Source organism: Strix uralensis, chromosome 3 (genome assembly GCF_047716275.1).
Source record: "Strix uralensis isolate ZFMK-TIS-50842 chromosome 3, bStrUra1, whole genome shotgun sequence".
Lineage (NCBI taxonomy): Eukaryota > Metazoa > Chordata > Aves > Strigiformes > Strigidae > Strix > Strix uralensis.
The window spans coordinates 124,199,247-124,318,517 of NC_133974.1; the positions used below are offsets into that span (position 1 = coordinate 124,199,247).

The 119,271-nt window shown below is 41.8% G+C and overlaps 1 protein-coding gene and 1 long non-coding RNA gene across 2 annotated transcripts; both read left to right on the forward strand.

The window, feature by feature from the left end:
- The first annotated feature begins 30,362 nt into the window (after positions 1–30,362).
- On the forward strand, positions 30,363–41,607 carry LOC141941467 (uncharacterized). Its single transcript, XR_012628336.1, has 4 exons — positions 30,363–30,398; positions 33,564–33,638; positions 40,348–40,566; positions 41,470–41,607. It is a non-coding gene; the product is annotated as an uncharacterized LOC141941467 (long non-coding RNA).
- A 9,558-nt stretch (positions 41,608–51,165) lies between these two features.
- MRPS5 (mitochondrial ribosomal protein S5) lies at positions 51,166–117,059 on the forward strand. The gene is made up of 11 exons (XM_074864262.1): positions 51,166–51,434; positions 61,264–61,401; positions 77,293–77,418; positions 77,711–77,944; positions 82,850–82,884; positions 95,763–95,853; positions 99,741–99,787; positions 100,876–100,933; positions 102,814–102,876; positions 114,888–115,024; positions 116,481–117,059. Exons 1-11 carry the CDS (start codon positions 51,377–51,379, stop codon positions 116,703–116,705), a joined length of 1,212 nt encoding a protein of 403 aa, XP_074720363.1. The 5' UTR covers positions 51,166–51,376; the 3' UTR covers positions 116,706–117,059.
- Positions 117,060–119,271: the final 2,212 nt, after the last annotated feature.

Genomic DNA, 119,271 nt, shown 5'->3' on the forward strand with positions numbered 1-119,271 from the left:
CAAGCAGATAACCTCCAGCACTGAGACAGTTTGAAGCCCTTTGCAAAGCCATTGCACAAAGAAACTGGGTAAGAGAATAGAGGAGTGAAAAGTTTGCCGTGTGTTTAAAACCTGCTTGTGAAAGGGACTAGAAATACAGCATGAACAACTCTTTACAGTGGTTTAATTAGCAAAGGGTTTCTAACACTATAGTAAGTTTTAAACTTATGTCACATCAAAGAAAGGAAAGAAATTATAAAAGGCGCCTCTGAGCCAGCCTGCTCTCTGCTACTGAAACCAGACTATAGCTAAGAGTTATAGACCCCTGTTTTTTCATTTAAAGTATCACCATTTACACTGTTTTTCCATTTGTTATGTACTGTGACTGCTCATGGTGCTCTGTGTGATAACATGTTATGACTATTAATAGCCACCAAACACAATAAATCCCTATTACCTGCTGTTACAGGGAGGCAGAGTAACTTTTTAATGTAATGAAAAATACTGAGAAAAATACATAGTACACATTTCTGAGAGTATTTCAGAAAGGTTTAAGACAGCAGAAAGATTTTGTTTAAGGATTTAGCTTTATCTGACAACCAGGCTGTAATATTAAATCCTCCTGAAATCTCCCATCAAAAATTCAAAGCTGGGTATTATTAGAAGCACTAGTCTTGGCAATTGTTGAGAAAGGCATGGGAGTTTGACATCTTGCCATGGTTAGGGGAAAGATACTCATACACAGCTGAGCTGAAGAACAAGGGAAGCTGTTCTAGTTAACACCATGTGGTACGCATCATGACCTAAAGAGAAAGAAAGCCTGTTTCCATGCTATATTTAAAATGCCTGCAGGCAGCCAAAACCTGCTTCTGTGCAGTTAAATTCAAAGAATTAAGGGCAAAAATCCAATGATAGGTGGAGGGGTTTTCTCTCTTAGTGCCTAGATTAATTCTAAGTCAAACTGTTTCTTTGTGAAGGGCTGCGTTCATCTGAAAGAAGATCTGTAAAGTCTTTGCCAATCTACAGAATACTGAGGCCTAGGTTACTGTTTGAGCCATTTGTTTCTTGCTTCTTCCTACAACAGTTTGCACCCACGCTGTCCCCAGGGAGCCAAAGGAGAACCTGTCCAGCAATCATTGCTTGAATTAATGTGCAGCAGAGTTTCAGAGAAAGGCTTGGAAGGGAAGGAACAAAAGGGAGGCAGCAATGTTCCTTTTCACCTGTAAGCTGGACCAAGCAGCGTTCTTCCTCTCTGGATAGTCAGTGTACAGGAAAATTTTCTATTTGCTGAGGAGGTAGGTATATGGTGGGGTGACTATGTCTTAATGGGGCAGATCTTGATGCAGTGCCCCGACTGCCCAAAGAAATAGAATATGCCTTTAGGCCTTGGATGCTGTCCTTGCTCTGCTTGTCTCCTGAAGCACACAGCTTTGAGCTCATCTATTCCTCCCAAAGCCATAATACGTCCCAAAGCACATCCAAAGGTCTACAAGACCCTGATTTTCCTGTGTGTTCATGGGCTGCTTTCCATCATTAGCTGCTGTGGCAAGGTGAAAGCCATGAGAAGCCCAGCAAGCCTGTTGGGCCATTGCCCCATCCCTCCCTGTTATTTGTCTCTCTCTCCCCTTGCCTCTCTGGAAACCAGCCTTCCATGAGGATGCAGGCCCTGGTCTGCTCTTCCACCTGATGCTTCCTTCCCCCATGCCTTTCCAGAGCCCTTTTTCCAGTTGAGCACTGTGATTTCTCCTGTCTTAAAAATGTGGCCCAGAGAGCTGTCTCTGTGGGGGTTGACAGCTAACTGGCACAGCTGCTGGTGGGAGTTGGGCTTGCTTATTCACACTGCTGCACTTGCCTGTGAGCCTGAGTAAGACTGATGGAAGATGCAAAACCCAGCAATCCCATGGCAGATGAGATTAAAAATGTCTCTACCTCCTTTCCACGGCAAGGGCCTTCTCTGTGTCACTTTAATGCAACAGCTCTTGAATGTTCTGTATGATTGTAAGGCATTAGTCCATTATCAGCTATTTAAAAAAAATGCAGACTACATTGCTGGTTTTTATTTGCTTAAACAGTTTTTCACAATCAGATCTGGGCATGGTGCAACTCTTGTTCTGCTTGTGTAAAGGCCTTCCCACTCTACAATAATTTCTTACCTCAATTATTTAATGTACCCTTTTTACTTGTAATAGATTACATTATCCCAATCCCAGCATAAGAAAAAAATGCTCTTCCTCACAGGGCTAATTAGCAGCCATGGTTGGCTGTTCCTAGCAGAGTGGACCTTCCTTAGTCTGCAAGTCTTTAAACAGTAGAGAAAGGGAAATACCTTGTGTTAAAAATCTGAAAATTTGCCATGTTGGATTCTCCTCTTCTCTGTGTCTGGCAAGAAGAGCTTATCATGCACGTTTCTGATTGCAGCTGAAAAAGGATTCCGGGTGGCCATTCCTTGCTGTTGCTTTGTTCCATGGGTTTGCAATGGAGGGGCTGCTGGATGGCAACACATGTGGGAAATGTGAAGGGATTATCCATCTGTGGCTCTGGTGAGATGGGAACACCAGTGAGAGGGGGCTGGCTTCTTTCCCCTGGGAAAGGTCTCCCATACAGCTGATTTGCACTACTTTTGCCGTCTTCTTTAACGCACCTCCACAGAGAAGCAGCACTCATGGTAGTTTCTGTTAAAATGAACAAAGTGCTGTCCTACCAGAACAAGCCCGAAAAGAGGTTAAACACAGTTTCCCATAGAAACTCACTGGGGTGCTGAAATCCGAGCCGTTATAAGGGTGTGATGGCTCCAGTGACAACCAAGCCTGTCAGTTCCCTCCATGGGCCGATACAGGCAGGCTTATATGTCACAACAGCAACTTGAACCAGGGTCCTATCTGAAAGCAACTGCGTTTGTACCTTGTCTGTTATTATCCTCAATCTCTAAAATGAAGCTTGATTGTTTTTGTGGGGTTTTTTTTTAATATGTTGTTGACAAGTCAGCTAGCACAATCCACATGAGAGGGAGTACTTTAATACAATAAGGCCATTCTGATTGCTGGCACATCTCATTAATAACTATCTGCCCTGCTATCCAATTTCACATCTCCCATTTGCACTCTCTCTGGCTAATCACCACCATTTTTAGCTTGCTGATATTAATTGGTAATTTATTGTGGTTCTATCCATTTGATGGACCCTGATTTCATCTCACCACCAATGCTTCTACCCTACTGCCTCTCTGCGATTGACTGGTAAAACTAAAATCAATGAGAATTAAGTTTGAAGTTGGTTTGAAATCAGAGTCATTGCTGTTAATTGGTTCACTTTAATTGTGCTATCTCAGCCTCCTGAAGTCAGTGCTCCCACTCACTGTTACCACCTTGAAGGATGCACAAGGGTATCCTGCCCCAGGCCTATGGCAGCAACATCTAAGAGACCAAAGTGCAGAGCTGCAGTCCCCATGACCTACAGCTCAGGAACAGGAGAGCAACTGCCTCACAGCATACCCACCTGCGTCTGTCACCAGCAGCGGCTGCGAGAGGATGCCTAGAGAGAATAAGAAGAGAGCAGCAAGCCGTGCTGCTCTCTCTGACTCTCCATAGGGAAACACAGCCTGTCCACAACAGAGTTCAGGAATTTCAGTGACTATAACAAATGCACTTAGTCCCAGAAAACACACGTCCATGGTCAGCATCCAAGGGAGGCTCTACTACACCTGGAAGCACAAATAAAAGTGTCATGGCTGTGTGGTTATAGCTGCGATGGCTTGACCATGCAAGCAGAATGAGGCTTTGTAGGGACAATTAATAACTTCTGTTAGCTTCAGTGACATTGTTGGGGAAAAGACCCTGCATTAGCCACTGATGAGCACCTTTTATGTACCTGCAGGTGTCCCTGGAGGCCAACACACTTGCTTGTCCCCAGCAGTTACAGCAGAAAACAGCAGGCAGTGGCCCTGTTGCACTCCAGGCATTAGCAGAGGTTGGTGCTGTCCCTGTGTGCAGTGACACTGGGACCTGGAAGTGCAAGGCTGGGCTGGTCATGTGTCCATACGCGACCAAGAATGTACGTGGGCTGCACTGGCTACAGATGGCTGTGATGTGGCTAGTGCAAGTGTGGATTTGCTGCAAGCCCCAACAGCTGTTCTGAGTTAAGAGGAGTGATGGCACATGGGTTTGGGGGCTGTGAATCTCATATAGGGCACTAGGAAATGAGGGTAGAGAATGAAAGAAATAGAGAAAGGAGAAAGCAAGATTCTGCACTGGAAGAACATTATGTAAACAAACCTTTGAGCCCCAGACCAAGCTTTTTGTGGCCCTGCAGTTACGTATGTGTCTGTCACAGGGTGACAGCTGTGAACACATTTTATGTACCTTGGAGGTCTGAGCAGGGACCTGAGGGCTTCTGGGGAGATGCAATACTTATTCTCTGTTCCACCATTCCACTTCCTTCTGCCACCCAAGGCCCCTTGCCTGTGTGCTGAGTCCCAGATGATTCCTGCATCCTCAGTGTGTGCAAGTCTGAGAGCATCACTCTTCCCTATGCATTTTCTGTAGGTAGAAAATTACTTTTTGTTTAGCAAATCCAGGTGGCTTCTTGGATCATACCACTGCATATGAGTTTTGCATTCTGTCAGATATGCAACTGGGAAATTAATACAAAATTTGGGTGTGGTTTGCAAGACAAATTTGCATGGGCTCAATCAGCTCCAAGGAAAGCAAGACCAAAACCAGTGGTTTAGAGCAAGAGATGAGTTACAATCCTTGCCTACAAAAGGAGTATACCAGACTCTTCTAGCTCTGATGGGTTGGCAAGCCTCTTCTGCATTGACACTATGATTTCAAAACAGCGTGCCCAATTTGCTGCAGCTGTGTACATTACAGAGTCAGTGTTTGTAGTTCTGCAAAGATGCACTGAGCAGATTTCTGTCTAATTCCCAGGTGCACAGCCAAGTACTTAGCAGGAGTAAAACTGCAGGTTGGATGCTGACAGTAAATCAGAGTTCAGTTGCACCTCTGCAGTCTCAGAACAACTGGTTGTTTTATGCTGTAGGATTTTACTTGGCCTTCAATGCTGCAAGAGCCCAAATTAATAATTATCATAATTATGTATATATAAACAACAACAAGATCAAGGTGATAACATTAACTTATTACTGGTACAATACTTCCTTGACCAAAAGGAAAGGGACCTGTATTTACCATTGTAAGATGCAGGCTTAAAACATAAAGGAGAATGGATGTAGCAATAAAGGCTGTCTTGAGTTTCCAACTCAGAGTTGCAATTCAGTTAAATTACAGTTTCAGCCCCTTGCCCTTCCTGGATATAGTCCACTGGGAGAACTAAAAAAATAAGTATCTTCGTTCCCATGCACAGAAGAATAGCTCCCACAGATAGTGAGCCTGCAGACAGAAAGTGAAAATGTCGGGGAGCTGGAGGAGGGAGGGGAGCAAACAAGACCCCAGATGAGATGAGCTGGGAGGGCAGTCTGCTGCTGCACTGGCTAGTTACAGGACAAGCCTAGTTATTGCAGCAGATTTATCCCCTGCTAGTGAAGGCATGCAGCTTCCTGCTGCTCAGGAACTGGGGCTTTCTTGCAGGTGAGCTGAGCTGGGGGCCTGCAGGATCTCCCCCTGTCCTACACTCCTGCACAGCCGCAAGCTAGTGGCCTCCACAGTGGGAGTGTCACACAGGAGATGGTCAGGTCCTGCTGCAGGGATCTGCAGCAGTCTGGGCCCATTACGTTATTTTCCCACTATTATCCACAGCAAAGAGAGAAAAAGAGCAAATCCCACATGGTTTTGTCTCAGCTGGTAATGTTTCTCACTCAATAGCATTGCCAAGAGAGAGAGACTGAACAAAGATCTCTGTCAGTGAATCAGAAAATTAATATCTTCCCTTCTGTATATCTTAAATTTTCATCTTAGCATTTTGCTGTTAGCATTTTTCCATGTTGTCAGCTATATTGCTGGAACACTTCTAGCAGATACCTGAGCACTTTGGAAAAACCCTTCTGGCCACATAGCTCTTAAAATATATCCACTTTTCTAACTAGTGGAGTGGTTTGTTAAAGTGGATGGAGAATTTCTTTAAAGAGCGGAGAGGAAATAATAATAATAGGGGAAAAAATCTTGGAATGTGCCAAGGTCAGGCCATAACGACCTGATCAAATCTGAGCCTGGATAAGACTTGGAAATGTCAGGTATTATAAAAATAACAGAGTTCAAATACCTGGGGCAAATCACTCTTGTTACAACTTTCCTGTAGTTCCCCCTAAGAATGGAAAAAATGTGTGAACTTGAGTTACCTGACACTTAATTTCAAAGCATGTTAAAATCCAGGGGAATCTCTAGCTACCTTCTTAAATGGCCTGATATATTACTCTTGGCAAAGGGGTAATTACAATGCACAGGTGGCTACTCATCCATGCATAGGGTAGGCTATGCCCAGAGCTCAGCGGCTTTCAGAGCAGATATTGTTCAAATACTCCTGGAGTGGTTGGGAATGCATTCTCTATGGAAAGTCAGTTAAATTTGTTTCCTACAATTTTTGATCCTCTAGGAGCAGCCCTAAGCTTTTAGTAATGTGGAACTTTATAGTCTATGTCATATCCTCCAAGAAAGGTATCTTCAGTGTGTCAGCCTCGTGGTCACATGCATGGAGCAGAGTCCTTGCATCTCCAGCACAAGGTGGGCTTATGTGTGCTCACCTGCCTCAATATGACCTACTCCTATCATGTATAAAATTCACCCTGGGAGCAGAAAGTCTACTGAGATAGATTTTGGATGTGTTGCCCATGGAACAAATACTTGCCCATCACTACAACATGTAGTCGCATGTGATACATCGTGATCCAGCTGTGGCTGTGGATCAGGCCACCACTAGCAATGTGCAACTCTGAATGTGTCTGTGGCTGTCCAGAGCCTCACTGGAGCTGAGAAGCTGAGAAGCTGAGCTTCTCCCTTTGATTACGAGAAGTAGTGCTGGACCCTTGGCAGCAGCTGGAGGAGCCAAATGACCTATGGTTGCCTAGTAAACATTTCTGCACATCACAGCCTATTTGCACACATTGGGCATGACTGTTTCCAAAGAGATGCCATCTGGAATAAGAACAGGCAACCTCAAGCATGTATTTGAGCATTCAGACCATTTTAGAAAGCAGACAGGAATGCGAAAGTTAACAATCAGATATTTCCCAAGCTTGTATACCTAGAAGCCAAATGCTCCAGCTAAACAGATTGTGCCCTATTAAATTAAAACACTGCATCGACAAAAGCTTAGCCTACATGATGTCATCTGGATCGTAGTTACACAGTGGTGTGTCCATTGGCTATGGATATTCTCCCTGCCTTCTTAATAAAAACTTTAATGCCTTGCTACCTTCCTTGCACACCCCAGCCACATTTCAAGGGAAGAAGGATTAATAGTTTCACAGGAGGACAAACAGTGCATGGAGATGCTGGGTTCTTTGCATTTGGAGCGGTCTTTTGCCCTGGGGTGCTTCTGTGCTCACACAGCACCAAACACAGTCGGGTCCTCATCCACCTCTGGATAACCCAGACAAATAACTATGATAATCTACCAGCTCTTTGAAAACTGGAATGTGAGCTAAAGACAAAATCTATTAACCTGATTCTCAGGTAGACTAAAGACATTTTAAGCCACTATGGCAATAGAAAGGGCTTCATAATTACAGCAAATCATATTTATAGTCGCTTCAGGGAAATGTTCTTTGACCTCTCTTCCTCCAGTTAATTGATGGACATTTAACTCAAGATATTGAACACCATTGCAAAGACTACAATAGATTCTCCTTCTTTGTATATTCATAGCTGCAAACTAAGCTGACATCTAGTTTTCTCAATTTGTGAACCCTTAGACATTTTCCAGTGCAAGTACATTTAAGTTTCCTGGGAATGGACTTGCTCTTTTTTTGCAGATCTTTCAGAGCTGCCTGGTGCTTACAGGCAGCAAAACACTGTTCTGGTGCAAAAGGGGAAGAGGTGGCAGTCTTGTTCAGAGAGAAAGGCTAAAGAACATAAGCTTTTCAAGGACACCTTGCCTAGCAGAGGAACGTGGTTTGGTGTATTTATCCAAATTTATAATGCGCTTGTCGTCATGGTATCTATGCATTACATAATGGGTTTAAAACAAGAGAAGTGGCCAGGGACTGTCATTTAAACCTACTTAGGTTTTGAAGGTGGGATGGGGGAGACAGAGCAGTGCACAGAGATTTAGAAATGGCATTAAAAAATCAAGGAGCCACTTTTAAGTCATTCGCAGCCAGATGCTGCCCCTTTCCTGCCAAAGCCAGGTTTGCTTGTTACATGCAGTACCAAGTGGTCGCCCCTCAAATCTCTAACATGGTAGAGTAGTTCTGGCCCTCACTGAGCAGTGCCAGGAAGAGAAATATGAATTGGTATGTGTTCTCATGGGAACACAGGTGGGAATTTCCTTATCCCCCATTCTCACTCCAGTACCCTGTGGCAGTTCAGGGTTTGTCAACACAAGCAAACCAAGGTAGGTCTCTTTCTGCTAAGTTAAAAGAGTGGGAAAAGAAAAATGAATGCCTGTTCATCATGGTCTATGGTGCTGCTGTTCCAGGTGAAGAGATGTTTGCGTGTATCTATGGAAAGAGGCTGGCTCCCAGCCAGGGACCTCCAGCACCTGAACCAGAGGAGGTACAAGAGCACAAGTGCATTAGCCATGCCTGAAGAAGGGATTTTTGTTAGTGAATCTAGGAGCATGAGTTGGCAGGCCCAGATGTCAATGCTCTGTTTTTCTGGGGCTCACATTGCAGCTACCTCTTGGAGGCCTGCAAAATGGCTTGTGCTTCTGACATAGTACTTCACATTTGCTAGTAGCCATGGTTAATGATTATGCTAGTAGCTATAGTTACCATCTGGGAACAATTGCAAGCTTGGTCAAGCAAGAAGAACAAGCTTCGATCTCCAAACCCTAGAAAATAGGTAGAACGTCCTGGACCATAATGACAATGTCTGGGATTGTGTTGAGGATGAGTTATTTGACAAGCTGGCAAAGTGACTATTCATTTAATTAACTTGGCAATGAAACTAGCTTTTGAGTGTCCTGAAGTGGACTACCTTCATTATAATACTAAAACCCACACTCACAGATCAAAAAGACCCTGTCCATGTTAAGACCCTTCCCCTGAGCATGCATGGTAGTAGAAGCATTATGTAAGCCATATTATAATTGTATGTTAGTCACTAACCAATCAGTATCTAATAGGTGTGTTTGGAAAAGTACTAACCTCTGATTTTTGTGTATAAAAGAAGCATGAAAACCTGCTGTTGGTGTGCTTGATTTGTGGAAAAGTCCACTGAGCACCCAGGCCTGAATAAATACAGTATCTCTCCCGAGAGTGTTAAGATTGGTTTAGTGCACGCCAGGCATGAATCCACTTTTTGATAACACTTCTGTGCAAAGAGTCATGGTGTGGGTCTCTTGGTCTTGGCATTGCTCACCACTGCCTCTGGGTGTCCTGTGTTTGGAGGGAGAGGGACAGACACTACCATGTGAGGCATAGAATCACAGAATCACAGAGTCATCTCGGTTGGAAAAGACCTTGAAGATCATCTAGTCCAACCACTAACCTAACACTGACCATTCTCTGCTGCACCATATCCCTAAGCACATAGTGCCATTAGATCCTTTCACCTCTCTTCCTCCCAGCCCCCAGATTGCCCCTCCCTGGTTCTCTCCCCACTTCCTAGCTCTTCAGTTCTGCTCGTCCTCCATGGCTGGGGCAGGGGGAGGGCATGGGGCACCACATGGTGGTACCTGCTTTCTCCACAGCACCTGGCCAGCCAAATGCATCTGCATTACTCATTTCCTTTGCACTTGTGAGAAACGCTCAGTTGCCAATTATCCATAGCTCAGACAGGATGCGGTGTGAAGCACTCTTTATTACGTTCTTGCAAGACCGGGCGCCCCACCAGGTGGACGCGCCTACCAGCCATCATGCAATGGTTTATATCCCTTTCTCCCAACCGCCAGTTCCCTCCCCTGATTCCTCATTGGCTGAGTACTACAGGGTGTACAGACTTCTCGAACCGCCTACCGATACGCCCCTTCATGTATGTGTTCATACATCGCATGTTCATGGAAATGAACCTTGGCTTTCTCCAGGGCGGAGAAGTTAATATGCATGAGCTCATCACGCAAGCCTACTAAGATGGAAAAGTTCGCCCCAAGTCTTTCGGTATCTGCATCCACCTAAAGCCAGTTCCAAGTACTGGGTCATCACAGTTGACAAAAAGACCACTTGCCTTCTAGCCCTAGGCCAGGGATTTCAATGGTTGTGAATTGCTCTTGTTGATTGCTTTGGTGAATCGCTCCTGCCCTTCCCATCAGGCTTATTATGCAAAAACAACATTCTTTCCCTTACACACTCATCTCAAGAATCTGCTATTGGGTAAAGCAAACCCCCAGGCCCAATCCCAAAATGCCACCAGAAACATTAGCCTTTTTTTCCCCTATTCATTAAAAAAAAACCTTTCAACATTTGTATCCCCTGAAGGCTGCATGCACTAAACCCAGTCACCTCACACTCCTCAATAATTGGAGCAGAACAAGCTCTCTTTCCTCGTGAAGTATCATCTCCAGCTGCTGGCCAAGTTTTATTGTCTTTTTCTGGATTTTCTCCAGTTTTTTGCAGCCTTCAAAGAAGCACAGATCTGAGTCTGGCTCACAAGCTGCTCAGGACCAGGCTCCTCAGCACAGCTGGTGCTCTACTAGTGCTCCTGGCACAGCCAAAGTTGGCATGATCCCTCTTGACCACAGCATCCTAGCACTGTCCCCTCACCCTTCCTGGTCCTGTGTCCCTCACTAGCAGAGGGACCTGGAAATTAGGCCAAACTCTTTTTTTTTTTTTCTTTCTGAAAATGCTTGTGCATCAAAGCCACACAGAATAAGACAGGAACCAGAGAAAACAGAACACTTCTATGAGATGGAGATTTTAAGCAAGAAGCAGCTCCACCTCACCCCCAATTCCTCCGCTTTTCTCCTTTCATGTAAATAAAGTTGTATGTGATCCTTTGATTAATCTGAGTTTGATATGACTATAGCAATACACTATATTCTTCACTGAGACTAATGTATTCCACAATCCACACTCCATTACATTGTTCAGGCAGTAAAACCACAACGTGACTTCAACCACAACATGTCTTCAAGGCAGTTGAAAGGATTTGGGTGGGAGGGGGAATTCATTTTCCAGAAGCAACGTTGAAATGTTGTCTTTGCTTTCCACTTCATAATTAAATTAAGTATTGAAGCATTAGCATTTCCTGCATTGTGGAAATTGTCTTTGAGCCATAACTAAAACGCACTTCTTTGAATGGGATATACTTACTGTGTAAGTTAACTAAATGGTCCATCATTTTTATTATACACTCTATTACACATTTATTATACATTCATGTATCTAATTATATGTAGTTCCTGGTAGTCTCCTGTTCATCTGAAATTGTTATCAGCATTGATAACACCACTAAGTAGCAGTGAGTTATACTTGTCATGTAGCCAGGTTGTAATCCCTTTAGTATGGTCTTTGTGCTTTGTCCTAAATCCACTCCTGCACCAAAACCTCACAGGCTACAACACTGCACACAGCTCAGCCAGAAAGCACCCAGCCCTTTTCAGTTTTGGGCTGCAGGTTATTTTTGCCTACTGGGTGGTGGCTGGGGATAGCAGGGACATTGTCACACCCTCTTCCTGCTGAGCAGTGGCCAAGTGGCTTCCAGAATCTTGAGGAGGAATATATTATAGAGCTGAAAAACCTGCCTGAATAACAAAAAAAGTCATGTGCTTTGGCTGCCAAGTACGGGTACCTCTCCTAGCTGGCACAGCTGAGTGCAAAGCCTCTGAGTGCTGGCTGCAGCTTTTGCAATAGTAATAAAATAATTCTGTGGTATTAAGAAAAACTTGTGATGAGAGCAGAGGTTTCTCAAGTGTTAATGAACTTTTCTGGAGGAATCTCTTCTGTTCAAAGGTGGAGATGGAGCTTGCTCTGCTTCCTGCCTCCTGTTCAGCCTCCTTGGCTTTCCCAGCAGAATGGGATTCATGACCCTCAGTGTCATAGAATCATAGAATAGTTTGGGTTGGAAGGGATCTTTAAAGGTCATCTAGTCCAACTCCCCTGCACTGAGCAGGGACATCTTCAACTAGATGTTGCAGTGAGGGCTCTGGCATGAGTATCCCAACAAGCTTACTGCAGGGAGGTCTCCAGATTGGCCCTGCAACATCATTGTGTTTGATGTCACATAGAGAAATGTTTTTCTTTCACTTCATTTTTTTTCAGAATATGTTGAGCCCCAAGGGAAATAGTTGCATTTAATGTGCTTTTGCCAAGAAAGATTGGACCAGATGATCCTTGAGGTCTCTTCCAATCTGGTATTCTATGATTCTATGAATATGGTGAGCCTCAGGAAGTGGAGTGGTCTTGGGAAACAGACTCATACTGGGCTTAAATTTCAGCTCTTTCTTGAGAGCCTCTTAAAAAGTCAGCACTGCATTTCAGCCCTATTCCATCTCTCCTGCTCACCATCCTGTGGTCCAGCATTGCTGATGGCAGGGCCCTTCTGCAGTGCAGTGTCATGTCTAGGCATGTGCTATGGGGTCTGAGCAAGCCCAAGGCATCCTCAGGATGGAGCTTGCCCCATGCTTGCCACCCCTCTCCCGCCCATAGCATGGTCCCCCAGGGGCCTTATGCTGCTGGGGTAGGCAGTTCCATGGTCCTTCCCTCCAGAGGAGAGAAAGTTTGTCCATTCAAGTGAGATCTCACCTCAGCCTGGCTTTTTGGCCTCCCTTGGGAAGGAGGAAGGGATGCAGAGCATCCCCAAAACACCAAAGCCAAAGCTTGCAGAAGAAAATGCCACTGCCCCTCCATAACCCTGCAGCAGGAGGCATGCCATACCTTCTTCATCCCTCAGTCCCTCCTGCCCCTGTCCCCCTCCCAGTTTACCCCCCAGACCCATAGCATCCTGGCTGGCACCTCAGTGAAGGGAGGACTGTGCTCACTGCTTTCAGCAGTGCTGCCTGGCAGAATGATTTAACTCAAAGATTGTTTATTTGTGCTCCTCCTAGGTGGTGTTTGGGATCACAGTCAAAAGTGTAGAACTAACACTAGGTGGGGAACGAAGAATCAACAAGCAGCATTTCAAAATTATGGGGTTTTTTTCTATTTTATGTTCATGTCAGAGTTTTGCTCTGAACCTCCACATCTGTTCTGCTGTGAATACTGATCAGTTTTAATATGAAGCATCAGTCATAGCAAAGCTCTGCTACAGAAAATATCTGCATACAGCAACAGTTCTTCAATCTTAATGAAGTCTTGCACAGGAAAGCTGTTCCCCTTCTGCCCAGTCAAGAGCAGGGAGGTGGAGATGAACTTTAGATTGCAAGCCCCAGTAAACTGAAATGTTCATTCCTGGATCAGTCAGGTACATGGATGTAGCTAATGGGCTTTCAGCAATCCCTGCTGATTTAGATAACCTGGAGAAAAGTCCCTGGAGCCCAACCCAGATGTTACTTCTACCCCTGAATATACCTTCCTTTAATATTATTACAATTGTGCTGAAGATGCATAATTGGGGGGTAGAATCCACTTTGTGCTTGGTGCTATCTAGACACAGCAGAGAGATGGGCCTTGCCTCAAAGGGACTGGGGTCATTTCAGGCACTTCTGTAGTAGGATGTTGCCTGAATATAACATGTTCAGAAGGGCTGTAATTCTTACGACAAAATAAAATGTTCAGGGTTTTTTGGAGGGCACTCGTTATATTCTGGAGGCTGAAGGACCCAGTCAAGGAATCCATAAATAGAAAGACACTGTTTTCTTCTTCCTCCTCCTCCTCCATTGCTCCTGACATATATGGCTAAACCAGGGCTGCTTCCAGGATCAGTGCTGAAGAGGGGGCCCTGCAATTTGTGCAGTGGAAAGCTCTTTTCCACCAAGATGAAAGACACTGATGGGTCTTTACCTCAGTGAAATGGTGTTTGTAGCCTTCTTTACCACGGATAGTAATTGCACAGGAAAGCTCCGCAATGGGAAAGAACATTTCTTTTGAGCAGCCAGCTAAACTTCTTGGAAATGGCACATGGACAGAGGAACTTCTCCACAGACAGGGCATCTCAGAACTGCACTGCTTTTATGGGGAAGAATTTTTTCTCATTTCCAGTTGTAACTTCCCTTGTCCTTCTGCTGTGCATCCCTGAGACATCCCCCTTCATAGAATTGATGACAGCAATAAGACTTCTCTTCCTAGACAAAAGAAACTCATGATGTGCTCCAGCCCCTTGATCGCCTTAGTGGTCCCTTGCTAGATGATTCTTATCCTGGAGAACCCAAAACTGTGCACAATACTCCAGGTGCAGCCTCAAGAGTATAAAATAAAGAGGAATAATCAGTTTCCTTGACTTTTTGGCTAATGTAGCCCAGATGTACTTGGCCTTTATCACCACAAAGGGCATACTGCTGGCTTGCAGTGTTGCCTGGTGTTATCTCACACACACACACACAGAGTACAGGGCTTTGTAACAGCAAAGCTAACCCAAGATATGATGTTAAGTGCAGGTTTCCCTCTCCTCAGCCAGAACAATCCCAGTACCTGTTCTGCACAATAATGAAACAACACCAGGAAAAGGTTGTGGGACAGCAGTGAAATGGGATGGCTCATTGGAACTAATTTTTCTGCTTTGATTGGAAAGACTTGTTTTCAGTCTTCTAGACAGAGTAGACAGGGAGTCCAGCAGGGCAAACTTCCAGTTTCCTAATGCAGTGTTGCATTCTCATCTGGGCTGGAAGGCATGTCCTGTGAGAAGCAGCTGAGGACTCTGGGTTTGTCTAGCTTGGAGAAGAGGAAGCTGAGTGGTGACTTCATTGCTCTCTGCAGCTTTCTGAGGAGGGGACATGAAGAGGGAGGTGCTGATCTCTTCTGCTTGGTATCCAGCTCCAGGACGCATGGAAACAGTTCAAAGTGGCATCCAGGGGAGGTTTAGACTGGACTTTAGGAAGCATTTCTTTACCAAGAGGTTGGTCAGACATTGGAAGAGGCTTTCTAGAGAGGTGGTTGATGCCCCATGTCTGTCAGTGTTTAAGAGGCATTTGGACAATGCACTTAGTAACATGCTTTAACTTTTGTTCAGCCCTGAAATAGCCAGGCACTTGGACTAGATTATCATTGTAAATCCCTTCCAGCTGAAATGTCTATTCTATTCTATTCTATTCTATTCTATTCTATTCTATTCTATTCTATTCTATTCTATTCTATTCTATTCTATTCTATTCTATTCTATTCTATTCTATTCTATGCTATGCTATGCTATGCTATGCTATGCTATGCTATGCTATGCTATGCTATGCTGTGCTATGCTGTGCTATTCTCTCTACAGTGATAAGGCTTTGCAGACAGGAGAAGCATGTCTGCTGCAAAGACCCAGCCATGGCTGCTAATTAGCACCTCATAGATCTGCAAGAAAGATCAGTTTTCTTTTGTGAAGAAACTGGGTTAAAGTGATCTTTTATGAGAAAAAAGGGAGCATTAAATAATGGTCAGGTCTGAAGTGAGCAGAGCATAGCAGTGTGGGAGCCATGTGGAATGAGTTTCTTCATGCAGTTTGAAACACAGAAGGGAAAGAGTATTGGCAGCCCTGGTTTCTCTCTGAGCTAGAGAAGTTACTGGTTCATATAGTACCATGGCCTAAACTAAAGAGATGACTCACCCCTCTTAGTAGTTTTAATGTATCATTGGGGATTTTTTTTTAGAAGCCAGATTACCAGCTGTGCGTAGTAGGGAGTTGGATGAGCTGTAAGATGAATGTTGCTAAGAAATTCATGCACTAGGTGGAATGAACTCACTGCAGAGATAAGAAGTAAAATAGCCATCCATGAATACTGCACAGCAAACAGCATCACATGCTTTCAGGCGCTCTCACACCTTCAATGGGCACATTTTGTAAAGCTCAGTCAGATGGAAAGACTTAAATGTTTTTTTTAGTTCTTCTCCCCAAGTCACAGTGACAAACTGAATTATCACTCCTGGGGGCAGCAGATGAAAAGTCATCTTGATTCTTTTTCTATCTTTGTTTCTGAAACCACCTGTGGTAGGTGGAAATCCCATTTTCCACTGGCCTTTGAGGAGCCTTAATGTGCCATTTGCCCTGAAAGAATGTGGTCTCTCTTCCCATCACAAGCATCTGAGCATAATTTCCTAACCTTCACTCTTAACCACATGGCCATGGGGTAAAACAGAAATAGGAAGCCTCTAGAAAAAGAAAAAAAAAATTGCTGTTTGGATGGTAACAGAGGTGGATCACTAAGGTAAATTATAATGCCTCTATGCAATGGTTTGGAAGGCATCAGAACATGACAGGCTATGGTACTGAGACGTTTCGATAGCAGTGCTGACTTAGTGCAACACCATGTAATTGTTCAAACAAGACATGGTAGCAGGCTGTTCTACAAGAAACTATCTTTATTAAGCAATTGCTGTCATTAGCAGCATTTTCTCTAACAAAAGATCAACTCTATTAAAGAGCTGATTTCTCCTGGCCCTCTTTGTCAGGTTTGATGGGGGTCAGTCAATTTCTGTCAATCTTCTCGCACCAAATGTTTCACAAAGTCACATCTGTTCTCCAGTGTTGTTTTATTTGGAGGGTGGTCAGTTAAAAAAAAAAAAAACCAAAACCAAAAACCAAACCAAAACAAAAACCAAAGACTTCCAAAATGTTAATCAAAAATTATGCAAGGGAACACTTTTGAGACAGTTTTCAAAAATAAGTAATTTATTACTGCAGCAAGGAAAACTGCAGGAGCAGATGAAAGCAGGCGTGAAGTGATACAACAGGGAAGGAACAATCGTATCTTCATGTCTAAAATGATGGGTTGAGAAGTGGCTGTTACCACTTGGGAGGGAGAGACCTGGTGGGCATGCTAGAAACAAGGCACGAAAGCACCAGATTAATGCAGTTGTAACTCTAAAGAAGGAAATAAAGAGAGAATAGGGGACATCACTGTGCTTCTCAAAACGATCCACAGACTGCCATCAGTCTGCATACAGTGTGTAACTCTGGTCTCACATCTCTAAAAGGATGAAGCAGAATGGAAGAAGGTTCAACAAAGGATGGATTGATCAGAGATCTGGAACAGCTTCCCTATGAGCAATGATAAATCATGTAGGCTGGGACTCTTCAGTTTGGAGAAGCAATGCTTTGGGAAGGCATGTGGTAGAGCTCTGCCAAATCCAGAGTGATCTGAAGAAAGTGAATAGTGTCTGACTATATAAGAACTAGGGGTCATAAAATGACGCTGCCTGAGATCAAGTCCAGAATAACTAAAACAAGGCAACTTGTCATACCTCAGGTGTAAACTCATGGAACTCCTTTCCAAGGGACAGTAAAGGTCCAAGACAGTACTTAGAAGAGACATCTGTTCGGGCTATAAAAAAAAAAATGAACCACAACTTCAGGAAACCCCTTGCACTGAAAATAGTTGTCCAGAGAATATAAGCAGTGAATGTATCATGTATGCTTGTCCTCTTATTCTTTTGAAATAGTTGAGAAAGTTCTGTGATGCACATGGAAAACTCAGCTGTCAGGTCATGGCATTGCGGTGTTTTTATTGCAGTAATATCTGAAGACCATAGTCTCTCTGAATAAAAACCACAGGACCAGTAAGAAGAAAAATAATGCTGTGTCTCACTGTGTTATTATCAGTATTAGAAATTTTTCATGCTCGTAGTGAAACTGGTGTCCACTGAAATAATACCCTGAAATAACCCTGGATGTGTAGAGAGCAGATTTAGTTAGTAAGGTGCCCTGGGAATATGCTTCTGAAGGTATTGGGGTCCATGAATGCTGGTCACTTTTTAAGACCCATCACTTAAGAGCACAGGAGCAGGCAATTCCAAAGTGTCAGAAGTCAATCAAGCATGGCAGAAGGCCAGCTTGGCTGAGCAGGGATCTTCTACAATTTAGGTGGAAAAGGAAAGTGTATGGATGTTGGAAGCAAGGACAGGCGACACAGGAGGACTACAAAGATGCTGTTCACCACTGTAGGGAGAAAATTTGTGCTACCAAAGCTCGATTAGAGTTCAAACTGGCCGGTACTGTGAAGGACAACAAAAAGGGCTTTTTGAAATACATTAACAGCAAAAGGAGGATCAGGGATGACATTGGTCTGTTACTTGATGAGGTCAGTCACCTCACAAATAGGGATGTAGACAAAGCAGAGATGTTTAATGCCACCTTCTACTCTGTCTTTAACACCAATGATGGGCCCTGGGACCCCTGGAGCCCTGTGTTGGAAGACTGTGACTGAGGGAATGATAAACTCCCAGCTGACTCTGAACTTGTTTGAGACTTGCTGCTCCATCTGTATGCACATAAATCTATGGGGCCTGATGGGATTCATCCCAGGGTACTGAAAGAGCTGGCTGATGTTATCATGGGACCTCTCTCCATTATTTTTCCATGGTCTTGGGAGTCTGGAGAGGTACCAGTTGGCTCAGAGCTGGCAAATGTTATCGCAATTTTAAAGAAGAGTAAGAAGGAAGACCCTGGTAATTACAGGCCTGTTAGTCTCACTTCAGTGCCTGGTAAAATTACAGAGAAGGTTATTCTGGGAGTTACTGAAAAACACTTGAGAGACAATGCAGTCATTGATCATTGATCATAGCCAACATGGGTTCACAAGGGGAAAGTCCTATTTAACTCACTTAATTTCCTTTTATGACAAGGTCACCCATCTAGATGACCAAGGAAAGCCAGTAGATGTGGGGGGGTTGGATTTTAGCAAAGCTTTTGAAACGGTATCTCACAGTATCCTTCTGGACAAAATGTCCAGCATACAGCTAGACATGTCCATAATATTTTGGGTGAACAATGGGCTGACGGGACAAGCATAAAGGGTTATAGTAAATGGGGTTATATCAGGCTGGTGGCCAGTCACCATTGGGGTTCCCCAGGGTCCAATTTTAGGGCCAGCGCTCTTCAATGTTTTTATAAATGATCTGGATACAGGAGTCAAATGTACATTAAGTAAGTTTGCTGATGATACTAAATTAGGAGTAGTTGTGGACTCCCTTGAGGGTAAAGAGAACTTACAGAGAGATCTGGATAGACTAGAGAGTTGGACAGTCACCAATCATATGAAATTTAACAAGAGCAAGTGATGGATTCTGCACCTGGGACAAGTTAATTCTGGTTATATGTACAAACTGGGGGATGAGAGGCTGCAGAGCAGCCCCACAGAGAGATGTGGGGCTGTGGGTTGATGGCAAGCTGAAGATGACTCAACAGTGTGCCCTGGCAGCCAAAAGGGCCAACTGTGTACATCAAGCACAGCACAGTTAGCTGGTCAAGGGAGGTGACTGTCTCACTCTACACTGCATTGGGGCAGCCCCACCTTGAGTACTGTGTGCAGTTTTGGGCACCTCAATATAAGAAGGATATCATACTACTAGAGCATGTCCAGAGGATGGAGACCCAGGTGGTGAACGGTCTCAAGGGCAAGACTTACAAGGAACAGCTGAGGTCACCTGATTTGTTCAGCTTGGAGAAGAGAAGGCTGAGGTGTGACCTTATCGCAGTCTACAACTTTCTCAAGGTGGGCAACAGAGGGGGAGGTGCTGATCTCCTCTCTCTGGTGACCAGCAATAGGACACGTGGAAATGGTGTGAAGCTGTGTCAGGGGAAGTTCAGATTAGACATTAGGAAAAGGTTCTTCACTCAGAAGGTGGTCAGTCACTGGAACAGGCTCCCCACAGAAGTGGTCACAGCACCAAGCCTGTCAGAGTTCAAGGAGCGTCTGGACAAAGCTCTTAGTCATTTGCTTTAGTTTTAGGTGGTGCTGTGAGGAGCAGGGAGTTGGACTCGATGATCCTGCTGGGTCCCTTCCAACTAGGGATATTCCATGATTCTAAGACAGAGGTAGATCAGGAAAGAAAATCACTGAGCCTCAGTCATACCAAGATCTGTGGCTGAAACAGGATAAGTCCCCTGACTATAAATTCAGCGATTCCTCCAGTGCTATACTGGAGCAAGGAGGGACAAGAACTGAGATGCTCAAAAGACACTCTGTTGTTGTGATGGAGTTACTTTCACAAGGCAAGGATGCAGAGGACAAGCTGCCCTGGGGGGAGGGGTCTCACCACTGCCTCCAATGGGAGCAGGCACTGTAAGAAGAGCAGAGACTGACAGTGAGGTGCCACCTGAGGTCCTGAGCCATGCCATTTGGGAAGTGATGCACAGGGTGTGCTCTCCATCTTGCCCTCTGCGCAGGCTCCCCTGTGACTCTAAGAAGGCCAAACTGGAAGAAGTGGCTTGTTTTTTGGCTAAGGGACATTTTGTACACCTGCATCTTGGCCAGGTAATCACCTCATTCTCTTTGCCATTGTGGTGGTTTAGCCCCTGCCGGGGTCTGAGACCACGCGGCAGCTGCCCCTCCCCCACAAAGGGAGTGAAATACAAAGCCCCAAGACTGAAATAAGGAAAGGTTTAATACAACAGTGCAATAGCAACACAACCAACAACAACAATAACAATAACAGTAATAGTGATAGCAATGAACAGAGCAAAATAGCTACCAAATACAGCAGTGGGAAGCACGATGTACAAAACCACGAGTGCACCGCGCTCAGAGCCAGGAAAATGTGACCTGCCAGGATGTGACGTCCGCATGGTATCTGAATAACCCGGCTAGAGCTCCCCCCCACTGCTGGGGAAACTTAACCCTATCCTGGTTAAACCAGGACAGCCATCAGCTGAAATGATCTTCTGGTTCTCCAGGAGTTCAAAGCCAGGATACAGACAAGGGAGGGAACACTGTTCTGTGCTCCTTGCAACAGAAGCAGGAATGGGCTGTCCCCTTGCACCAATAGTCTGAAAGCGGTCATTTCAGGGTATGGATGTGTCTTCACTTGGAAGGAAAGTTGTCTTTCTGTTTAGTTATAGCCTTCCAGCAGTGTTGGTGGGAAGAGACCCTGAGGGTTTCCAGTCCAACCCCCTGCTGTCACCAGTACTAAGTCTAAACAAATTCTGAAAACCTCCAGGGATGAGCTGTCTCAGGGCTGAATTAAAAAAACTAGGGAAAAGCAGGACTATCCAATTCTTACCTATAACCCAAGGCTGACCTTAGGTAAGTGCACTGAGAGAGAAAAATGCCCACCTGTTCTGTCCAGCAGGACTTGCTATTAAGATATTTTGGATATTAAGTGTCACAGCCTAAAAAACCCCCACCCCTTCTCTGCTATCAGCTAGGGTTGACTTTGCAGTTCTGGCAAGTTTTACTTGCAGCCAACTTCAGGCTAAACTCCAGGTCTCTTTCTACCCTAAGAGCAAAGTAACACTTAGATGTTGGATTGGATGCATGAGATCTGCAGTTGTGATTTTAGGCTGATTCTAAGAGAGCGTGAGGGCATAGTGTCAGCTTAGTACAGCCAGCCCCGCTTGAACATGCCTGCTCTGTCAGAACCTTTCCCCCCAGAAACTGAGATTGCTCCTTGCTTGGGCTTCATATTGCTCCAAAAGCAGGTAAAAGACAACAGTTCTCACAGAAATCCCAGTCCCCTTTGCCTCGGAAAACAGTCCCTTTGAGAGTGAATCTCTGGCTGTTACCCAACCATGGACTACCAGGTAGGTGACTTATGTTGGAAAGTCATATGGGTGTTCAGGCTTCCAGAGGAGGTTGGGGAGGGGATGGTTTCAGCATGCTGACTCCCATTACCAGCATTTGTCTGACAGTAAAGTGCTCCTACTATGCACAGCCAGCCATGCTTCTCTCAGCTTTCCACAGGGACAGAATGTTTTTTTAATTTTTATTATTGTGGCACCCAGAGCTGGGCCAATGAGGCAGAAAAGCTCCTGACTTATTTGAGGGAACCTGTCAAACAAGCATTTCTTTATCTAGGAGTGAAACCAGTGTGGAAGCTTATCAGCCTGTGTGTTCAAAGCAGGGCTATCTGCACTTCAAACCCTTCATGGTGTGGGGAACGCTCTGAGCTCCACAGCTCCAGAATATGCCTCTAGCTCACTTGATAAGATGTGGCAGGCAATGTCCCGTCCCTAGCTGCTGCTTGGTGTGTACCACTCATCCCAGCCTCCTGGAAAAATGCAACATCTTGATGGCCATGCAGCAGCTGCCAGACTTGCTGCATTTTCCAATGCACATGTGGAGGTGGAGCCAAACACTGCTGATCATCTCTGTCCGAATTCTAAACTGCTCTGTGGCTCCTCAGTTTTGGTGGGAGGCGTCTGTCTGCCTGAGGAGCAGGAACACTCGTGTCCCAATCTTGGTTATATGGAGTTATCTGACAATCATTACTACTTGCAGGTTAGTTTGTAGGATAGAGGCCAGCAGGGAGGGGCCATTAAAACAATCTGACAGATGCTAAAACTGTGCTGGGGTAAGTATGGTCTGCTAGGCCTGGCTGACCATCCCTACCAAAGTTAAAAGTTGCTGAAGTAGCCGGGAACTGACAGTGTTGTTTCTATAACTGACCTCCCAACCAAGAAGGGCAAGATGGGGAACAACATATTTCCATTTTTTCAGGCAGCACTGAATATATTGAAGGAATTGCAGTCTATTCATGGCTTTTGTCAGATGGGAAAGAGGTTGCATTCATGCAACAAATTATTCAGAAGAAATTGTTTGCCAGACTCTCATTATGAACTCTACAGAACAGAGGAGTTGAAACATCAGCTACAGTTAACTTCATGTTATAAAAACCCTTTGGGGATGTAAAGACTAGACCCTGCCAGCCATACTTTACTATAAGGGCTTGGTTGCCGATGATTTTAATAGGAACTTATGTCTGGTCAGCCTGTGTATGTCTGCATGTAGCAAAATCCATGAAAATCCTATGAGATATTTTCCAGGATATGTCTGTGGAACAAAGCAACACCCCAGGCCAACACAACAAGTGGGAGTTTTGAGTAGGACCAAGCATTCCTCAAAGTAATGAAATAGCAAGCTCATAAGCATTAACACTGAAAAGGATTTTCAAAATTTGTTGCAGCTAGCAGGATTTTGCTGAGGGCAAAGCTAGACCAACACCAGTCTTCTTTCCTAATCAGATCCTTAATTACAAGGTCTTTTCTCAATGCAGTTAATAAATCTCTTCAGGACAATACACTGTGAGGACATGCATTCTGCTCAGCACAACATGGGGTCTGCGTCCAGAGCAGCAGTCCACGATCTGTAGGGTGAAGAAAGTGCAATTGATTCATAAACATGGGAAAGCAACAAATCAGATTCAGCTGACACGAAAATGTCCTACAGAGTCTATGCCGTTTCACCAGATTGCTCACAGCAGCTCAGAAAATGTTGATCTTCCCTTTTTTAATGCACTGCATTGGACTTCTTATGCAAATTTATATTCTTGTCAACTTCTGTTTTTCAGCCCTGTTCCAGCTAAACTTTATTTGCCAATGTGAAATGTATTTTTAACTTTTAGGGACCTCAGTTAAAAACAAAAACAGTAATGGAAATTGTTTCTTTTTCTTAACTGCCAAGGGACTGAAAAATCAATTAGTAGAACAGCTCTGGATAGAAGCAAAGGGAGAATAAATGAAGGATGAGTCCTGCAGCTGAGTAGAAAGCATTTCTTGAAGCATTTTGGAAGGTAAAGTTCGTCTTAAGTGCCAGAGGCAAATACCGTGTATTTCTAAGGAAAACATATGTTGGGCATTTCCAGTATTTATAGCTATTGTTTATTCAGAAATAAGTTTTTAGTGCTTTTAAGGTAAATGCTGATCTTAGAATAATTCCATTTAATTAACCAAACCCAAAGCAATGTTTACATTAGCAACTAGCAAAAGAGAGACTCAAATCACTGTGATTATTCCCTGAAATCTCACACAAAGGAAACTTAATAACATCTGTCACTTCCTCTGCTAGAATAGAAAAAAAGCATTAAAGGAAAAAAACAAGAGCGATCCTGCTGAGATAGGAGCCTTAAGCATAATTCCTCCAGACTTATTTTGTTTTTTCTAAAACAGCAACTGTGATGGTGACCCTTAGAATAACCTACAGTGATGATTCAGTTGCACAGCCTGTAAACAGCAGGGATCAGATTTACTTGACGTCTATACACATTGCAATGTGGGACAAATGCTCTGTAAAATGCCGCTTATAACTACTGTTAATAAACAGCCATCATTTTGTGCTTTCAGTGCAGGGCTTGTTCACGAAACAGCTGAGACCCAGCCTCACCCGTGGGCAGAAAGAATGGACCCAGGTGCATTTTGCTTGGTCAAGGCGGTAATACGCAGTTGTTGCCAGCTCACTGAGTAGTTGCTGTTCATCACAGGATTTGCTGGTTGAAGCATTATCTAGTATGCATGCATGTGTGTATCATACATACTAAATTGCACAAATGCACAACTGCAATAATAATATATTATACATGTGTTTATGTATATTGTGTTAGCTACTTTAGTGATAGTGGAATCCAAGAAGCAACTGCTTTTCCAGTAAAACATGAATAAAGTAGAAACTGTTTGAGGGCTACTAAATCTGAAGTTGATGAATGGCATTAGGGGCATCCAAAGTCATGAACAGCTCTTTGGACTGGGCAAAAGCACTTAGGTCCAGAGTGATGCCTTGTAGCTGGTGTCACGTGGCATGCACTGTAAATATTCACTTAGAAGGAGGTTACCTCTAACATAAAAGAATAGGAACACGTGGTGATCTGGCTGCAAAGGCAAAGAATCCTTTTTGGATCTGTGGAGAAAGCAACTGGGAAAAGCAGAGGCAGGGAAGCCAATGCCACTGTCAGTCCCTGCTGTGTGCCTTCCACCAAGCACTGTGAAGTTTCAGCCTGGATTGCATTGTCACACCACTGTGAGAGTAGGCCAGGCCCAGGGAGGACAAATTCTTTAGGTCTCACTTCGAACTGGAGCTGTTTGATGTTAAATTGAATAGGAAAAAAGTTTGTATTAAAAGGAAGACCAAATGACCCCACCACCCTTTTGCCATATGGTACAGTGCCATGGAGTATTTTTAGTTTTTCAAAATCTTATGTTTTATACTGCATGCTTTTCTGTGGAGCGGCGACTGAAATGGAGAAAAAATCTTTCTTAGGCTTTCATTCCCCTGTGCCATAGCAAACCTCTTCCACCCTTTTGCCAGATACACTTTTATGTGCAATGGTGCTCTCTACAGCTGGATATATTCACCTGGCATTGCTCTCTTCCTTCAAACACTGTTACTAACTTTTATTTTAGTGACTGGATGAAGTTTTTCATTTTGCTTTCATTGTTCATTATTCTTCAAAAGGTTTTGGTCTTGATTAAAAGGTGGGTAAATTACTCAAAGGCTTCTTAAGACCTAAGCCAGATTTTAAGCACTCGGCTCCCATCAGCACTAGTAGAGTTATGTGGTGAAACACTTGTGGCAGATCTGGGTCCAATTGTGCAGAGAACTTTTCAGAGTTTGAGGGGAAGGAAGATGCCTCACCTAGGCATTTTTCAGATTGTCTCCATATGTAAATGTTTTTGAGCACAGGAAGAGCAAATCAGTAGATGTCAGGGATTCTGACCTTCCTTTGGCCACTAATGTGAGCCTACATTTTCTTTTAACAGCTTACCAAAAGCTTCTCTGATGCTTGGCAGAAGAAAGTGCATTTCAGAGGTTGTGGGGGCTGAAATATATCTCACCATTTATCTTCACCCTAATCTGGCAAGCTTTAATACAGTAAGGTGTCAGCTGGAGAAACCCACTGGAAGGGCAACCTGGGAATTGCTTTTAGAGGCAGGACAATCTATCAGCCCTCTGCATTCAAAACTCCTGAGCCTTGCCCTTGAAAGCTGGAGTATTTAAATCCTTACATGGATAGATATTCCTTCTGCTCTGCCTCCTGGTCCTGAGCCAAAATTGAGCATTCATTTCATAGTTCCAAGCCTTTTATACTCCATTTCATTGAAGAAGGAGAAGGAGCAGAAGGAGAAGGAGAAGGAGAAGGAGAAGGAGAAGGAGAAGGAGAAGGAGGAGAATAGCACAAGATGAGATTCTGGTCCTCCAGAGAATCAATTTATTTCTGCGTGTGAGTATGTGTACATGCCTGTATGTATACATAAATACATATATATGCAAATACAGACATATACATATTTATACATAAATATATGCATGTATATAGGTAGGTGTATATATATACATACATATATATATGCTGGACTTATCTCCAAGAACAGCTGTACATTTTTAAATGTTCTGTTTTCACATAGCATCTACTGTACATTTCCAGCACCTGACTTTCTGAGCACAGATGCCTGCTTTACAGATGAAGGAGCTGGCCGAACGACAAGTTTTGTGCTGGAGATGAGAATAAACTTACTTTTTGCAAGTTCCGTTCCAGGGCATTTTTCTGCTGCTCAGCTCTGCCTCCTGCTACACTGTTGCTCTCACTTGGAAGAACAAAATGATACCAGCATTCCTCTACATGGGAAAATAGCCATGCTGATGGCTATCAGACCCAGAGCACTTGTGCAGAGGGAGACCCCAGAGCCAATGGGTCACGTTTTTCTACCTTTTCTCCTTCATGCCATTGACGTTTGTCTTGCCACAACCTCCCTGAGACACCTGCTTATAATTCTCCATCAGTGTGGAGATAACAGCAGGTTGCCAGCTCCAACCTACCCAAAACAGAGTGCCCTGGACCTTACCTAAGCACTGACCAGGATGCAAAATCGACCCCATTTATTTTTAGAAGCAGAGACTGTAGAGACTACAAAACCCAGTTGTGTGGGGGTTTGTGGGTGTGCATGCCAGTGTGTGATTTTGAAGTTACAACAGGCAGGACATCTTGTGTGAATCTTTCTAAATAGGTTCTCCCTTTACCTGGGGATGTGTTTGCCTGCCACTGGAACTAGCCTGCCAATGGAGCACTAACTCAGGTGTCAGGCCAGGACACAGCATGCTAAGTCATTCCTGGGAACCTGGATCTACCTGAGCTCACTTCAGGCATCTAGAAATTAGACTGCTGCTCTAAAATCTTCTCTTAGGCTCCTCTATAGTCAGCAGAGAGAGATGGATACCTCCAGATGACTAACCAGCCTATTTGAAAACATGTGAGTGAGACACTCTGGGCCAGCTGAGGGGAGGAGAGGGGCAGTCCCAAGCCTGATTCATCAACCAACCTCTGTCAGTACTGCTGCACAGCATGTTTGAAAGCAAGTTGGGCTCTTCTCATTTCCAAAATGCCCTCAATAATGAAGAAAAATTGAAACATCTTAGGTGACTGCAAACGTACTTAACGCTTTAGTTGTCCCCAGTTGCTTAGAAACAAAAAGTGGAATATATTTTGACCTCAAGTTTTGGGAAAATGCTGATGCTGAGAATGCCATCCATTTCCAGCTGTTCCCTCCATAATACAGGTAGGTATTAGAAAGCAGCACTGTCTTCTGGTAAAATCTCTTCTGTCAAAAGTGAGTAAACAGTAAAAAACCAAAACAAATGTAGAGATTATTTTAAAATGCAGTTATGATATTTATTCCGCTCTGCTTTAGGTTGATTAAAGGAGACAGCCAGTCATATGAAGCCAAACTGAACCACAGGCATTTCTGTGGCTAGTTGAAAGCAAGCAGGTTTGTGCATTAAGTCCTTCTCTACAGTCGTGGGAGTGATTCAAGGGTGCAGAATACCGTCTAGGTTTTCAGCACAGTCCCAGTTTATGTACTTCCTGCAACATACTGACCAATAGCATATCATGTAGGTATGTCCTGGGTGCACCAGAAGGTTGGTGTTCTGCCTCCTTTCTACAGTCATGCAAGTTCTAGCCAATGCCAGTGCTATTCACAGAATCACAGAATCATCAAGGTTGGAAAAGACCTTGAAGATCATCTAGTCCAACCATTAACCTCACACTGACAGTTCCCAACTCCACCAGATCCCTCAGCGCTATGTCAACCCAACTCTTAAACCCCTCCAGGGATGGGGACTCCACCACTGCCCTGGGCAGCCCATTCTAACGCCCAACAACCCGTTCTGTAAAGAAATACTTCCTAACATCCAGTCTAAACCTTCCCTGGCACAACTTGATGCCATTCCCTCTTGTCCTATTGCTTGTTATTCTTTCCATAGAAAATGTTTTGTTTGTAGGAGAAATCCCAAACCACGAATCCTCTGGCCACAGAGCAAACCAACTCAGATCTTTCATGGTGCTCAGTGTTTCAGAGGCCACGGAGATTGCTGGCCCCATGTTCCCATTCTCTTCCCAGGGTGCTTGGACACTGCTTGCACTACATGTCCTGTGTTACTTTTGGTCCCCAGTGTGCATGAGGGCACACAGGATGTGTCTTGGCAGGAACCCCACACAGTGTGGAGGCAGGTCCCTGCAAAACAAGAGTTCCCTGAATTGTTGTTCAGGCATTCCCAACCTGAAATTTGGACTTGGCTGGAAAGATCATTTTTTTACAAGAGAGTTTTGAGGGACCTGGATGTGGGAAGGCATTTCTCTGTTAATATATATCTATCCATGCCAAATTCAAGTTGTGTTTTCTTGCACAAGATAAAACTTGGTGTTGTAAAGATTGGGAAAGCTCTGTGTACAAATGTAGTACAAATATGATGCACATCTTTTACTCATATGAACTTGTCCTACCGATGACAAAAAGCAGGAATGCATCACTTAATGGTTTTGCCTACATTATAGGCCTTTGCAGTTGTTACCATTTTTTTCTAGTATATGAAAAATAAGCAATCTGTTCAGATGAAGTTGGTCTTGAACTGCTTCCAGCATTTGTTAGACACAAGTCCTTGGAGAGAAAGAGCTCACACCACCAAATTCAGTTGTTAATGCAGCTGGTAACCAAGGAAGCTGCAGGTCACCTCCTATAAACATTTGAGTGGCTACACAAATGAGAAGAGCACAAGGAAGCAGAAGTCCAGAGTATCTTTAGGAATAAAGGTAGTACAATAGGGGTCCTATATTATTAAGGTAATTTACACTCTCCAAACAACATCTGATGAATCATTTTTAGCAGTTGTAGAGTCATCTTAGACTCCTAGAAGTGCTGGTTAGAATGGCCCTGCAGAGTCTCCAGTCCAACCTCTGACTCACAGCTGGACTGATGCCAACACTCGATTAGGTGGGCCATGGCTTTGGCTGTGTCTTGGCAGCCTCCATGGCTGGCAGTCCCCACCTCTGTGGAGACCTGTGGTTTGGCTGCACCACCCTCTCAGGGAAGATGCCAAACTAATCATCACAAATGGGAGAGCTGGCACTTTAGTCAACTCCTGTTGTCAGAAAAGGAACTTCTCCCCACGGGTAACAGGCAAAGATGGTGGAGAGAGCACAGAGCTGTGGCAAAACTCAGAGTGAGACTGTGCAGAAGGGGAAGACAAAATGTGTCATTTGAAACAAGACACATTTCAGTTTCTCACTCATTCTTCAACACTCGCAAGCACTTAGACATGTCTGTCCAGGATTCTTTGTGGTGACACAGAGGATTAGGAACAACAGATTCTGAGTCCTCATCTTGTCTCCTGATACCTCCCATGATACTGTGTGACTGTTACTTTTACAACTCAACCGAGCCCTGAGCCTGTTTCAGCAACAGAGGGAGAAGTCACACCACTGGTGCTCCAGCACCAATATGCACCCAGCACTCCTCCCATTGCCACCTCCTGCCACTTCCCGGGCATTATCTATATTCCATCCTGGATTTCACTGCTGCTCTTGACTTGCTGCATATCCACCATTCATTGACTTGCTGCTCTGCTGTTTCTTCTGGTACTTCTACACATGCACTCTCTTACAAACAACTGTCAAGTTTCCTTTGCAAATCTCTACAGAGCTGGAACATCTTACTTACCGTCACTGAAAAAGGCAACTCTTCTCTTTGATACAAACAAGAGAATCAGAGACAGTAAAATTAGTGCATGAATCCAGCTAACCTGCAGAAACATGTATAGAATGATAACCCTAAAGAGTGTCACTAGCCTGCTCCTTTGCTCTGTCTAGCGCTTGTTGGCGTGTGCTGCATGCCTGGAGGAAAACTTCCATGAGCCATGGGCAAAGCAAAGGAAACAAGACCTCTGCATTCGGTATAGGAGATGAGAACAACTTGTTGTTGCTTCATGTACTCTTTGTCAGTCCATGAGTGCCATGGAAATCCAGGCCCTGGGCTTGTATGGGATAGAGGGATCAAGGCTGGTGGGGCAGGGGGCAATCCATGCTTCTCTTGGTTTTTCTCTGGGCTTATTGCAGGGGTCTGTTGCCTGATGTAGTAACAGCACTGGAAGAAAGCAGAAAAGTGAGATGAAGAACTCCCGTCTGCCCCAGCATCGCTCCAAGAGATGCCAGAGCTGCCTGTTCTGCATTCAGAACTGAGGCACTGCAGCCTTTCTGATTTCTCTTGTGGAGAATGCCTGATGATTGACTTGAGTTGCATTGCTCCATTGATGAAACGGTTTGTCAATAAAAAGGTAGCTTGTTGTGCTCAAAGCTTTGATGATCCCATAACAATTTCCTAACCTACTATCAAGATCTTATCCTTTTATAAGGTGTACAGTGCAATGCCTGAAGGTGTTCCTTTCCAAGGCAGACAAGTACCTTATCCCCTTGCTTGGGAGGTTTCTTGCCTTGATGTTGCTTCTTCTTTTTCCTCCAGTTCTGCTTCAAGCAGTTTCTCCCAGCTCTCAGGGTTGGACTGGATTTGCTCTGCATTGGTTGCACAGGCCAAACAAAGAAGTAGCTTGCAGGAAACTAACTGGTATCCCAATGTATTTTGCAATGCTTTAAATACTCACTTCTATATGTACAAAACAAACACTTTGAAAATAGAGACAATGTCCAGTGTCTTATTAGACACAGGTTAAGCACTAGCCTGAGTGATCTTGGAAAAGAGGACCTCAGCATTGCCTGGCTCATTTACGCCAAGAGAAGGTCTCTTCTTTACATCTGCTGTAGTGTCTAATGCTGGGCAGGCAGAAGCAGCAAGGGAACAGGCTGTGGATACACAGAAGATGTGAACCATGCTGGCACCACATGCAGAAGTTCAATGCTGCTCCTGTTTTTGCAGAGAACACTGTCAAGAATTTGTCTTCTGTGTAACAGCAAAATAAGCTTTGCAGAAGAGACCACCTTTATTTGTGAGCCTGCTAACAGAAAACTTACTGTAATACATTTATTGAAGTTGAACATGCTGGGGCATGTCTGATAGCTTGTTTGGAACTGTACATGTTGTGCTCCCAGTCGGGGTGTCTGTTGTAGACTTAGGAGCCCTACTGTTGTGTATGTAGCTGCTGGCTCGCACTCCACTGTAAGGTGCACAGCCACTCTGTTTGTCCCTGGCTTTTCTCTCCATGTGGCTAATTAGGGACACATTCTTACCCTTAATCTCCTTCCAGGTTAGTTCTGCTCTGGACTGGCCTCAGTTTTTGCTGCCTTGTTTGGTTTTTTTTTTCCCAGTCCATCTCATCCTTTTTTTAAAAAACAAGTAAAACCGGGTTGTTATGGAGGGACACTGTGCCCATAAGGCGAAATACTTCAATAAGAGAAAAAAAGGGAGAAAAAATACCATTCTCTTTAGCCTGGCAGCAGCCAGGAAGAGCTGTAGATCTCCTGGGAGGTCTTGTTACTGAAGATGAAAGAGACTCACAGAAGACTTGTCTGCTTTGGAAAAAATCTCCAGAAAGCTCTTAGCTCCATCCACAAGCTGCTTCCCATCCAGTAACTTAGCCAGTAAAATATCTTGTGAGCCTACTTTAAAGCAATGAACTAAAAAGTGCAGACTGTGAAGTGGGATTTTATGGCCCCATGTATATTTCCAAAATATGATTTTACTCTTTATGAAGACTCAGTGTGGAATTTTAATGCAGAGAGTGAATGATATAGAAGGCAAGTTGGGGACGCTTCTGGCCTGGATGGAAACTGCTGAACTCACTCTATACTCTCTGCTTTTGAGAAGAGAGCTGGTGCCAAGCAGGTTGTAATTCTCGGGCCAGGGCTGCTGCAGGGCAGAGGAAGAGGCATTCAGTGAAGCGATGTATTAGGCTGCAAGCATCACTGTTCATAGCATTTACTCACAGGTGAGCTATAGAAACAGGAGCAGAGAGCCATAAACCAGAACTACCTCATAACAAGAATGTTTATTAAGAGATGGAGCCAATCAGCCTGGCCACTGTTGCTGAGCAAGCCAAGTCAGGATTTCCCTGGCACAGAGGTGCTTTATTTCTTTTTCAGCATAATTCTGCAATAGAAGCTCTTTTTCCCCTAGGCATTAGTAGCAGATGACAGGCCATAAGTGTAATTGCATAGCTAAGACATAGCTCTTGCTGCAGCTAATGGTTTCTTTCCTTAATAAATGATACAGGCAAGAATGTTTGCACTTGGTCCTTCTCAAGTATTCTGAAAATCAGAAAATATTAAAACATTTCCTGAGCTCAAAATAGTATAATGTATGCACAATTTATATTCAGAGCAGTGGTACTTTATTCTGAATGAGCCAACAAACAGCAGGCAGACTGAGTATCCATCAGCCTGATCATGCACTCAGCAGAAAGTGCTTCTGACTGTATGCATGAATGCATGGTAGTCACTACATTGCCACAGTCAAAATATTTGGCTTTGTCTATAGATGTTGAAAACATCTCTGAATCTTATCTTTCCAAGTGAGTGGGTTTCTTCTAAGCAAAGTTAAACAAATGCTTCTCAAAGTGTTCTCAGATCTCTAAGTGTTTCAGGTTGTCTCAACTCATCACAATACAGAAAGTTACTCTGAGGAAGCAGGAGACTCCTGGGGCAAGTTTTCAGAAAAATACTGTCAGTATGTTGCCCCTCTCCACCTGACAGCTGGGCCCATAAATCAGGACTGTCTCAACTATAGGGAGGTGCAGGACCAGGACTGGAGACCATCTTCAAAACTTAAGTCAACCAACCCATGCTCTGGTAGCTGCAGGACTGTCTGACCATCTGTGTAGGTACATCATAGGGCATGCCAGTGCAACATTTAGGGCATTCTGAATCTGTAAAGGGGTTAGGTGGTGGTAGACAGCAATAATGAGGGAGGCTCTTGTACTTTCCCTGTTAAATCAGCACTGGGGATCTGTCTCAAGTGCCTGAATGTGAATGCACATAACAAGGGTAGCCAATAGGAAGCACTTGGGAAGCAATAATGCACCTAATAGGAGTGAACCCATTCTTACCATAGCAGAGGAGCATGTCCCAGAAGAACCAGGGCATTCCAGACACTGGAGTGCTTGTGGTCAGCAGCTGCTGCTTTGAAGGAAGCAGTAGTAATTTCTCTTGTGAGCACTTCAAGGCTAATAGCCTGCCTCTGTGCTGCTCATTTTCCCAGTTCCTGAGATCGTATAGGAGGTGCAGCTTGGTTAGGAAACAACACTGAAGTTAGGATAAGATAATCAGCATATGTACCAGTTCATACAACCCACAAAGTTGGTATGACCCTCTACACTGCCAAGCAGATTTGTTGGGTATACTAGATCGGTTTAACATCTGGCCCAATGGATGCTGGCTTAGGTAGGACCTCTGAGAAACCAGTCTGGCTTTTATTCTGAAGTATGTAGACTTCTATGGTTCATAATTTTCATTTGTGCCTAATTCTTTTCCTCAGACTGTAAGAGCAGAAGTACAAGGCAGCAGCTCCAACAGCTTACTCTTGACAAACTGGAGATGCAGCTCAGTGTAAGTGAAGGGCTGTACTTGGGTAGGAGTTATGTGCAGCCTGACCTTGGGTTGAAGAGCTACTGAAGTGACCTGAGCCACAGTCAATCACAAGCCAAACAGGAGACAACTGTGCTGCCATGGAGAAGGAATGCTTCATACTGGGATGTATCACAGGCAGTTGTCCTTGCCTGTGTACAGACAACTGTTTTTTGATGTGGGCTGGGGATCTGTGTCTGAGCTGGGGCATTCATCGTGGAAGGGATGTAGGCCTGCTGGAGAGAGTCCCAGGGAAAGCATGAGGTGGTTTCCAGGTCTGAGCCCTAGGAAATATGCACTATGACAGAAAGCAAAAAGCAGCAGGGGTTGACTTTATTTAACCTATCCTGGAATTGCCTTCTCTGTCACCAGCACTACTGGGCTTGCAGTATGCCCTGGAGGCTGCACACTAGTGATAACGTAAGTATTTTAACATTTTGCATTAATGAAATTGACTACCATGTGCCCTAAAGATAATAGCCGTCAAGCTGTCACTCAGAACATTTTAGGTGGGAACAGATGCATTTTCCCCTGAAGCAATTTTCCTCTGTGAGAATGGTGATATTATTAAAGTTTGCCCAGAGAGCATTTCAGCAGCTCATTAAACACAGCTGCATATTTGGTGTAGCATTAAAGCAATTCACTTAGTAATTAACTAAATGTATGATAAGACATTTTAACTAATACTCCTTTTCTCATGTAAGTGGTATTCATTTATCTCAATCTAGTGTTCTCCTAGCATGGCAGGAGAGGATCACCTGCCATCCAGGGTGGGGGCAGTCTGAGAAGCTACTGCATGGCCCTGACAGGCTTTTCATCTGAGCATGTCAGGTCCTCCTCCAAAGCAACCATCCATCTCTGCACTGGACTTGTCAGCCTTCTCCCTCCTGTCTCCACCCTACTCCTTCCAAATAGTAATCTTGATATTTCTCCACATTTTGCCCTCCTCTTTTGGACTTCTGTGTTTCTCCTCCTGTGTCCACAGGTACGATGTAGTTTCTCCCTTCCCGCTGCTGCTGCTTCTCTCTTTGTCAAGGGCTGTTTAGGTAGTTTTGCAGCCCTATGTGTTGACCCATGTCCCACAGTGGCTCTTCCAGGTGCCTTTGCTCCCTGGGGCTGTTGGATGGCAGAGCCAGAGTTGCTCTTTGCTGTGCAATGGCCTCAGGCCCAGGGGAGCTTTGTTGAGCCAGGGCTCCTGCATACTGGGCACCCTGGGACCTGTTTGTCCCTTGAGCTTCAAGGGATGTATTTGCCATTCCTTGCCCTGCTCTGCTGTTGTGCTCAGCTCCTTGAATCCTCAGCATTGCAACTGCAATTGCAATGGCACAGCCTTGACATGTACATGCATGGCACAGCACAGAGAAAAGCATCTTACATTTCCAGCTCACAGTGCTTGCTGCAGGTGATCACCAAGACCTCCACCAAGAAAAGCAACAGTCAAAAATCTTATGTTACACACTTATGTGTTTTCTGCCCTTGTGAGTGAGCAGGTCTGTTCTGAAGCATTCCTAAGGCTGGGATGGCGTCAGAGAGTCCCCATCTGGGTCCATCACTGGAATCTTTGTGGGTCTCGCTTAGTGCATGCCAGGTTTTTGTGCAGCCTGAATCCTGTCATCCAGTGCCAGGGAGAAGCTCCTGTATGCTGAGGCTCAGGCTGTTCACCACCCTACCTCCCTGAGCCACCATCTGGCCAGATGAGCATTGGAGTGGCTCTTCTGGGGCAGCTACGGCATTCATTTTTCACCCCGAGGCAGGGTGACCCCAGGGACACCTCAGGGCTCTCAGCATGCTCAGGGTAGGTCCTGGGGGTGGGCAGCAATACAGTGCTGCAGCTCCTAGGCAATGGGGAGCAGCAGGTCTGCTGCAAGACACAGCTCTGGGATAGTCTCTTGCTAGGCCAGCAGCTTTTAGACAGTCCATCAGGATGCAGAGCCATGGATCGTGGGGTGAGCTATGTGGGAAGCAGAAAGGAAGATGGATAAGGAGGGCCCAGGCTATTCCTACAGCTAGGTTTTTGCTGAACAGCCAGACCTCAGGTGAAACCCTTTGTTCAGCACATGGGAAAATCTGTAGCAGATTCAGGGAGCTGCTAAATATGCAGTTTGTATCCTTGCCCTATATGGGAAAAAAAAAAAGGATTCAGCATTATCTGCAGAGCCGCCACCATGCACCAAAGTCATAATTTCACTTCTGTGGCTCATAAATGGTGATATGATTTTGTTTTTCCTAACAAGTAATATGACGTAGGGCATCCACTGAAAAAACGGAGTATTTTATTACACCACAATGTCCAGTGTTCCTAAAGATATCTGGAATACTCCCTAAATGTAAAATGGACCTCCCCCAACCTCAAGACAGACCTGAGTGCAATAATATGAATATAGTTTTTAGCAGCTTCCCTGTATGTTGCTTTGTAACCAGAGAATGAAAATTAACTGGTGTAAATATTATTTTGGAATATTTTGGCCGCGTCTCAGAGTCATTCAAAAAGTTTTTTGTTCACTTCCACCAATACAGAGCATGTGTGATGTTTGTAAGGGAGATGGAAAACTCCTGGATCAACCCACTTTACCTTACAAATAGTTTGCCATAGACTGACATCTCTTTGCCTTGTTAGTACAGTGTAGCCTGCAAAGTTCAGTGTTAAATAGAAAACAGAAGCAAGACAAGGAGCTTGTCTCATCCTCTGAGCATTTAATGTAACTTAGCTGCTAGACTTCTCTCACTGGATTGTGAAACGATGTTTTGTGTGTTGTGATGGGCTGTAATGGGATCCCACAAGAGGCTCCCATGTCACTGCTGAATGTTTCCCAGGAATCCAGGAAAATAGTGACCATTATCGTTTTAGGTACTTGCAGTGCCAGACTGGCAGTGAAGTGCTATTGATACAGACATCTTTGAAATGTCTCTACAGTCAAAGTCTGCCACCCACAAATGAACAGGGCATTCAAGGGATTATCACTAGCAGCCTTCCTCTGCTAAACAGCTTACTGAATTTCAGCATTGTCAACTGGGAGTGGGCAAATTGAATAATATTAATATTAACTAACATAATTTTTTTTCCCATGGTCCCCAAGGTATTATTTTTCCTCTTGCTTAATTGTAAGGAAGGTGCTGTGTAACTATAGAAACCTTCAAACTCACTTGTCCCAAATTTGGACGGAGGGAGACAGGGGTAGAGAAAATGGAGAAGATATACACATTTTTCTTCAGCAGATTTCTCACAGCTCATAGATCCCCAAAAACAAGACAGGGGAATGAGGAAGACATTTCTCTTGTTCTGTGAAATTTAATAATACTTTGAACACAGTCAAATTCTCCATCTTAGTCTTTATGTTCTGGATCCTTCCACCCATCTGGCTGAGCCTGGGGTTTCAGTTTCTGGATGTTGCACAACATGCAGGAAGGAAACAGTGGGAGGAGAATCAGAAGGAGGATCAGAGGGAGTCCACCTTGCTGGTGGACTCACAGCAGGAGCAGAAACAGGAATCAGTTCCCTGCTCGTTACCCTCTCAGCCAATACATTAATTTGTGCATTCTTGCTTTCTTCCCAAGTGTAGAGCTTTTGGGAGTTGCCCTTCCCTGTGAGAGTGTCAGTAGTGGAGACTGTACAGCCCCTGCCTGCTCTTTGGGCAAAAGGGGTGGTGGGAGAAGATGAAGGCACAGACAGGCTGGGCAAGGTAAGCAGCATTTCTGTCCCAAGGCAGGGTGAATTTGCCCCTGCAACATTAATCTGCAATGCATGGAAAAAAGCCTCCTTTGGTTCAGGAGGCAAATACTGCAGGTGTTGGTGAGACCAGAGGTAAAATATCCCAAGAGTACAATTACAGAAACTAAAAGTGAGCAAAGGCAAAGGCGCTGCTGTTTGTACTTTCTTAGCTGTCTCAGCAATTGGGATGGAAGTTAGTGCAGGCCCAGGACCCAGGGATTAACACCTGTTTATGATCCAAAGATCATAAGATCAAAGATCATTACAGCCTGGTTATGATCAAAGAGTAGTGCTCACACCAGCAATCACACAATATACTATTTGGCACACTGGTACTCTGGCCAGTGAAAACTTTAGCCCAAACTGCCCTGCTTAGGTGGAATATGAAAGGCAACAAAGAAAAATTTTAAAAAATTTAAAAATTTACAAACTTCATAAAAATTTGAAAAAGTCATACAGAGAAAGCAGTCAGTAAAAATGAGACTTTATAATGTGTGCATGGCTAGGATTGGCAGGGTTTAAGAAAACAAGAAAGAAGGTCTATGAGAACAGTGAGTAAAAGACAGATTGTAGTGATGGAGTAGACTGAATGCCAGGCGATGGAACTTATTAACTATGGTGGAGAAAACGCACATTCAGTCAAACTGCATTTTTGCCTTGCCTGTCTTTGGAATGGGTCAGGAGATTGTTCATGTATCAGAGCAGGAGGAAACATTTCATGCTTCACACCATATCAAATCACATTTATTACAGACACACATTTTGATCAGTAGGCCCCAATCATTTGTATCCACAGATCCAAAAACAATGGCTGAGGAGGCAATCCAGTTCACTGAGGTTCATTCTTAACTAATACTAGAATAATTTCAATCGGAAGGAAAGTAATTTTGCCCAGGACCTCAGGAGATCATCTACTCCAACTCCCCCCAGTACAAGCAAACACTCTCAGAGCTGGTCCAACTACATCTGGTTCCTGCAGGAGCAAATCTGGAATCAGTGGAGGAGTTTCCAGAGTCTGGGACATGCTAACACTTTGCATGTGTGCAGCCAGTGAGTGGAATGACCTGGTAAATGTTATGAGAAAGAGCAAAAATAATTGAGAGACAAAGAGGAGATTGGGATAATGTGGGTGAGATTAATAATTAGTGGCTGTCAACAGGTTCTTCCAGGAAACAGGTTTAACCTGGATTTTATTGTTATGAGAGGAGACAGGTTTGCTTGGCAACTGCAGGTATTTGCGTGGCCTAGTCATGGTTTGGCGTTGGGAACGTGGTGAAGCTCTCTGCAGCACAGAGTTTCTGTGAGACGGGTGCATGAGCCCGCTTGGGCTGCACACCACTTGAGGGGGTGAAGAGTAAGGAGGGGCCTCAACGCAGGCTGCATGAGAGTGTTACTCCCTGCTTATCCTGAAGCGTTTACATCCCTGAACAGCTGATTCGAGTCAATCACACATAGCTGCTGAGAGATCCACATTTTAAACAAACCCCTGAGGCAAAATAGGGAACCTCTGGAGGTTGCCAGGGAACCTGTTCCCATCTGAATATGGTAGTGATCACCACAAGTGCTTCCAGAGCCATATGAGGCCAGCACTAGACAGATGTATGCCCCACCTCTGCCTTAGAGATCATCTATTAAGGAGTGCTTAAACTCAAGCAAGAGGTCTGATGTTGTGGCTGGACTCAATGATCTTAAGGGTCTTTTCCAACCTAAATGATTCTATGATTCTATGTTGATTTCAAAACAGCATCATGAGATACCATATCTGAGATCCTCATGAGTCCACAGAGATGCCCTTACCTTTTGCTGACTCTGGCTCCAGTTGCTTCCTGTGGCAACAATCTTCACTTCATCAGCTAGCTCAAATGATTTTAGGAAGGGAGTGGAATGGTCTATTTTCCTTCTGATGCTTGCACTGCTCATCCCTGTCAGGTCATGACTTTCCCTGTGGTTTTCTGGGCTTTCACCAGCATTACAAATGCTTTGCCAGTTCTGCATGAGAGGCCTATAGTTCAAGAACTTCTTGTGAATGTGTTACAGGTCAACACCTGCCATGGGACTCCATGGGCACTTAAGCGTCTCTACCATTTCTTCCCTTGTAAAATGGAGGCATTTGCACACAATCAACTGCAGACCATGGACTTAATACATCGTACTTGATTTGGTTATTAGTAACTTTGAGTTTTTCCCTATGAGGCTGAAGTATCCTTTGTTAGGCAAACCAGACAGGGTTTCCCTAAGGCAGGGTGAGGGAGGTGAAGAAATGTGGTCAATATAATCTGTGGGGTTAATGGCGCTACACCATTTCCCATCAGTGAAAGATTTGTCCCTCTGTGCTAATAGCAATCCATGGGTAGTGTTCTGGAGCAGGGCACCCCAAACATGCTGTTAAAAAACAATTACTTACAAATGCTCAAGCAACTTTCTAGGCAGTATTTTTTATGATTCACTGTACCTAATTTAAATTACATTGCTTTACTTGGGGCAGGGTGGAAGGGGAGGGAAAAGTTACTGTAAGCACTTATTTTATTACTGGCTATAGAAACTGCAAAAAAAAAGTATTACTTTAATTGAAGTTGGTGTTCCAGTGAAATTTCTCAACATGGAAATTAAACCTCTTTCTTAGGAGACTGTAGCTCCTCTTCTTTGGGCTTCTAAAACTCTTATTTTTTTCCCAAAGCCCAGTACAAATATAAAGTTTCTGCTTTGTAGTTTGCCTCTTTTTCAGAGAGAGAGCATTGGCCTCAGCGGTGATGTCTTGTTGTAGGCAAGCTTCCAGCTGTGCCTTCAGGTGCTGCTGTGGTTAGTTCAGCTGCCTGAGCAGCATTGTCCACAGCTAGGCCAGACATCCCCTTGGCCTTTGGGGCCTCATCAGTGGGTTGGACTCTTCATAGCTCAGGATCTGTTACATGAATGTTGAGGAGCAGAAAAGGACTTGACTTCAGGAAAATCTAGTGTCTCACATGGTTTTCTTTCTTCTCCTTAACAGACTGCTTCAGCATGTGTCCCCAGCAGGGTCACAGGTCCTGCCAGAAAACCTGCTCCAGTGTGGGCTCTTCTCCACAGGTCACAGCTTCCTTCAGGGCACATCCACCCGCTCCAGTGTGGGGTCCACCAAGGGCTGCAGGTGGAGATCTGCTCCACCAGTGACCTCCATGGGCTGCCAGGGGACAGCCTGCCTCACCATGGTCCTCTCCATAGGCTGCAGGTGAATCTCTGCTCCAGCACTCAGAGCACCTCCTCCCCCTCCTTCTTCACTGACCTTGGTGTCTGTGGGGCTGTTTTTCTCACATTTTTTATCCTTTCTTAAATATGTTATCACAGAGATGCTATCAATGTCGCTGATTGGCTCATCTTTAGCCAGCAGTTGCAACTGGCTCTGTCTGACATGGGACAGCTTCTGGTGTCTTCTCCTGCAGACCCTCTCCTACCAAAACTTTGCCGTGTAAACCATCCTACTTCATCACACACTGTATGCATACCTTTTGACAGCTCCAATTAGGACTGCCACAGTGCCTGCACAAGATGAGGATGAGTGAAACATGGTGAAGCAACCCAAGTCCAGAGAATGGCTGTGGAGATTTAGGGATCCAAAGGGTTTGCTGAAAGGATTGGTAGTAAAGAAATGCTTCTCACTGTCCTTCCCAGAACTCTTTGCAAATGACTACTTCCAGTCTCAAAAGCCAAGAAAGCATGAATGCTGCTCCATGTTGAGGTCATTTTTAAATTGAAGGTAGAGATGGAGCATGGGCAATGTGCCACGATTCTCAGCTCAGTGCTAGTTTTTGTTTTGGGTTTTTTTGTTTGTTTCATTTTGTTTTACCAATGTTTGTAGACAATACAGCCTGCTAGTCTAGATTTTCCAATGTATTTGAACACCCAAGGATAGATAAAAGGATATATAGCACTCACTGCAAAGCCTGTCAGATATGTATTTGTATCTTTTGGTACCTCAGATGGCTCAGGAGCAGCAAGTTGCCCTGAACCAGCAGCAGGGCACATGTTACTCAGCTGTCAACAGATGATACTCAGTTTCATGTAGAACTTATCACCATATTGATGCCCACTGCTGTCTGAAGAGCGTTTGTCAGTATTATACTTTGAATTCCAGATGGAGCAGACTGGGGTTCCCACAAGTTTTCAAGCAGCAGATTCTACCTGAGTGTTTCATGAGTGACCTGTAGCTTGAGAAGAATAATCACAGCTTCTTCAGTCAACCACAGCTCTTGGTAAGTTTGATGAAGTACCTTCTCTTATCTTTTCTTTCTCATAACACACAATGATTATGACAATAAAGATCATAAAATCATAGAATAGTTTTGAGTTGGAAGGGACTTTTAAAGGTCATCTAGTCCAGTTCCCCTGCAATGAGCAGGGACATCTTCAACTAGATCAGGTTTCTCAGAGCCCTGTCCAGCCTGACCTTGAATGTTTCCAGGGATGGGGCATCTACCACCTCTCTGGGTAACCAGCTCCAGTGTTTCACCACCCTCACAGTAAAAAATTTCTTCCTTATATCTAACCTAAACCTACCTTCTTTCAGTTTAAAAGCGTTACCCCTCATCCTGACACTACACTCCCTGATAAAGCATCTCTCTCCATCTTTCCTGTAGCCCCCTTTAACTACTGGAAGGCCGCTATAAGGTCTCCCCAGAGCCTTCTCTTCTCCAGGCTGAACAACCCCAATTCTCTCAGGCTGTTCTCATAGGAGAGGTGTTCCATCCCTCTGATCATTTTCGTGGCCTCCTCTGGACCCACTCCAGCAGGTCCATGTCTTTCTGTGCTGAGGGCTCCAGAGCTGGACACAGCACTCCAGGTGGGGTCTCACCAGAGCAGAGTGCAGGGGCAGAATCACCTCCCTCGACTTGCTGCCACACTGCTTTCAATGCAGCCCAGGATGCAGTTGGCTGTCTGGGCTGTGAGAGCACATTGCCAGCTCATGTCCAGCTTTTCACTCACCAGTACCCCCAAGTCCCCAAAGAGAAGATGACAGCATGTTTTAATTTTTAAATGTTCTCTCAAGCAAAATGAATATTTATTCTGTGCCTGAAAGCATCTATTTTCTGATCCATAACTTCTTGTCTCTGTTATTCATAATGTGTCCTTTGGCTTCTTGACATTCTCTAGAGATGTCCCAGTCCCTGGCAACATGTCACTTATTAGGACTAACTTCTACAGACCCTGAGTGGCTTCTGGGAGGACACTGGGGTCCTCCTCAGGAAGACTAGGCAGGCTGGCTCTCATGGTTGCTGTGAGAGAAGCAGTCCCCCAGTACCAGCTCTTAGCACTCCAGCCTCTTAATTTTGTGCTACTACTGGCCAGAGGCAGCTGACAGAAGAGTTGACTTTTTGGTTGGTTCCTCACTACATTTGCTATCATCTCACGAATGAGTCTGTGGCTGTGTGTTGCTCAGATGCATCATGCAACTGAATGTAAGATGCTTGGCTGACAGATAGCAGGACAGGCCTGGACAGCAGCCCAAAAGAGGACGATCTTTATGTCAGTAAGTTCTCCAGCTCATATTGCATCCTTGCCTCCAGCACAGGAAAGAGGCAAAAACCAAGTGACTAAGTGCAGGCTGGGTGAGAATTCTTTAAGCTGTCTTTACCTGCTGGCATTGTGTCATCTGTATTCCCAGCACTGACTGCTACAGCTTATTTAACAGTCTAAGCATATGCAACAGAAAGCTGTCCTGAGGGTCCTGGAGTCATTGCAAAAATTGAGATACTCCAGGTAAATAAACAATCTGCTGGTCTGGCATGCATCATTAAACGATATCAATAAAAGATGTGTATGGGGTAACTCAACGACAAACATTGCATTACTTGATTCTTTAAGTACAGTGTTTCTAAAGAAATATAACAAAGACCCCAAATAGTCAAAGGAGCAATTCCAATTTAGACCCTGTAGATTTAGTGCTGGTAGTTGATGCCTTTGTCCTGTACAGAATTTCTGCCTTCCTTTGGGGTAATTGGTATCTTTCAGGATGACCACTATCAAGGTTGCCTGTTCTGTTCTTTGTTATTTATATTCATGTGCCAGACAGAGGCAGGGATCTGAGCATGCAAACAAGAACTTGCAGCTTTATTTCATTTCCTACTGCCATGTAACAGTGTCCCTAGCAAGACAGTCTTTGCAAGAGGAGGTCTGCAGATGTGAGTGTCCAGCTTAACTGCAGCTTCTGTGCCTGTATGATTTCTCTCTGCACCCTCCATTTCACATCAGCTCTCAGGGAAGTCAAGCGTTGAACATGTGTAGTGAAGCTTGGTGTGACAGACCCCCTGCAAGTTCCTGCTCTTGGAGTCTGCTCATGCCAGCACAGTAGTGTCAATGGATTTGTGCTAAGACCCTGGATGTCACTGCACTAACCCTGCCGTAGCAAGTGTCCGTGTCCCCCAACCATGCTGCTATTACGGAGTCCAGCAGCAGTTCTTCAGAGCCAGAGTCCACTGTGCACCTGAATGCTAGCAGCTGCTTTTTGGAGACAGCAGCCTTCTGCTTAGCAAATGATCCATGTGATGCAGGTGGAGCATGGTTTGTTACTGCCAGCAATGGGAAGGAGAACACATAAATAATGTGGAGCTGAGCAGTTGCTTTGTTTACTACTCCTGTATATCTGGCTGCTGCCATACAGAAATCAACTACGATCCATTTAATGCCAGGTGGCAATAATACTTAGATCTCAGTAGGAATGTGTGTTTCCTGAAAAGATGGAGCAGTGCTGTCAGATGAACGTTACCCTGGTTGAGAGGTATCTTTGACCAGCCTTCTGGGCCTGCCAGACCCTGCTTTACATATATGTTTATTGCTCTGTATAACTGATTGACTCCTTTTCTGATTGCACAGCCTTCAAACCAGGTGCCTGGCAGTAACCATCTATTTCAAGAGGCATGTAAATTATCTTCTGTCCTGCCTGGAATTCAGTATGCCTTAATGGAGCTGGCTACAGGAAAGCTTCAATCTATTTCCAGCTTTCACTTTGGCAGGTTATTGATATGTAGCTTGTAACACTGTACTTCAGCAACACTAGAGGAATTACGGCAGTAGTCACATTAACCTTTCCAATCAGCTACATGCTGGTTTCACATTGCTCTGCTAAGAGCCTGGCCATGGCTTTTGGGACTCACAGATACCATCTCAACACAATTAAATATGAAGGAACGTCATTGCTGAAAGACTTATAACAGCAGTGGCAGAAATACCTAGGCACCTTCAGAACTGCAAGTCTGTTTATGACCTTTCTTTCAGCTTCATTAGCAATACTGCTGTGCAATTGCATGTTAACTGTTATGAATGGCCAGTGCACCTGCTCATTTCCCTGCTTGAATCTAGCATAACCAGCAGTTGCAAGGCCCGTGCTGACCACCTACATATCAAAAGCGGAAGAGTAACCAGGCAGAGCAAGCAGCAATTGCAGATACATATGTTGGTATAATTTTGTATTGGGAAGAAGCGAGGATTTCATGTGGTGCCACATTGCACAATGTTGTTAGATGCAGCATCACTACAGCTGCTATAACTAAGCAATGCATAGCCCTGATAATGTGGACACCTGGGATTCACTTGTTGCCTCCTCCATAAACTGCTGCTTGTGCCCGAATAAAAAGAAAAGTCAAGCACCCAGAGCTGTTGAAGAAAACAAGTGATCAGCCAAGTGTGAGGCCCATGGGCTGAAAAAAGAGGGGGAGAAGCAGAGAGGCAGACAGAGAATACTGACCAGGGCAGGAATGTTTCTGATTACAATTCAGTGAGCGGGTGTATTAAACACCCAATTAAAATTTCAGATTACTGAAAGTTGTCTGGTTTCAGCAGCTGTGCAGCATCTCTAGATTAGCAAAGAGCTGCACTGTCTTTGCCACTCTCCTTGGCAGCTGATCTTTGGTCCCAGAGATACACTTCTGTAGCAATAGTGGAGTTTTACAGCATGGCAGCCTCCACAGACTGGCACAGCAGAAGAGGAAATGAAACACCATGCAAATTGCAGGCAGGAGCAGAAGGGTAGCATTTGCGAAGGGAATAGCTGATTTTGCTGGTACAGAGCAAGAGAGTGACCACCTGGGAGATGGTGTGACACAGTTACTCCTGACTGGCTGAGGAGAAACATGAGATTTTGGCAGAAAACCTAAAACCACTCTGGTACTAAAAAGCCGCAGCGATCTGGCAGGTATGCCCTCATGGATACTGCTGATGGCCTTGCTCTGGCATCTTTAATGACACCTTCCTGAAACACGATCTTTGACAGTGCTTGTCCTTTCCCCAACATGTACAAAAGAAAACCGTTTCCATGGAGAATCTATTATGCTTTCTCCTGGCAACCCTTCCCTAGGCAACACTGGCAACTGGCTATTTTGTTTGCAGAGCGGGGCTGATTTGGCCTCTAGCAAGGAAGCTGGGAACAGGACCTCTTCCATGTGCCACCAAGGCCTGAGATCAAGGTGGGCATCTGGGCTGAAAGCTCCCTGGTTCCTCACTTTCCAGTAGTCCAGGCAGGTGAAAAGGGTACAAAAACTTATATCTCCTCTACCTGGTGGGGAGTTTACCATTCCCTGGCACACAGCTGTTTCCAACACACCTGAAGGATCTTCCTACTCCTTTTTTAAAATGCGTTGCTTAGCATTAGTTGCTAAAGAGCTAAATACTCCTGAGGCTTTCACATTACAAAGCCACCCACAACTGCCTGTGCCATCTTACCTCACCTTGAGCCCTGGGAGCAAAGTATGGCTAATTTTTCCTGGGACAGCAGAGTGCCGATGCCAAACAGCCAGTTCTTCTATTTTGGAAACTTGTTTATCAGAAACTGTTCAAGGCACCAGTTTCTTCCCTGCTGAAGCTGACCCAAAGTGGATGAAGTCCTTTTGACTCCACTAGGTCTCAGAGCTTGTCTTCTTTAGAGATGTTTGTTCTTGCTCATCTGAAGTTCCTACCAAGGAGGAGCCAAAGCAGTGTAATGCATTTGGTTGTCATTGCTTTTACAATGGGAAAGCATACATTGGGGAGTAACTTTACACAGCAGAGATTTACAGGCAATGAGCCAGGCAAAAAAACAGTGTTTTATGTTACCAGTTGTTAAAAATTGTCAGTCTTGCTGAAACAAATGAGCTAGCTTGAGAATTTGCTATTATTCAAAGATAAGGAAACCCTAATCAAAATCACATCTCCTCTGAAATTTTTGTCTGCTGGCATTAGAGTGCACTATTCCTACTTCACTGCAGCAGGCAGCCTGCCTTTGAATGGTCCGTTATCAGCCTGCATTGCTGTCTCTCCCAGTGGCAGCACTCTTCACACATCAATGACTAATACTGGTTCAAATCTATTTTACTGCCAAGTAAAACAGTTATTACTGGTGAAAAAATTGGAGCAAATAAGTTTTGCTCCAAAATATAAATGACAGCATGCCCAGACAGTAAGCTTACTGTAATTTTTTTCAGTTCTGGTAGGTTATCAGATATGATGGGATTTTTCTCTACCCTGAGACAGCAAAGAAATAGCTGATAGCATCACTTTGCTGGAAGTATTCCAGTGCTAGACAGACCAGATATGTGTTTTGCAGGAGTGGAGTGGGGTACTAAAAGCACCAGGCTGCCTGATGGATACCTGTGGAGTGGGGCTTTTTCCACCTTAGCTTTTCACCACAGGGAGAATGGTGTTTTAACAATCAGTTGTTCCCCCTTATGGGCTGATCACCCCTCTGGTTCCTTTTCCCCATCACACATACATCCTTTCCTGCCTGTCATGACAGCACCATGCTGGCGCTAACCAGGTGCTACTGTTTTCCAAAAAGCAGATTCATGCCTGGTGTGCACTAAACCAATCTTAACACGCTTGGGAGAGATATTGTATTTATTCAGGCCCGGGTGCTCAGTTCTCCACAAATCAAGCACACCAACAGCAGGTTTTCATGCTTCTCTTACACACAAAAATCAGAGGCTAGAACTTTTCCAAACACACCTATTAGATACTAATTGGTTAGTGATTAACATCCAATTACAGTACAGCTTACATAATGCTTCTACTACTAGGCATGCTCAGGGGAAGGTTCTTAACCTGGGCAAGGGTCTTTTTGATCTGTGAGTGTGGGTTTTAGTATTATAACAAAGGTAGTTCACTTTCAGGACACTCAAAAGTTAGTTTCATTGCCAAGTTAATTAAATGAATAGTCACTTTGCCAGCTTGTCAAATAACTCATCCTCAACACAATCCCAGACATTCTCTTTATGGTCCAGGATGTTCTGCTTATTTTCTAGGGTTTGGAGATCAAAGTCTATCCTTGATTAATTTCTTATCACTAATCAAGGTCATCTTGACCACACTTCAAAGTTTCACTCGACCACGCTTCAAAACCTCATAGTCGTCCCCATATGTGCAGTAACTATAGATACTAGCACAATTAATAACCATGGCTTCTAGCAAATGTGAACTATACTATATCACTAGCAGCAGCTCAGATCATCTGCTTTCTCTCTGCCTTCTCATGGCATCACCCACACCAGCTTCTTGCACAGCAACCAAGCACTAGCTCTAGGTGCTCTTCTGGGGCCCTGTCTTGTCCCATGCAGTGGGTTACGAGTGAGGTGAATCTTTCGAATTCCCTGAGAGCGTGCGTGCTGGTAGAAGAGCCTGTCTCTGCTCAGCAGAGCCGCAGGGTGGCTGAGTCACGACAATGAATCAGAGGAACAATTGTGCTGGTGCATTTATTAACTGACCGCTTTAGTAAGTGAATGGAGACAATTTGGCAACAATCAACTGATAACTGTCAGGGTGTGGTGGTTTAGTCCCTGCCAAGGTCTGAGACCACGGCCGCTGCCCCTCCCCCACAAAGGGAGTGAAATACAAAGCCCAGGGCTGAGATAAGGAGAGGTTTAATACAACAGTGCAACAGCAACACAACAAACAACAACAATAACAATAAGAATAACAGTAATAACAATGAACAGAGCAAAATATCTACCAATACAGCAGTGAGAACAGAGCAAATCCCACAGTACATGCGGTAACCCCTTGTCCCGCTTCGGTGCCAGGATGTGACCTCCGCAGGGTATCTGAATAACCCGGCTAGAGCTCCCCCCCTACTGCTGGGGAAACTTGACACAGAGGAATGAATAAAGGCACTTTGGGATGAGACTGTTTTCCTAATAACCCATCAATGATCAACCAATCACAATTCAATTCCTACAAAACTTATACACATGAATATATGAAAGAAATAGAGAGAGCAGAAAGAGGAAAGAGAAAAGAGAGGAGGAGGGGATAGGAAAAGGGGAATCACCACCCTTGGATCCCACGTTATCACAGAGTAGACAGCTTGGTCCATAGGTGGTGGGTCAACAAAGACACACGTGGGGTGTTGCCTTTATCTAGTCTTTCTTATGCATGCGCAATAGGTTGTTCCAGAAGGTTCTCACTTTCTCTGGCTTGTACCTGCTCAGTTAGGCAAGTTCTGTCTCTGGACAACAACAGGAGGGAGAGGGAGAGAAACGGCCCCCGCCACACCTCCACAGAGCTTGCTCTGCTTCTCCCCCACAGGGCTTCCCACTCGAGTTGTTTGAGACATCCTCTTGATGACCAGTTTCTTGTTTACAAACAGTTTGTGACAGGCCCCAGCCCTAACAGAAAGACTTGCAGACTACTTGGGTCTCTGTGGAGCTCAGGGCACATGGGGAGACTTAGCATGCTATTTCCAGTTCTAGGGAGAGAACTTGGGGTTCAATCAGGTAAGATAATAACAGTCCAGAGCTAATGGAACCAGATTTTTTTAAAGAAGGTCTAAGTGAAACCCCCAAACCCATTCTGAGACAATTCAGAACTTTTCAGACTTGGAAGGTTTTGCTCCAAGATGATTTTGCCTTTTAGAAAGTCCTCTGTTAAAATGTAAGTGCATTTTTAGAGGGGGTGGGAGGAAAATAATTGTAATAAAAGTTCTCACAAAGGAGAAAATTTGTGCTCTTTGAGTTGGATCTTGAAGCTGAATGACCAGCAGTGAACTCCAGGAACTGGCTCTCAGTTCTGCATATTACTTTTTCTCCATTCTTTTGTAGTCTGTGCAGCATACTGAGAGACTGGCTAGTGCATAAACCAATTCCCACTGACACAAGACAAAACACACTCACCCCTACACTGCTGGCATTGACCAGCTGTAGCAGTGTGACAAGGTACAATGGCTAAACAGCCATTTCATTGCTGCATTTTTTTTTTTTATGTAACAGATTTGTACAAGGCAAATTCTTTCTCTCCACTAAATGATGCACACAAAGTGGCATTTGCATTAGATCATCCAGTGCATAAATAAAAAAGAGTTTAATTGTCTACATGACACAACTACTTCCAAGAGGAAGAGCTGGAAATAAACACTGCAGTGAACATATCTACAGGAATTTATGAGACTAATTGGTTTTATCATTACTGACACTGTCAGGGTTATGTCCTGAAATATGTGGTATCTTAATGCTGTGAGAATGGGCATATTTAAAGTGCCTGAAGCCAAGATAAAAATCCCGTTTAAAAGAGTATGTCTTACATCAATTTTCTGCCAGCAGCTGATCTGTCAGCACACTGCAGGAAATTCTTTACAGCTTCTCGGTCTATTTTTGTTCCATAAGGTACAATGCAATCACTGTGTTACACGTCGAATGTATGACAAATACTGAACACATTGCAGGTTGTGTGCTTCTGCTCACTAATGCAAATTAAGCTATTTGTTATTACTGTAGTCTTTTTAACACTGGAACTAGCACATCAGGAAGAAGAATGGTAATGCAGTATATGAAAATGCCTGTACTGCAGAAAAGGGCAGTCAGACCAACAAATCCACTGGCTTTGCTGCACAGGAAGGAGAAAAATAAAAGGGGAAAAATGCTGCTGTGAATCATTTTCAGCAAAATTTTCCCTGCCTCAAAAACTGTTCTGAAACATCAAGAATTCATCCCCTAGCATTCTACATTTTCATTCTTGCCATAATAATGCTTCACAGCCACAGTGGTAGGCACCGTGCAGGAGAGTAGGAGATGGTTCCTATCCCAAGGGGACTGCACCAGCGGGTACAAGGTGTGTGCAGCTTGCTGAATGGCCAGGTCTTGTTGCTACACTTGCATTGGGTGCTTAAGCTGCTGCAGTTCAGGGCAGTAACAGAGCTGCGGGGAGACTGCAAGCTGTTTGAGAGCATTATTGTCGGGCACAGGGGAGCCTTCTAGGCCACGAAGTCCATCTGCACAGGAAACAGCGTCTGCTGGAGCCCACCTGCCCCTTTGGATGGAATGCGCCAGCAGCATCAGCATTCACGGAACAGCAAGCGTGCCTTGGCTGCCACTCCGCCCGGCAATGCAGAGCCACTAGGAAAAGGCTGTCTGTGAGGAGACACCTCACCTGCCCGAGCCCCCACCCACCGGGAGCTCTGCACAGCCCGCTGCACCTCGGGTGGGGGAAGGCGGGATGGAATCCCCGGAAGAGAGCTCACAGCTCCTAGGAAAGCCGTACGAGCTCCAGGCAGCCCTGGTGTTCATGCGAGCTCCGATTTGGGCAGATCCAAGCACCAGCCCCAGCTGCATCCACAGCCCACCCCCACAGCTGGGGGCAGCGGCAGCTGCGAGGGCAGGGAACGCCGAGGTACCAGCGGGCGGCTAGTCACTTCAACCCCCTCACGCCGAGGCCGCCCCGGTGCCAGCGGCGGTCCCGCTACCGAGGGCGGGGAGCGGACCGCCGCCGCCTGGCCCCGCCCCGGGGTGGGGGGCAGTCCCACGCCAACGTCGGGCAGGGCCTCGGCGACTGTTGGGGTCCTGCGACGGGCATCTGTTGTGGGGCTGTTCGGGCGCTTGCCTGTTGGATCCTTAACCGTGCAGCTGCTGGCGGGGAGGGGCCGGGGCGGTGGAAGTCTCTCATTAGGGCTTCAGCGAAGTGTCAGCCATTGGTTTTCGCCGCTCCGGCCTAGTTTTCCCCCGAGCCGTTCTCTCGCTGCTTTCGCTTTCTCATCAGGCAGTCCGCCGGGCAGCTAAGCACGATAGCCGGGAGCGGGGGAAGGGGTCAGTATGGCGGCGGCAATCGGCCGGGCGTGCGCCTATGGCGCCTTCCGAGTGGCGTGGCGAGGTGAGGTGACGGGGGAGCGCATGGTACCGGGGTCACCGCCTCGGGGAGGGGAGGCAGTAATCGCTCGCGGGCCCTTCTCCTGTGCCAACGGGCCGGTCCAGGCAGTCGCCAAGGGAGGCAGGGCCCTGAGGGGGGTTTATGCGCACATGTGTGTGCATGTAAGCACGGAGGGGGGTTTGCTGTGACTCTGCCTCGGTCCCGTAGGTCTGGGGCGTGACCTGGTAAGAGCAGACTGCTGCCTGCCTGCCCCGAGGTTACACCCACAGGGCTGCTGGGGGACAGAGGGAGGTCAAGAGTGTGCCGGTGCTTCAGAGGCAGCCGTATGTGGGTGTCTATACGCACGTGTGTTTGTGTTTTATAAACCCTTGCATTGATTTTTCCCTCCATTGTATTAACTCCAGTGTGGAAAAAGTGCTTTGCTGATTGTTGGACTCGGCTCCATCTGTGATACTTAATGGTTACTGTGGCACAATATTAAATGGCTAACGATTGACTCAACAACACCATGTAGAGAAGTGGGAGCTGCTCTGTGTGTGCATGGATCAGAACACACCACAGCTGCATACATTCCCTTGTCTGTTCGATTGCTCTGGGCCCTACAAGAGCTAGATATGAATTCTGTTTTATATCTAAACAATGCTAGTGGGACATTCTAAACAAATGTTAGGTAGTGTAAACCTAGTTGCTCTTGCATGTGTTATTCTTCTCCAGGATGGGAAGTGTGGTAAGTACCTTGTGAAATAACTAGCTTTACACTTGCATGGTCATCGGTGGACAAGGTTGTTGTTGTCACTAAGCAGTTTCTGTATTTCTTTCTTCACCTGCATTAAACATGTACTTCAGATCATAAATGGGGTTTAGGCATGCAGATCTTGCTCATCATCACAGAGTTTGGGGCAGGCCAGCTGTGCCTTTGGAAACTTATTTGTCCCATCACAGTAACTTGGGCAGTAATATATGCCTTAAGATAATGGAGTGAGGTGGTTTGCTTTTTAATTCAAATACTGTTTTCTTCCCCTTATTTCTACCTTTCTCCTCTTATGTCTTCGTGAACATTTTTAATTGATAGGAATCCAAGTTTGTTTTCTAGACTGCTCTAATTCTTCAGTAGCCATTTCTTTATGGTTTTTAATCCTCTGCAGTCAATTTTCAAACCTTTAATGTATTATTTTTCCTGGCAGAGCTTAAAGTATACTTAGGAGGAATGGAGAACATGTACATTTTTTTCCACTAAGGATCAGAGTTGACTCTTTATCTGTCCTCCAAAAGTTATGGTTAGAAAGTTGGCAAAATTGACTGGCTATATGAGAAATATATGACTGAAGACTCTATATGAGAAATGTATAACTGAAGACTTCTGCTGGGTGGCATTTTCTGAATTATGTAGTTAATTTTGATGTAGATGTGGGGTTTTTTTTACTTGCATGCTTCTTAGAAAATTAAAAGTCTTTTCATTATACAGTGTTTTTAAGCAGTGGATACTACTGAGGTTTCACACAAACTTAAGGTGATACAGGTGTAGTTATTGCAGTGCCATGGGTACCTTAGCCCATGGCACTAACCTTACCTTAGTATTGCTAAGTGCCCTCCATTTGCAGCTCCACCACCTGCCTTTCAGCAGCTCTGTCCCCTTTAACCCATGCTGCCCTGGCACTGTTGCAGAGCCTTTGGGGCAGTATTTTCCCCTTGTTCTCATGCTGTTGTGCTTCTGACCTTGCAGCTGTGAATCCCAGTAGTGTTTGGTGGGTAGCAACTGGCAGGAGCTGGTTCTCTTCCCTTTGTTTTCCTCTGGGCTGTAGGCTTTAGATTCATTAGGGGATGCCATGACATGCCTTCATAGTGCTTAACAGCCAACCAGCCTGCATGTGTCCAGTGAGGAGCCTTCAATGGTCCTGATGAAAAGATGTACGTACTATAGGAAGTTCTTATGGGAGAAAGTCATCTGCACTGGAGACTGCCTTGGGATGCATGTTACGTCTTTCTGTCTGTTGTTTTTACTCTTCCTCCAAAGTGACTTTCATCGTTAGAGTCATTGTATACAGTTAGCTATGCACCCTGCTAATAAATACTGATGAACCTGTCTCAGAATCGTTTATACAGCCTAGGTAGCTTGTATGTGCTTAAGTTCTAGGCAAAAGTCATAATGAACTACATTAACGCCTGTGTATTCTCCAGGGAAAGCTGGTGACTGAGGTGGGAAGAAAGGCCAAATTACATTGTTAAAAGTATACTCAAGCTTAGTATTAAAATGCGTGGAAGCTGGACATGTTTTTTGCCTTCAGCAGAGGATGACTGTTCCTTCTCCCTCACCTTCAAAGGCAAAATAAAGTTCTCTAGTTTTTTTAGCTTCTACAGTCCTCTAAAACTGCCCCCCCCCCCCCCCAAAAAAAAAAAAAATCTAAGCAGTTAATGAATTTCTGGTCTCTTTTCTTCCTCAGGGCAACCTGTAATGAAGTGATGCCCACTGTGTAGCCAAACAGCAGAGCATTCAGGGAGGTTTGAAAGCAGGCCAATGGTGTTTCATTGGTGGAGGGAATCACTGTACAATCACAGAGTATATCCTAAAAAAAAAAAAAAAAAAAAGAAAATTTCTTATAAGTAGACCAAGAAAAGTAAAAGGCTGCAACTGCTCCTGAATAATTTATTAAAATAATCTGTGTCTTTTCAGGTGTGACCCTCTTAACTGCTTCTGATTTGATTAGCTTTGTGTTCCATGCTTAGCTTGGGTAGATAATGACCCTTTCCACGTGCTGTGATTTTTAAATGCATAGTTTTTAGTTTGAGAAATTAAGCTCTTCACATCCAAATTTTTCCAAGGTAGCTGGAGGGTTTTTAAAAAGCAGATTGTATCAGTGCAAAGATGTCATTACTACATGAGTCTTTCTTGAGCGCTTACAAGATGGTATGAAAAAACCAGTAATGATTCTGAAGTGTCTTCCCTGTTGCATTTGTTTCTATGAATGTGTTATTTCTGTGCATAACATTTTCATTTGAATAAAAAGCAGCAAGCAAAATGTTAAACAAAAAAAATCCCAACTTCATTACCCATTAGAGGCTAAGTTAATAGTGTTTGATACCTTCAGAACTGCAATTTGGAATTTAATCAGAACATCTCTGTTTTCTTGTACACAAACCTTTTGAGAATGTGATTATTTCAGCCCTAGAGCCTCCCATGTGTATGTCTGGAACTATACTCGGGCAATTTTTCCAAACTTCTAATCACAACTACAAAATAAGCGTCTTCATGGCTCTTTTTTAAAGTTTTTTTACAGTGCAGTTCTCACTGCTGAAACCAAATTCATGCAGCCTTTCTTTCACTCAGGTACAGAACAGAGTAAGAACAGTTTTCTGTATTTAATTCTTGTGGAAAGTAATTGCAGTAGACGGGATTATTAAATTGTTGCCAATTGTTTTAAAAAACAAAAATTAGCACTGAAGCTTGCTGAACACAGCATTCACTTGTAAATATGTCAATGTTCAGCATGCTTGCTGTCTTTCAGAATGTCAGGTGATACAGCAAGCAAATGGCAATGCATGCCAATTTTGGGCATTGTGCGTGGTGACAGATGCTGCACCCAGTGCATAAATCTCCTAAAGGTGGCATGTTAAACCAGTATGTAACAGAAATAAAGGTTAGGAAAGTTGTAATGAAATAGGTACAGTAAAGTAGTAGAGTTGTATATGAACTAGGGTGAGTGTTAGAAAGAAAACTGTTAGGGATTTAAAGTTTGCAGAAATAAGACTGTTAAACCATTAGGTTTACTTTTCCACCTATCTTGAGATTCATTCTTCTGTTGCATCTTGTGAAAATAATGAAATGGTTATGTAGTGGTTTCGTTAAGTGAGTTTTTAGTGCTGAATAGATGTATATTTATACTTGGATAAAATTTTGTATTTAGTCAGCGAAGGACAGCACTTAAAAGTCAGTGCAGCGTTTTAATTGTAATGTTTATAGCAGGGAAGTTAAGTGTCACTGAGGAGTCAAGTCACGCTCTGCGCTAACATAAAATTAAATATAGTAAGCATGCTTTTTTTCTTTTTTCTGCTTTGTTGATGTGTCTTTTGCTGGTGGCAAGACACTAGTGCAGCATTCATGACCTGTCTTGCTTTTACAAGTGATTCAGTTTTGAATACCTTATTGTAAGAAGCATTTTAGATTTTTAAATAAAAATCCCATCACAGATGTTTGGAGAATGTATAGAGAATGGAGATATGGTGCATTAACTGTGCATACTTACATGTCAAAATTCTGTTTTATTGAGATATGACATTTCAAACTGTTTGCATTCCATAAATATTTTTATTCTTTGCTCTCTTTTCAAAGTGTCTATTCCCTTGGTAGCAGTTATGTGTACAGAAGTGCGTGGGTATGCTTTATTAAATACCAATAGTCAGTGTTTCACACTGCAGGAATCATATGGGTTTGGGGTTTTTTTTGCCAAGTCTTCCTCCTCTTTTGTCCTGCTGCAATTCAGAGTCCAAAACAGTCTCATCTCCCATTGTCGAGAATGTGGTCAACATAGCCCATGAGCATTCCTAGACATATAATTTTGATTGCCATCTCAGAACTAGTATTCTCTCACTACCAGTCTTAAAAGTATAAATCACTCACTTTAAAAAAGATTGAATCCTTAAAGAAAATAGGTTTGTCACTGCTTTCAGTGAAGCCAGTATCTCACCCTGGGCTTTAACAACTTCTGTTATGAATTATAGTGGTTGGATGTTGTAGTACTTGTTTAAAATAACTTTGGATCACCAGACTTCTTGAGATCTCTTGAAGGTCTTCTGACCTTTTTGTATCACACTAGTGTTTATTTGGCTGCTTCTTTTTCTGACATTTGACTTTTTCTCCTCTTCCATGCCCTAGCCATTCTGTCAGAATTTTATTTCTGCAGCAGTGATTCATCTGATTCCACTGTCTCTTGATTCTTCTTACTGTTGTCATTTTGTCCTGACTTTATTGCCTTTTTATAGATTTCCATCATAATTTCAGAAGGAGATGGTATTGAGAATCTGGAATTTTTTTGCTAATTAAAGCAGGAGTAAAACAACCAAAAGCAAATTGCATTGCAAATATTTTTGATAATGAAGTAAACTAATCCTCTTATGTTTTGTTTTCCAAATTTTGTTTCTTAGGCAGAGAATTTAGAATATGCTTTTGTATTACAGAGCTGTGAAAGAAACCATCACCTCTGCTGCTAGAAGTGCAGATGACCAATTCAAACAAAGCAATGACTTTCTCACTGTAATGTTTTAATGTATGATTGAGCCTGGCCCAGACAATTAGTGATGTTGTTTTCGATGTTCTGAACATTGGTCAGTTATTTATCTCATTTTAGCTAATAAAGTATTGCTCCAATAGATAACTCAAAGTGAATGTAGAGCCAGTGTAACAAGCAGGAGGTAAGAGGAGCACTCAGAGATGGCAAGGCAGGGAAGCTAAATTAATTCTTCGCATTATTGTTCACTGGAAAAAGAAATGGGAGATTTCCATATGGTACCCCTTGGTGGGATGGTGGTGAGATTTAGTGGCTATTTCTGAAATTAAAATAATTGTGAAAGGTTATGGGCCAAATCTACAGGATGATTGTTAGCAGGATCAGAAACTATTCACTAAAGAATTCTAGGAGAACTCCAGGATGAAAAAGATGAATTACTAGTAAGAGTGTGTAACCTTCGCTTTGAAATTGCTTTGGTACCTGTAGAGTGGAAGGTGGTAAATGTGGCACCAATCTTAAAAAAAGCTTGCAGAATAAATGTCAATAAGATGATTATGCATGCCTTTAGTAATGAAGAATTCAGCCTTACAAATCTCGTAGACCTTGGGTTGGGTTTCTGGGAGACTCAGTTGGATAACAGTGATCCAGTTAATGCACTGCATGCATGATTTTCAGATAGCTTTTAGCAGAGTTCCTCACTGCAGACTTTGAAGAAGTTCAGCAGATATGGGATATGAGAGGAGTGTGTTTAAATAATTCGCTGACAGGTAGGGAGGAGTATGGGAGCTCCTTCGTCAGAGGAAGATCACCAGTGGGGTTCCATAAACAACTGTACTCAATATGTTCATAAACTCACTGGAAAAGGTGTTGAGCAGCAAGGTAATTAATTTTGGTAGTGGTACTAAGTTATTTAAAGTAGAAAAGAAAGATTGACTGGAGAGTTATTGAAGATTGAGTGAATGGGCAATAAAATGGTGACTGAATTACAGTGTAGATAAATAGAAAATGATGAAGTTCTAAATACCTTCATATCCAAAAGACTAAATCACAACTGGAAGAGGCTGATACAAAGGGGAGAAGGATCACCAGAAATACCATAGCAACAGCTGAGTAGCCTGGGACTTCTCAACCTGGAAAAGGCTCCCTGGGGAAGTATGAGCAAAGTCTGCTAGATCCCATGTGGAGTGGATAGGAATTGACTTTCTCTTCCAATCTGACAACTAGGCCATGGATCTAATAAAAGACAGAAAATAGTAGTAATAAAAACCATCTGGTTCATTATGTGGTGAGTAGTAGATGTGTGGAACTCCTTACCAAGCCGTGTTGTGGATGCAAGATATCTACATGGTTCTGAGGAAATCACCTGTACTGAAAGTAGTCAGAGACTGAGCAAATACAAAGGAAGACAGTATTGTATGTATTCGCTCACTGGAGACAAAATACTTAGCTACTTAGGCCACTAGCCTGAACCAGTGTATCTGTTCATAAATTTCCAGACTTTTTCTTGTCATTATTCTCAAAAAAGTGTTAAGAACTAGGAGTTATTAAGTCAAGAAGCTTGTTCAAGGAAGTTATCAGTATATGTGCTCACATATGTGAAAAGATCATTTATAGGCCAAGAGGAAGTATGTGAAGTGGGGAAAAGTGTGCCATTTCAAGTCATGTTTGAGGTATGACAAAATTTGCAAGTGTGTGAAGAAGATGGGATTAGATTTTGCAAGTTATTTTGAAGCACTTTCCAGCTATAGGCAATTAAAGGGTGCAACAAGGGAAATAATAAATACTGCCGCATAGTGCAATTTTAATTTAGTTGTAGATATGTGATGTTATTTTTTAAAAAACAATTTCTTTAATTGCATGCCATTCCAAAAAATAGATTAATAACTAACGTAATTTTTGTGAAAACTATTCTCAGATGAACTGTTATTTTAATTTTGTAGATTAACAGTTTGTCATTAAATGCATATTAAAAACACAAAACAGCTCAAAAATTGTGAGTACTTATTGAGTTATCACTGACATTGTGTAGTTCGTATTAGGAGTAACTGCTAGTTCAGTAACAGTTTGAAAGGAAGTGTTTTGAGTAGTGACTAGCACATTGTTTGTATGTGTCTCATACCATGACTTGGTGATATGTTCTGCATTCTCTGTGAGTTTAACCAGATATTTAAAAATCTTCTATTCCTATTTTTTGCTTTTTTGTTTCTAGGTTGCTTTTTATTTTGTGGAAATTAATAGTTTTTATCAAAATTTTCATAATGGAGTTTTATTGTCAACTTTCTTTTCATAGGAATAAATGATGATAAATTTACATTTTAAGACTAGTTCGAAAGGAATTTTTTAGAACTTCCTGCTACATTACCCCAGTTAACTGAACTTATTTGTCTAGAAGGAGCTATTGTCCTGACTTCAAAAAATGGATTGTTGTTTTATTGGTAATAGAACATGACAAAAGTCATGTTATTTTCTGTTTTTAAAATCTAGCTGAAAAGATTGAATTTAAATGTAGTTTAGAAAGAAGTAGTTTTTAATTTTTTTTTTAATTTTGTTGTCATTTTCTGAACAATATGTTGAATAATTGATTTCAAGACAGTATAGCCCTTTTTAATTTGTTCAAGATGCACGCTGTTTGGATTGATTGATTATGTAAGTAGGAAAAATACATATTCCTTACTTCTGAAGAACCACCCCTCTGTGCTGGTCAATAAATTGGAGTATGTCTTCATTTTATTGTTGTAGATAAGCACCTGAGCCGTAGCTGTTATAACATGCTCCCCTTGGCTTATAGAATAGCAACCTTTCTGCATTAGCTGAACCACCTGGCAGAAAATGTACCACCATGCTATATTGAAGCAATCTTTCTGGAGATAAGAGCATGTGTAATTGGCTAGCTTTGTAATAATCAAATCTAGAGGGCCATGGGGAAGGTACTTCTGGAGGTGCATTCTCCTTTCAGGATGCCAGAGTAGGTCACGTTCATGAATTTGCAGAGTCACAGAATAGTTGAGGTTGGAAGCCTCTGGAGATCATCTGGTTCACCTTCCCTGCTCAGAGAAGGGTCAACTAGATTACCCAGGACCATATTCAGCTGAGAGTAAAAAAAGATGTTTTCTTATGTTTGGGTGGAATTTTGTGTTTTTTACATTTATGCCCGTATTGTGTCTTGTCCCATCCCTTCAGATATTTATATTTACATAGGTAAGATTCCTCCTGAGCCTGCTTTTCTCCAGGCTGAATGGTCCCAGCTCTCTCAGACTCCCCTCTTATGAGAAATGCTCCAATCCCTTAATCATTTTTGTGACCCTTTGCTGGACTTTCTTACAGAATCATAGAATATCTGAAGGTGGAAGGGACCCATAGGATCATTGAGCCCAAATCCTTGCTCCTCACAGGACTACCTAAAACTAAATCATAGGACTAAGAGCATCGTCCAGACACTCCTTGAACTCTGACAGGCTTGGTGCCGTGACCACTTCTGTGTGGAGCCTGTTCCAGTGACTGACCACCCTTTCAGTGAAGAACCTTTTCCTAATGTCCAGTTCTCCAGTATGTCCATGTCTCTCTTGTGCTGGGGAGCCCAGAACAGGACACAGTGTTCCAGGTGTGTCTCACCAGTGCTGAGTAGAGGGGAAGGATCACCTCCCTCAACCCACGGGCAACAGTCCTCCTAATGCAGCCCAGGATGCTTTTTTGCTGCAAGGGCACGTTGCTGGCTCATGGTCAACTTGGTGGCCACCAGGATCCCCCAAGCCTTTTTCTACCAAGCTGCATTCCAGCTGCTCGGCCCCCAGGATCACAGAATCACAGAATCAACTAGGTTGGAAAGGACCTTGAAGATAATCTAGTCCAACCATTAACCTAACACTGCCACTTCCCATCTACACCATATCTCTCAGCGCTATGTTGACCCTACTCTTAAACACCTCCAGGGATGGGGACTCTACCACCTCCCTGGGCAATCCATTCCACTGCCTAATAACCCGTTCTGTAAAGATGTATTGGTGCTGATGGTTCCTCCCCAGGTGGGGGAGCTTTGCACTTGCCTTTGTTGAACTTTGTGAGGTTCCTGTTAGCCTGTTTCTCCAGTCTGTCAGGGTCCCTCTGGATGGCATCATGACCCTCTGGTGTATCAACCACTCCTCCCGCTTTTGTATCATCGGCAAACTTGCTGAGAGTACACTCTGCCCCATCAAACAGATCATTGATGACAATATGGGGCAGGATTATCAAGCTGATTTCAGATTTGGTCTTCATAGCACATACAGTGTTTTATAATTATTTATTTATCACTTCTGATTGTGTCCAGGAACATTATTGCACATTTTGCTCCTAGGACTATATTTCTACTTTTTGAGGACACATTCTCAATCTATCAGCAATATGTTAGAAGCCTTCTAGCCGCCTTCTCTTTGTGACATTTTGTAATGCAGTATCCCCCCCGCCTTCTGCAACTTGCTTCATACTTCAAGACAAAAGGTTCAAGTCTGATTGACTTTGGAAATTAAGCTGTATGAGTAAATATTTTTCATCTGGTAGGTATATTTGCAGGAAATGTTGTTTTAAAGAAGAAAATGTCCTGTATGTAAACACCTTTCTGTCTTCATTCTCAGGGTTTGCCTCTGTGCCAGTGAAAGGGAGTTCCTGTTCGTATTCTAGCCTGGCATGGGCTTTCCAGACACGGTGTTCCATCTCTGCCCCCTGGACTGTGACAGTCGAGCAAAGGAGACAAAGCAGTTTCTTCAATAGGTGTAAGTCTTGAGTTGGATTAAAATTATTATCTGTAATAAACAGAAGAAGAAAAGAAAATTTTGCTTTGGAGAGATACAGTCATGAAGATCTATGTACAGTAACTTTTTGTATCTACTCTAGTTACATATCTCCTAAGATTATAGTTGCAACTGCAGCTGTTGTCAGAAGTGCATGCACGAGGTCAGTTTATTATCTTTTAATAGTGAGCAAGGGTTTGCATTGTGTCACAGTGAATCCATCTAATATATGTCATTGGATGAAAGGGGCAAACACCTTCCCCTCTGTTTCCTAGCCCTTTATTGAGAATATAAATTGTGTTTATTTTCCAAATGATTTTTGAGCCACAAGCAAGGCATAGTTCAAACTGTGCTGTCTCAAAAATGAAAGAACTGAAATGCAGTAATATGTTAAACAAGAACTGTTCATCATGTCCCTGCTGATTGTCTGGCTAACTGCAGTATTTTCTTTCAGTCCTGAAAGGACTGCACACATGCTTAACATAATTGAGAAATTATGGCTTAAATTTGTGCTTGGGACTGTGAACTGAGATAGGTGAGGGGCCATTCCATCTGTTTTGTGGTTCCTTATCCTATCCAATAGAGGAAGAGAAGGAATAGCAAGAACATAATCTCTGGAGGAGATAACTTTGACTCTCAAATTGCTGCAGTTGTTTTATGGATTCTAATTCATAGAGTACAAGAGCTCTGCAAAATCAGACTTTTAGAATTGGTGGTCTCTTCTTATTCTTCTCAACATATGAGTGGCAGAATACTGTACTGGTTTTCTTTACATTTGCTAAAGAAATGGGGTTTAAACAGTCATGCTGACTGTCTTACCCAGTAAATTTTGACAGTTGACTGATTTCAAACAACTGAGGCTAAAGAGGTCTCAAAAGACCTGCAAAAGGCTGCAGTGTGAACCAGAGGCTCTGCATGGTAAAGGTTTCTTAAGGATGCCAACTGCAGGAAAAATTAATTTAGAACTTTTTCTTAGAACCCAAGCAGTCAAGAGATAAGAATATGTAAGAAGCTAAGCACTCTTGTTATTTTGTTTATCTTAAATTTAAAATACAGCACTGCAAGTGATGGCAATGTGATTACAGTTTGCAGGTTAGATTGTTTCCTTAATTATGCCTATGTTCATATTCACAAAGTCTAGATGAGCTCTGTTTTACCAGGAATTTTGCCAACTGTCTTGTTAGGTGACTTAATTAAAAATGTTTGTTAGATTACTGAATTGAAAATGTTTGTTGTGATGGCATCTCCATTATTTGACTTAAAATTTTAAACAAGTTATATTTAGACAAACTACCTAAAACTATTGGCTGGCTTAGTAAGATGTAACAACTTGGAAGAATTTAAGTGTACCTCCTTTATGTATTCAGCAGGGACAGTAGCCATCAGGTTTGTAAGTCTGAGGGTTTTGTTTCAGTTATTCTAATAACTGTTTCTATGACAGAAGTCAAAAAGAAAATCTTCAAAATTGAAATGAAGTAGGTATTAACAGTATAAGTCACTCATATCCTCTAGCAGTGCAGTTGCTTCAGAAGTAGTAACGTTAAAAATGCAGATATGACCATTTTATATGAAACAATTTTCACATGAAATGTCAACCAAATTACAGTCCTTTGTGACTGAGAAAGGCAACTATACTTTTCTATCTCATTAGTGAAAGTTTACTTCTCTTCCATCATACTTTTAAAAATATTAACATGCTCTTGTTAGTAGGGTCACCTGTATCTTCAACTTAACTATTAAAAACAGTTTAACTCATTTAAATAGAAGAAATTCATTTAAGTAGGAGGAATTGCAATTATCCTAGGCAGTCTAGGATCCTTACCCAAATAGCTGTCCACTTCAACTCTGACACAAAACCATACACAGGGTTTTATTCTTGTCCTATGACATATTTCAGTGAGTTTGTAATGAAATAATTTAAAATGATCTTCTTATTCCAGGCTTAGCTTCTGTCCCTTCCTCCTTTCTGCTTTCCACCCTCCCCGCTAAGGGAAGCAGTTCAGTTTCCATCTACTTAACAATATCACATGCTTATTTAGAAATTTGGAAGGGCCTGAGGCTTTTCAAATCATGTTTAAAAAATACATTACTTCCTCTGAAAAGTCTTGCCTCCTTTTTCAGTGTGTCTCAATAGACCTGGTATTTGCGAACAATGTCTGTGCCTGTTTCAGTCCAACATTTGTCTGAGAGGATAGGGCAGATCTGTTTTCCCTACCTCTCAGTACAGTTACGTGCTCTTATGTGCAGGCACACAGACTGGGAAATCCCACCAATCCAGACATTCTGAACAGATGCTTAAGCTGCAGTTGTTGAGAAACACTGATAAAAAGTGCTGTACGTTTAATGGAAGAAGTATATATCTGTCTGACCTGTAGATGAGGAAAATGTGAGATATAGACCATTTAAATTTGATAGCCACAGAACTGGATTGCAATATATGGGCTGTCATTCCTGAAGGCAGCAAAGGCACACAGATGTGTCATGAATACTGAAATGCTGTGGCTGTCTCACAGCCACAGGAGTTATCTTTGACCCAAATCATCCAAACCAGCTAGCATAATTTTCTCAACATCTGTTGTGTATCCAAGTGTATGTGAGAATAAAGAACTTTTATTTGATACTGGAACTATATAAAAATTTCCTACTCACACTATCAATTCCATTAACTACCCTTACAAACGAATTACAAGAACTTAGTTTCTCTGTTGCTAGGTGATGTTTCCTCTTAGGTTAGAATACAGAATAAGGAATATGATGATTTTTCAGAGGTTATAGAACTAGATTGTAACGATCAAGGGAGAATCATTTAGACCAATAACATAAATTCATACTCAGTGTAACAGGTTTTGTCTCTAGAGGCTTTAAATCTCTGTGTTTGTGTTCTTACTTGGAAGCATCAGTTCCTGAAAGCCTGTTTCTTAATCACATTTTATATTAAATTTTTGTAGTCCTATGTGAATTTTCTTTGGATTAAATTGTTCATTTTTTCTGCTGTGCCTAATTTGAGGATCAGCGTGAATTTTTTTTTTTTTTTTAATTTTAAAATAATTTAAAATCCAGCTAGCAGTGAGAAATAGAAATGAACTTAAGTTTTCAGTGGAAACATTTCAGGTATGTGGAGGGCTAATTTTTAGTCTTTGAAGCTTATCCAAAACCATCATGTATCTGTCCCATAGTACTAACCTCTTACATGGCCTCATGTTCCTCTTTATGGTCTTGCAGTAGTCCTTGTCTTTCTCAGACATTTTCAGTGTGCAGATTCTTGCAGTTCCACAGTTAGATACCACCTGCTATTCAAGTGACTCAGTAGTGGGCTGTCTAGACTGAATGCTTTATATTCTTCACAACTTCCTAGGTTTGTATAAAGGTCCTGTAGAGCTAACAGGTAATATCCTTGGAAGATGACATCTTAAGAGGGTTGAGGTAGAGTTGTAAAGAGGAACATGTATTTTGCTAAAGCAACCCTTTTTTTATTTTTTTTTCTAAGGCATCACTTGAGGCAGGGGGGAGTTTTTTATCTTCTCATCTTTCAGCAGAACTCAGTATGAGATACACATCATACACTTCCATTTAGAATGTAAGGGGTCTCTTTTGCAGTTGAGGAAAACAATGTTTTGAGCATGGTCACTTAAGAAACTTGAGAGTACTCCAGCACTATATCTCATTTCTTATGGATCCATGCTTTTCTGCTTGCGGACTGGGATTAGACAGGCAGTCAAGAAACTATGATGTCACATGATGGCAGACAGTTGCAGTGGAGATAAAGGAAGTAGCAAGGGCAGTTCTCCTTTGAGATGAGCACACCAATTTTGATGAAACAACTTTAGAATCTTGCACGTTATAAGTAATCCACCCAATATTAGTATTCCATTGTTACGTTTTTCTCTCATAAATCTATTTGTATTATCATCTGCACAATATTCCCTATTGAATTGAGAGGATTCAACCTATTAAAGGAATTAGTTTCCATAATTATCTTTAAACAGGCTGAGTAAGTCTTAGAATTAAAGACTTCCACTTTTAAAACTAACAGGAAAACACTATATGAGAAACATAGCTTGTCAGGAGTAACTGATGGTATCGACTGCCTTCACAGTTTTTGAACAATATATGAGTTCAGTTGAAGATTATGAAGGGATATAAAATCAGTCTCCATCTTTGTTTTGGATGGTTCACTTATGTTGTTGGTTGTTCTGCTAGGTATTTCATGTAATTGTGAGAATGCCTCCAGCCACTAGTAAGTATTGTGCTTGAAATTATTGTGCTTGATATTAGATGTTACTATGTGCAATTGAAAGTGACATCTAAATCATTTGCTTCATGTTTGATTCATGTTCAGCCACTGAAATGAATTGGAGATTTTTCTCTTTTGACAGCTGCTCTGTGTGCCTTTTTGCCTAGCACCTTTACATTAAATGCTTTGTAGTTAAGGATATTGTTATTAGGCACAGTTTATAAGACTGTGGAGAGAGAAGGTAAGACATTGTAAGGCCCAGATTTAAAAATATAGTTGAGCACTCCTTTTTCCTGACCTAAGTGATTTAAATTGCATTGCCAAATCCTAGATTGTTAAAATAGTTCATGTAGCCTGCTCTGTGCCAACCTCTGTCCTAGGAATCTTTTAAGTACTGATGGGGGAGTGTCTGGAAACAGAAAGGTGGGGTTTTTTGGGATGGAATTTGTGAAAAAGCAGACACACACATATTCTTGCCGAAAATGAGAGACCAAGGTTGAAGTCTTCCAAATCAAGTAGTGTTTGGGTCTCCAGATCCCTGATAACTGTCTTGACTACTGAATTAAGTTAAAGGATCTTTTCCTTTCCCTGTAAGGTTCACGATCACTTCTTTGCCTTCTCTTAACTGTCCTGAGCCAGCTGCATGTACCTCACTCCCCTCGCAAGCTCTTCCTGGGCTCGCTTCAGGCAGCTGCTGGATCGAGTGCCCATTATGCTGGCAACTATAACTGCTAACAGTTTTTTTCTTTCCCTGCCATACTTGAGCAGTCACGTGAGTTAGGCTATAATTGACCTGAAGTTCAAATTTCTCTTATAGAAACTTCAAAATGTGAAAATGATCTCATCAGGTAGTGTGTGTAAGATATTACATGTTTATTTGACCATGCTGGCTATGGATAGCTAAATACAAACACTATTTACAAGTCATTCTACAGTCATTGTTTTGTTTGTATTTTTAAAACAGTTGGCAAATTCCTATTAGCAGATGGCCCTGACTCCTTCAAGGAAGTTTCTTTTAAATCAAAATAGATGTAGCATTAATATGAGATAAGAATTCTAAGTGTTAGTTTGTTTCTTTTGATCTGTTTCTAACCTTGGGTCACTTAATGACCTGATCATTTATTCTTGATTGACAGAGAAAAAAAGCTTCATACTCAGTTATTTGAAATAATACTATTTCATAATGTGCTTGCAAAGGGTAAAAGGAGAAAGCTACCTTGTCATTCTTGTTCTTCCAGTCTCATTGATGGATGTGAGTTCATTAAAAATCTGAAGTCTCTTTAACTTATACTGGTTCTTATTTTTTTGTCTCTATTTCATTGTGATTTTTGCCTCTGTAGGCAGAATTTACATGGAAAATAAAATTAATTTTTTTTTACCTGTTACTATCAGTTTTCAGCTTAGATGTTTTTTGTACTGTAGCTTTGTTCTGTAACCTGCAACTTGTATATGCAGTTTATATGCCTTATTAGGGAATAGATGCCTTAATGGGGAACCTGGAATGTAAGATTGAAATGCTGTTCTAGCGCATGTTGCCACTGGAAGTCTTGCTGTGGCAGTCATACCAGTTGCCTGAGTATTGAAGTTTTTGTTACTGACCCAGGTTTAGGCTACTGTTCTCACCTTAGCTCTGAAATTTTGTGAGTGAAGGCACTGTTTTTTATTCTTTGCTTCTCTAACATTGAATGGAAGGAATTTTTTCTACTTACATGGGGTGACTCAGAAAATCTTTTCCTCCCATTTCTGTTACAGGAATTGTAGGCTAGGTTTTTTGTGCAAGTGGTCTCTTGGCAACCTGATTGTAGTCGTAAATCAATTTACTTCTTCAGGTGCATAAATAAGATTTATTTAGCTAACTGATACCTTAGTTTTTCTATGATGAGGTGCTTCTGAGCAAGTTGGAGGTAGCTCTGCTTGAGCTACAGGTTGCAGTTGATAAAATCCTCTGGTCCCTTCAAACCTAGATTATGTTTCTGAAGAAGATGGTGACACACTTCTCTGAGGTGTGTAGGAAAACAGCAAAGGACAGCGAACACAAGTTAGATCAAGGAAAATTCTGGTTACGCAGTAGGAGAAAGTTTTTCATCGTGAGGGTGGTCTAACACTGGACCAGGGTGGGTGTCCAGAGAGGTTGTGGAATTTCTGTTACTAGAGATATTCAAAATATAACTGAGCAAGTCTCTGGCAATCCTCAGATAATACTGAAGTTGAATTTAGCTTTGAGATTGGTTCTGCTTTGAGTGTGGAATTAGATCAAGGACCTCCTGAAGTCCTTTAAATCATAAATTTTTCTGTGAGTCTGATTCTAGTGTATTTCACTCCTTGTACAGTATTGGAGAGTTGAATTTCACTAAAATGTACAAGGTGACACTAGAATAAAGCAACAATGTATTTTTGTAACTTCAAATTTAGTGACTTAGGTCCAGTGAGGAGGGCGAATTGAGTGTTTTGGGAGTGACATTTTAATTTTTTTTCCCCTTTGTTCTCAAGTAATTTGTATAATTTTAAACAGTGTTTCAGTGCCTTTGTCATAGCTTGTTCTTTATGTTTTCTGCTGTCCATCTGCTGCTTTGTTTCCTGATAAAACTATATATAATCAGAAATAGTCTCAGTTTTTTGGCTAGTTATATAGTCAAAATTGAAGCTTCAGGAAGCTATAGTTATACAAGGTGAGAAGAAAACTAATGGTAGATAAACCACATACATGCTTAAGACTGTAAATCACCGTGAATTTTTCGGGCTGTCTTTGTATCTAGTTAAAGCTTAAGATCAGAGTCTCAGAAATTAGAGAGACCTACTATTTTCAAGATTACTGTGCCTAGCAGGAGAAAAAGTGCTTTAGAAGTCCAGGTAGAGAACTTCCCACCACAACAGTGTACTGTGTGTGCACAGGTAGAGAACGTCATTTTTGTTTAGGTGCTGCAGCACTGAGGCCTATGCTGTCTTTTAAGTACACCTTCACTGTGGTGAGTGATCCGTAAATGTCTCGAATGGTGCACTTGCGGCATCGAGTTAATGTCCAGTGCCACTTTAATCATTGAAATACTGTGAACAGCTACATGTTGAATGTACAGCTGCAGAATTTTTACAAGAGCTGTGCAGCTGAAATGCTGTCCACAACCTGTCAGAAGAAAAGAAGCATTGCTTTTGGAGTGAAGAGTTCTGGTGGCCACTTAAAAACAAGCTCAGTGTGCAGAGTGCTTGTCTGTGTTCTCTAATTTCTCTAAATAACGTTTTTCCTGAATTGGCATATTTGTCTTGCTCTTCCATAATTGATTCTGGGCATTCGGTGATTGTGCAGTAACCATGAAATTATAAAAAAACCCCTCGTTTAGCATGGAAATTGTGAATGGAATTTGGAAGTACCAAACTTAATACATAGAAGTATCTTATTGGGACATTTTGTAGATTGACATGATTTAAACACTGGTTCCTAAAATATTTTTAATTGTAAATTTTTTCCTATAATGGAAATGTACATAACTTACAAGGACGGTGTTAGAGTGATTAATTTTCTGAGATCATCAGCACCATGCAGCTTAAACAATGTACAGCACTTTCAATTTTAGTGATACATCCCCCTGGCATGTGACTGAGGATTCATTTAATGGTGTACTTCACCAGAAGTAGCAGGTTTATGCATCAATCAGTTCTACCGTAGGGTGGCTGTTACTGGACCTGTAGCTTTACCAGAAATTTGAGAGTTTTGATAAGATTTCTGAACAGCATTTTAGTTATTACTGTCTTCCATTTTACAAATGGAGGAAGCATCTGGAAGTTCTCTTTGGCTTTGGAGCCTTGAAAATTGGTTTTGGTTAAATTGGTGGAAGAATGCCAAAGTGTTATTGTGATCTATTATCAAAAATAACAGAAGTATAGGTTAAAAGCCAATGTTTTTTAAAACCCATCAAGGGTTTAAAAAAAATTAACTGCTATTGGGCTTTCTAGGCTTCTGAAGCAAGCTGTCATTTTACAAGGAAAGGCTAATGTTTAGAACTCCTATAGACTATTTTAGTTAGCTATGGTAAGACAGGGTTGCAGTTGTCTTTTTTGGAGAGATCATAAAACCCAGTTTAATTGGAGTAATCCAGCGCTGCCTGTACCTCAGTGATGAGACTGCTTAATAATTTAGTTTAATCATACCAGTGCCATGTTAAAAATTCTTATTTGATGGAATATCAATTTATTGGCAGTGGAGTTGTCACTGAGAACTTGTGTAATTTGAAAGTGAGTGGATTACTGTTCACCTTAACAGCAGTATTAGATACTATAATTGAAGTGTTATAAAGATGAACTTCATTTTCTTTCTGGACTCAGCACATCCTGCTTTGGAAAGATGACCTAATACTAATTGTTCATGAACACTAACAAAATGACCTCTCTCTCGAGACTTTGCCTGTTCAGAACCAATACTGAAATGCAATTCTCAGTGGTGAAGAATTTGTTTGTAAGCTGTCTGGAACATGAACAGACTTTTCACTGTCTAATATACAGTTGCATAGTTCTTATCAAAGATGCACATCCTTAAAATGCTAGCCATAACGTAGACTTTTGAAAGTACAACCATGTCAGAGAACAAAAGAGTAGATATGGGTTTGTTTTTAATATGTCTTGTTCTACAAGATACAATGATGTCTTGTTCTACAACTGGAATCTCTAAGAGTCAAAGTTGTACAAATAATTGACATGTTGTTTTCCTTATTCTTATCCTATTTCAGCTATACCTAAAGACCAGATCTGAGAGTGGGCCCATCATTTGCTTTTCATACCTTTTTAATGCTTGGCCTATTTTTAATCACTTCTCAGTGCTTCCAGTTGTGATGAGGTGATAGAAATGTGTTTTCTAAGAACTTCGAGTCCATAGTGTTTTTTCAGAAATGTCTTTCAAAACCAACAGATACTGAATATGGAAACTATACCTTACAGTAGTGTCTTAGAGGAGTAAGTTAAAAATGAACTTTTAGAATGTGAGAAAAACTTTGCCTCATCAGACCAAATGTCCATCTAACCGAACATCCTGTCTCCAATAACAGCTGATGCTGTTGGAAGAAAGTTAAGAATTGGATGAGCATGTAGGGATGCTTCCTTAGAAAAACATCTCAACCTTCAGTGATTTGTGACATGAAATTTTTTTAATTTATAGTTCTAGGTGGCTTTTTCTTCTATGAATTTGGCTGCTTTTGAATGCATATAAATGATCTGATGAGTGCATTCTCTTTTCTGTAGACAGGTAAGCATGTGTTTGTCCAAGAAGACAAGGTCAAGGAAATGCCCTCTGTACTTGAGTATAGTGAGGCTTCGTTCCTAGAGGAGTTGATTTTTAAGCCTTTGACCTGTCTCTAAGAAAAAATATCTCCTTGTGGTCATTAAGCAGCTGAGTCTAGACTGTGTAATTTATCATGCAATTTGTAACAGAATGCGTAAGCAGCACATTCCCTTTGCAGATGCTCCTTCACACACATAAAACATGAAATATTTTTTCCAAATCCCGTTTTTTTTGGAGATGGTGGCAAAACCACTGGCCTCTGGAGGAGGAAAGGGGTTGAAATATCATACTTTTTTAGAATTCATCTGATAATAAATTAAGTACATATTGTAAGCTGAAACCTGGAAGAGAATGTTAGTGGTTGAAAAGACCATACTAAGTTCCCTAAGGTAATACAGATGCATAGATGTAATGGCATTAGTGGGCAACAGTACATTGAAAGAAACATGTTTATTATAACATGTTCATTAGTCTTTTTATTATGTCAATATTAATGTCTTTGGATCTCTGCTGCTGTGCTGCCACAAGGCAGCAAAAAGCTTAAGGAAAAATTACTTGTAAGTGGAAGAAGTGAGCCTACTTGACTGTTTTACAAAATTTTTACTCCCTTCAGTTTTCCAGTTTACTGCTATTTGTCTGTCTTTGTAGTTTATATTCTAAGCAAGCTGGGAACTCATCATGCAGGAGGCAGAGAAATCTGCTTTTAATCTCAGTTCATCGGGATCTAGGATACTCTTTTCTGGTATGGTTTACAGCAAGTCTTTGTGGTAATCATAGAATGGTTTGAGTTGGAAGGGACCTTAAAGATGATGTAGTTGCAACCCCCCTGCCATGGGCAGGGTCACCTTCCACTAGACCAGGTTGTTTAAAGCCCTGTCCAACCTGACCTTGAACACTTCCAGGGAAGGGGCATCCACAACTTCCCTGGGCAACCTGTGGCAGTGCCTCACCACCCTCACAGTAAAAAATTTCTTCCTTACATCTAATCTAAATCTACCCTCTTTCAGTTCAAAACCAGGACACCTCATCTTATCCCTACACTCCCTGATAAAGAGTCCCTCCCTATCTTTCCTGTAGCCCCCTTTAAGTACTGGAAGGTTACTATAAGGTCTCCCTAGAGCCTTCTTTTCTCCAGGCTGAACAACCCCAACTCTCAGCCTGTCCTCACAGGGTAGGTGATCCAGCCCTCTGATCATCTTTGTGGCCTCCTCTGGACTGCTTGAGCAGGTCCATGTCCTTCTTATGTTGGGGGCCCCAGGCTGGACACACACAGGTGGGGTCTCGTGAGAGCAGAGGAGAGGGGGACAATCACCTCCCTTGACCTGCTGGCCACACTTCTCTTGATGCAGCCCAGGATATGGTTGGCTTTCTGGGCTGCGAGCACACATTGCTGTCTCATAACCAGTTTTCCATCCACTACTACCCCAAGTCCTTCTGAATCCACTCATCACCCAGCCTGTGTTTGTGCTTGGGATTGCCCTGACCCATGCGCAGGACCTTGCACTTGGCCTTGTTGAACTTCATGAGGTTTGTATGGGCCCACCCCTCAAGCTTGTCAAGGTCCCTCTGGATGGCATCCCTTCCCTCCAGCTTTCGACTGCACCGCACAGCTTGGTGTCATCTGAAAACTTGCTGAGGGTGCGCTCAATCCTACTGTCCATGTCAGCGCTGGTCCCAATACCAACCCCTGAGGAACGCCACTCATCACCCCACACACATTTGGACATTGAGGCGTTGACTCTGAGTGCAGCCATGGAGCCAGTTCCTTATTCATCGAGTGTCCATCCATCAAATCCATGTCTCTCCAATTTAGAGACAAGGATGTCATGAGGGACAGCGTCAAATGCTTTGCACAAGTCCAGGTAGATGACATCAGTTGCTCTTCCCTTATCCACCAGTGTTGTAACCCCATTGTAGAGGGCCACCAAATTCATCAGGCACAATTTGCTGTTAGTGAAGCCGTGTTGGCTGTCACCAGTCACCTCTTTGTTTTCCATGTGCCCTAGCGTAGTTTCCAGGAGGATCCACTCCATGATCTTAGCAGGCACAGAGACTGACTGACCTGTAGTTCCCCAAGTCCTCTTTATTTCCCTTTTTAAAAATGGGGGTTGTGTTCCCCTTTTCCAGTTAGCAGGAACTTTGCCAGACTACCACAACTTCTCAAATATGATGGATAGTGGTTTAGCCACTTCATCTGCCAGTTCCCTCAGGACCCATGGATGCATCTCATCAAGTACCATGGACTTGTGCACCTTCAGGTTCCTTAGATGGTCTCAAACTTGATCTTCTCCTACAGAGGGCAGTTCTTAATTCTCCCAGTCCCCACCTTTGCTTTCTGCAACTTGGGTGATTGATGTGTCTGGAGCCCTTGCTGGTGAAGGTCATGGAGTACCTCAGCCTTCTCCATATCCCACGTGACCAAGTCTCCCTTTTCCTTCCAGAGAGGGCCCATGTTTTCCCTAGTCTTCCTTTTATCACTGACATACCTGTAAAAGCTTTTTTGTTGCCCTCGTGGCAACAAAAAGGTACTGTTACTTGTGAGTTACTGAGGTATGGTCTAATATTAATCTTCCTCTGAAGAAAGCACCAGGGCTGTCTGGTTCCTGAAATTCAGGGATAGTATAAAAAGACACAAAACCAAATCCTTTTCAAAATATTACAAACATCTTTTACGTAGATTAAGCAAAATGGAGTGGTGTCATACAAACTTACTATTAGCAGTTGTTAGCAATCAGCTTGCATAAAGGATGCTTTCAGCAAAATTCAACAGTCTTTTTCTAGGCCATAAAATAAAATCTTATATATGACACATTTTCTTTTATTTTTTTCAGTTAGTAGATATGTGCTTTTTGATAACTGACTAGAAATGTGTAGTGGATTTTATGACTGGGTCTGTTTTAACTCTGGAGGAATACATGGAGTCTCCCATTTTACAAAGGCAAAATAAAGGTAAGGCTACAAATCACTAAGAGACTGCATACAGAATCACAGAATCATCTCAGTTGGAAAAGACCTTGAAGATCATCCAGTCCAACCATTAACCTAACACTGACCGTTCTCAACTACACCAGATCCCTCAGCGCTATGTCAACCCAACTCTTAAACCCCTCCAGGGATGGGGACTCCACCACTGCCCTGGGCAGCCCACTCCAACGCCCAACACCCCCTTCTGGAAAGAAATACTTTCTAATATCCAGTCTAAACCTTCCCTGGTGCAAAACCTACCTACTGTACTGTCTTCATTTCAGAGCTTTTCTGCAAATGTGAAAAGCAGTACAGTGATCCTCATTTCTGTTTGGGGTTATTTCCTCCAAGACATTTCTCCTGCCTGTGTATGTGCTCTCCAGTCATTTTGGTGCTTTGCTGCTGAGTCAGACTGACCTTTCTTATGGTCAGATTTTTATTTTCTTCATTGCTGTGTTGTCTGTCTGTCGTAAGCAATGTCCCCACCATTGTAATCTTCTTGACTGCAGCCTATCCCTTCCATATTCCATTCTTGTCACTTTGTCTTAAAATCAGTGTGGTATCTGCCATCTTTTAAAGAACTCTCAACTCTGTAGCCTGTAGGCTTTCTGATTAAATTCAGCTGCTTTCCAAACAGATTATGATATTATTATAGACTGATTAGATGAACTGCACTTTGGTACCAAATGTGACATTTTCATCTGGTTCTAATTTTGTCAGAATTTGTGCGGTGCTTGAGGCCAAAACTTGACTCAATCTGACCTCATCTCACTCGATCTGTTGGCATTGACTGGTCTCCTTTTGTAGAAACAACCTCCTTACTCTGTGACTTTTGCTACTTTCCTGTATTGGGATTAAGTGATTTTATCATGCAGATATTTAGAATACAGCTCAAAGCGATGGGAGTTTTTTTTTAGTATATTACCAGCTCAACAGCTGCCTATTCTTGTCTCTAAACTACTTGTTGCTGCCCCTCTGCAGCCTCCTTTTTAGCTGTTATGACCCTTTGTGAGGCCACACAAACTGCAGTAGATTGGGGAACCGTTCCAGCATAAAAATAACCTTGCAAAGAAAAATGTAAATACCTTTATTGTAATTCCATGTTTCCAGGCTAGCAGGATTATCATAAAAAAAGGAAATTGCTGGTTACACAGTGTTTTCTGAATAAGCTAAGAAGCTTAGCATGATTGATTGTCAGCCTTCCAACTCATGCAACAGTCCTGCAGTCCATGTTAGAACATGGAAAGCTGCATCATGCATTACCTACTTAGCACCAGTCTTTTTCTATACTGAACGTTAATGCAGTGTTGTCTTAGGGTAATGTTCACTACTTTGTAGACAGTCTGGTAGCTATCACAGTTTGTCTTTTTTTGAAAGTAATATGATGAGTCAATAATGGAGTTTTTCTGTTTGAGTTCTGTGCAGCTGAAGATTTTTTTTTTTCATTTAGCACGTAGCTGCGTGCATCAGTTTGTTGTAATTGGTTGGAAATTTTTTTTTTAGTTGCTGACAGTTCAGACACTGATTTCAAGCCATTTGGTACAGTTACTGTTTGTGGGATTCTTTTTAACCATAAACCTCTGGGCATTAGGGTTCACTTGAATGTCTAGAAAAGAGTGTAATTTCAGATAGAAATTTCTTTTTTACAGGGACTAAGGCCTACCTAGGAGCAAATACAGTTCTTGCCTCACATATAAGAAGTGGGATAAACGTTGCTGTTTTCCATGGGCATTTCTACTGGTCTATAATACACAATTTCTACTGGTCTATAATACACAATTTCTACTGGTCTATAATACACAATTTCTACTGGTCTATAATACACAATTTCTACTGGTCTATAATACAGCCAAAATCTACATTACATATTTTGGCTTGTTGTACTATTATACAATATGTTACTTAGATCTGTAGTGACTTTCTAGGCCATTCTGCTGTTGCCCATCTTGAGGGAATACTGTTTTGTAGCTTCCTGGACTTGCAGAGTTGTGTGTCCTTTCTTGTATGCTTACTTTCCAGTGTACTGAGCTTTAACTACTTGATTCAAGATTATACTTCTCAAAAAAGAATCACAGTTATGCATCCCACTTTGAAAAGGATTTTTGACTGAAAAGATGGGCATCATACCTTTGGGATAGCCACCTTGACACCTTATACAAACTTATTCAGTACAGAAATAAACTTGGGCATTTAGTGGTACCTCTGAAAATCCTGGAAAGCTCCTGTCCTTCACTTGTGTTGTCAACATAGCACAGTCTCCCCAGTTCCAATGCATTTTGCCAGTCTGTGAGACAGGATCTCTCACATGCATCAATCTAACAAGCATGAATTGCTGATAGGAAACTGTAGGGATTTGAGCATATTTATTTTAATTCCCCTGGTTAAAAGTGCGTACTGACTTTTTTTGTCTACTTTAAATAAACAAAATCAGTTTCTAATCAGAGAAGACAAGAGATTTAAACTGCCATAGTAACATTGCCCCCGGGTGAAACACATACTAGCATTAATCTGCAAATATAACAGTGGCGATGCTTGTGTATTCTGTGGTGATAGCCTTCTTGTCTGGACTAAAGGATGAAATATTGTCTGTGGTGTCTTCTTCACATCATCAGTTTCATTTTGGTGTGTTTGTTTTTGTCTAACTTATGAGGATATCCTGTATTTCTGTGGGTTTGGCAAATAGTAGTTTGAAGTTAACTACTAAATACATGCTTCCGAAGTCATGCTCTCATACATTGGGTGAAACATCTTAAGGCAGTGCATGTCCTGTAGACAGCCATCGAGTGAGGAGGCCTAACCAAAGCCTGAGCTCTGTGATGAGGCTGTTTTAAGTGTCTTACATTCCTTCTTCCTTACATTCCTTTGTATTTATACAGGCAATAAGGGGGACCTTGTATTTTGTCAGAACAGGAGAACAGCAGTAGATTTATGCTGCTGGTTAACTTCTTGTGTTTTGTGGCTTTTTAAAGTAGGCTAACCCTTGGATATTTTTAGGAGTGATTCAAGTTGACTGTCATTGATATTTGTCCTTGGATAAGTGCTTAGAGGTATTGCAGCTCTGCGTTACTAATGAATGATTTTCTTTTAATGGCCTGGGAATTAATACCTTACTGGTTAGGAACATTCACCTTTAAATTGATTTTGAAAATCCTTTTAAAAACTATGCACCTGGCTGTGTCCCTGTCTGATTGCAATCATCAGGGGTAGAGGCACATCTCTGCACCAGATACATACATACATACATGATAGGAAGTCACTTTCTTAGCAAGGCAGTAATCCTACAGTTTAAATCCCAGGAAAGATCAAGCAAGGGTTAACATTTCAAGGTTTGGGGGTTTTTTTATGTTCAGCTTCAGTTTCCAATGTAAGCTGTACTTGTACGTTACTTATGAAAGCTTTTTTATTTCAGTGACAGCTGATGAGCTATGGAAAGGAGCTTTGGCAGAGACTGGCGTGGGAGTAAAGAAAGGAAGAGGAAAGAGAAGGAAGAAAAAGCTAAGGAAGAATCTCAATAGAGGCCAGGAGATTGGTGAAGGTAGATTCACAAATAAGGGGGTGAAGACATGTCTTGACCTTTTCATGTATAGTGTTTCTTAATAAATTGCTGTTAATTTCTGTGGTGTCAGAACTGCTTGAGATATTTTTGTCTTTTAAAAAAAATCCTGATATGATTTTTTTAATGTTATTCTTAGTTCTTAAATGTAAATTTTGTATCATAAAATGCACTTGAAATATGTGAGAACCTTCCATTTTATTGCATTTTTCCAGCATGCAGAGTTTCAGTCCTGATTTGGCATAAACCATAATTTTTCTCTGTTAAATTTAAGGACGTTCTGGTTTCCTCTGGCCTGGTCTTAATGCTCCTGTGATACAAAGTGGGAGAGTCCAGACAGTTACCCAACGAAAAAAAGAAGAACAAGAGAGAATTCAGTCTGATATTGTTCAACAGAGAGATACATGGGAGAAGAAAAGAAAAACAAAAGTAAAGAGAGAGGGAGGATGGAGTGGAAAGTGTTGGGGAGGTGTCATTCTAGATCCTCCTGACCCAGGTCCTTGTGGAGGTAAGAAAACTGATTATCTGTCAGTTTTGTCTTCCTTAGCCTTTCTGATAAGGGGCTCGAAGAAAGTGAGATCCAGACTTCTCCTGTGATCGAAAATCAATTCCTGTACTTCTCTTATGTGCCCATACCTGAAGCAAGGCAGCTAAATCGAAGAACAAGTTGTGTTAACACAAGTGAGATTTGTTAAATCACTGCTTAGTTTAATATAGCTGTTAGACTATGTTGTTATTGTTGTTATATATGTTGTTATATTGTGTTGTAGACTGTATGATGTTATACTGTATTACAGAGTACTGTATTATGTTGTAGACTTACAGGAGTCTTGAAGTATAGAAATACTTTTCTGTGTTCATCGTCAGTTGTCTTGAGTATGAAATATAGCCATAGTTTTTTATAGTTTCTTAAAGGATCCTGTGGGATAAATCAGGCTTTTTTTTTTCTAGGTCTAATAATAAAATATGGTTAAAGATGATGTAGTTTGAATGTAGCTAATAGAAGTTATTTATTTATTTATTTGCTGCCAAGTTAAATATCATAGTGAAACTAGAGGTCCCATACCTAGAGTGGAGAGAGGTGACCTTAACTTTTTTAACAATGCTGTTATTCAGACCACTAGAAATTCTACAGTAGCTTTGTTTAACATTTAGAAGCCTAATGCTTTTCAACTACTTAGATATGAAAGTGAGTTGTTACTGGTATTCAGCTGAGTTTTTCTTGTGTTGCTTGTGTGTTTATTGTCATCTTTCTGTAGGCTTTTGTAGTAAGGTGAGCTAAGACAGCTGAAGTTTTCTAGCACTGTTGTTTCAGACTTGTTGCAGTCATTCTAAGCTTGTTCATGTTTTCAGAGCTCTTTGTCCAGGAATATGTTCTCCCAGTGCAAGCTTGGATCTTGGAACATATGTTGGAGCAAGTCAACGTAAATGGGAAATTACATGCATGGAATCACAATTATATTATTTTCTGATCTTCTTGCAGTCACCTTTGCTCCCCAGTCTGTCTGGTGTTTTGTTTTTTAATTTCTTTCAGTCTGTGAATATTTTCTGGTTACATTCTATTAGATATTAAAATTCAGACATGCTTTGAACCAAGCCATAAGATAGTAAGAGCATTGTCTTTCCATTGTGATATAATGCCCTCGTCTGTGTAGACTGAAGTTATGCTGGCATTTTTGTATCTTTCTGCTTTATAAATTTATGCCGTTGTTGCTGTCTACTACTTCTCTGTTCCCTTCCCAGGTTTTCCATTCCTGTAGCTGGTCTAGATGATTTTGTGATTTCTGTTGCTGCAGTGTCTGAGGTATATAGTTTCCCTCATGTTTACCTAGTGAATAAGGAGAGTTTGCCTGCCATCTCTTTGAGTTTTAATTTCATTACCTTGAAAGCAGATATTCCATGGAAGGCAGTGACGTGACAATGCACTTGGCAGAGTATCACTGAATCTTACAATTGAAAAATAGAAGATTTGAGAAATCAATAAATTGTTCGAAATTCCCTGTAAGTCAGTGGTGGAATATGCAAAAAGTCAAGAAAATTTCATGGTTCTAGTTCCATACTTTGAACACAAGACTGCATTGTTTTTAAATTCAAATATATTTTCAAGTATTTTATTCCACTAAAAGAAGTGTCAGCTGTTGCAGACATTATGTATGTATGTATGAATTTTACCTTCTGGTGCTTTTCTTGATTTTGCTTTTAGCTGATACTATTGATTTTGATTACTTGCATTAAAGTTGGCTGTGTGGAAGCTGTAGTCGCCAGGTCAAGTTTTGCCAAAAATAGGAAAGTGTACTACAATCAAAATAGGAAAATGAAACTGTCAGCTTGTATTATAGTGCTTGAGAAAAAGCAGTTTCTGATTAGTATACGCTAATTTCCTTTTAATCTGTTAAAAATTGCAGGGATTTTCAGGTCCTGATAGTTCTTTCAGCATCTTCTTATTCAAAGGATTAATGATTTTGCAGGGGAACTGGACCACTGGCTGTGTGCAAAGCACTGTCAAGGTGGTAGGAGGAATAGACCTGAAACTGCCAAACTCAATGAATCCTTTTGGCCTGAGACTGTGGCATGGCTGGATTCCCTGGTGTCTAAGCAAGAATGAGTTCTGATTGAGATTTCTGCAGTTCAGCCCTTCCTAGTATTCTGGTATTAGATTGTCTAGTAACAAACAGAGGCTGAGTATTATGTTGCAGCTTCCTTCACCAGCATTCATATTTGCTAATGAAAGCAAGTATAGGAAGTTTGTAGAAACCTCAATATTGTTAGCCTTTAACATCTGGCAAATTTGATTGAAATTGACTGATACGTTAAAAAAAAAGTAATTAAAAATTGGGGACATGCTGTGATTGTATATGCTTCATTCTTTTGGGGGGGATCTTATTCCCCTACACCTTTACTTATTGTGGCAGCTATGAGTAGAGAAAGAACAGTATTTTTCAGTTGGAAATAAAATTATTTTTCTCCAAGTTTATGGTGATTCTCTGCAAGTGAAGAGGCTTCAGAGAGGGAAGAGACTGCCTGTCAGCATTCATAGCCTCTACTGTGAGCTAGAAGTTTACTTCTTATAGACTAACAGATCTCTAAATTGTGCTGAGGTGATCATGTTTATAATCATGGGAGGTTATGTGTAAATGACAAAGCAGTGCTTGGTGAAGGAATGAGTTCCCAGTTTTTCACCATTACACTGTTTTCAGCTTTTCTGCAGAATTTCACTGGAACTACACCAAATAAATATTAAATGCTTTCATTAACACTGGTCTTCTATGTTATACTGAAATGCTCTGTTCATGAGATAAATTGGAAAAGCAGGAGGTTGGAAGGATCTCTTATCTATTCTGCTTCTTATACAAAGACGTTGCATTTTATTCCATTGTCAGTTATTTTCAAAGTCAGTAGGTTTTTTTCCACTGCCAAGCTGATAATAGGGTACTCTGGGTGGACAATGTGTCTGTATTAAAACACAGATCAATTATAATTATGCACTCAATTGCATAAAAGGAAACAAATGTATCTGCAATTTATATTCAGGTGTTTGTGTGGTCATCAGGTTTTGAAACAAACTCAAAGAAAATGGGATCTTTTTGGCAGTATCTGGATTTGCAGCATTTTTGCCTGCTTCTGTAATATGGATTTTGAGAAATGCTGGTGGGACTGCTGAAAACCAAGCCTAAGGGATTTGCTTGCTGACTTTTCTTACAGCGTATGTCAGGGTGAAGGCCTGTGGGTAAGATGTGACTGGGCTGCAGTTTGCATGGTTTTGTGCTCTCTCATTTGACTTACTGTCTTCTCAGACAGTACATGTAGAGATGCCCATGTCATGCCCGGAGCTCTCCAGTATTCTTGCTCTTTCCTCTTCCACAATGTTATAAGGCATTTCAGAAACATCTTACTGCTTTAAAGTCCCTTGTAATGACAGAGCAGAAAACTTACTTTCTGTGCGCTGGGAAGGATACGTTTGCCACTTAAGAGCTGAGTATGTAATGTTCACCAGAGCGGAGCTCTGTGTTCAGTATTTCATTGCTACGGTGATGAAAAGACTTGAATGAAGATGTGGCATAAAAGCAATCTTTATTTTACAATGCAAAACACCCTGTTACTAGACAGAATAAATGATGCTGTAATTGTCTTTGATTGCAAATACATTTTTTCAGGCAGAATTTGAAATTGAAAGAGGAAAAAAAAAAGTCTGGCTGTGTGATTCTTGATTATTTGAAGTGGCTATGTATTGTTTTGTTTTATCCTCCCTCTCCCCTTTGTGAAATTTCACAGAAATATGTACCAAATACTTAAAATTTCTTTGAATCCCTGTTGCTTGTCTAATACAAGTTTCAGAATATTCTGAAAAATATTGGATAATAGTTTGGTCATGATAGAAGTGACCATTTGGTGCTTTACATTTTTATTTTTTAACCATTTACAGATTTTGCTCAATGTATACGAAATTTGGGGTTTGTTTAGAGTTTTAGAGCAGTGTTTAGGAAAAAAGGCAGTTTACACTGCCAGACAGTGAAAACCCAAAACATTCTGTTTTCATAACATGCTATGGATAGCTATTTTTCATAGCATTTCTGCAATTGAAAAGAATTAGGAAGAATATAAGATAAAATTTAACAAAAATGCTTCAGTGTAAGTGGTGAGTTGCAGTGATTTCCAGAAGAAATTTTCAGATTTAGTTTGGAGAGTATGTATAGCTTAGCTTGTGATCAAAATATTCAACAGATTCCGAGGATGTCTCAGTTTTTCTATCAGCTTTGCTTTCTGTGTGATGTTCAAAAAAGCAGTTAAATTTGTATGTCTTGCTTTACTATTTAAAGAAAATTATTGTTTTTCTTCCTTTGTGCTAGTTTGGTTATTTAGGTTGGACAGTCTTTGAAGACTGTTTCCATCTTGCTTCCCTGCATGCATGGTACTTAAAAAGCAGAGATACTGATTGCAGGTTAGGGTCACTAATAGAGCACAACGAATGTATTTAACAGTTGTCATCTCTTAATTATAACAGGAGCTGTATAGTAATTATAACCAGTAGTATTTAACTTTCTGGGAAGTTATCATTTTAACTGGGTTTTCTTTAAAGGTAGTTTTCTTCATGTAAGTTGATTTTACTGAAGAAATGAAAAAGCTCTATGCTTTATAAGTAAGAGCTATATGCTGTTTTTTCACTGACGTAAAAGAGATTGAATAATGGAGTCAAGTAAAAACATATTTGAGGTCTTCTAAACAGGAAGCAACTAAGAAAGCTCACTTAGATATGTTTGTTCAAATGATTACCTTTTCTATTTACTGCTGACATTAATTTATAAATTGCAGCTACATAAAAATTGTGTTCTTTTAAAATTATACCAGCTACAGGGAGCTGTGCTGATAGGTGAGAAATACAAGGAAATGTAATACTCTATTTTTCTCCCAACAGAAACTTACGAAGATTTTGAAACAAGAGTCATTGAGGTAAGCATTCCAAATCTTTTCAAGGACTTTAAATAATTATCACTATTTTATATTGAGCTTGCAATTATTTAACCAGTCTTTGCTAAGTCAGTCTTGCAGCAGTAGGAATTAGTCTGGTATTCCGTTTCAACTGCATGACGTAGTCTGTCATTCTTTGCACTGGGGCCTTATCTTCTCTGAGCAAATAGTATCTAATTCAAAAGTGGTTTTGAGTAACTCTGAAATGGCAAATGCGTGCAGATAATGCTTTAATAGTTCCCATGCAACCATAATAGGCAACCTAATAAAGTATTAGGGTTTTTTCTCAGACAAAAGTACAAATAGCAAGTTGTATAACTCTGTAAAATAAATAATTACTTAAAGTGAGGGAGCAGCAGCAAGGGACGGAGAGTGTGGAATGAAGATCCCATTTTGTGTGCCTCTCAAGTAATACAATACTCACTTGTCCTAGATGTCTTAACCTATGATATTTGTATCTTCTTGTAAAAGTATTGAAAGTATTAACACGGTAATGATTTAACAGGAATTTTAGATTTATTAATAAATAACAGGAATTGATCATTTACAAAATAATTTAGAAGATGTTATGAAATAGCAACTTATTTACAGATTCTAGGATGACAAGATTCACACTAACTTCATGGTATCTTGATTTATGCATATGTACATGCGCATACACAAAACGTACAAACACACATACAGAAACAAAGGTATTTGGATCCAGTAGAATGAACACAAAACGTACAAACACACACAGAGATGAAAGTATTCGGATCCAGTAGAATGAAGTATGTACCCACACACCAGTAAGCAAAGAAAGAGCGGGTGAAAGAGAAGCTAGCTCAAAGTAAAATTTCCCTCTCTAGTTTAGAGTAAATGCTCACAATGACTTGGCATTCCTCAACGGGCGATAATTGAGACTCGAGCGGGTGGAGTTCGCCCTGGCCTTCCGTGAGCTCTGGCAGCAGACACCTTAAGGGTTTGGTACCTGAGAGGCGTCCCAGCTCAGGGGAGATGCTGGTCACAGGCCCGCTGCAATCCAAGAGAGCTCAAAGGGTCTCCCTTGTGGTTGCAATTTATAGGGTCCAAGATAATTGACTTTTGTCAGATACCTTTTGCTCACGCCCAGCTAGAAGAGATGGGAGAGGATGGGAGGGGCAGGAGCCAGGCTCGTAACCTTAGCAGTCCTTATCTCCAGATTGGTGTAAACACTGGGGGAGATGGGTGGAATCACCTAGCACCAAGCAGCCCAACAGGGAGGGGTAAGAACTGCACCACCACACTTCTGGGAAAAATATTCCAACAAAATTTCCCATTCATAGTTTTATATCCACTTTGTTATTGTGCTTATTGACAGAGTAAGGGTGATTGTTAAGACTGGACTAATGCAAGCCTTGTTTCCACCCTCATTTCTAAATAGATTATATTGCATATCTACCAATCAAGTCTGTGTTCCGGTATTTTCCTTGTCTCTGTTTTTTAGTAAATAAGATCTAATACCTGCTGTTAAATCCTGCTATCTTTGTTTGCAAATAATAAGGTTGTCTCCCACATGCTTATCCTGCGAACTTAATCCTGGCTGGACAGCATAGAATTCTTCTCTGTACTCCAAACTCTTGTGTCTGGCTGACTAGGGCTTCTTAATGAAAGTGTGAAATATTTTCAAGAACAGCATACGTGCTGAAATGCATTCTGCATGTCCTAGGTATTTAATGGAATCAGTGAATCACCTTAGAATAATTTTGTTATGGTAAATTAAGCTACAGAGATTTAAAAATATTTAATCTCTTACATTTCATGACATTGTCACCTTTTTCAAACAGAGCAGCTTTTCGGTGTGTAACTGGTTGTATGCAGTCCCTCAGTTGGTGTGCAGTGATATTAGCTGACAAGTAAATCCATATCACTCAAGATATTTGCTGACTGACAGCAGAACTTCAAGCTAAAGGGTAAAGACCTTAACGCTACCAAAAAAAAGTAGTGATCCAAAATCTTAATGATTTCAACAGAAACACCACTCAGAATGTGGTCAGATAAGATACTTATTTCAAATATGATAAAGGTGGATTTTGCTTCAAAAACAAGCTAATCCATTGGTAATATTTTTTTTTTTACTGGTGAAATGTAAAGTGTTAGTAATGCAGATATGTGGAGCCATGTTACTTCTCAATGGAAAAGCCGTTGCTGAAGAAGGCAACTTGGAACTCATTCCAAATCACACTATTAACAGTAAGTGCTGCACACACCCACACTATCACAAGATATTTTATTATTCCCATTTATCTTACTATTTTTCTTTAATTTCAAATACATTAGTTACTGTGGAAACCATAGCACTAGTATAAACATTGTTGGAGGGGAATCATGACTTTAGAAATAAATTGATTTCTTGTGAGTCATTTGCTCCCAGTCCAGAATCAGATGATGCACAGCATCCAGAAAGGGAGCAGCTCTGGAAGTGAGAACAATTATTTGCTCTCTGTCCTTGCATGTTCCCTTCTCTTCTACTTGCATTGTAATTTTAGTGAGACTTGTGGTAGCAGTGGCCTAATAATTTCCAGCTCTGTGTCCAGAAGTTTGTTTTTTAGACAACTGAAATATTAAGCTTGTTTTTTTATTTAAATACCTAATATGTTAAAAGGACTTGATATGCTAAAATGATTGATCCATTGCCTACAGTGTGACAAACTGACTGTTTCCAGCTGGGGTCTTCAGAAAGCCCCCAGATAAGATTTTGCCAAGCTGGTTTCCTTTCACACACATCCTTTTAAAATCCTTTGTCTCACAAAACTGGCAAGAAATTATATACTCTTGATTAGTACTTGATTAGCACTTGAAAACAGTTATTCTGTCTCAAGATTTTGCATTGTGGTCATAGTAAAATCTTATATTCGGATTTTAATCTCTTTGAGACAGCAACATTCCTCTACACTGCATATCGCTAAGCATGCTATAAATAAACACCAAACAGTGATTTTCTTGCCAGACCTGATGTCTGGTTGCATTTTTCTTGGAACATGGCCAAACATTGCCCTTTTTGAGATGGGGGGAAAAGTGAACCATTCCCAGCTGCTGCCTAAAGAACTGTGAAATCAAGTGTTTACTTGATTTGGAGAGAAAGGAAAAGGTTGCCGTTTAAAAGGGATTGTAGTCAAAGAGGGAAGGAGATGGCTGTGTCCCAGTCCAGAACAGGACAAAATGTATAAAGCAGAGAGTCCCTTTGCCAGCTTTGCAGGGTTCATTGCAACACAAGGCTGCATAGGTTTAGGAGTAGTATGCGAGATGTGCAAGAGAACTTAAAGCTACGTCAGTATAGTTTCCATCACTGTCTCTTGAGAGAAAAAAAAGCAGATACTTCAAGTCTTTTTAACTCTCAAATCCCTGTGATTGTGTTACCTGTCTTTGGAATGATGGTCAACTGCCTTTTGCTTGAAATTGTTTTGCCATTCTTTGCTGAGGTACTTCCATGAAGAAATGTTTTATTCAGAAATTATTTTTGCCAACATTTAAGAGTTTTAGTGTTGTAATTGATGTGATCCATTGTCTTAATTGAAATATATGTTGCCAGGGTAAGATTTTACCAGAATTAAAATAAAATAGCTTTTGAATGGCCTTGAGTAACTATTAATAGTGTATACAGGGGCAAGAGTGAAAACAATGTAACTGAGAGCAGCATTCATTTCTTCTAAACTGCGTACAGGCATAAACTGTTGGAAAGTGAGTTACTTTGTTACTTAAGTCTATTTAATTGTCTGAAAGTTAAAAGAATATTCAGCAAGTCAGAAGTTGACTGACAGCTCTACTCCAGAAAAGCCTCTGAGGAGTCTCTCCTGTCCTGATAAATGAGCAAATGGGTTTCTTGATTATCGTCCTGCATTCTGCTGAGATGACCATTGGTTGGGAATCCATCCAGTGGCTTGAATGTTTTCTAGATTAATCCTATGTATCAAAATCCTTGCTTGTTACAGTGGGTTTGAATATCTTCTTGAGACATGGAAAATAATGATGTTGTATTGTAATGTCAGACTGGGTAATTAAAAGTCATGGGTTGGTTTATATATTTTTAAAAATCCTCCAAACAGGAAAGGAACAAGCTGGTTTACATGTCTGCTGTGATAAGGATAAGAAGCAGTGGATTTAAATAATGAGCAAGAGAAATTTAGATGTAAAGAATGAGTTGCAAATGGGAAACTGAATACTAGAATGGATTATCTGGGAGTATATGGGATGTCTGTCACTGGAGGTTTTTAAAAACAAGTTAGATAAATCTGTCAAGAGGGGATGGGGAGACAAAATTGGTAACCTTCTAACCCATTTTCCTGTGCTTCTTTAAAACTTTTGAGGTGCATTTAATTTAGTATGTAGACATCTTTGTGCATTCTACTTTATTTTACTCTATAAGTAGCATAATTATTAAGGTTACGGCAGATTTACCTTCAAAAATATGCACTCAGCTCCCAAGCAGTATTCATCTGACACTATCATGAGGTGAAAGTAGATCTGTACTATTCTCAGTATATGTGATGAGAGAGAGGAGAAATTCTTTCCTTCCTGGCAGCAGCTGGGAGTAGTCTGTAATCTAGAGTGTGTGTGTGTGTGTATATATATATATATGTATCTGCAGCAGTTGAACTGTTCTCTTTCTGTATCGGATGCATTTCAGAACAATGCTGGCCTGTTGGAACTTCCACAGGGCTTTAGCAAATGTCCTACCTGAGTTAAAAATATATTTCCTTCCTTCTCCTCATTTATAGAGTCCTCTCTCCCGCTAAATATAATGAATCCTTCAATCACTGAGCTCGTGTTTCTTCCTTATGTTCTGTTTGCCCTGAAACAGCATTAAGCAGACGACGTCTCAGATGTCTCCGCTACTCGGTAGTGCTCTTTTATGGTGACAATGAAGATGTTGAGCAAAATCACTTTCCAGTATCTGCTGTTCAGAGTGATGATAACATCCTTGCAAATGACAAATAGTTTCTCTTTCAGGTTTTTTTGTCAATCATCTTTAAACTCTATTTATAGACCTTTATTTGCCTTGCTGCCCAAGTCATTTTTTCCTGAATTAAGTCCTGATCATTTTTCTTGATTTTTAATTTTTTAGTGTTCCAGCACTTTGAGTAAGATGAGTATTTGTAGGGTCCCTTCTTTATCTTGAGAAAGCTATTTTATTCTTTAGATATGATCACTATTTATTGTAAAACTAAGTTGCTGCTTAAGATGAACTTTGACTTTCCAGAGTCTTCAACAGAATTTGTGAAGTGGTACAGGTATGCAGAAGAACAAATGAAATTAAAGTTAGTTTAATGAGGGATATCTTTTCCATTAATGATGTTTTCAGTCTAAATCTTAAGATAACCTTTATCAAAGGATTTGACCTTCACTGGCAGTTCATATTTAATGCTCTATATGTCATGTATATCTAAACAGACATGAATATAAAGCTGTACAAACAAGTTCAGTATCAAGATTTTTTCTGTTTTCTCAAGTATCTCTAATATATTCTTGTCAGATTTGTCATTGGTGCCTAGAGATGATAGAAAATAAAATGAGCAGTAAACTTGCACTTACTGTCACAGTGGTTTGTTGCAATAGTACATGGGTTCAGTGCTTCTATACCTTATTCCATGTGCAGCTGTGCATATGTCTAGACTTCCCAAAAACAGCCTTTAAAGGATAGTATTATTGGAAAAAAAGCTGGTGATCATCCAATCATATGTAAGTCGATCATCTGATCCATTTACACACCAAATTCCCATTTAATAGTTTTTTAAGGACTACGTTGAGAATGATAAATGCAACAAAAATGAGTATTTACTTGACCATTAATGAGATGTCCTGAATTGCACCATATACTTTTTATGCATTCTTATTTTAACATGCAAAATTAATCTGTTGTTCTCAGGTTTAAAACCACATGTCCACAGTTTCATTTGAGATGCTGAAGAATCAGAAAAGCCTTCTCTTATTTTTTAGTTTCTCTTAATTTGGGAGTAGCTATACACACAGTAGATTGTTGTGGTGGGTTTTGGAAAACTGTTGTGGTGGGTTTTGTGAGTATGCTACTAAAAAGACTGGGTTCCCTTGCTAATAGAGATAAATTGCTTATTAAAGTGGTTTTTTTATAATGTAGAAACAGAAAAGCTAACTTGATTTTTCTCTGCTTGTAGAATAGAGTACAGACAAAGTCAGATTTTCATGTAAACTAGAGTTAAAGTTGTCATAGAGAAAAAGCTAGCTTGAGTGATTTTTTTTAAGGATCAGCAACAGGGACTGCATATTAGTTTTGTTTCTGGCTTTCCTATAGACCAGTGATTCTCAACCTATGGTCCACGGACCCCTGGGAGGCCACGATGTCATCACAGGGGATCCACGAAGGCTTAAAGCAGGGGTGGGAAACATCCAGCCCAGAAACACTTGGTCTGGTCCGCAGCAAGCACTGCGCCTCCTTTTCCCACAGCCCACTCCCCTCAATGCTCCTCTCATACTCAAGTCCCTCTCCCTGCACCCATCCCACCCACCCACCTGCCCTGACAGCTAGTATATTCAGTGCTAGTATGGTTGGTGGGACCCACTTTAACTAGGCATTTTTTCTCTTAAAGACATTTTCTTAACCCAGTGGCCTGCTTTAGGGCCACAACAGGGCTGAAGTCTGTTCCTCCAAGTGGTGCCCCTGGACCCATAAACAAAAACATATGGTGTCTGAACACAGACAAGCAAGGGGGGAGGTGAGAAGAGGTGAGATGCCTCAGAGTTGTATCATAGTATTGGCAGCTCATATCTGAGTCCTGATGTGCAAGACTTCATGCAAAACCTGTAATTTCTTAAAGCTGGCTTTTTCTGTCAAGTGAAGTTTGCTTGTTCTTCCCCTGTTTTCTGCAGACATTCAGCTGGATTCAAGCATGCTTGTTTTTTGATTGTCTGAGACCTATTTGGATGCAGCATTTACTTCAACTGTCATATGGCATTTTGGAGAAGCAAGACTGAAGAGAACAATTGGAAAAAAAGCAGTTTTCTGATCAGAGTCTGCACAACTTGCATCTGATGTTGTGCAGGGAGTGTTAGGTGTGCTTGTCACGGTCCGTTTGGATCACTCAGATTTGCTTACTAGGAAGGAAAACACACACATCAAGCAAGCACTCAGTCCCCTTTGTACTGACTAGCCTAAAATGTGAATTCACTAGCTTATCACTTAATTCGTGAGGTTTCTAACTCAGAAGTTCTCTAATCATAACTCGTTACTTGCAACTTGTAACTCGTTGCCAAACCAACAGTAAGAGTGCTCATTCTTGCTCCTCTTGTCATGGTGTGGGCACCCCCTGTATCACACTGGGAAGCACAAAAGTCTCAGCAGTCTGGCTGCTGTTGGATCCATTTCAAAATCGTTTGGGGTAAGCTGACATTTATACCATCCAGCTTGGAAGTTTGGTCTGTACCATTGCCATGAGTTAGGGGATTCTGAAGAAACTGCCAGACAATCAGTATGCAAGGAGGATGGCTGCAGGTGGCAGTGACTGCATAAGGACCTTTAGACCTTCCTGGCCTTGTGTTTGCCTATGTGTTGCTCTCACCTAATGGAGCTGCTCCCAGCTTACATCAGGCCTTAACATGAGCTGTGTGTTAACCAAAATCTGAGCAGGAGTAGAGTGAACAGTCACTATTCATAGCTGGAAAAGATTAGCAGAAGTTTCAAGGTTTATTTTCTTGCAGTTGAATGTCACCTGTACTTATTTAATCATCTGAATCCAGCCCGCAACAAATATCAATGGGGCAGTAGAAAAGACTGGTTGTATGGGAACTCTCATTCTTTTCTGGGACTGTTCAGGGATAGTGACACTAGGAACCACTGGGCTTTCTTTACCAAGCCATGGAGAATTGACTTGCCTTAGGAACAGTAGCTTTATGTTGGCATGTGGAAGGCAGGGGTTAAGTCAGAAATACAAAGGTTTGTTGGGTCAAAATAATACAAAGGACCTTGTCTTAAGTATTTCTGAATGTATTGTCACAAAGTGCATGCAACTGTAAGGAATATGAACACAGAAAAACGTTTTAACTGTATCACTCTATAATCATTTGTTCTGCATCCACTAAACAAATTGTCTAGGCACAGCAGGGGATTGTTAATAGAATATAAGGCCATAGTTTCAACTTTCCACAAAGTAGCAAAAAACCCACCCATACATGTTTGTTTTAAGACCACAGAGTTAATCTTTGTAGACTTGCTACTGTGACAAAAAAAAAATTCCTTAATACTAGATCTAAAACCTTTGTTTCTTTTTATAAGTAATTGGAAGTTATTGTTTTTGCAAAGGGTGCAGCAAAAAGAAAATGCTGCATGAAATTACAGTATCTGAGATCCATTGTTTGACATCCTTGACTGAAAAATTATATGGTATACAGAATAATCTACATCAAATGAGATGTTGGCTCCAAGTACTTTTGGGGTATTGGAGCTCTAGATTTTGCTTTTAGAACTACAGGGAAGTTTTCTGTTCCCTGGATGATACTGACAGTGTCTTTAGACTGACAATAAAAATTTCAGTCAGTTTTTAAGATAGCACCTGAAGCAATCTGTCACAGAAAAGAATGAGAGGTCAGAGCTGTGCACTAGAATTTATTTCTGATATTCTTGGAGTTCTCAAGAGTTTTGGCATGCCTTTAAAGTAGAGTTTAGGGATGCTAAACCCTAACCGATTCAACCAGTTCTGTTGATTAAATTATTAGATCTTGTTATCTCTTTTACCTGTCAGCCTGTATGGATGAAATAATCAGCATTTGGAACATTCATAAGCTTTTAAATGAATTATAATTCAGCATGATTATGGATCATCTTTTGAAAAGGAAACAAAGCCATTTCAGATGTAGTGTGGCTTTGAGCATGCATTATTGTGGGATTAATCCAAAAGATATATACTCAGATGTGAGCTGTAATATGAAGCCACATTTAGACACATACTGTGTTGGTAGGGCACTTGAGCTATGTTTTTTTTTTTTCCTAGTGAGTTATAAAAGTGAGAATTTCACACATGGACAGGGCAAAACTATCAGCACTAAACATGGTTTAGTCAATAGTTTCTCTGCAGATCGGGCTCATTACTAATTTGGATGAGAACTGCACTTTCAGAGCTGTGATGAGTCAGCCCATATGAAAAATACTTCAAGTATCTGGTCACAAACTTTCAGCTTTTTTGCTAAGTGAGGGGTAGAGGAGTACAAATTATTTTCTGTATTGCAGTTACAAAGACTCCACTTACTGTGCCTGTAGGGGATGGATGCACAGTGAACAGGATGGTTGGTTCTAATCTTCCTGCTTCTCAGAGGTTATAGCTACTGAATCAAATTCTTCAAGAGAGAGAAGTACTTTATTTATTCTACTGATGACCAAGGTGGAGAGAGTACTGACTGTTAGGTTGTGTGATAAAAGGCCTGTCTACACACACAGGAAGGAGCGCAGAGGTAGAGGAACCCAGGTAACATCCTGACAGCACTCCTCCCAGGACCATCACAGGAGAGCCATAACCACAGACCAGAGGAGCACAAAGGCAGGCAGGGGAACCAAAGTTACAGACTGAAAGAAACAGATGCCCTGTTTGGCTCCTCACGGGGCTGGGCTGGAGTAGCTTCAGTCCATCAGCATGGACTGATAAATTCACTAGCTAGCTGTTCCTTGAGAAGGCCACATCTTAGTAATCAGAGCAGAAAACAGGCTAATTTGCCACCTTCTGAAGCACTACCCTTGGCACTGCCCACCATTTGCATGCTTTTAGGGAAACCGTATGACACCCTTGTCACTTGTCAGCAGTGCTAGTTCTCCAGCTCTCCAGCTGGCTTGTGCAATTTCTGATTTTTAGGTACAGTAGGTTTAAGTTACAACTGGGAGATATTCTGTCACTGTGGTACAAATCTGCTTTGCCTTTGATGCTTTTCACAGAGAAGGCTGATATGGACATGATCTAGCTAACATGGGCTTGATTTTTGTCCACAAGTTTATTACTCAATTCTTTTGGGTAACTGGCTTCCCAAGCCTTCTAGCTATGTCTCTGAGCCTCTCTAGGCTCATTTGCATGGAAGTGCTTTTCTTTCAGCACTGCATCCTGCTCTCATTTTATCTCGTCTCACCTTGCACGTTAGAGGAGTACTGGGACCAGAGGTTCTTGTGCCACGAGGGGAGCAGCCTGTGCAGATACTCTCTTCTGCATAACACCAGCAAAAGAATAGCAGTGTCAAGACGGTGGCCTAGAAGTGGCAGGTTCCTAAAAATCATGACTAGAATATCATTTCTAGGAAGGAGGACTATCCAGGTGCAATCAGTTTGGTCTGTCATTCATTCTGTTTTTACAAGAACAAAACCTCTAGGGAAGTGTTGGGTTTTTACCTTTTTCTAACAGAGTGCAATAACTGCTAAGTACTTGAAATCATAATAACCTTTAGCAGCCTGTCTCTGACTGTAGCCAGTTTCTGCACTTTCAATTCTGCCTTTGAAACTGTTGTTTCATTTTGTATTTGAGAGATGCTGGTCTTCCCTCAGGTCTCAAAAGAAAGCTGTATTTGCATTATCACCACTGGATAATGGATGCAGGGAGACAGTCGATTTGAGGTACACTGTGATTAAGGTTGAGCATGCATCTGTTTTGAAATTTTTAAAATTGGTTTTAAATCTAGCTTGAGTGGCAATTTAGTAAATAGGGGTAATTGTCTTAGTTTCTGTCACTTTTCAGAGGTCATGCTGCTTTAAAAGTGGCACGTTGTTCATTGTGTATTAATTAATTCCAGTGCAGTTTAATGATAGGCCTTCTAAGCATTGCTGTGCGCACTCTAGAAGAGCGCTGCTTTCTTTGATGTGAGGAGGCATGGGGCTGTGGTGGGGAGAATTTAAGGACACTGTTGTTCTAGCAGTCATGGCTGCCTGTGTACATTATCAAGCTTGAAAGGCCTTCACAGCATTTCAGGAGAGATGAAATAGCACTGATTGTGATGGGTGACTGAACACATTTTCCTTCAGAGCTGCTCAGTAACAGCTGACAAGAACAGTTTTAGGAAGGCTTCTGGTGAAGCTCATTGTATGTGTCTTTATTGCCACCTTCTGGGAAGGGAGAAAAATAATTCTTGAGTAGATTTCTACAGACATCACGTCCTTTATTTTTGACAATACGCATGCTAACCTTTTTCTTGTACAAGTACATTCATATTGGTAACGGAAGATAAAAGTATGTGCAAAGCAAAAATATTATGCTCTTGATGCTCCCGGGGAGATCACTCTACTTCACTCTCTTTTCTTTCATCGTTATTTTGCATTTTCTGTAAATAGCCTATTTCCCCAAGCACTTCTGTCTTAGGGGGCTTGGTTTTTTAGCTTGTTCTTTTAAGCAATAAGATTGCAAAAAGAAAAATATCTTGGAATAAGCAATTAGTAAAGCTGATATTTCTTCAAAGTGCTCTCTAGAATATATATGCACCTTGAATTTAACAGCACCTTTACTTTAATGGAAAGCAAGGTGGAATTTTTCAGAAGCACTCATTCCTAATCTGTACCTAGTGATGTAAGTGGAATTTTTGGGGGTTGTTTTGGTTGTGCGTTTTTTCTTGAATTTCTGTAAGAATGTTTAAGCCATGACCAAGTATTTTGTAATAATCTACTTTCAGATGTATACTACAGCCAGACTAGATTACTGAAGAATTACATATATGGAAAAGAGGGGAGCACTGCTTAATTCATGTATTAACAATGCATGTTTAATTTAACTATTACTGTAATTTATGGAAATCATGTAGAGGCTTCAAGAAATTAGACCCTGTTGCATTTGAGAGGAAGGGCAGAAATGAACCATGAAGTAAATTGTATCTTTTGACTGATAATTCTGAGAGATATTGACACAGTCAAACAATATCCAGTATGGTATTTTATACGTATATATATTTTTATATGCTATATATTATCTTTTTATATAGTTTCTATGTTATATACAGTATATAAACTATATACTAAAATATATGTCTATATTTAAATACACATATATTTTAATATATAAACAAAACTAAGGAAAATAGAAGAGGAGCTAAATGGATAAAGCATCTCAGATGATATATTAGACCATTTAAGGTGGGAGACTATAAAGCAGTGATTTGCCTATAGTCAAGTAGGGGAGTATGTTGCAGAGGCAGAAGCAAATTTAGATTTCCAGAATGCTAACCATAAGGCTACCAGTCTCCCCAGTTGTTGTATCCCACCTACTCCAAATTAAATAGCATTCTTGCATCTCTGCTTGGATTTCTTGGAGAGTTTCTGTAAACCTTTCTATTTTGAGGAATGAAATACCATTTTCTTCTTCCCCTCTCTTAAATGAAGTCTTTTTAGCTGCTGTCATCTCAATAATGAGACTGCCTTCTGCAGTCTGCAAGTAGATTTCAATTCTAAATTTTAACCCATGTAAAGCCAAAACATGCCTTGAGCAATTCCTGAGAGTGCTTCTAAAATGAGTTAAAATGTGAGGGGACAGTGAGATATTAATGTCACTTTCAATTTTTTCCCATGTTTTTTCGTCGCGATTGAAGTCACACATGAAGCTAGTGGCATTAGAGCATTAGCTGTTGTGCAGCTAAACAGTTTTAATGAAACTGTACTGAAGTAACTTCTGTGTCTGAGTATAGATTTTTTGCAGCCTTTACATATTTGATGCCTTGAAACCAGTGTCCCACTGTAGGTGATGCCCACGGACAAAGACAGCATATGTTGTAAGGTTTCATCAGACCTCTAATTCCTTTTTTGGTAAACTGACTCTCTTAAAAAAACAAAAAACAAAAAAAAAAACCAAAAAAAACCCCACCCCAAAACAACAATTGAACTGTGCCATAACAAGATCCTTTGTGGTTTTTTTCTTCAGGTGAAAAATGTGTTTTGTATGAAGGCAAAGGAAGGCAGAAAAAAATCAATACGTGCCTTAGTGGCTATTGGAAATGGTAAAGGGGCTGCAGGTATGTCTGTTTTCTGTATGTAAATGATGCCAAATTAATCATTGTTTGTAATAGGACTTCAGGAGACATGGTGATTTAAAGAAAGTTTACCCTTTTTTCCACTGGCCAATATTGAAATACCTGTAAGAATTTTGAATTTCATTTATAAAAGTAAGCTTTATAATCAAATTATGTATGTATTCATTTGGACACTTTGTTTTATATAAAAAAAAGAAGTTGGGAAAAGTAGTAATATGTGATTAGTTTGGAGCATATATTATCCAGTGGCAAAAACATCTTTTGTTTAACTCTAGAGTGATAGAACTAACCACAGGTAGAACCTACCAGAAGGGATCATGTGTGCTTTCCTGTGCACTGTTCATTTTACTGTAGATACTGTTTATGTTTAAAAAAAAATCAAAGCCTGAAAGTATTCAACCATGCATATCTGCATGTTTCACCTAGCCTTAGGCACCTAGCCACAGAGTGTAGTTGTTTACTCTTGAGAGTAAAGAAAAAAAAAAAAGAAAAGAATCAGGCACCTGCAAATTCCAGGGGACCTGGAAACTCGAGCCCTTTGAGTCTGGTCTCATAGTGACTTCAGTGATCTGTGGCTTGACCCATTTGTAGGCTTTCTTCATTATGACTCTTTATAACAGTCTCTTCAGCAAGCAATTTGAAGTCTAACCATGGAAATGCTGTCTACGGCATAAAATAAAAAGGATGTGTGGTGGGGTTTTGGTAGCAGGGGAGGGGGCCTCAGAAGTAGCCCCTATGAGAAGCTTCTCGAAGCTCCCCCAGCTCCAAGCTGGACCCACCTCTGGCCAAGGCTGGGCCAGTTAGCGATGGTGGCTGCACCCCTGTGATAACGTATTTAAGAACAGGAACCTGGGAGGAGGAGTTGGAGTTTTGAGGAGGGGTTGTGAAGGAGACACCTCTGCAAACACTGAGGTCAGTGGAAGAAAGAAGGAAGAAGAGAAGGAGGTGTTCCAGAGCAGAGACTCCCCTGTAGCCCATTGTGTGAGGGCAGGCTGTGCCCCTGCACCCATGGAGGTCACTGGTGGAGCAGATGCCCTCCTGCAGCCCGTCGAGGACCCCACACCAGAGGAGGTGGCTGCACCCAAAGAAGGCCAGGATTCTGAGGGAAGTCCGCGCTGGAGCAATCTGTTCCTGAAGGACTGCAGCCTGTGGGAAGGACCCATGCTGGAGCAGGGGAAGAGTGTGAGGAGTCCTCCCCTTGAGGAGGAAGAAGCAGTAGAGACAACGGGTGATGGACTGACTGCAACCTCCATCCCCTTCACCCCTGTGCTGCTGGCAGGGAGGAGGTAGAGAAATTAGGAGCAAAGCTGAGCCCAGGAAGAAGGGAGGGGTGGGGGGGAAGGTGCTTTTAAGATGTGGTTGTATTTCTCACTGTCCTACTCTGATTGTTTAAGTACTGGTGGTGGTGGTGTTCAAATTAAATTGCTGTTTCTTTCCCCAGTGGAATCTTGCCTATGACCATAATGGGTGAGTCATCCCTCCCTGCCCTTGTCTTGATCCCCAAGCCTTTTGTTTTATTTTTTCCTCCCTATCCCTGAGGGGGAAGTAGTAAACTGTGTGGTGCTTAGTTGCCCTCTGGGCTTAAAGCACAACAGACAAATCAAAAGAAATATAAAATTATGAGGGATCTTATAATACAAGCTGTGAAAAGAGACCTTTTTCCTTTTCTTCTTCAGCAGGAGAAAGAATACTGGTTAGAGGCATTCAGTTTAGTTGTTTTTTCTTGTAACAGAACTCTAAGCAGGGTAGTGATGACCAAGCTATCTCTAGAAGCAATCAAACCATCTCAGTGCAGCATCTAACTTGGATTAAATAACCCTATATCCCAGCATAAAGGCACTATGCAGCTACCCTGTAAAGCAATGAGTTTCTTGCTTGTTTCCAGTTCTGTTGAGGAGATAGTGTTTATCTTTCGCTCAGTTCTCAGATACCAGGAGTTAAAGAGCTTTTTTCATTGCAGGATTAAGTTTTATTTAAGAAGCACTCTGTGCTAAATTTTTCTCCATAAGGAGATTGTTCTCATGCATTCTCTGGTGGATACAAACCGATGTATATTAAAATTCTGTTAGGCCCCAAATAGACTTAGAGATAAGACAGCTGTACAGAATTAAAAGAAGAATCAGCTAAAAAAATAGAAAATTAATAACTGTGAAGTAAATAATCCAAATAATATAATCCAAATAATAGAGAATTCCTACCTGTATCAGGAGGCAAGAATATGGCATATATTATATTGTGTATATAGTGTACAGGAAATTGCATTTGCATTGCTATATGACTCTAGTAAAGAAAATCCTGCTTTCAGTATATATGCAGAGCATCCAACTTTTGGCCATAAATAGTCTCCTTTTATTATGAGCTGAATAGATATCTCTGATGATGGGCTGTATGTGGAAGCTTTAATAAGACAACTCTATTTCCAGTCAACTGTAGTTTTGCAGAACTTCATTTATGTGAAAGATTCAAGTCCAAAGCTGTTCCTCAATTTTAATTGCAGTTTGGAGGGGAGGAAAATTTATATGTAGAGGAAGGTGTAGTTCTCCAACAGAAAGATATGTTACTCTGAAAAATTCTTCCTACCTCCTCTCTGAAAAGCTTTTTCATGAAATATGTTATCACTTTAATCCATATGCACTGAATGATTGAATTGAGGTTGCCCAGGTGACCTCATTTTTGGCATTTTCTAATCTATTGTGTCACTTCACAGTATTAATACATTGCTGTTGTGCTCTGTGCGTGGGTTTGAAAGAATAACACAGTTTCCTTGCATTTTCTTGTGCAGGAGTTAGAAATGACAGAGACTTCTGGGTGCGTGCATGGGGAAAGCTGTCTCGAGAGGGAGCTGATAGCAGACACTACCCTTCACTGTCTGCTTCTTCCACAGCACCACAATAGTCAGGATGGTATTTCTTTCCTAGATCTTTTCCAGCCCATTTCTCCTGTAATGTCTGCATGAAATTAGTGAGTCGGTGTTGGCCAGTGGGTCCAATCCCATTATTTTTTGAATTAGACTTTTAGATACAGGTGACCTACAGCCCCAGCTGACACAACAGATACATCAAAGGACCAAAAAAGATCTGCTGATTTGAAGTTAAATAATTTTAATTCAATCTAACTTGACATTGTTGGACTACAGAGTCTGTAAAAACGGTTGTCACGTCCTCTTATTCATTCCATAGTCAGTTGCTGCCCTGCTCTGAGCTGACTGCAAATACTCTGGGACTGCTGTGAAATCTCTTCATTGCTACAACAGTTGACCTGATAAATAGGAGTAGGTCTGAGGGTTCAGAGAGAATTAGGTAACAGTTTGTAAACTGGCAGTCTGTTTTTCCTCTGTTCTACAGGCATACATTTTTTGCAAATGCACTGTTCTGCTAAGCCTGGTTTTCATATTCTCTATTTCACTAATAGAAACCCGGTCTCCTTCTTTGCTCCTAGGGTCTTGGAGCTACTCTTTGTACAGACGTAATTGATATATCTGCATCAGCTTCCTTTTTTTTCTTTGTTCCCTTCTTTCTTTTTAATCAGAAGACTGGACTTTTTTTTGCCTGAAGCCATCACCACTATTCAGTTGTTTGGAACAAGTTTGGACAAATACACAAAAGAAATAACTTAAGCCTTATTTGTTTTCATTTGACAACAGGCAATTGGCATCCAATTGTTAGGTATTCATAACTCCTAAACTGTTTACTTTCTGTGGTTTCTGTGGTTTTCTCTGGACCATTTTCTGAGTATGATCTGTGCAATGGAGTGGAAATAACAGATACTAAAAGTGTTTGTGAAGTTCTCTGGTTTTTTTCCCCTTTGCTTCCTGAAGGTCCTGCCTCATCTATTTCCCAGTAATAAAATTACTCTCTTCTGTCTTGCAGGTTTTGCAATGGGGAAAGCAGGTGACAGGATGAACGCTTTACGAAAAGTATGTTGACTGAATTGTTGCTTGATGACAAGCACAAATAATTTGTACCTACACTTTTTTTTAGTAATCTATATTTTGTAGTCTATGCAAAGAAGTAAGTCCATGTACATGATTTGTCCATCTTGATACAAATAATCATAGACTCATTTAGGTTGGAAAAGACCTTAAGATTGAGTCCAACCATAAACCTAACGCTGCCAAGGCCACCACTAAACCATGTCCCTAAGTGCCACATCTACACATCTTTTAAATATCTGCAGGGGTGGTGACTCAACCGCTTCCCTGGGCAGCCTGTTCCAATGCTTGAGAACCCTTTCAGAGAAGAAATTTTTCCTAATGTCCAATCTGAACCTCCCCTGGCACAACTTGAGGCTGTTTCCTCTCATCCTACCACTTGTTACTTGGGAGAAGAGACCTACACCCACCTCACTCCATCCTCCTTTCAGGTAGTTGTAGAGGGCGATGAGGTCTCCCCTCAGTCTTGTCTTCTCCAGGCTAAACAACCGCAGTTCCCTCAGCCACTCCTCATAAGACTTGTGGTCTAGACCCCTTACCAGCACTGTTCCTCTTTGGACACACGTAATGAGGTTGCCTTGCAATGAGATTCCATTAATGCACTCTTTATTTTCTTTCTGCTCCCTTTTCTGTGGCATATACCTATCCCTACCTGTTCCAATATCTATATAGCATACGATCTGCTTGTACGGTTAGCATGTACAAATTTTTCTCTTGCACATGCATAATTACCTTAAGACTCCTCTAGGCTTCAAAATGTTACTTATCTGTCTACATCGATCTAGTTTGTATGCTCAACTAAGCTATCAAAGTAGCAATTCTAAAATACACAAAGTTTATTAATGGTGTTACCATATTGAAAAATCTTTTAAATATTAAATCTGTCAGGAGAAAGCAGTTCTTTAAAGAGGACGTTTTCATTTCCATAAAATAAATGGCTTAGATGTGGCAAACCTAAACCTTCCAAAGTTTTCTTTCTTGAATTTTTTCTGTCTAGTTGACTGAACAATGGTAAATTTCAAATACTTTTCAGAAAAATTCAAGAAAAAATGTTTTCTTCTTTTATTCCCTAGGCAAAGAATAAAGCAATACGCTGCTTACATTTTATAGAGATGTATCAGAACCACACAAGTAAGTATTATGATTTTTTTTTTTTTAGACTCATTCTTTAACTTTCGGTAAGCACTGAATGTACCAACAGGAACTGGTTGCGGCTAGTTACAAAGTGTAAAAAGACATTAACAAACCTTTCAGATCTGATGCATTGTGTTATTCTTCGTGCATTGTTTTGATTCTTCAGCGTGCTGTGTGAAATCTTAGCCACAGACTGTTTTAGCTAGACAGTGGTAATGTCAGAGTACATAATCTGTCAGTCCCTGTGCAAAATAATTTACCATTACCAGGAATGAATATGTGGTTTACTCTTTACTTTCACTCAGGTTTGCATCAACAGTTGTAGGAAGGTCCATGAAGAAAAGTTAAAATTATATAATACAAGATTTTGTTGTTAAAATATTGAGATATTTATCTCTTTTCTAGTCTCCTGCCTTTGCCGTGAAAGATGGGAACAGACTTTTTAGTAGGGCCTGTTGCAATAAGACAAGGGGTAATGGTTTTAAACTAAAAGAGGGTATATTTAGACTAGATATAAGGAAGATATTTTTTACAATGAGGTGGTTAAACAATGGATCGGGTTGCCCAGAGAGGTGGTAGGTGCCCCATCCCTGGAGACATTCAAGGTCAGGTGTGACGGGGCTCTCAGCCACCAAATCTAGTTGAAGATGTCCCTGCTTATTGCAGGGGGGGTGGACTAGATAACCTACAAAGGTCCCTTCCAACCCAAACTATTTGATTCTGTGATTCTGTGTTTAAAATTTAGATGCTTAATGCATAGTATTTCAGGCTCTTTAAAAATGGGGGCAGGAGAAGGGGGTAGTAGCAAGATTAAATATCTGCTGGCACAGTTTGAGTTAAGGAAGTAGGCTAATGTCTGAGCATCTCTTCTCTACAGTGAACTCCTCTGTGCTTTTCCCCTTTGTATGTGAGAGATGATTCCCTGTTGACTCAATCCATGTATGCTGACAAAGCCCAGCAGCCGGGGAGAACGTGGGCAGGAGAAGTCAGTCTGATGTTTCATGGTAGCTTTTTGTTAATTCAATTTAATACCATACAAGTCCTCTCTGATGTCGGATGTGGTACCAGTATACCAAAGATTCAGTTACCTTCCAGAAAAATTTTGAAAGATAGTACTTTACAGAGTATATGAATATTTAACCAAGTCATTGTGTAGATAAATATTCAGTATAATAAAACTTCAGCTTACAAATATAAAACTGCAGTTATCCTCATGAGTCTATTTCTTGAACATTATTATTTCACACACAGATTGGGGATTTAAATAAAAACTGGTGGTGTTTCCACAGTGCTTTCCCTTCTACTTAACATAGAGGTCCTCTGAGCCATCTTGACTGCAGTGCTAGAATCCACTATGCAGAGACTGAGCCACTGAATCAAATGTATATAAATGTATATAACAGCCACCCACCAGAGGATATGAGTTTGGGCTTCCTTTTGAAGCAGAGAAAAGCAGGAAGACTGGAATGGTAATATTCTGTGTGGAACATCCAAGAATGCTGAAGCCTATGGGGAAATCTTAGGTTAAAATCGGAATTGTTAGAAAAATCTGAGTATGAGGGAGAAGGTTAAGTTGTATCACATGAGCTCACTTCAAAGCTAAATGAGGATTATTGGAGGCATACACCTGTCATATTTTTCAAGTGAAGCTTGGTTTTGTTTACAATAGTAACATAGTATTTACAGATGTGTAAACATTCCTAATCTATTCCAGAAATTTACCTAGATTAACTCATCTCTTTGAAGAACTCAGAGGAGAGTAAAACAAACTTCTCGTTCACAGTTCTGAAAAAGAAAGGTAGTCCTTAAATGTGCTGAGCTAAAGCTTTTCTAGAAGGAAGAATTTAGCTGTAATGCCTTTCTGTCCTCTCCTCCAGTTTACCATGACATTACAGTGAAATTTAAAAGTACGACCATCCGCATGAAGAAACAAAACAAAGGTAATTAAAGCTGCTTGGAAATTTTGAAGTTTTATTAATTACTGGCTGGTATTTATTTGATGAAGTTAAATTTGTGCAATGTCTATTTATTTCAGAGATGGATCATTTGGTGCTAGTCTACCATGTTTTAAATGTTGAAGATGATCAATTCTTTTTCATTAGAAATACCTACTGTTGATGACATGGCTTTGTTATTGTAAATCAGGATTTGTCTCTCTTACACTGGTGGGAGCCCTATTCTTGGTGTTCTTTCATGCTTCCTAAGTGTAGTTTGTTTGGCTCTAAATTACCTAAATGTGGAAAAGTCTAATGTATTAGTATAGATGTTGGAGGCAAGGCCTTTAGAAGAACCCTGCAGGTTTTTATTCCCACCATATGCCGCTGTCGGAGTCACCATTAGCTGGGGTCCTTATTTCTCCGTGCGGGAACAGAAACGATGCAACACCAATCTGATGATCAGGTCGTCCATCTTTTTTTATTTTTCCTTTTCTGGTTACATTTATATTCTACTAAGTTCCGTACACGCACTCATCTATCTTCTAATAGGCTACAGGTCATCTACACGCGCTGTTCACGTGCCTCTACAAGCATTTGCATTGGTTAATTGCAATTAGCACGTAAAGCCCAAAACTTGCCAAAACTCCCTTATCTCATACCCTGTTTTGCTCAGACTTGTGTGCTTTTGCTGACCACAGGTGTTTCTCACTTATCTGCTATCTTGTGTGTTTTTGCCAGCCTTATTTTGCTGGCCTTGTCTTCGTCCTTGCATTCTTCTGTCTGCACTAACTTTCTCCCAGCGCAGCCCAGACTCCTACATGCCCCATACATTTGGAGAACTGATAGCCTCATTCCGTTATTTTTCAGTGATTTTTCTTTTTTTTTTTTTTTTAAATTATTGTTTTCAAGACAAGATTCAGAGGTAATTTAGTATGCAGTAGTGGGACTGCTTCAAGTGGGAATCACGAGTGCAAGCTGGATCTGTGTGCCTGTCCCTCCTAAGCCCATACTGGGATAGCATGGGCTGATGTGCTCCCTCAACTGCCTTGGACTACCTGTGGTCATGAGCTGGAGCCAGGACAGCATCCAGCCTGCTACTTTGAGACCATTACTGCTTTATTTTCCCTAAAATCAAGAGCTTCCAGCAGGGAAACTAGAGGGATTATCTACCCTGGCTTGTTGTCCTACGCCATACCAGCACAAAGACCATCTCATAGTTACACAGTGGTAGTGTTTTCATTTCTCCACCTTTGCAACCTCTTCTTCACTTTCATAGCACTTGTAGTACAGGCAGATGCTTCTTTAGACTCCTGTAGGTTGAATGGGAGTAGTAGTGAGTCCATGCCTGTTACCTCTCAGTTCACAGGTTTGGTCTTCCACAAAGCTAGTGTTAAGTGATATTAGATGTGCAGCTGCCTCCTCTAGCCACTTCAGTCCAGGACCCTCCTGCCCAACCCCTGGAGCCCTGCCCAGTACCTAGGGCCTCTGCCCAGGCCAAGGGATGTGGCTGTTACTTTCCCGTTTGCAGGTTCAACCAGCAGCAGAGCTGACTATGCATCCCAGACACACAGACACACACGGGATACTGACACAGCTGGCCACAGACAAGGTGCTGCCTTCAACAGCACATACGTACAGGACTCGCATAAACACAGACAGTCAAGTCCGTTCCTCCTCTCTGGCTGGCAGACATAGAAGATCACTAGTGCAGGCACACAGAGCAGTTTCCAGGTTCACAAGCACACACACATTTGTGGAACCCTCAAGTACCAGCACGGCCTCTCTGTGCACCCACCACCTCTGCCTAAATTCTGAGCCCTCTTACCCACTTCACAGGTCCTCTACTTGCCAGCTGGTGTATGCACTCCCACACTTGTTCCTCATGCACTTCACATTCACAAGTTCCCCTGGGTATACAGGCATGGACTCCCTGCCCACCTGATACCCCAGTCCAGACCTGAGCCCCCCTACTCACTGGCTAGTCCAGCTTAAAGTTTGCTAGTGAAAACACACGCATGCCTCACACACACCAGGACTGGGGAAGGTAGAGATGCTTGGCACACCCCAGCAGCCACCACCAGGCAGACAGGCTGTTACTTGTGGTCCTGCTCCAACCGCTGTCAATTCTCACACCCCTCCCAGTCTGGGTCTCCCCTGGTTTACAGTCTTAGCAGTTGCAAAGTGCAGGTTGATCTTCCTAAAAGTGATACCTGGGTTACTGGTAATGTTTGTTTCTTGTTATTGTCTCTACCTTTGTTTTCTCAGGTCTGTGTTTCTGTATATTTTCTTTCTGGTTTCCTCTTTTTCCCCTCAGTTTCCCAGTTGACAAGGTCCCCAGTCAGATAACCTCACTAGAATGAACATTCTCACAATCTCACATTGTAATGGTTTAGCCTCTGCCGGGGTCTGAGACCACGCGGCCGCTGCCCCTCCCCCACAAAGGAGTGAAATACAAAGCCCCAAGACTGAAATAAGGAAAGGTTTAATACAACAGTGCAATAGCAACACAACAAATAACAACAATAACAATAACAGTAATAGTGATAGCAATGAACAGAGCAAAATAGCTACCAAATACAGCAGTTTGAAGCACGATGTACAAAACCACGAGTGCACCGCGCTCCGCGCCAGGAAAAATGTGACCTGCCAGGATGTGACATCCGCATGGTATCTGAATAACCCGGCTAGAGCTCCCCCCCACTGCTGGGGAAACTTAACCCTATCCTGGTTAAACCAGGACACACATGCTCTCATCAATTGTGTAGCTGACCATGTTTGGTTCTCATCAATGCCTCCCTTATCATTTGTCAGTCATGTTTGTGTCTCTCTATGTTCTTGTCACTCTCCTCCAACATACCCTTACAGCTACCAGTCCACTGGAAGTACTTACAATTAAAAATACTTTCAGTCCACAGTGCTACTAAATTGCTGTCAATAGTTGTGAAGTATGGCAACTCAGCATGTCTACCATTAACAGTTCTGCACCAGCAAGACACAGCACAGGTTTTATCATCAGACTGGTAATTGATGGAGGGACATGACTGTGTTCCCCTCCTGGCTTTAGCCAGAGATACACAGTCCACCATACATTGTTCCTCAGTTGTGTGTGTGCTGTCTCTAATAGCTTCCACATGAACACTGATCTTTTGAAGACGTGTTGCTGACTTTCTGCTATCCCTTTCCTCACCTTCAAAGCTGTTGTGATATGTGCTTTGCCAGTCATTTACAATAGCAGGGATACATCCAGAACAACCTTGTAAACTGCTCTCATGTTTTAATACATGCAGTAGTTTGGGGAGCTAAAGGTTAGTTTATTTCTATTGCATTACAGTTTTCAGTGTCATCCATTTTACCTTCTTGGGTCTTTCTGTTTTGAAGACCTGCATTGATGGCATGACGTCATTTCTTTGCATGAATCTTTAGTTAGACCTTTATGTATGAAGGTTTGATTTGACTTGTTTAGCCTAATTTTGCTTTCAAGACAGATAAAGGTAGCTGCTGTTCTGTAGAAAACAGATTTAGTTTGCTGCTGAGCACTCTTAACTGGTCCTCTAATTTTAATATACAAATAGGAAACTAATTCATTTATGTGGCTAGTTCTTTGTAAATCACTTCAGTTTCATTATGATAAGATCTAAACTGCAAGACATTTAATGATTAGCTTATAATAGGTCAGAAACTTGGGATAATTTTCCAGTCATGCTCAACTACTTAATTCATCAATTTCTACAACCTTTGAGTAAGTTGAAGCATTGACGCTTTGGACATACTATTTGATTTTGTGTATCTGGTATTCTTGTTCTGCACTGTCACATTAGTAATATGAGAATATAATTATTAATGTTCAGAGTTACTAATGTATTTTGAAATAATCTAAAATTGCTATGAACCTTCAACTCAATTTTTATTAGATGACATTTTGATTCTGAGGTGAAAGGTTTTTTTAACCAGTGTGACATGGACTTAGAAAAATCTTTACAAGTTATCAGATATAGGGTCAGACTGTCTTATTGTTTATGTTTCTGCAGTTTTTCTGCATCTAAGGAGCTCTCAAGCTCTCAATTAGGTAATTGGGCTATAATTTTTAAGATAACCACTTAAAAGAAACTTCAGTTTAGTCTTCAGTATAATAAATGAAAAACATGCACGGAGCAAGAGTAGCACAACTGAACTACACATTTGAGCATGTATGTACAAACAAATGATGCTATTGCTGTTAAATGGTAAAGGAAGGTTCCCATTAGATGTTATTTTCTTGTAGTGGAACATAGAATAAGACATACCTTCCCACCTCATCTGACATGAACCTCAGAAGCAAGAACAATGAGCGTCACCTTATATTTAATTTTATCTCACCAGACTTTTGTCCTAATTTATTTCCATTTTTTTATTAAATTCAAGAAACAAACTGCCTCTCCACTCTTTTTCCCAGGACGGATCCTTTTATAGCTGACATACTACTGTTGCCATGCCCAGTGAGGCTTTTCCATTTGACTTACACAATAAAAATTGCATATCTCAGAATGGTTGAGGTTGGAAGGGACCCCTGGGGGTTGTCTTGTCCAACCCTCCAACCTCCTGTTCAAGCAGCGTCACACAGAGCAAGCTGCTCAGGGCCATGTCCAGACAGCTCTTGAATATCTCCAAAGGCAGAGACTCCACAACCTGTTAAGGGCAACCTGTGCCATTGTTCAGTCATGCTCACTGTGAAAAAGTGTTTCCTGATGTTCAGATGGTACCTCCTGTGTTTCAGTTTGTGCCCATTGCTGCTTGTTCTGTCACTGGGCACCACTGAAAAGAGCCTGGCTCTATCTTCTTTGCATGTTCCCTTCAGATATTCATGTATATTGATGAGATCCCCCCTGAGCCTTCTCTTCTCCAGGCTAAACAGTCCCATCTCTCTCAGCCTTTCCTGATACGAGAAATGCTCTAGTCCCTTAATCATCTTCACAGCTCTTTGCTGGACTCCCTCCAGTATGTCCATGTCTCTCTTGTGCTGGGGAGCCCAGAACAGGACACAGTGTTCCAGGTGTGTCTCACCAGTGCTGAGTAGAGGGGAAGGATCACCTCCCTCAACCCACGGGCAACAGTCCTCCTAATGCAGCCCAGGATGCTTTTTTGCTGCAAGGGCACGTTGCTGGCTCATGGTCAACTTGGTGGCCACCAGGATCCCCCAAGCCTTTTTCTACCAAGCTGCGTTCCAGCTGCTCGGCCCCCAGGATGTATTGGTGCTGATGATTCCTCCCCAGGTGCAGGGCTTTGCACTTGCCTTTGTTGAACTTTGTGAGGTTCCTGTCAGCGCGTTTCTCCAGCCTGTCAGGGTCCCTCTGGATGGCATCATGACTCTCCCATTTTTGTATCATCAGCAAACTTGCTGAGAGTACACTCTGCCCCATCAAACAGATCACTGATGAAGATGTTGAACACAAATGGGCCCAGTACTGACCCCTGGGGTACACCACTAGTTACTGGCCTCTAGAGTTCATGCCATTGATTACCACTCTCTGGGCCTGGCTGTTCAGCCAATTTTCTGTCCACCACTGTCTACTCATGCAACCTATACTTCATCAGCTTCTCTGTGAGGATCTTCCAGGAGATAGTGTCAAAAGCCTTACTGAAGTCAAGAGAGATAATGCCCACAGCTCTGCATTTCATCATAGAAGGTTATAAGGTTGGTCAAGCATGACTTACCCCTGGTGCATCCGTGCTCGCTACTCCTGATCACCTTCTTGTAACATCATGTGCCTGGAAACGGTTTCTAGGATTAGTTGTTGCATCAGCTTCCCAGGGATCTAAAACTAGCCTGTAGTTCCCTGGGTCCTCCAGTACCTCAGCCTTTTCCATGTCCTGTGTTGCAAGGTCCCCTGCCCCATTCAGCAGTGAGCGCACATTTTAACTAGTCTTCCTTTTGCCACTTAGATACTTAGAGAAGCCCTTCTTGTAGCCTTTGACATCCCTTGCCAGATTCAGTTGGGCTTTGGCTTTCCTTACTGCATCTCTGCATACTCAAGCAGTGTCTCTGTATTTTTCTCAGGTTACCTGTCACTGCTTCCATCTTTTTATGTTTTGAGTTTTGCCAGGAGCATCTTGTTCATCCGTACAGACCTCCTGGCATTTTTATCTGTCTTCCTGCTTATTGGAATGGACCACTCCTGAGCTTAGAGTAGGTGATCTTTTAGTATGACCAGCTTTCTTGGGCTCCTCTTCCTCAAGGACTTTATTCCACAAGACTCTTCCAAACAGATCCTTGAAGATGATGAAGTCTAGCATTGTGGTCTTGGTTTTTGCCCTGCTCCCTTCTCACATGATCCTGAATGCCACCATCTCATAGTCACCGCAGCTAAGGCTGCCTTTGACCTTCACATCCCTAACAAGCCCTTCCTTGTTTGTGAGGTCCAGCAGAGCACCTTTCCTTGATGGCTTCTTTGTCACTTGAGCCAGGAAGTTGCTGCCAGTGCACTCCAGATATCTCCTGGGTTGCTTATGCCCTTCTGTATTGCTTCTTCAGCATTCGTCAGGGTGGTTGAAGTCCCCTGTGAAGACCAGAGCCTGTGAACGTGAGGCTCCTTCTACCTGTCTGTAGGCAGCCTCATCCATTTGTTGTTCTTGATCAGATGTCCTTTAGCAGACAGACATGCCCTACAATGTCACCCTTATTGGTCTGCTTTTTCATCCTTACCTATAACTCTCGGTTGGCTCATCATCCATCCCTAGAGCAGAGCAGATCTGCATGTATTCCAGCTATTTTCTCACATAAAGGGCAACTCCACCTCCTTGTCTTCCCAACCTGTCTTTTCTAAAGAGCCTGTATCCCTCCACTGTAGCACTCCATTCATGTTAGCCATCCACCACGTCTCCATGACTTCAACAAGACGACAGACATGCAACTGCACACAGATCTCTTACTTTCTCATGTTTATTGTCCATGCTGCCTGCATTAGTGTATAGGCACTTCAGAGAGGCACCTTAGCATGCTGATTTCCCAGAAAGCTCTTTTCCATTACAGTGCCTTGCAGAAACTTTCTTGCTTACATGCAGATGCTGGTGGTGACCCCACTCAAGCCCTGTTTTGATGATTTTTGCTTTCCCTTTTGTTCACATCACTCCAGACCCTTTGTTCATCAACCCTGTCTGTCACCCCCTCAGAGGGCTGCTGATAACTCTCTCGCTCCCCTGTTGTTCCTAGTTTAAAGCAGTCCTCACCAGGTCAGCCACCCTACCGGCAAAGATACCTTTGCCTCACTTAGTGAGGTGGATCCCATCTCTCCCAAGCACACACTGATCCTCAAACAAGGTCCCATTGTCATAGAAACCAAAACCCTGTTGCCAACACTACCTCTGCAACCAGCTGTTGACCTGCATCATCAGTGCCCTTTCCCTTTCTTGCCACTTGAGGAGAACACCACTTGGGCCCCATGTGCCTGACTATCACCCCCAGAGCTCTGTAGTTGCTTTTGATACTCTCTGGCTTGTTCCTGGCAGTATCGTTGGTGCCCTCATGGAAGAACAGCAAGGGATGATAGAGGGTCAGACAAGCTTCAGCAGTCTCTCCACAACATCTGGGATCCAGGCCCCTGGCAAGCAGCAAACTTCTCTAGATGACAGGTCAGGTCAGTAGATGGGTGCCTCTTCCCTGCAGCGGGGAATTGCCCATTACGACCAGTCACTGCTTCTTCCCAGTGGTCTTGCATTGTCAGGGTCAGTTGGCCCAGATGCTTTGCTTGAAAGTACATCTAGCTTCTCCTCCTCCTTGAGGGCAGTGAACATATTTCATAGTGGCAAGCCTTTATGTGGAGCTGGAGCCCTTCTCTTGGTGCTAGTTTCCATTCTTCACCTTCTCCAGAGGTTACACTTGCCATTCTACTGGACTGTGCCTGCGTCCACGCTGCGGGTTGAGTCTAGGCCTCTTAAAGCTGTTAACACCACTGAACAACAATTAACACATATGAACACCATTGATTTATAATTCTTGGAAAAACTTACGTAGTAGGCATTTTGTTCTAGGCTTCAAATGTGCTGCAGCAGGATAATTCTGTTGATCTCGGGGGGAGGGTTTTGTGGTCTGTTTTAATCCCTAGATCCTTTTTCTGTTGCTGTTTAGTCAGTCTCCTCTATTTTGTAGCTGTGCTTTTGATTTCTCAGCAAAGCACTCTGCATCTGTCTTTGTTGAATTTCAGTGTTTTGGTTTCAAACTGTGTCTCCAGTTTGTCAGACCTACATTGACTTCTTCTGACCTCCAGTACACTTGCAGCCTTTCCCAAGATAATATCGTCAACCTGGTTTTTTTCAGTCTCTGTTCTCCTATTCAAGTCATCAGTGACGATACTTGCAGATATTAAAGCCATAACAAATTCACAGCAGGATCCTATCTGGAAGATGCTCTTGGCCTGACAGCAAACTGCTGGTCATGGAGATACATGCTTTAATGATGATTTTGCCTAGTTCTTACATCCTTAGTTTATTTGTGAGAGTACCGTGTTGAACCATGTCGGAATACGAGTCCACTTCTGTCACATTAGCACCTTAGCCTGGGTGGCTTGTTGCTGCCAGTTTTGGCCAGTGCTTTGCCTTGTCTGACTATCTTGCCAGCCTTTTCAGTTACACAACACCTTCACATATATGCAAGTATCTTCCAAAAAACCAGGAAACACTTTTCCACTTAATGAATATTTTCCCTGTTTTATAACTGATGGAACTAGATTGTGCATTTCCTGAAACGGGTTTGATGTCTAAGAAAAAATTGTGCTTATGTCCAATGTGCTCTGGACAGCAGGCATCGTGGGCCTTATTAAGAAGTGTAATGATAGATCAGTGTATAAAATTTTGTAGATAAATTGTATGTGTGTGTGAGTGAGAGAGAGACTTCATTATGTGCTCATGCTCTGAAGACAAGCTGTAACATATATCTATGCGAAACTGAGATTTTTAGGGATGGTATAGATAAAGCTCTTGCTGAGTTTACCTTAGTCCCTGACAGGCTTTTGTGTTTTACGGGGAGGTTTCATAGCAGAAGCGGGAGCTGGCTGTAATTTTAGTACAATTAAATGACTTGTGGACGTACTGCAGAACAAGATTTAACTGGAGGCAGGCTCTGGACTTCATGTCTGCCACCATTCCAGGTAGCTCCTGTTTCTAGCACATGCCAGCTGGATGGAAACTGCCGGGGGTATTGCTTATCTGTGCTGCAGTATATGCTACCTTTTGGAGTGTGGACAGCTCTTAATCTTCATCTCTGACTTGACTTTACAATTACAGTAGTCACGAGACTGCTCTGCTATCCACACTGATACGTCTCTGAGTAGTGTAAATTAGTTCCTAATGTGAATTAATAAGGGGAAATGCAGAACAGTTTGTCAAATACACTTATGTGACTGTGAAGCCCAGCACTGATACCCTGCAGCTGTAATTAATAGGTACAAGAAATTACAATTATTCATAGATTTCACCTTAGACCATGACATATGTAGACTGTCTTCACTTAAAGTATAGAAGTGCTGCAGGCATTACAGCTGCATAGTTACGTATGCTGAAGCTTCTCACTTTGCATGATTACAGCTGGCAATTTATTTCCAGTTCCTGTATGTAGGACTCTGATATCTCAACAAATGATCACAACAAAGCCTCATGTTTCAGTAGAAAAGGTAAAGTCACTGTTAGTCTTAAATGTTCCTTTCTTGAATTTATTCCTAATCCCCACAAAGTGGAGAAAAACCCAGTTGTATAGTCAGGATTACATATTAGACAAATGAAAATCCAAGTTTAAAAAGTATTGCGATGTGCATGTGAATGTGAACTTAACTTGGAGTAGCCCCTTAGTGTGGACTTAAAAATGGATGTTCTGTTTTCAAACTCTTATTAGAGGCTACCCAGAAAATCTAATGTAAATTGCACATAACATTGTGTTAGTTTATAGGAAGCATACATTTTAAATATTTCTTTTTTGGTTACCTTTGTATCTTTTTTAGTGTGAGAAAATTTGTTACATTTAAATGACCCTGTTCTCTTACCTAGGCCTCATTGAATTAAACCTCAGTAGAACAACATGAGTGCCACAGACAAGTTAAAAATGCCTGAGCCCAACTTTCTCTCCATAGCTGGAGTTTGCCGTTAGAATCCTTTGGTTTTGTGTTTGGAATAAATTTTGTTCGGTGACTGATGGACTTAGTTTGCTGGCTTCTGAGTTTCATGTGTTACCAATATGCAGAAACCTGATGGAGATAAGATGGGAGAAAGGCAACAATAAAAATGCCAGAAATTAAATGCTTTAAGTCACTGAAAATGATACTTTGACAAATAGCCTTTCAGAGGTCATTCACATGTAATTGTGTCTAAAACTTGAATTTGTTTTGTAGCACAGAAAACGGTATTTTCTCAAATGGCAGAACAAATGGCTTTGGATGGTGATAGTTTCTTTTCCAATTGTAGGTTAAAAGAAAAAAAGAAAAAGGGACATATCAGCACAATAAAACATGCAGCACTGGAATAGATTTTTTTTTTTTTTTTCCCCCTCATTTGCTCAGCAGCAAGACTGTCCTGCAGAGTGGACTAATCAATAACCTGGCTTTTCAGCTTTTAAGAAAGATACGTTAGAACTATCACAAGCCAATTTTTAAATATTAATACAGCTAGGCCACATGAAACAAATCTCTGGGGAATGAGAGAGCAAAATTAGACTCCTCAGAAAGTAACTCTTACTAAAATTTGTCAAGTCTAAGAAACCACTTGCAATTAATGCTAATGTACTACAGTTATGCACTGGAGCTCATACAACACTCTATGATGGAGATGGATGCAGGTGACATGAAAGCCTCTGTTGTGTTTGTGGATTTTGAAATATGTTTGTCCCTCCTCCCCACTCACCTACAAATTTCAAGTTGTTACAGTTACAAGCTTTTGTAATTTGGCCTGTGGTTTCCAAAGACACGCACAAACTTTTCTCGATCTTACTGCTTTGAACAGTAAGTTGAAAGCAAGCAAGTGTCACAACACTCATTTGTTCTTTAAGTTTGATTAAAATAATTCTTTTTTCTAGAAATACTTTGCTGTCTTTCCAATGTAGTTTTATCTCCAAGGAGTCTGTTACCTTCTTTATTTCCGTTCCCAGTCCTTGACACCGTACCACTAATGTAATAACAAAGAGTAATTCATGCCAGTTGCTGGGCCAGGAGAAGGGAACAGTACCTTGATAATCTCTTGATAGTGCACAGTATTCTGCTAGCATTTGTGAGCTGAAGGGGAAAAGCATAACTTCTTTGTGGAAAGAAGCACAAAGGACAGCAGTGCTTGAGCATACCAGTTGTTTTGAGCAGTAACTTCACCATAGGGGACCAGTTTAAATCCCTCCATCATGTATGTGAACCAGGAGTTTAAAGTCAGATTTACCATCATTAGGAGTTACTGAAGCTGTCGTTCGTAGTTGGTCACCTGAAATTGCAAAGCAAGTGGTTTTGAAGCTATGTAGGTATTGTTTTTTAGAAGAGGCAGTCTTGGTCAAGATCCAGTTAAATCTAGAGTGTCCCCTTGAAATGGCTTCTTATTAATACTCTTTTAAGTAAACTTGTTGCCTTGCTTCTCTGACGCATTTTCTTTTTGGGAAGTACTAGAGTGTTATTTTTTTGCCTTTTGTTCGAATGTTCCCCGTGTGGTGGGGTATGTTTGTGGAAGATTCTTCTAAAGCTGCCAATGGTACTTCTAAGGAATACTACCCAAACCTGTGGTATTAAACAGGTTGCATTTTTTATGGTTTTATGTTTTGAGTTTATAGGTGGTGACAGTTTCATTTGGGTTTGCAATATGTTAAGTAAGGTGTATTTAGTATAAAAAAAGCCAATGATCTTTATGTTAGCATGGCTGCAAAGACTGGGAAGAATGGTTTTCCCAGAATGGTTTTGCCATTTTTAAGATACAGTGTGTTCTAACATGCTAAGAAGAGGTCTTAGTTCTCTATTCTGACTTAGCTAAGTTGTACGCGTACAAATAATCATATAATGCTAATTTATTTTTTTTTCCACCAGGTTATGGTCTTCGTTGCCACCGAGCTATCATCACCATCTGCAAACTAATTGGCATTAGAGACATGTACGCCAAGGTTTCTGGATCCAAAAACTTGATTAACATTACCAGAGCTCTCTTTAAAGGCTTGGCACAACAGGTAGAGTGCACTCTCAGTGCTTCTATGCATCAGGTCAGGGGATGGAACAGGATTGATATTGTAATAGTTTTTGGTCAAACAGTTTATATTCTAGGCTTAAAATGAAGAAATTTTCCAAAGACAAATAAAATCAGCCTGTGAATAATTTCTCAGCAGTTGTATGAAGTTGTCCAGTCAGAAACAGTTGTATGTAACTGCCTGTTCCACAGCCAAGTGCCTCCATGGGACATCTGAATTTCTGGGCTTTCATTTGTAGTATTTTTGGTGGCATTTGAAAAATCATGGGCAGAGGAAGTTGTGGCCCAGCTTTGGTTGCTGCTGCTTGTTTGTCTGCATTCTAAGTTTTTTGTTGCCTAAGGACCGAACATCACAGCTGCTTCTATCACTAGTACAATTGAGATCTCTGAAATAAATCAGGGCGGTGGTGTCATTTCCTCTGACTCAAAGTGCTCACAATGGAGTTGTCTCTGTCTGAGGCAGCTGCCTGTAGTTGATGGAAAGATCCAATGTGCAGCATTTCATCTGAATTCCTTTGAACACCAGCCTTAGGATGAGTCAGTCCTTTGGAAATTTCTGGTTATCTCATTTGGTGGTAGAGTCTTGGTAGCTGCCAGGATTTAGCTGCTTACATTCCCAATATAGCCCTGCAAAGCTGTAGTTGTCAAATCTGTCACCCCGTCCTAGCCAACTTTTTCAGTTTAGCCTCAGGGGGGGAAGAGGTTATGATCATCTTTGCCTAATGAGATACTTACAGATGCTTATCAGTATCTGAGGTTAATCAGACTTGAGGAAGTCTGTCATATATTTTCAATGCATTGTCTCCAAGAAGTCTTCCACAGAATGAATAGAAGAAGAGCCTGCTGTATGAATTATTGCTTTGAGATATGTGTGCTTGATATATTTTATTGACTGCCCTGAATGGGAAAGATATCCTGTCCCCAGTAGACGTTTATTCTGTAAAATGAGTGTTAACAAAACAACTTCTATGCGAGGAAGAGGTATAGTTAAAAATAATGTAAATTCATATCATTATATTAGCTAATATTAACTGTCAGGGCAGTAATAAGCACTTTACTTTTGTCAAAGCAAAATTTACATCCATATAAAGACATAAAAATGTTACTGCACATTACTAACATGCCAACATGCATGCTTGTTAGCAGGTTGTGCCTTTTCCAGCCAGATCCTTTCCAGAAGCAAGTTCCTCTAGGATGCCCTTGTAATGCTAGTATATCTGCAGTCTAGCTATCTGAATTCCTGCTGCTTATGCAATTAGCTCATTTGAAACCCATGACAATGAGCCTGATGAATCATTTAATTTACGCAGTGTTTAAACTGTTTAGTAGTAAATTACCTTTTTTTTTTTCCTACCCCATATACCATGTAGAGTTTGAGCTGAAGTAAACCAATATCGTGCATCATTGCTTTGATTGTCTTTTCTCTTTCTTACTCCCAGGAAACGCACCAACAGTTAGCGAACCAGAAGAGTCTCTATGTAGTGGAGTTCCGGGAGGAGCAGGGCCCTCTGCCCATCGTTGTGGCACTCCCAGAGGGTCCTGTCCGTGAGGATCCTGAGCCTGAAGATGTAGTTCCAGACACAAAGCTGGAGTGGAGTGAGGTGAAAGAAGCTCAGGGAATGACAAAATCTCCCTGGAAAAATGTCAGACGGATGGCATGCTAAAAACTTCAGTCCCTTTGTCTCTTCTGCTTAGAGATGCAACTGGAAAAGCCCAGCCCAACTGGACAGGTTGTCTAGGCTTACAGTCAGAGGACACCAGTAGCGCACTCTCATGCCATTCATATTGCTGCTCCCATCGCTACCATTCAGTAACATTGTTTGCTTTCCCATAGTTCTTCTGACCAGTGTTCGACTAGGGACATTCAGATGGAAACAGCCAGTGAACATGACTTTGTCTTCAAGCATGCATTTACTTGATTCCTGAAAAAATCAGCAGATCCCATGTTTCCTTCACAAGCTCTTGGGAAACTACTGAAAAGATAAGATTGTAAAAGCAATAAAGAATCCTCAGAATTAGTTCAGTGTGGGTTTGTTGGGGTCTTTTTTGCAAAATGCCAGTGTCTGGGAGATCTTGAAGCAAGCAGCAGTAGTGGGAGTTAATGTGTGCACTCTCCATCTCAGTCTCTAGGCTCGCTCATTATGGGGAAATCAGAAAGTAGAAGTTGTGTGTCTTCTGCAGGGGGGATGGGGAAGGGGAGCAAGGTGATGGCGGGCAACAGCTGGACTTGTGCAAACACTGTTCATGCAAGTGGGGAAGTTCCCCAAATGAAGCAGAGCCCAAATACCTGAGGAGAGCCACCCCACTGTGGGATATCACAGTATTTCGACTGGCATTGGAAGTCCAGTCCAGAACCCACAATCCAGCCTTTCTTTTGGTACTCTTCTCTGCACGTGTGCTAGGAAAAGACCTAGCTTAAATTTTCTGCCAACATAGAATCTTCAACCCTACCCAGAACTCGGAAAGTGCTACAGTTGTCAGATTAAAGGAGATAGAGCTAGTCCATGATACATGCCAGCCTCTGACCAGAGATGGAATAAACCATGTAGCAGATCTCCAACTGAAGCACACAGAGGTACATGCTAGATGCTGGATTAGCTCACTGGTTGGAGGGGATCCATCACCCAAGTCCCACCCGAAGATAAACAGGCTCTGCATCCACATGCTAGGACACCGCTCTACCTGGCAACTCCATGTTTTTGACTTGGCAAAAGAAACAGTGGAACCAAACCTAAACAATGTTTTATCACGAAGTATTAGAGCAGTCCAAGGCTATAAAACAAGTCAGGAGTTAACTTCTGTGCCTCTCAGTCTGTGAGTGCTTCTCATGGCATTTCTCTGTATGATGCTTGTACCACCTGTTTCGTTAGTACAAGAGAAAATACCTTAGAAATACTTCAAGACCAGCCTGGGAATTTGCATTTTAAGTTTTGATGTTAAAGACATTTAGGAGCAATATTTTACATTGATTTCAATCCAGGTTTCTAAAGACAGCAGTTGTGTATGTACAAACAGGCATGGTGAATTTAATTGAGTTTTATCTCACTTTGGTAATGAACATTCTAATTCAAAGCCATGCCTGCTGAGCAGTTGGCTGAAGGCTTTATTCCTGTTTGCCAGCTCAATCTAAATCCACCTTCAATAGGATTGCAAAGTGTTCAGTTAGCAAGCTTTCTTGTAAGCAGCATATCAAAGTACTGTTCGAGAACATCTGCTCACATTTAGCTTGCATCTTACTGTTGAGCAAAATCAAGAATGAATAAACCCGAGCTAAAGGAATCAAATCTAGCTGCATTTAGATGACCTTCAGTTTGCCTTTGTCCTTGCAGAAACAGAGCTGAAGTGACTCAAAACAGCCTCAGCTTGGGTACTAGAGAGAGCCTGAAGTGACTGACTGCATCAGCTGTTTGTCATTTGCTTCCCTGTGTTGCAGTGAGCAGATGGATTATGCCAGCATTTTCTCTCTTCTCAGAATCGGGAATAAGGTGTGTGTCAGTAGCAGGTGATTGTGTCCACACTTGGAAATGACCTGCTGCTTCCTTGTATTGCTGTTCTTGCATTTCCTTGCCCAACACGTATGGAGAAAGCCCCCCATATTCTGGCCTAAGAATGGGGATGGTGCCACAGGAGATTGTACAAGGCCACTGCTGCACAAAAATCGGGGATGTGGGTGATGCCAGTGTCTCCAGCACAGTGGGGTGAGATGGGAGAACCAGGCAGGTCCCTTGTGTGATCTTGGGAAGGGCTGAAGAAGGACAAGCCATGGGGACAGCTTGCTGCATAGCTAGCAGCACGCACTGCAGACCAAGTTGTAAAGTCCAGCTCCCTCCAGCTGACCTGGGCCAGAGTGCTGTTCCTTGTGAAACCCAAACTGAGGTCTGACACCACATTTTCCCAGCTCATGAGGTGCATGGGCGCTCAGCACAAGGGTCATAGTCTCTCTTTTGTGAGTAGAGGTCTGCAAACAGACATCTCCCTTGAACCTTTCTTTGTCACTCAGTAATTTCTGTAAAGGGGTAAACCAACACATTATTCTCAGTGGATCTTTTCTCCATCAGCCAAAGCACTGGGGAGTGTCTGATTTATAGCTGGTGTCTCTAAGAGAAACCACACAACCCTTGCAGGCCCACCTTGTGTGCTAGTAGAAATGAGGAGCTGTGAGATAAGGAAGTGGTAGGGTGAATGTCATTTGCCTTTTCAGAACTTAAAGTAATGTAGTAACCACAAATC

Bases quoted from the DNA above. Each gene is read 5' to 3' on its own strand.
- MRPS5 (XM_074864262.1), top strand. From the start codon at position 51,377: ATGGCGGCGGCAATCGGCCGGGCGTGCGCCTATGGCGCCTTCCGAGTG. The intron at 61,402-77,292 runs GTAAGTCTTGAG...TTTTTATTTCAG, and splicing joins AAGCAGTTTCTTCAATAGGT to TGACAGCTGATGAGCTATGG. The intron at 82,885-95,762 runs GTAAGCATTCCA...TTTTTTCTTCAG, and splicing joins TTGAAACAAGAGTCATTGAG to GTGAAAAATGTGTTTTGTAT.